The 144,179-nt window shown below is 40.0% G+C and overlaps 3 protein-coding genes across 5 annotated transcripts in view; all 3 read right to left on the minus strand.

Moving 5' to 3' along the window:
- Positions 1–3,110: 3,110 nt before the first annotated feature.
- Positions 3,111–116,979, minus strand: TMEFF1 (transmembrane protein with EGF like and two follistatin like domains 1). Of its 2 annotated transcripts, XR_004033458.1 has the most exons (11): positions 116,348–116,979; positions 91,050–91,159; positions 80,482–80,611; positions 76,277–76,303; positions 72,887–72,983; positions 47,691–47,839; positions 45,520–45,585; positions 34,196–34,319; positions 22,548–22,706; positions 18,269–18,708; positions 3,111–3,632 (listed from the first exon to the last, which is right to left on the minus strand). XR_004033458.1 is itself a non-coding variant. In XM_030828536.1 (10 exons), the coding sequence occupies exons 1-10, from the start codon at positions 116,541–116,543 to the stop codon at positions 18,624–18,626; spliced, it is 1,143 nt and encodes a 380-aa protein (XP_030684396.1). In that variant the 5' UTR covers positions 116,544–116,979; the 3' UTR covers positions 17,590–18,623. The 2 variants fall into 2 exon arrangements, 1 of the variants encoding a protein (XP_030684396.1); XM_030828536.1 differs by lacking the exon at positions 3,111–3,632 and having other exon boundaries at positions 17,590–18,708.
- CAVIN4 (caveolae associated protein 4) lies at positions 8,659–17,566 on the minus strand. The gene is made up of 2 exons (XM_003260292.4): positions 16,675–17,566; positions 8,659–9,481 (listed from the first exon to the last, which is right to left on the minus strand). The coding sequence occupies exons 1-2, from the start codon at positions 17,080–17,082 to the stop codon at positions 8,816–8,818; spliced, it is 1,074 nt and encodes a 357-aa protein (XP_003260340.2). The 5' UTR covers positions 17,083–17,566; the 3' UTR covers positions 8,659–8,815.
- A 21,353-nt stretch (positions 116,980–138,332) lies between the features above and the next one.
- Positions 138,333–144,179, minus strand: part of MSANTD3 (Myb/SANT DNA binding domain containing 3) — a 23,540-nt gene continuing 17,693 nt past the window's right edge. For both annotated transcript variants that reach the window (XM_030828683.1, XM_003260288.3), the window contains exon 3: positions 138,333–139,484. In XM_030828683.1, coding sequence (XP_030684543.1) covers positions 139,075–139,484 — 410 coding nt within the window. In that variant the 3' untranslated portion in view covers positions 138,333–139,074. The remainder of the gene's footprint in view (positions 139,485–144,179) is intronic.

Consider the following 144,179-nt stretch of genomic DNA (forward strand, 5'->3'; position numbering starts at 1 on the left):
AGAATGCACACACAATTTTAAAAGGCTTTACAAAGAGAGAGATATATGGGCCAGGTGTGGTGGTTCATGACTGTAATCCCAGCACTTTGGGAGGCCAACGAGGGAGGATTGCTTGAGCTCAGGAGTGTGAGACCAGCCTGGGCGACATAGTGGACCTCACCTCTATTAAAAATAAAGAAAAAAATAGCCAGGCATAGTGGGCATGTGCCTGTGGTCCCAGCGGTCCCAGTTACTTGGGAGGCTGAGGTGGGAGGATCACTTGAGCCCAGGAGATGGAAGCTGTAGTGAGCTATGACTGCACCATTGCAATCCAGCCTGGGCAACACAGCAAGCCCCGCCTCAAAAAAAAAAAAAAAAAAAAAAAAAAAGCTGGGCGAGGTAGCTCATGCCTGTAATCCCAGCACTTTGGAAGGCCAAGGAGGGTGGATCACAAGGGCAGGAGATCGAGACCATCCTGACTAACACGGTGAAACCCCGTCTCTACTTAAAAAAAAAAAAAAAAAAAAAAAAATTAGCCAGGCGTGGTGGCGGGCGCCTGTAGTCCCAGCTACTCGGGAGGCTGAGGCGGGAGAATGGCATGAACTCAGGAGGCGGAGCTTGCAGTGAGCCGACATCGCACCACTGCACTCCAGCCCGGGCGACAGTGAGACTCCGTCTCAGGAAAAAAGGGGAGAGAGGTGAATATAACAATATGGCCGTCTACTATGAAAAACTGAAACAACAGAAACATGATGCATGCAGCATTTCTCTCTAGGCACTTCATTTACTACTCTGCCTCCAAATACAAGATTGTTCATTCAATTCTTAGAACCTCCAGATGGAAATGTTTCTGGAGTAGAAGCCTTTGTGATTAACGCGACTCCCTTCTCCTGCATTTAAATCCATTTTCTTTTGCATTTTATATTGCTTTGTCCTCAGTGACAACAAAGGCCACAGGTTACCCTTCTCCAGATTCCTCCTCGTGCACCATTTACAGTGTTCGTGCCTTTGATCTTTAATTCACAGTTGAGAATTTTTTTTTTGCTAAAACTCATAATTCAGTTTCATGATTTCCATATACATTTTCCCCATTCCTATACCTCAAGCCCCTGGAAAAAATCTAATAATCGTCATCCTTTCTACACAAAATTTTGAGACAAAGTCAGGAAAAATAATCCACCATATGCACATGACTTGGTCTCATCAAGCCACAGGAGTAAATCACAGGCTTCCTTGGACCCGGCCCAATGCAGGCTTCTCCAGCTCCTCTACCTTGAGAGGGGCTGGCATTCTGGAGAACAAAGAGGGTGGAAGGATGCTTTAGCAGATTATCGCTGGAAAAGATGATTTTAAAAAAAATAGGCAACTAGCAAATCTTAAGAGATTTTACCCTCCAATAAAGGTTTGTCTGAAATGCTGATGATTTCCTTTTATGTAAGATGTATGACTTTCAAGTACAGAATATGTTGGTGCATTTTCCTAATAAATCTACAACTTATGATTTATTGAGATATTTTCTCTCCTGTTAAAGAAAACATAGTCCTATTTCTTGGCAGCTGACAGCATATGAATGTTTGCCTCTGAAATGTTCTCTATTGCTTTCAACTAGAAAGGAACACATCCCATGCATAATTGTTAATTTATTTCTTCTCCTTATGGAAACTGTCCAAACAAATGTGGCTACTTGAAAGGTGCTAATACAATTAAAGTGATACACTCATTTCAATGATTTTATTTTACCCTAAAACAACATATTTACATAACCAGAGTTTGTTGAGAATTTAAAACCTGTTCAGATAAAAAGCCTAGTTAGACCCTAGTAAGTTATGAATATTGGCCCATGACATTATTAGGAAACCTTGGATGCCTTATAATACTAAGCAAACTTCAGCCAGGAGTAACACCTCAATGGATTCACAGTAACAAACTGAGCCAAACTCTTCAGACAGGGGTGCTCACTGTAGTTCTAAATTTCAGCTTAGAACAATATGTAATGTTCCTCTTAAAGTGATTCTATCAGGGGCTGGAAACCAGAATGAGGATAGAGACTGTTTGCCCTTTCAAAGGTAATGACAGTCACAGACTGATCAGCAGAATATAATTTTTGAAATAAGAGTCCAAGAACAATTGTTCAGAAGAGTATTTTAGAAGTTTGACAAATAAAAGATCTTTATCCACTCCTTTCAAACTGCATGAAAACTCACAAATGCACTTACCTATACTTCAACAAATATGTTATCCAGCCTTCGTCTCTGGGCTGGGATCTGTAATATCCAACTTGCCTACCTTCCACTTGGTCCTCACTTGGTCCCCGCTGAAGATACACATACCTCAATTCAGTGTGTCCACAACAGGCCTCAGAAGCACTACAGGCTGAGTATCCTGTAACTGAATGCTTGGGAACAAGTATTTGGGAGAAGTGTTTCTGGTATTTGTTTTGGATTTTAAAATATTTGCATTATACAAGTTGAGCATTTCCTTAAAGTGTCTTGTCCACACTCAAGAAGTTTTGGATTTAGGAGCATTTCAGTTTTCGGATTTTTGGATTAGGGATGCTCAACATGGAGCAGCTAGGTTCGGTGGGCTCTGTTTAACTCTGCATAGTAGGCCTGAAAAGTGCAAACGAGGCCGTGGCTTCAAACTGGACTCTATGTTCTGACCCAGAGGCCCTGGCCTCTCAACCTCCCCTCTCCTTGCTACCTGCTCACTTGAGTTGGAGGTGACCACAGAGAGAAAGCACTCCATCCCTACTGCTCTCCCTGGCTGAGAATGTGAGCCAGCCTGCAGGCTTCACGCTAGCTGAGAAAATGGACTCTGCTCCTGCTCGGCAAACCTTGCTCACCTATCACCACATCAGAGCACGCAGGTCCCAGGGAGGGCCTAAGCCACATGTGCCAGCTGAATTTACTAAATGCTCTACTTTGGGGGGATTTATTGAACACATGCCCAGCCTGTAATAAAGGTGTTCTCCATTTTGCTGAAAATCCTTGTATGAATTCTCCATAAGCCAGAAACTTGGAGGGGAAGAAGAATGGGTTGCATCAAACCCACCTTGAACCCCTGATACATTTTTGATGCCATGACTCATATCTAATATGACAGACACAGAGGGATTAAATTTGAAAACAAGTACCCGCAATGAGATCAAGGCTCTTGCTGCCACCATGGCAGCTGACTGGAGAAGCTACATGAACCTGGGCAATTCGCCCTGACTTACGCAGCTGGTCACAGCAACTGTTATTGTGATGTCAGATGGAGTAATGCACAGCTTTGTCTGTAATCCTCAGGTGCTCAACAAAAAATGAGATTAGAAAATGATAATCCATTCTAATAATCAGAAGTCGCCTTTCTTTGGACCACACAAACAGAAACAAACAGAAATCCGGCCTTGAGCAAAGACACAGATGGGAAAGAAGCTTTCACAATGGCCTTAGATCTGCAAGGCAGTTCTGCTTCCCAAGGACTTTCGCATCTTGGTGGAGATGGCAAGGCACCTGCTACAGCCAGAAAAGGGTCCCTTCAAAGGAGCCTTCTTCACGCATATGTAGGAGCCACAACGGCTGGAATGGGCAGACCTCTAGTGGGGGAGCTTCTGGAGTATGGGCATAGTTCCTTTTTGTTCCTCAGCCACACTGAGGGATGAGTAGTGAAGGCTGTCAGAGGACAGATAGAAGCATCAGGAGAGGGCTGTCTTAGAACAGTCTTATATTTCCTGCCCCAGTGACTGGCACCACTTGCGACTTGCCCAACTCAAAAACGGCAGTCATTTGTTCCCATCACAACCTACAGTCAAGCTGACCCCTCCATAGCTCAGTTACCACTTTACGTCAGGTACTCCTCTTACCTGGAAAAATTCAAGGCCCCTACCAACTGGTCCGTCTGCCTCTGGTCTATTAACAGGACATCCTTTAAAATCTCTCAATGGCTCTCTATGGCCTTTGAAATAAATCTTAGAACACCCTCATACAATCTCTCTAGCTGCATCTTGCCTTGAATTCTATTCTTGACTCAAATGGCCTTCAAATGCCAAGTTAAGCAACACTTTCTCTAATTTTCCCTGACAGCATTTCCCCAGATTGTGAGATATTTTTCCTCTATGTTCCCCTATCATCCTTTCTGAAATCTGAGCATGATGTGTCCATCTCCTCCACCAAGGGAAAAGTTCCTTAAGCATAGCGACCGTATTTTTCATCTCTGGATTCATGATACAGACGGCTAGCACATGGGAGGCTCTCCAAGTGCTGGTGACCCAGAGATGAGTAAAATGCAGTCCCTGACCTTAAGAAGCACAGTCTAATCTAGAAGACAGTTACACAAATAAACTGCAATACAGTGCAAGTGCTAGGGCAGATGCATAATCAAAATGCTCTATAAACAGCTTCCATCTCCGCAGTTCCATCATCTGATACATAGCATTAGTCACACTGCTGAATTTTTGCTTGTCTCCCAGAACTGTGAGCCTGAGATATGGGATAGGAAAGGGTGGGGAAGAAGAAACTTTCATTCATCTTTGAATCCTCAGTGCCTCACAGAATCTGTGTGTGTGTGTGTGTGTGTATGTGAAATATATTTATATATTATATATACACACACACACACATATATATATTAAAAATATGGAATAGTCATGCCCTTCCTAGGGGATGAAGGGACCAGGGAAAGCTAAAATTAGGGAATTGACATTCTCAGTGAACTTGAAGGGCATCTCTCAGAATGAAAGGGAAAAATGGTGCTCCAAGACATACAGCATGGGCAAAGGCATCAAGTGGCAGAGCATTTGGGGAGGGCCTTTTGACAAAAGTGGTTGATTTTAGGAAGATGCCCAAAGTAAAGTTGAACTGTGAGGATATTCTGCCACTCCAGTCTACCCTCTTAGGGATCCTTGGATGTCCTAAGAGATGCACAGTGAAGTGGTTATCCTAGATCTCCTAGCCACTGCTTATGAAATACAATGATGGATTCTGACCTGGGAAGGACAACTATAAATCCTGAGACAACATAATTCAGAGGTGGCCACAAGAACAACACACAAAATTTAGCATGAAGCTTTTTCATTTTTTATTCACTACAAACCAGGGACTACCATGCCCCAAATTCAAACAGAATTGAGGATGAGACCCCTACTCTATCCTGTCTACTCTGCAGAAGAGCCTGAGTAGCTCCATGCCCCCTGATGTCTATAGATGCTACACTGTTCTGTCTCAGAACAAGGAATCTTGCCAGTGGTTTTATTTGAAAACGCTGTTTAAAATGTGGTATGTATAATTTCTAAAATACAGATGAATAAGTAAAATAATGTGTCCTTGTTATCTGAAACTTTTAAAATAGGAACACTGACTAGAAATATTCCTTATATCAAGGAATATTTGTATCTCGCCAATTTGGGAATCATGATCTATAATTTTCTTAGCAGGGTTCAATAAAAGAAGCTATAGTAAACATGTCTCAGAAGAAAAATGAGCCCAATGATTTCATGTAATGGAAATGCACAGTTAACAATGGTTCTGTGGAATATTTTACATAACATGACCCTTGCTTTTTGGCTGATAGAATCACAATGAACTGCAGGTCTTGGTCTAAACCAAACCCTTTAATGTGCATGGAAGGCAAAGAATGAAATCAAAATGTTTTGTATTTTTATCTCGATTTGTATTTTTAACCTATGGAGGCTTCAGGGAATTCACACACACACACATACACACATACACCACAAGTACACTTTCAGCAAGCTGAATGTACTTTTTTTTTTTTTTTTTTTTTTTTGAGAAGGAGTCTCGTTCTGTTGCCCAGGCTGGAGTGCAGTGGCATTACCTCGGCTCGCTGCAACCTCCACCTCTCGGGTTCAAGTGATTCTCCTGCCTCAGCCTCCCAAGTAGCTGGGATTGCAGGTGCACACCACCACGCCCAGCTAATTTTTGTATTTTTAGTAGAGACAGGGTTTCACCATGTTGGCCAGGCTGGTTTTGAACTTAAGTGATCCGCCCGACTTGGCCTCCCAAAGTGCTGGGATTACAGGCATGAACTACCACCCCCAGCCTTGAATTTTCATGTACTTTGTTGTTTGCCCTGCCTCTCTAACCTGTAAGCTAGAATCAGGCTATCACCCACTCAGAGGAAAGACCTGGATCATCGCGTGCCGGAGACAGACTTGCAACCCCCTACTCTATCCTGTCTACTCTGCAGAAGAGCCTGAGTAGCTCCATGCCCCCTGGTGTCTATAGATGCTACACTGTTCTGTCTCAGAGCAAGGAATCTTGCCAGTGGTTTTATTTGAAAACGCTGTTTAAAATCTGGTATGTATAATTTCTAAAATACAGATGAATAAGTAAAATAATGTGTCCTTGTTATCTGAAACTTTTAAAATAGGAACACTGACTAGAAATATTCCTTATATCAAATGGGACGTGTGATTTTGCGGCCCATTATTTTTATATCAAGAAAATTAAGTTGAAGGAATAATAAATTATGAATGTAGAATTTGGGAATGTCTCAAATATGGGAAGAAATGTAGAGAAACAGCAGCAACATGGAGGGAAAATCCTAGTACCAAGAAAGCAGTACAAGGTTACAATAAACCTCCTGGGACATGAAACTGTTTAGTGTTTTGGGGTTGCACAAAGTCTACCATGATGAAGAGCTGACCAGGTTATAACTCCTTCCTCATCAAAATTCAAATACAGCTATTATGTGAAACGTTCCATAAAATGTCAAGTCTGGTTATATATGAATCAGTAAGCAAACTGACTCTACAAAAATTCCACGACAGTAATGTTTGCAGAAAAATATTTCAGGCCAATTGATATTTATTCTGCATAGGGCTAGAAAAAAGAAAAAGCTTGTAACTTCTTTACATTCACTGTTTGCATTATTAATAAAAATATTTATAGGACACTAATATCAAATGTTGTAATAACGTTTTCTTAAATTCATATTTATTATGGCTCTTAAGAAAATATGTGATTAGGCATCCAGGATCTTTCCAAAATGTCATAAAAACATTTTAAAATTATTCATTTGAAAGTGTTATCCAATGTTGTATACACTTTAGTTTTCAATATAAAAAGGTAACAACATGAACGACATATGATTTTATGTATTCATGCAGGGTGAAGAGGAAATGATGCTGAATCAGATTCCCAAACCCAAACATCTCAGTAACTGAGTCAAATATTTTAAAGCCGATTTATGTATGCCTGTGTGTATATGTGTACACTTATTATTTTAACTACCATATGATTATCCAAAAACTGATCTGAAAGTGAGAAAAAAAGTGGGACAGCTGATCGTTGTCCCAACTCTTCAAATTCAACAATTTCATCATTTCTTCTCTATTACAATACCATGCTACATTAAACATCCTACAAGTACAGAATCAGTATTACCATTTCTTTCTTTTTTTTTTTTTTTTTTTTGAGGCGGAGTCTCGCTCTGTCGCCCAGGCTGGAGTGCAGTGGCGCGATCTCCGCTCACTGCAAGCTCCGCCTCCCAGGTTCAAGCAATTCTCCTGCCTCAGCCTCCCAAGTAGCTGGGACTACAGGAGCCCGCCAACGTGCCCGGCTAATTTTTTGTATTTTTAGTAGAGATGGGGTTTCACCGTGCTAGCCAGGATGGTCTCGATCTCCTGACCTCGTGATCCACCCGCCTCGGCCTCCCAAAGTGCTGGGATAACAGGTGTGAGCCACCGCACCCGGCCTATTTCTTTCTTTCTTCAGCAACAATAGACATTGTTCTACTTCTTGGATTCGAGGATCTAAAGCTAAAAGATAAGGGGAATCTGGCTTCCTCCCAAAGCAGCTATGATGAACTCCTATCAACACTGTTTTGGACAGCTGGACCCTGAAGGGTACACTCAGGAAAACAGGAATATTTGTGGTCATTTCCAAACCCAATGCATCAGGGCCGACTTTAGAAATATAGTCACAATTTTATGCCTCATACTGCTCAAACAAATGTAGTGCTATAGTCCACCAAAGATCTTAATCAAAAGGAGATTAGAAAGGGTCTGGTCAGGGATCATTTTGAGACCCAACTAAAACCCAAGATTTAGTTAGTCTGATGAAAAAGTGGTCACCCAAACATTTATTTATTTTTCACTCTTGATTCTGTGAAAAGGCTTCTGAAGACCAGCTTTAGTTTCTCTCCAACCTAGGACCTTACTGATAGGGCTTTTTCAGAAGGTGTAACTCTTTCAATTCTGTTTTGGAGGAACTGGTGAGGCTTGTTTTCTCTGGGTGTGCTTCTTGTTCCCCCAGAATGTGTACCATTTCCTTTGATAATCACAACAGTCCTCTGAGGCGGGCAGCAGAGGCCAACCCTCTCTATTTTTACTGATGAGAATAAGCAGATGACTTGCCCAGGCTTATAAGTAAAGCTATGATACTAGAGCCAAATGCTCAAGTCCAAAACTTCAATTTTTTAATGTGAAAGCATCAAAAAAGGGGTGTGACTGCTAATTTACTAACAAATCTGTTGATCTGAACATCTGGATGATATAACCCACACGAGTTATTCCCCTTTGAGGCTGGCCACAATATTAATGCTAACCAATATTTAGAGTTCTCTTGCAAATGATGGCCGCAAAGTTGCCCTTACCAAACACGTAACTGGCCCAACCTAGGAAACTATTTTTCTGGTGGACAAGAGAAAGGAACTAAAAAATCCACAGCTGCTGTGAGAAACAGTGACAATAATATTTATATTATCTTCAAGATTTTAAATATAAGAAAAAACATACATTTATGTTTTCCTACATGGCACAGAAATGTAGATGACTACACTATTCAAACTAAAACTGCTTGATTAGGAGATTCATATTTAGGATATACTTAATTCCTCTTTACGATGAGTGCTTTAAATCTAACAAAAGAGATTCATCATCCTCTACTTTCACCTGCGATTTAAAAGTAACTTTTAAAGGCTCAGGGGTGGGGATTTCCCTTCCTTCATGGGCAGGATACACTGGCCTGGCTGCCTCGTGTTCTGGTTCACTGAGCTCATCAGAGTAGAGCTCACTGATGGGGCCCAGAGACTCGCTCCTGGCAATGATGTCCACGCCCATCTCCCTAGCACATTCCTCACCTTCAGCCACTGTTCGGTCCTTACCTTTCCTGAGGCTGCGCATCTTAAAAGCTTCCTTTGAGGGAGCTGCATTAGAAATAGATTTCTTAAACCTCTCCCCTGACTGTCTCAGCCTCTCTCCTGACTGCCTTAGCCTCTCTCTCCTCTCCGGGGTCACTATTCTAGTTCTAATTCTATTCACTTTCTTGTCAAGATTCTGCCGTGTCTTCTGCATGTTTTCTTTGGAAAATGCCTTCTTGATATTATCAATGCGCTCCTTGCCTGACTTCCTAAGCCTGGCAGATCTGCTTTCTTCAACATAATATTCTTCATCCGAAGAGAGATCTATTGGGGGATCAAAGATATCATCATCATCCTCTTCTTGATTCTCAGTTAGGTTTCTGTCTTTAACAACAGACAGGGAGGTCGGACACCGAAACTTCTCCTGAAGGAGAGAAAAAACAAAGCATATTAGTGCTTCCTTTGCACTATAGATCAGCTCTTTTACCTTCTGGCCATGCCTTGTAAATCTTCTCCATGGGCTGTTTATCCTCTGCCCGCTCCTTAAATGTTACCATTTCTTAGGGTTTCTCTTACCTTGGCCCTTTCCTCTTCTTCATCTCCCAGGCTCACCCTGGGCAACCTTAACCACTTCATTTTTCAGATCCAATTGTAAGTAAACTCACATGTATTTTATCTTCACTTTCCTTCTCTCCTAAGATGAAGACACGTGTGAATGATGGGCAGACTGCTCCACAGTTTGAGGTTACACAGTCATCTTGAAATAAGCAAGTCTAAAAATCAAGGCCCATCCACCTCTCCATTTCTACTTCTTTCCCTGTACCTCTCAGCACTAACACCCATCCAGGTGCCAAATAAGACAGAAACTCCTGAATCATAATCCCAAATATTTCCTCTCCTTCTCATTCCATATCCAACCAGTCACCAAGCTTTGTTGATAATACTGCCTAACAACTTGTCTGTTCCCTCCTCCTTCTTCATTCTCTCTACCAATGTCTTGATTCTGGCCCGTTATCTCAGTCCTGAACTTGCGCAATGCCTCCTCACTGATCCTTCTACCTCCAGAACATCACCTAAGTATTTTCTGAGAATATTACTAAAGCATAGCTTTGATCACATCTTTTCTCTGCTTTAAACTTTGGAGAGCTCATCAATACTCAACGAAGAGTTCAAATTCTTCAGTATGATTAGAAGGCTCCTCAGCCTTAGCTAAACCTACTTTCCCACTCTTCCAGCCCAGAAACATACAATCACTCTCAATTCCTCAAGCACAAGATGTTTTCATCCCTCTACGCCTATGTATATGTGATTTCTGGTATCTTCTTTTTTTCATAAAGACGGGGTCTCACTACATTACTCAGGCTGGACTCGAACTCCGAGACTCAAGGAATCCTCCTGCTTCAGTCTCCCAAGTAGCTGGGACTACAGGCACATGTTACCATACCCAGAAGTTTCTGACATCTTAGGTCCCCTTTCACCTCTTTTTGGCTTTGTAAATGAAATCTTTCTTCAATAATCAATTCAAGTGTCCCCAACTTCCTCAAGTGGCTAACTCTATCCCAAATTTACACACACATACCTCTGTTTATAACATTTATCACAGTTTGAATTGAAGCTTCACTAAAGAATATGTGTCTCCCAGAGGTCTTCTCCAGATTCCTTGAAAGCAGAGATCATGTGTCTTATTGATGTTTTATGCCCAGCATCTATCAGAGTGTCTTGCACATAGTAGGCATACTCAATAAATGATTATTGGATCAAACAGGTGTACACCTTCCTTCAACAAAGTTATTAAGCACCACCACGAACCAGTAAATTTTCTGGTTATAGAAACTGTGAAGCTTCTTTGAAGACAAAAGAGTGAAAGAGCTTATATTCTCAGAGAGGGACAAACGAGTAAAATCTATATAGCATGTTAGACGGCAAGATAAACACTAAGGTGAGAACTAAAAGCAGGGAAGGGGAATATGTAGTGACAAGGAAGGTGCTGTTTGAACTACAGTGGTCAGAAAGGCCTCACTCATACAGTGACATCTGAGCCTAGACCTGAAGGCTGTGTATAGATCTGGGAAGAACAGAGAAACAGTGGGGAGGGCCGTGTGGTGACAGCAGAGTGATGAAAGGGCAAGAAGGGGAGGCAAGAGGGTAAGAGAGATAGCAGGTGGCCCAGGTCATGCAATGCTCTGTATCCAATGGCGAGGTCTGAGCATAAGAGGAAGTCTAAAAGCCTTGCAGGAAGCCGGGTGCAGTGGCTCATGCCTGTAATCTCAGCACTCTGGAAAGCTGAGGCAGGGGGATCACCTGAGGTCAGGAGTTCAAGACCAGCCTGGCCTCATGGCAAAATAGTCTCTACTAAAAATACAAAAATTAGCCGGGTGTGGTAGGACATGCCTGTAATCCCATCTACTCGGGAGGCTGAGGCAGGAGAATCACTTGAACCCTGGAGGCGGAGGTTGCAGTGAGCTGAGATTGTGCCACTGCCCTCCAGCCTGGGCGACAGAGCAAGTCTCTGTCTAAAAAAATAAATGAATGAATGAATGAATAAATAAATGGCTTGCAGGAGAGTAGTGCCAGGATTTGACCCACATTATAAAAGCATCACTCTGTTGAAAACAGGGTGTAGGGGCAAGAAAAGAAGCAGGGAGAACAGGTGGAGAACACTGAGGCAAGGGAGCACTGGATAAGGGTGCTGACAGGGTGGGGGTGAGAAGCAGTCTGATTTGGAGCTGCTTTGAAGGTAGGAGCCAAAAGATTTGCCACTGGATTTGGATGTGGAATGCCAGAGTGTCAAGAACGATCCTCAAGTACATGGCCTGAGCAGATGAAAGATAGATCTGCCATTAATTGAGATGGGGGAGACAGCAGGAGGAAGAGACTGGAGGGGAAGGATGGGATCTGAACACGCTGTCTTGGAGACACCCACTAGCCATGCAGGCAGAGGCACTGAGCAGGCAGCTGAGTAGATGAGTCTGGAACTCAGAAGAGAGGGCTGGGCTAGACACCCAAATTTAGGAGTCACTGATGTAAAGATGGAATTAAAGTCATGAGACCAGATGAAAGAGATCACCAAGAAACTGAGTGAATGGGTCTATGCTCTGTTTTACTCAAAACTCCTTGGCACCAAGGTGTGTTTCAGAATTCAGAATATTTCATACTTTGGAAATAATATGATTTATTACATAACATTCCCAGCAAGATCTTGGAAGAAACATTTCTGTGGCAAAAAAAAAATATGAATATTCACAGTAAGTTGGGATAAAAGCTAGAAACAGCCTCCTGCTACTTTAGGTCAGGTTTTTCCACTGAATAATTTCAGGTCAAGTTAGGTCTTGCTGTCAAACATGTTATTAAAAATATTTTAAAGAATTTTTTAATATGGGTGCTACAGAGCATGGATTTTGGACTGGTAGAAGGAAGAAATGAGAAAAGAAAAAAAAAGGACAAATATCAGCCAGTGAGGCAGGGGGAACTCCCAAAGAGAGTAGTAACCCCACAAGTCAAGAGGAAAGAAGTTTCAAGGAGAAAGGGAGGGGCTGGACGTGGTGGCTCATGCCTATAATCCCAACATTTTGGGAGGCTGAGGTGGGAGGGTCACTTGAGGCCAAGACGAGCCCAGGCAACAAAGTGAGACCTCATCTCTAAGAAAATTTTAAAGTGTAGCCAGGCAAGGTGATGTGCACCTGTAGTCCCTGCTACTTGGAAGGCTGAAGAAGGAAGATTGCTTTCCCCCAGCAGTTGGAGGCTGCAGTGAGCTATGATTGTACCATAGAACTCTAGCCTGGGCAACAGACCAAGACCCTGTCTCTATAAAAGAGAGAGAGAGAGAGGAGGTCCAATCATGTCAAATGTGTCAAAAGAATAAGGATGAGAATTGGATGTAGGACATGACACACACTGGAAACCTTGCGAGCCCGCCCAACCACAGCAGCTAGAGGAACCCAACTGAATAGGGAGCATTTCTCAAACTAAACAGACAAAAGTTGAAACATCATGAGATTTTTAACTGAACCATGAGTTAAAATTTCTAAAAGAAACTGTGCCCCCACGTGAGATCCAGATTAAATCTATCCAATCAAAAAATATATAAATATATACAAAACACATTTATGCATATTCCAAAACCTATCAGCCTGATACTCAAGAAGATATCCCTGGAACCTTATTTCTTCGGATACTTATTTAAAATTAAATTCTTTGGCTATAGGATTAGAGAGTCTAGGAGCTAAAAAAGGCAGGGGTGGGCGTCTCATAGCTCTCTGATGAATCAGTTTGAAGCAGCGAAATTATTCGTCTCCTTTCCTGACACCTGCTGCAGGGAGTAGCTTCAGCAACACAATGTGGGTTGGCACGGCCTGAGAAGGTATAATTAGAAAACGAAAGAGCCAAAAGTTAATTACTGTTAGGTAGGGGAAAAAACACAATCTTGCTGCGAAGAAATCAGATATAGCTTAGCCCAGGAATCACATACCCTCCTTTAAATACACAACAAATAATATAAAATCAGGCTTTAAAGTAAAACAAAACAGGGGTAGAGTCAGAAAAAAGTACTTGTTATGTAGATCTATTAGTTGCAACTCCAGTGAGACAGAGATATCATGAGCTAATGGTGAATAGACTGTTACAATAATTGAAGATTATAGATGTTGAATTATAGTTGACTTCCAAATATAATTGTATCTTTTAATATAAAACTCCAGGTAAAAAGACCATTTTTGTAACAGAATGAATACTGTGCATCAGAGTACCGTGGGCTGGATTGAACATCAAACTAACATAGCTGTGGGATGTGAGGACGATTGGCTACAACATATCTGTTAACCCACTGATTGCCAGAGTTGATTCAGCTGATCTGGCTGGGCTAAGTGGGTGTCCCCTTCCTCCCTCATCGCTCCATGTGCGTCCCTCTCGAAGCCGCATGCTTGGTCGAAGAGGACGACCATCCACGATAGAGGAGGACTGGTCTTTGGTCAAGGGTATACGAGTAGCTGCGCTCCGCTGCTAGAACCTCCAAACAAGCTCTCAAAGTAATATAGCTAGGGAAATTTTGAATATACAAAAGTCTGAGGCTTAGTAGTGAAGATATAGTACGTTTGAAGAGAAATAATAAATGTATAAGAAATAGCAGGTAATTTTTACTATAGCTGAATTGCTTGGTTTCAAGTTAATTTTAGTAGAAGGGGCAATCTCAATATAACCATGTATATACCTTAACTATGATGATTAATTATAACTAATTTTAACTGCTAAGAATAACCATGTGACCATGTATACAGTGTTCTAACATCTAATGCATCTTTGAATCAGAGTTCTATGTCCATTATTCTTTTCTCTACAAGCTGTCCCATTATAAATGATAGCAATTACTTTTTGACGAACTGCTGCTACTCTGAACAACTTAATTATACAGAATCTTCATGGCATTATTTCTTACAAGAGAAGAGACGTGCCCTAAACTAGCACCCCTCAGTTGCTTTAAATAACTACAAGGGATCAAAGAAAGGAACAATTAGCAGTAAGTTACAGGGACTAAACAGGTGAATACAGAAACATCTTAAAGTTTAAAGAAGAGTTATGTCAATGAACAGAGTCAATGGAAACTTTTCAGAAACTTCTTTGCTCTTGCTTTTGTAAATCTTAATTGGCACTTAGTCCACTGCTTTGCACAAAAGTTCTCAGCAGTCGTGAATGCCAAATATGTTTCCTGGCCATGCGCCCATGCCAGTGGAGGGTAAGATATACCCACAATTCTGAACATCTTCAGAAGGCAAATCAAAGAATGGATACTACATTTCCCACTACATATACTAACACTGGAACTGGCCTCTGAAAATCAGGTGACTGATTTTTTTTTTCAATTTTTCAATTTTTTTTCTTAAGACAAGGTCTCACTGTCAACCAGGCTGGAGTGCAGTGGCACAATCATGGCTCACTGTAGCCTCAACCTCCCCACAGGTGACCCTCCCACCTCAGCCTCCTGAGTAGCAGGGAACACAGGCACGCGACAACACACCTGGTTAACTTTTCTATTTTTGTAGAGACAGCGTTTTGCCACATTGCCCAGGCTTTTTTTTTTTTTCCAAATTTTTAAGCCTATAGAAGGACCTCCAGGGACATGAAAGGAAAGGGAAATGATAAGGAACTTCAAATAGCATAGTCTGCCCTATCTACCTTTGAAATAAGCAACTCTTCACTGTCCTCCCTATTACTTTTCCTAAATAACCTACAGGCTATTAAAAACAGACCTAAAATACCACTCTACCATCCCAGTGTAACCTTATCAGTCAACAGAGGGCTATGGAGAATTGCCTAATGTGTAAAGAATGCCACGAGGAGTTATGGGCCACATCCCTAGTGTTTTACAAATTATCTTCTACATAATCCAACTGTGTTCCTATTTCATTTAGTTTATATTTTTCCAGTTTTTTTCCTATATACATAAGTACTCATTTTTAAAATACAGGTGTCATTTTAAAAAATAACACTTTATATGCATCAGTGAACATTCCTACACACATTCCTGATTTTATGCATAGAACAAATTCTTTGACATAAAATTTTGGGACCAAAAAGTTTGTGAATTTTTAAATTTCTTAACACATACTACCAAATCTGCCTTTCAAAAATGTTTTATCAATTAATATTTCTACCAACAGAATATGAAAGTGTTTTTTCCCAATCCTTAAATTAACTTCTGGGTATAGGTTTTAATAACTGCCAACATTTAAATAGGTGAAAGTAGAATTTTATTCTTGTGTTTTGTAAACTGCCTGATAATGACAGTTTCCCACTTTTCTACTGTGAAGGAATGTTCAACTTTTTTCCTTTTAACTGTAAGAGTTTTAAAAATATACCATAGATATTATGCATTTGCCATGAATATGTTCCTATTTCCAAAAATATGAGTGCCAAGCACAGAATAATATCGGAACTTAGCTCAATACACAATGCCACACACAAAATATTATATCACTTAAGTAAAAAGACTTTGTAATCAAACATAGGAAATTACTTATGTGACTCATATATTTGTATTACTATAACAATAAGAAAAATAATTGCCTCATTGTTCATTGGAAAATTGCTGTCATTGTGATCTGTATGTAAAAATTCCAATACACAAATCACATCCTGAAAAGTTTGTATCTACTCTTTAGGCCTTTCCAGGCTCTCCATATAAGCGAAAAAAACCACATTGTGGAGCTACTGGTTGTCAGTTTCTTCTTTTAGAGAACAAAGAAGTGTTTTAAACTAGAGGCTTCTGAGTCTTCTTCTAGTTCTAACATTTTCAAAGTCTATGAGAGGGCACCATGCTAATGAGGCTAATATGCTCAAAGGGCCTTACCAATATTAAGTTTCAAAGGCAAGAAATAGCCTAAGCTATGAGCCACAGTTCATATTACATGAAATGGTTGAGAAGCTCAAAATACCGAAATGATAGATAGTACTTTGGTTAACACAGAAATGGTTTTATCCTGAGATCGCTGCTAATACAGAACTCCATTGTATTAATATATACAATAGTTAAGATGTGACACTGGAAACCTCTGATATGACTTGTTGGCAATTAAAAGATGCAAGAGACTAGAACAAGCAAGCTGAACACAAGTGCAAGATTACCTGGAATATTACCACGCGGAATTTGTTTTTCTTCATTATTTCCTCTTGCTTGACTTCAACTTTTTTAACATGAATTTGTTGCTTCTCCACCCGGGCTTTCACATCTTTAATGTGAGCACTAACTTTTCGGGTTTTCTCAAACAACTTGTTAATTATATGCCCTGTATTTCTATGTGACTGTGAAAGCTTCAACAGGTCAATCTGGACGGATTTTATGGCATTTTCCATTTCCCTGTGTCTCTCTTCTATTCTCTTCTGGCTTGCCTGCACACTGTCCACGATGGAGGCTACTTTGTCCAGCACAGTCACAATGGTAAGAGCAGCATCTTGGTCTTCATCTTCTGTAACACTCGACAGGCGATTCTGGTGGATTTTATCAGCATTTGAAGCAGACCCATTATGTTCCATTTTATTTATTTCTCAGCGTAAGATGTCCTGACCACAATCAATTCTGGCACTTGGAGTGAAAAGTCAGCTTGATAACAGGCAACAGGGTTGTTTAAAGAGTTGGAAACCCCACCCCTGGAGAATGGTCAAGTATTTATAACTACAAATACCCATATGTGACTGTTCTGCAATCTGAACCTTTGCAAAGCACTGGGGACTGTTCCAAACATGCTTGCTGACTGACTAAGGGACTCAAATAAGACTGTGTGGGTAGAAGAGGAAAGCTTTTTTAAAAAGTTCACTAAAGCCACCATGTAACTAATATTAAACCTAGAAGCTAAATGATCCAAAAAGCAAACTCCAAATGTTGGGTAAAGCTTTTGCCTTTAGATAATTTCAATCAGTATTTGTAACAGTAAAGGGGAATTCTGAACCAAAATCTGCTTTTTCTACTAATTTCACATATTAAATATACTGAAACACCAATATCAAAAAATTTAGTAAATAAACACACCAAAACAGAGGCCATATAGTGAAAACATTATATTATAACATGCTTTTCCAAACAAAATATTAAAATGAATAATTTTTAACATATTCTTTAAATTCTACATGCATACTTTTGAATATCTAAACTACATGTTAAACAGCTGAATACATTCTACTCACACTTCAGATCTTTAAACACCAACAATGTATGAATATTAATCTATTACTACAGGACAAATTTGGATAGAGGTCTTGGATAAATTTTAAGCTCACTTTAAGAGCACCAATCATTAACAATCATTTTTGTATTTTATTCACAAACACTGATACGATTTGTTTATTTATGTTAAAACATATTTTATTTAAAAATGAATGTGTATTAAAGTAGTTTAACTGGTAGAGTAGGCTTTATTCCAATCTGTTTGTTAAACAGCCTATTTTCACAATATCTAAATCTACTTTTCATTGATCTGTTCCATCATTACTAACACACTTGTTCAAATTTTTAGAATTACTTTTTCAAAGGGAGGAATAATCAAATTCCCCAGTCCATATATCTTATAAATATTTTACACCTAACACACACAGCTTTACAGTTCATGCGATAGGCAGTGTCTAAAAAATCAGTTACTAAATCTCAAAAACATTTAAATATCTATTTAAACACAGTGTCTTCTAGATTTTTTTTGTAAGAAAAGTAATCTGTAAACATCTTTACCTTTAGTTCATGCTTGGTCATTTGTTGTGGTCATTGTGGAAGAAGTGGATACGACTTTATAACCATTTGTGAAGTAGTCCATCTTTGCAAAAATATTACATTCCATGGGTAAAGAACAAGTCTTAGAATTACCATGTGGTACAAATTTGTGAAAGCAATTTCTGTATTTAAAAACATAAAACAAAGACTACTAAACAGTCCAAAACTGTCGTAGCTGAATATTCTAAATACGAGCCAACAGTACTACACTAAAAATGTCCAAAAATAAGGCCTCTGAAATAAATATTTCCATTCTTTAAAAAAAGACATAATAAATGTACATCACATGGTCAGTGTACATATAAAAGTCATCAGCTTAAACCATTCTGGATGACGTATCTGAAGTAAAATGACCTAGGTTTTGCTTCTGTCGACGTCCTCTATTGTTTTTGGGGCATTTTCTGTTGCATTAAAAAAAGAGAGAAAAATATTGTTTTGATGATTTTGTTCAGGATATTTCAAATGTTTCCAAAGTAATACACATTTTGCACATAAAGCCACATTGCAAGCAATTACATGAAAGAGAAATGAGATGGTATCTGTTGCAAGACAAGATGAAGATGAACACAATTCAGACTGCTACCTCCTCTACAAACCTGGGAGCTGAGAGGATTAGATATGTAACACAGGTACTGGCACCAGCAAAACTCATTCCCAGTGTCTATGCTACTATGTATGCATCCCTGACAGATATCCCACCCTTTCTCCAGCCTAGAAACTCCCTAGTCACAGTGACTGATAACATGAAACCCCTGACAGGAGAAAGGACTCTGGCCTATGTACTTTCCCTGAGCATTATGAGAAGACAGCTCTAAAATGACAAGAACAGCTTAGATGAAGGGAGAAATCAGGAAGAAGTGTGCTTATTAACCTCAGCTATGAATACATAAGAGTGTCTACTGATTTTAGACAATGACTCAAAAGAAGCTGTCCACACCCTCCTGGGGCAAACCACAGAAGCCCATAAGGAACTGCCACACTGAGGATGCAGGACATTCTTTAACTCTGCTCTCATTTTACCACATTTCTCAACAGCAGTACAAATCTCACTGTGTTGGAACTGCTCTTGTGCCTACACACTAGATTGCAAACACAAGGTGCTGTGCTATGCAATGTGGAATAAGGGGGCTTAGATGAATTCTGGGCTCTGCTAATAACTAACTGTGCAACCTCAATTCTCCTATATGTAAAAAATAAATTAGGAGTTGGACTAGCTTCCAAAATCTCTGCCAGCAAGAAATTTACAACCTATGGAAAGAAAGTCTTATAACAATGAGTACTCCTCATTTTGTTCAATTTCAAAGAGTACAGCTTTGCCTTGACTTAAAAGTGTTGACAATACTTCCATTTTGTATATGATTTTACCTCGCTAATCCTCATTCTAAAAGTATGAGGTAGACAGAGTTGGAATCATCTCCATTTCATAAATGAGAAAACTAGCTGACAGGTCACGCAACCCTCTTTTACTGTCACTAACTCACCATGACCTTGGAAAAGTTCCAATTTCCTAGTGCCAGGGTTTTTAAATCTATAAAATCAGGGCGTTTAGTTAAGGTGATGTTCAAGGTTCCTGACAATCTGTCACTCTATGAGTCTGAAAATATGAAAGGAGATTCCAAGAAGAAAAGAAGAAAAATTGACTCATGCAGTCTTGATAAACAGATCAGTGGGAACATCCTTTTAAAGAAGATTCCTCCCATGTGACAGCCACCATGGTATATGTCAACAGCTGTCTCATAATGGACTGTGTGGGAGAGATACTTTAAAATTCAATGGAAATAAATCCAAGTACATAAATATTCTAAATCCAAGATAGCAAGACATTCTAGGGGAGGAAATACCATAACAAAAAGACAGGCCTCCAGGAGAAATCTGTGATGAATTCAATGAGATGACTACTTCAATCGTAGAGACAGTGGGCAGTAAAGACACTGTGACATAGTTAGAAATACACTGTGATGTCTAAGTGGCTGTGAGGGCAACAAGGAGGGATCTGGAGTATAAACCAGAGGGTACCTACTTCAAAACTGCCTGCCAGGTAATTTTAATTGAGTAGTTGAGCATTATAGCACTGAAAGACAGAGTTGGGTAAAAGACTGTTGTAAGGGGGCTTTCCTAGCTCTAGGACCTTAGACCGAGGTACTTCTTATCTCAGGGCTTCAGTTTCCCAACTTCTCTAAATGAAGGGGTTGAACTCAGAGTTGTTTCTCATTGACTCTGACATCCTTTGATCCTCTTAAAAATGGCACTATCTGGCTGGGCACAATCCCAGCACTTTGCGAGACCGAGGCAGGTGGATCACTTGAGCCTAGGAGTTGAAGACCAGCCTCGGCAACATGGCCAAACCCAGCCTCTACAAAAAAAAAACACAAAAATTAGCCAGGCATGGTGGCTCATGCCTGTAGTCTCAAGCTACTCGGGAGGTTGAGGTAAGCCCAGGAGGTGGAGGTTGCAAGGATCCAAGATCGTGCCACTGCACTCCAGCCTGAATGACAGAGTGAGACCCTGTCTCAAATAAAGGCACTATCTCCAGGCCTCAAACATCTTCCCTTACTTTACCTTAATTTTCCTTCTGCCTTCCAAATCATTTATTACCTCACTCCTATTTAACTCTAATAATGACTTAAATGGTCTTCCCCCTACCTCACATGTTCACTACTCCAATGAATTTTTCAGATGACTCATTAATAGTCTGAAAAATATGGTTTATACCAAGTCCTTCTCCTGCTCAAAAACCCTAAACTGCTACAAAATCAAGTTTGAACCCTGCTCCCATGCAATGGTCATACTGGGCAAACATGTTTCCCAAGATGACTCAACATGGAACCTTTCAGTGTAAAGAAGAATTAATGGGAATCAAACTGAATCCAAATCCAGACAATTCCACTTACTAGTCGGATGACCACAGGCAAATTACTTAACCTCTGAGTCTATATTAAATGGCTACAGCCAGTCCTGCTGTTAAATGTTTTTTCTCTATCTTCTCTTTCTGTTATCATTATTTGTTACATGATTATGTCCCTACTTTGATCTACCGTCCAATTTTATATTCAGTAGTCTTGCCTAATGGCAGATCATCTGTTCTGTGAAATAAAGCACACTGACTTTAGTGCCTAGGTGTTATGAAAAATATCTGTTACTTGGAGAACTTTTTTTTTTTTATCATTTCTAGATTTATCATTTCAGCTCCAGATGGCTGAGACTACTGAAGGTCTGGCTTCTATCCAGACCTTGGATAGAAGGGCCACAAATCCATTATGGCCTGCCAATATCTGTATTTGATATGCTTCAACCCTCTGCCCAGAATAATGCAGGGAAGTGGGAAATGATGCTTATGAGACTTCTGAACTGAAGCTTAAAGAAAGAGGTAAGCAGGAAGAAAAGACATTAGACTGGGAAGCACAAAGACAACACGAACTTGCTGTATTTACTCTGACTTTTCTCAGGTCCAGTTCAGTCTGACTTATGTATTTCTACTCAGTTTAGAAAAGACCCATTTTATGCCACTGCGCTCCAAATAAGTCATTTAATTTATGACAAATGATTTTATTTATAATAGAGAATTTTAAAGCTTATTACTTATCACTGCAATCCAGAAAATGAAGTAATGCTAACACAATGATATCACAATAAAACTATCTTCAGCCTCTGATTTCTTCCTTTCTTACTATACTAACTGTGAGTAAAGTACATTCTTAGGGCATAAAACACCTTGCAGTTGTGCAGGGCTTAAAAATTTTCTGCATGGATCTTCCATGCCTGTGCAGATCATTCTAGAAAATCTGAGCCAGTCACGGTGGTTCACGCCTATAGTCTCAGCTACTCTGGAGGACCACTTGAGCCCAGGAATTCGAGGCTGCAGTGAGCTTTAATTGCTACTGCACTCCAGCCTGGGCAACAGAGTGAGGCCCTGTCTCTTAAAAAAAAAAAAAAAGATTGCTACTAACATTATTTTCCCAGAATGCAGTGCTCAAAGACTGTATACAATTCTCAGATCCCTAAAGTCCTTTATCTCATTGACTGTTCTCACTCCCTCTCTGCTTGTCGCCCAGATATACCTGTAAGACTGGGAATTAGTCCTTGCTCGTATTCTAAAGAAGAAGGATAGGGAGAGACCACTGAAAACCTCAGGGAACTGATCATAAGATTTTTCCTAATAGACTGGTGGCCTCAAAGCATCTATAAATAAACAGCTGCCTGCCTCTAATTTAAAGCTGATATTTCTTACATCATTACCTACCTTGTTATGCACATTACAATTGCTACTATGATGGCGATCTGTACAGCTCCAATAATTGCTGCAATAAGAACATGAGTGAGCTTTTGCCTACTTGGCACTACATAGAGAATACTAAAGTCTGTCTTTTCACAGTGCTGTCCAGTGTAGCCGGATTCACATCTGAAAAGGAAAAATATATATATTCCTATGAAAATTACAAATTTTGATATTCCCAAGCTTTTACATTAAAAAATACAAAATAGTAATAAAATTTAAACAGGAATAGGAAATCAAGCACTTTCCTACCATCTGGGGGAAAAATGTCATTTGTATATTTCCCTACTGTCTTTTTGATATGCCTACATGGTGCTTCTTTTACCTAAGTTATATCACATTAATTTTAAAGTTGCTGAATATTGTTAATATATATCTTTTTTGTTATTGTTGCTTTTGCTTTTGGTGTCATATCTAAGAAATTATTGCCTAATCTAAAGCCACAAAGATTTACTCCTTTTTTTCACTTTTTAAATTAAATTTGCTTAAAAATTGACAAATAAAATTACGTATATTTATCATGTACAACAGGGATCCTCCCCAACTCTCAGGCCATGGACAGATATTGGTCCATGGCCTGTTAGGAACCAGGCCACACAGCAGGAGGTGAGTGGTGGGCAAGTAAGCAAAGCTTCTCTGTATTTACAGCCACTCCCCATCACCCACATTACCACCCAAGCTCCGCCTCCTGTCAGATCAGCACTGGCATTAGATTCTCATAGGAGCGCAAACCCTATTGTGAACTGTGCACACAAGGGATCTAGGTTGAGTGCTCCTTATGAGAATCTAATGCCTGAGGATCTGTCACCGTCTCCCATCACCCCCAGATGGGACTGCCTAACTGCAGGAAAAACAAGCTCAGAGCTCCCACCAATTCTACATTATGGTGAGTTGTATAATTATTTCATTAAGTATTACCATGTAATAATAATAGAAATAAAGTGCACAATAAATGTAATGCACTTGAATCATCCCCAAACCATCACCCCCACCCCCAATCCCCAGTCCATGGAAAAACTGTCTTCTACGAAACTAGTTCCTGGCAACAAAAAGGTTGGGGACTGCTGATGTACAACATGGTATTTGGAAATGTATAGACCTTGTGGAATGGCTAAATCAAGCTAATTAACATATGCATTACCTCATATAGTTATCATGTCTGTGGTGAGAACACTTAAAATCTACTCTCAGCATTTTTTTCAAAATAGATACATATAATTTCAAAATAGAAATATAATACTCCATCCAGTGACTATAATATAGCTAGCATATCTATTCCCAGTTCTAAGACATGTCAGTTATTTTCAATTTTTCACAATTATAAATTAAATGTGGTAAACATCTTGGTGAATATGCACTTTTCTATATTTAGTGTTATTCCTTAGGGCTAAGTATCTGAAAATTAGACTATTTAAAAAATAGGTATAAACATTTACAGTTCTCTGAACATAGCACCAAACTATATTCAAGACACTTTTCAGTGTATAAAATATAACACGTAAGATGCAAGGGGAAGATGAAAATAAGTTATTAATGACAGAAACAATGTCAAGCAGTCAAGGAGGTAAGCTGTAGGTGCTAATCTTAGAAATTATCTGAATTCCAATTAAAAGTAGATAAAAAGACAACTGCATCAGCTGATGATAATTTGACAGGGAGAAATATTTAAGACACTTAACAGACAATTTACATTTTTAAGCTGACAGCAGTGAAATGTATAAATTAGCCAGCCTTCAGTTAGAACTCATTAATAAAACATTTGAAGTATAAAAATAGTATTTATTAAAGTCCCACAACTCATTAAGAATTTGAGGCAGCTTATCACAAAGCACACATTAAAACAACAAAAAAGTAATGTGGGAGGAGGGAAACAGGGAAATGCAGGGGTGCTGCAAGTCTACCAATCCAGTCCCTGAGGTTCCTAGACACTTCCCAGTACATTTCACGTTGGGCTCTACACTTCCCAGCAAACAAAAAAAAACAAGCAGTGGGCAGGTATATGGATCATGGAAGAGAATTGAGAGCCTAGAAATAAACCCATACATCTATGGTCAATTGGTTTTGACAAGGGTACTAAGATAACTCAATGGGAAAAGAATTGTCTCTTCAACAATGGTGCTAACTGGATATCCACATGCGAAAGGATAAAGCTAGACCTCTTCCTCGTGTCATACACAAAAATTGCCTCAAAATGGATCACAGATCTAAATGTAAGAGCTAAAACTATGAAACTCTGAAGAAAAAATCATAAGATACAGTTATCATGAAAAACTGTATGGAAGTTCCTCAAAAAATTAAAAATAAAACTACCATATGATCCAGCAATCTCATTACTGGGTATATAACTAAAGGAAATAAAATCAGTATATTGAAGAAATATCTGCATTCCTATGTTTATTGCAGCATTATTCACAATAGCTAAGATATGGATTCAATCTAAGTGTCCATTAACAAATAAATGGATAAAATAATGAGGTATATATACAAAATGGAATACTATTCAGCCATAAAAAAGAAGGAAATCCTATCATTTGCATGGATGAACCTCCAGAACATTACATTAAGTGAAATAAGCCAAGCATAAAAAGACAAATACTGAGTGATCCCACTCATATGTGGAACCTAAAAAAGTTGATCTCACAGAAGTAGAGAGTAGAATAGTGGTTACCAGGGACTGGTGTGGTAGGAGGTGGTTGAGGACATGTTGGTCAGGGGATATTAAATTTCAGTTAGATGGGAGGAATAAGTTCAAGAAATGTAGTGTACAACATGATGACCATAGTTAACAATGCAATGTATTCTTGGAAAATGCTGAGGATTTTAAGTGTTCTCACCACAAAAGTGGTAACAATGTGAGGTAATGCATATGTTAATCAGCTTGATTGGACATTTCACAATGTATATATATTTCCAAACATGTTGTACATAATATGTATACATAATTTTGTTAATTTTTAAATAAATTTAATTTTTAAAAGAGAATAAAACATAGGAGTAAATCTTTGTGACCTTAGATTAGGCAACAATTTCTTAGATATGACACCAAAAAGCAAAAGCAACAACAACAAAAAAGATAAATAGCACTAAATCAAAATTAAAATCTTTTGTACTTAAGGACATTATCAAGAAAGTGAAAAGACAACCCACAAAATGGAAAAAAAAAATGTAAGTTCCATATATCTGATAAGGGTCTTACATCTAGACTATATAAATAACTAATACAACTCAATAATAGCCAAAAAATAAAAGGGCAAACGATGTGTACTGACATTTCTCCAGAGAAGATATACAAATAGCCAATAAGCACATGAAAAGATGTTCAATATCATTAGCCATCATGGAAATAAAAATCAAAGCCACCATATATGCTACTTTTTACAGTTACTAAGATGGCCTAAATCAAAAAGTCAGATAATTACAAGTGTTGTCAAAGGTACTGTAGGGTATGTAAAATGGTGCAGCCACTTTGGAAAACAGTCTGGCAGTTCCTCAAAATGTTAAACACTGGGTTACCATTTGGCCCAGCAATTCTACCACTAAGCTTTACCCAAGTGAAATTAAAACATGTTCACACAAAAACTTGCACATGATCATTCAGAGCAGCATTTTTCATAATAACCATAAAGTGGAAAGAACCTAAATTTTCATCGACTGATGATGAGTAGATTAAAAACATGTGGTGTTATCCATACAATGGAATAGTATTCATCCACAAAAAGGAAGGAAGTACTGATATGTGTTATGACATGGATGAACCTGGAAAATATTACGCTAAGTGAAAAAAGCTAAACACAGGAGACCCCATATTATATGGTTCAATTTACATGAACTATCCAGAATAGGTAAGTCTATAGAGATAGAAAATAAATTAGCAGATGCCCAGAGCTAGGGAGCATGAGGAGATCTGGGAGTAAAAGCTAAAGGGTATGAGGTGTCCTCTTGAGGAGATGAAGATGTACTAAAATTGATTGTGATGATGGTTGCACAACTCTGTGCATATACTAAACACCAATGGAGAAGGAAGGAAGGAAGGGAGGAAGGAAGAAAAGAAGGAAGGAAGGAAGGAAGGAAGGAAGGAAGGAAGGAAGGAAGGAGGGAGGGAGGGAGGGAGGGAGGGAGGGAGGGGAGGGGAGGGGAGGGAGGGGAGGGGAGGGGAGGGAGGGGAGGGAGGGGAGGGAGGGAGGGAGGGGAGGGAGGGGAGGGGAGAGGGAGGGAAGGAGGGAGGGAGGACAGTTGACACAAAATACAATCTCCATAAAATAAAATCAAACAAGTCATTCAAAAGAAGCACAGTTATTACTGTTATGAAACTTAAGGGAACTTAATCTCATTGGTCCTCATTTAAAGAGGGCACCTTCTAACATAAAGAACAGTATCCTCAATAACACAGCTGCAGTAAATTCAATGATATAATGAAGTCTCATGGGATTTTTAAAATAATGTCCTTCATGGTAGGCTAATGGCCAATGGTCAAAGCTCAGTAAAATAAAAACAGTTCCATAAGGTGCTGTAACAATGTCCTAGATATGCAGCTCTCTAATGGTTTGGCTTAAGCCAAAGATTAAAATCAGAGTATCAAAAAGAACCAATAGGCCATATATCATCCCTGCAGTTCTCCCTGGATATTGTTTTCTCCAACTGACTTTTGGTTATACTATCTGATATGGTTTGGCTGTGCCCTATCCCAATCCCATCTTGAATAGTAACTCCCACAACTCCCATGTGTCGTGGAAGGAACCCAGTGGGAGGTGATTGAATTATGGGGGCAGGCCTTTCCTGCACTGTTCTTGTGACAGTAAATGAGTCTCACGAGATCTGATGGTTTTAAAAACTGGAGTTTCACCGCACAGGCCCTCTCTTTGCCTGCTGCCATCCAGGTTAAGATGTGACTTGCTCCTCCTTGCCTTCCCCCATGATTGTGAGGCCTCCCCAGCCACGTGGAACTGTAAGTCCAATTAAACCCTTTATTTTGTAAATTGCCCAGTCTTGGGTATGTCTTTATTAGCAGTGAAAACAGACTAATACACTCTCCTAATACCTAGAGTACTAACTTCTAGGTTATTACTTCTTCTTCTGTTACTGATTAAAGGCAGATCCAGGGATTCAGTCCTCCACTTTCTATTTTCATCCCAAACACCTTCCACAGGCAATCCCATTCACTCCCACTGTCTCACGTGTGAATTCATTCACACATCCATTTACCACAATTATTGAGCACCTGCTATGTGCCACCTACTGTGGTGAGCATTTGGGATGTATCCGTGAACAGAACAGATAAAGATCCCTGGCCTGCTTACCAGCTACCAGGAGAAGACTGTCAATAAACAAAGTAAGTGAATTAAATGGTTTTGTTAGAAGGTGATATGTACTACAGGGGATGTGGGGTGTGGGGTGTTAAGGGAAACTGCGAACACCAGGTATGAGCCAGGAAAGTTGCGGGAAGGCAGGGTTGCAATTTTAAATAAGGCAATCCGGGTAGGTTAAGAAAGTGACACGTGAGTAAAGACTTAAAGGAGGCCGGGCACGGTGGCTCACGCTTGTAATCCCAGCACTTTGGGAGGCCGAGACAGGCGGATCACGAGGTCAGGAGATCGAGACCACAGTGAAACCACGTCTCTACTAAAAATACAAAACAAAATTAGCCAGGCGTGGTGGCAGGCGCCTGTAGTCCCAGCTACTCGGAGAGGCTGAGGCAGGAGAATGGCATCAACCTGGGAGGCGGAGGTTGCAGTGAGCCGAGATTGCGCCACTGCACTCCAGCCTGGGCAACAGAGCGAGACTCCGTCTCAAGAAAAAAAAAAAAAAGATTTAAAGGAGGTGAGGAGTCTGCCATGCAAACAATTGGAGGACAGCATACCAGGCAAAGGAAGAGCCAGTGCAAGTGCCCTAAGATGGGAGCATCCACGCATGCATGGCATGCCCAAGAACAGCAAGTGTGGCTGGAGAGGAGGGGGTGAGGTAGAGGAGAGCCAGACAGAGAGGTGAAGAGACAAAACTGTGTAGGGCCTTCTGCACTTAGTGAGATGAAGGAACCACTGGAAGGATTTTAGCAGAGGAATGATATGAACTGACTTTTATTTTAAAAGGTTCACTCTGCACTTTGGGAGGTCAAGGCGGGTGGATCACCTGAGGTCAGGAGTTCGAGACCAGCCTGCGCAACATGACAAAACTGTCTCTATAAAAAAATGCAAAAATCAGCCTGGCCAAAGTGGTGAAACCCCATCTCTACTAAAAATACAAAAAATAGCCGGGTGTGGTGGCGCACGCCTGTAATCCCAGCTATTCAGGAGGCTGAGGCATGAGAATTGTTTGAACCCAGGAGGTGGAGGATGCAGTGACCTGAAATAACACCACTGCACTCCAACCTGGGCAACAGAGTGAGCCCCTGTCTCAAAAAAAAAAAAAAAAAAAAAAAAGAAAAGAAAAAAGGCGGGGGCACTCACTCTGTCTGCTGTTTTGATTATGGACTGTAGAATACAATCACGGAGGCTACTGCAAAAATCCCAGGGAAACATTGGCCTGCACTAGGAATAGCACTGGCAATGGTGAGAAGTAATCAAATTCTGGAGATATTCTGAAACAGAATTCCCAGCTGATTGGATAAGAAAGAGAAGTCAGAGATACATCAGACAGTGTTTTGTCTGAGCAACTGAAAAGATGGAGTTGGAATCAACTGAGATGAAGAAGGTGGCAGGTAAGGCAGGTTTAGGGAAGGAGAGCAGATCAGGAGATCGGCTTTAGTCTTGTTGAGATTGAGGTGTCAGACATCCATGTGGAAATGTAAAGGAGGCATATGGATCTACGAGTTTCAAATTCAGTAGAGAAGTCTGGGATTTATGTAAATTAAGAGTTATTAGCATATGTCATGGAAAGCCTTGAGACTGGACAGAATCTCTAAGGGAAGAGGACTGGGACTGAACCCGGGTACACTACTACATTGAGAGGTCAGGGAGCAAAGGGGGAAGCAGCCAAGAAAACTGGAACGTCCAGCGAAGTAGGAAAAAAACAAGAGACAGTATAATTCTTGACACCAAGTGAAGAATGCATATCACACAGGAGGGGGTGATTAACTGTGTCAAATGCACTGATCATTCAAAAGTAATTTGAGACTAAGTACTGACCACTGAATTTAGAAATGAGAACAGCCTCAGTAGAGTGTTAGGGACAAAAGTTTGTTGGGGTGAGTTCAAGAGAAATGGGAAGTGAGGAACTGGAGATAGACTTTAGACAACTCTTTCAAGTTCTATGAAGGAAAGGAAACAAACAAGACAGTAACTGGTGGGAATGAGAATGAGGAGTTTTTTTCCAAGATGGAATAAATAAAAGTTTATCAATATATATGAGATATACTGATATCAAGTTCTATGATACAGAGAAACAGGGAAAGGATTGCTGGTAGGTGATAGTGAAAGTGTGTGCAAGTTCTCATACCGCTTCCATTTTCTCAGTGAACTTGGAAAGAAGATCAATAGGTGAGAGTGAGGATGAGAGAGGAGGTACTGCTAATCTGAGGAGAGAGGAGAAGGTACAAAGAAATCCTACAGGAGAGGAGGAGAATGCATAAACTGCAGGTGTAGAATGACTGCCGGGGCAGCATAAAGGGCCCACCTTGAGACCGATAGGTATGTCAGTGAGACAAGTTAACCGGTGGTGTGCTTTTCACCGACAGCCATGATCAGCTGCATGTATAGGTACACAGTGGGTGGAGAGCTGGGAGGAACCAGGACTACAGTTTTGGCAAGTGAGTATGATGAAGCAATAGAGGAATGTGGGATTCAAATGCAAAGGGAACTACAATGACTGGCCATGGAATTTACACTAACGAGGGGAAGAGAATATCCAGGGAGGGACACTGAAAAGGTGATAGGATCAATAAATGGAAGGGCTAGTGGGACAGAAGAATTGCTAGGTAGAAAGTAAAATGGATATGCTAGAGAGGGAATGATTCTCAAATGTATGTCTTCAATCACATCTCTCCCATCAGTTCCAAAACTAAAATATATCCAGCAGCCCACTAGACATCTGTAAGCGGATATCCCACAGGCATCTTAGACCAAGCACGTCAAACTGAATATACCATTTCCCCTCAAACCTTCTCCCTCTTCCCAATGCATTTCCCGCTCAATCTTGTATTAGCCAGAAACCCAGGAGACTCTCTTGACTCTTCATCCCACTAACCTCCACCAACCCCCAGGTTCTCGTGCTCATATCCAACCTAACAGGTCGGTCACCGACATCTGTGAGTTCAACCACCTAATGATCTCTCTGCAATCCATTTATTTTCTCAGCCTCACAACTCCTTTATACTTAATTCAGGCCCTTACTTCTTACTAAGTCTCCTAAATTTTCTAATCTACTTTCCACAATGTCACCAGAGTGGCTTTCAGATTTGATCACATCATTGCTACTTAAATTCCTCTAATGGTGTCTCGCTGCCTTTAAAATAAAAGCCAAGCTCCTGGGATGGCCCAAATGTTCCTGTAAGACCTGACCCTTCCTCCAACAATGTCCCCCACCCATCTTCAGGCTGACGTGCCTTTTCTGAAGTCCCAAATCGCCTCATGTATATCTGTGTATGATAGTATTTTCCATATTATAATTACTTATTTGTCAGTCTCTTCCACCAGGTTGTATGCTTTTTAAAGGCAAGATCCCTGGATCTCCGTCATAGTTGAATTTGACACCCCAATATCAGAGAGAATTTGGCATTAATAAGTCAATCAACCAATCAATCAATCAAAAAACAAATCAGGCCAGGTGCAGTGGCTCACGCCTGTAATCCCAACACTTTGGGAGGCTGAGGCAGGTGGATCACCTGAGGTCAGGCGTTCGAGACTAGCCTGGCCAACATGGCAAAACCCTGTCTCTACTAAAAATAGAAAAATTAGCCAGGCATGGTGGCACACGCCTGTAATCCCAGCTACTTGGGAGGCTGGGGCAGGAGAATCGCTTGAACCTGGGAGGTGGAGGTTGCAGTGAGCCGAGATTGCGCCACTGCACTCCAGCCTAGGTGACAGATCAAGACTCCATCTCAAAACAAAAACAAAAACAAAAACAAAAACAAAACAAAAAATCAATGGTACCATAATGCTAGAAGATTTTAACCTAACAATAGGACCGTGGCTAAAAGCTATTTATCCTTGCCTGTTTACTGCTATGCAAACACACCTACCTACTAGCAGAAGTGCACATGATATCATGGCCTGATTCCTATAGACACTGCACAGACTCAGACAAAAGAAAAAGATCAACTGCTTTTAAGGAGTTATAATTGTGCAGAAAAGGGATTCTTTAGCATTTAAGATACTCCTCTTAAAAATTTATCATCATCACATGTCGTTCAAAAAATATTTACTGAGTACCTACTGGGCTAGGTCCTATACTAGGCACAGGGAAAATAGTGGTTAACAAAACAAAGAGCCCCTGACTAATAGGCTTAGAGTCTAATAATATCACCTGCTATTCACTAAGTACATACTACATACCAGGTATCAGGCTAAGCACTTTACATATATTATCTCACTTAATTTTAACAACATGAGATAGGTACTATTACTATTCTACTTTAAGAAAGATGAAAATGAGTCTTAGATACTTTACGTAACTTCCAAAGAACACACAGCCAATAATTGGCCAAGTCAGTGTATCCAATTTCAAAGCCTTTAACCTGTACACCATTCAATCCTCTTACTTTCAGTTAGCAAAATACTAGAAAATGACCTGGTATCACATCATTACCAGAACATGATCCTCTCTCTCATCCTTCATTTAAGTATCTTGAAAGACGCACCATCCTAAGAGGACAAGATCCAAACTTCTATCAAGCTATCCATGCCACTGTAGGACAAACATGAAGAGCCCACTATAAGATTTAGTTTTTAAACTGGCCTGGGCCAGGAGCAGTGGCTCACACCTGTAATCCTAGCACTCTGGGAGTCTGAGGCAGGCAGATTTAATGAGCTAAGGAGTTCAAGACCAGCCTGGGCAATACAGCAAAACCCTGTCTCTACTAAAAATGCAAAAAATTAGGCTGGGCACGGTGGCTCACACCTGTAATCCCAGCACTTTGGGAGGCCAAGGCAGGTGGATTATGAGGTCAAGAGATCCAGACCATCCTGGCCAACACAGTGAAACCCCGTCTCTACTAAAAATACAAAAATTAGCTGGGCATGGTGGCGTATGCCTGTAGTGCCAGCTACTCAGGAGGCTGAGGCAGAAGAATCACTTGAACCCAGGAGGCGGAGGTTGCAGTGAGCTGAGATTGCACCACTGCATTCCAGCCTGGTGACAGAGCGAGACTCCATCTCAAAAAAACAAAAAATTAGCCAAGCATGGTGGCACGTGCCTGCAGTCCCAGCTACTCAGGAGGCTGAGGCAGGAGAATCGCTTGAACCTGGGAAGCCAAGGTTGCAGTGAGCCAAGATCGCACCACTGCACTCCAGTCTGGGCGACAGAGCAAGACTGTCTCAAAAAAACAAACAAACAAACAAAAAACAAAACAAAAACCTGGCCTGTTACCATTCGTACAGCTGGATTTTTTAAATGTTCACAAAAAAAAAAGAAGAGAAGGCTAGCTCCTTCAAAGACAAGGAGAACTTTCAATCAGGAAAAAGCAAATGTCTTAACAAACAACTATTCAACCATTAACAGTTTACAGTGTTTTGTTTCTTGTTTTTTAAGCAGGAGAAAGGCAGGGGAAAAAAATCAGGAGCAGGGAGCTAAAGAAGTAGAAGGACCCAAGAGACTGGATTTCCAATTGCTTCCTCTTATTTTTTTGGAAAGAAAGATTCACTGGCTTCTAGGTGGACCGAACAAAAGAGTATAGTATTTCTCCACGTTTTGATGTTTTGACTAAGAAAGGAAAAAAAGGATCTGGTCAAACTCCAGGAGGCAAGGGTGGGCAAAATGACAGCAATGTCCCCTTGTCTACAGAAACATCACCTGGCTAACTAGACCAACGTCAAGCAGATGATGAGCTCCTAGCAGCAGCAGCAAAAAGGTGTATCCACAGACAGGCAAGAGCAGCAAAAAACACTAAGATCATCAGGTAGGGTATCAGAAAGTCTGAGACTTAGTTTTTTCCCAGCTCTATTTCTAACTTGCTGTTGACCTTGAACAAGTTACATAACCTCTCTGGAATCAGGGATTTGAGGATTTACGCCCTTTCCATTTTCATCTCTCAATTCACACCTGGTTCTTCGTCCCCATCCCCTTATTTTTAGAAATCTATTTTAGCACATATTTTATTTGAGTTACATGTTCTCTGTTCTTAATACAGTCTTTAGTCCCTCAACCACCTTGTGACAGATTGCCTAAAAACCAAAATAGTGTTGGAATGTGGTACATTTATTTTTTATATTAAAAATGTATAGTATTATATTTAAAATGTTAAGCCCATAATCTCAAAGCCCTGAAAAAAAAAATTGATTTTTGTTTTCTGCATATTACTTGCCAGTTTTTTTTTCCAAATGATGCTGCTGATTTGTTTTTTACTTGTCTACTGCAAATAAACACTACTTTTTGGTAATATTTAGTCTACATTTCATTCCCTTCTGTAGAGCAACAACCATTGATGAAAAAAAATGCTCACCACTGATCCGGAAGCACTGACTTACCTACAAGAAGCCTTCTGAGTAGAATAGATGAATTCACATTTTCCATGGATGCAGTAACCATTGAGGTTTTCAGGGCAAGGCATGTGGTTTCCAATATAAACATCTTCTCTTTGATCACTAGCATCTTAAAAGAACATAAACCAGATCGTTCAACAATGAAACACAAGCTGAAAAATAAGGACTTTTCAAATGTTCTGAAACAGCAAATGAATTCACCCGCTGTCAACCACCTACTGGCAATTTGAAAAGAAAATTTATCAGATAAGGGGTTAGATAAGATCCAGGGGTCTCTTCTAATTCCTATTATGCCATACACACAGCAGGTAAACTGTTTAGATTCAAAGCATTTAAAAATATTTGCAGAATGTGACCGCTAGGAGTTACTGTTGTTTAAAAACAATCTGGCAAAGAAAACTAAACACCTTTGCTAAAGAAATAAATGTTCTAGAAGAAAGTTCACCTCTGTGACAGACAGATGGTGTATACAGAATTGGCTTTTGGGGAATGAACTTAATCATTTATTTGAGGGCTATGAAATTGAGGCCAAAGGACACCGAATGACAGAGCAAATTAAGGGATTCTGAAATTTTAGGGTTAAAGGTTTATTTTTGGAATGAAAATTATCAAGCATATTGATTTTTTTCCCAAGTGAAAATAGCTTTGCTGCTCTTTTCATATAGTTTTTCTTAGTATATGGTCATTATTTTTAAAATTCAAGTAATATAAAGGTTAAAAAAGAAATTCAAAATAACCTGCGATCTCGCTCTTCAAAAATAAAACACTGTCAACATGTTGATGAACATCTGCTCAGACTTAAGTATACTGATTTGAACTGAACTGAAGTGAAGAAAATGAAGAGAGTCAGGAAGGAGAGATGGAACGGGTCAGGAAAGATGAAAACATAGGAACTTGGTCTTCAAAATCAGATTCATTCACTCATTCATTCTCTGTATATACATCACACACTCACATATGCACACACACATACACAAATAAATTTGGGAATGGATTTTTGTACTTTTTTTGGTATAATCACCAATACATTAATCCTAAGCTCGAAGGACCCAGAATTCCACAATATTTACAGGCCTGTCCATGTGCAGGAAAAATCCCCAGGCTTCCTGCCATTTCTGTCTTACACAGTTCTAGCTAACAGATTATGTGCACTACAGCCGTACCTGCAGCATACTACCCTCTTAAACCTGAGACTTCATAACTATAAATTCAGAATAATAGGACCTATACTTCATGCAGTTTTGAGAGGACTAAAGGAGATAACAAATGCATGTACAATACCACCAAAACAACCAGCTATTTATATAGCACATCATGTAACATCACAGGGCCTATCTCCCCAAAATACAAATAAAAGGTATTAATAAAATTTTTAATGTTAATGGAAACAAATTAAAAAGGAATGAAATAGTGAGTTATATGTATGTGTATGGGGAAGATCAAGAGGAAGATCAAGGGAGAAGTGAGAATAGAGGTGCCAAGTGTAAAAAAACCCTGAGAACCAAAACTGCAGATTTTCTGAGGATCAAAATTTACATATAGACAGAAAAAAACCTTAATGATTATTAAGGTCAGTGATAGTGGAACTAAAGCAGAGAGAAATCAGACCAAAGTGATACTATTTTTCCTCAAAGTGTATATATTTACATTGTGCTAATTTAATTTATGCCTAGAAAGAGAACAGATCTAAAAGTCAGGGAACCTAACATATAAATTCTCAATTTAAAAAATGTCTTTACTGCTTTGTGACCTCATTCAAATCACTTCTTCTCTCTGAGGGAACTGAATGAGACCAGCACTACCCAACATAGGTATAGTACAACACACATAGGTAATTTCATATTTTCTAGCAGCCCAGATTTTAAAAAGTAAATAGAAACAAGTAAATTAATTTTAATCATATATTTTAATCCAATATACCAATAAATATCATTTTCACATACTACCAATATAAAAATTGAGATTTTTTACTTTTTAAAATAAGTCTCCAAATTCTGATATTTTACACCCACAAAAGATCTAAATTCTGACTAGCCACATTTCAAGTGCTCAATAGCCACACAAGCCTAGTAGCTATCATAATGGAAAGTGCAAAACAGATTACTAATTTATCATCTACTGATCACCTTGTATATGCTGGGTACTCTGCTAGGTGCTGGGAATACAAAAATGAAAACATATCCTGTCGTCAAAGGGCTTATAAGGTCTCCTCCAGCTCCCAGACTATAATTCTGCCATGGCAAAAGAAATCAAGCCCTCTTTTGGGCTGCTATGATCCTGAGCACTTACTCCTCTATTATAACACTCACAATACTGCCTGTTTTATTGCTATTTGGGTTTTTAAAGTCAGCCTCTACCATAAGACTGTGAGCTCCTTAATAATCTAGCTGCTTGTGTTATTCGTTTCTGTATAACTCCTAACATTTAGAATGTAGTAAATATAATGGCTAAGAACACAGCTCTAGAGTCAGACTGCCTAGGTTTGAATCCTGGTTACAACGCTCTCTAGCTGTGTGACCCAAAGGCAGTTACTTAACTATTTCTGGCCCTCAGTTTCTAAATCTGAGAAATGAAGATGACAGTGATGTCTACTTCTTGTAGGGTTGTTTTGAGGCCTAAATGAGATAATATATTTAGTGTATTAAGTATGTAAGTGTGTACAGAACTTAGAAAAATTCCTGGCAAACAGTAAGTACTTAATAAATAAGTATTACCAAGTATTGTTCTGTGCTCAACAAATGTTTGTTAAATGAATAAATTCTAATTTTCTCCTGGTAAAGGGAGAAAGAAACAGTTATAAATTGTATCTTTGTTGTTTTCCATTGACAAAATTATTATCCAATAAAGGTTTCCATCTTGAATTCCTTAGTGAACTGGACTGTCTGCAGTAGTCCTATCCTGTGTTTCCTAACAGAGGTCAAAACTTAATTATCACATCTTTAATTTATTAATACTTGTGATCCAAGCAGAAGACTTTCCTAAAGTAATTTAGCTTTGGTGAGAAATAGTTTATCAGAAGCCAAATAACTGAAATCAAATATACTTTTCTTGCTACAGTTTCAAACTAAAAATGTCACTCTACATTCCTAATCAGGCCATAAGTGAACTGAGGAAAGTGGTCATCTCCCATAGCATTTCTCAGAACATGGTCATGAAAGGGTATAACAATGGGACTATAGAGAATAACGTTGTGCACCAACCTATGACAATAAAGTCCTATAAGGATAAAGTCCTAGTAATAGGACTGTGCAGGTCTGTAGAGGCTGTGGTAATGTACTAATCTACCATAAGGAAGTTCTTTAAACAGCAAGGAATTTCAAGAATAATGCAGAGCTGAAAGCTATCAGAGAACTCAGCTAGGTGAAAGCGGTCAGAGAAAGTTAACCAAATTAAAAACAAGGTTTTGGGAAATTAATAGAAAAAGTATGGCACCAATAAACATATACTGAATGAATTAATGAAAGAATGTGGTATCAAGCTGTAGGCAAAGTGAAGCTATATAAAACATGAACATGTCTAATAAGGCTTTGAAACCTGTGCCAACGTCCAAATTCACAGAGTCTAATATTCTGCGCAATGCCAACTTTATTCATCCCATTAAACGTGCATACTATTTCTGGGCATAGCTACATGCTCAGCTAAGCTACAGAGGATATTTTAGAAAAAAAAAATGCATGGTCCTTGCCCTCAAAAAGCTTATAGTCAATTTAGAAAATCAGCATATACACATGAAAAGCTGAATAACACCAGGGGAAGGGGTCCCATGTGGCAGTTTACAATTAAACGACAAAAGATGGTTTTATAACACTGGGTGCTATGGAAGTTCAAATTGAAAGGAGAACTCACTGTGGGCTAAAAGATTTATTGATAGGGTAGGACTCAAGTTAAGACTCAAAGCATAAATAGATTTAGACAGAGGAATGGTGGAAACCAAAGGGAAGGTATAATGCCCATGGCATTCTGAAGAATAAACAGTAGCAACCTAGGTAGAGTGATACATTCAGACTGGGGAACGGTATATGTCAAAGTTGGAAAAGGTGGCTGAAACTAGATTATGGAAAAATTTGAATTCTAGGTGAGACATGTTTTCTTCATCATATGGACAAGGGAGACACTAAAGGCCTTTTGAAGAGCAGCACAAGGAAAGCCGGGTTTTACATGAAAATTAGTTGAGAATAGTTGCCTAGAGCTGGCGGTTAAGCGAATGGGGAGTGACTGACTAATAATGGGTGTGGAGGTTCTTTTAGGGGTGCAGAAAATGTTCTAAAATTAGATTATGATAACACTTTTACAACTCTGTAAATATACTAAAAACCATTGAATTGCACACTTTAAACAGGTGAACTTAATGGCATGCAAATGGCATCTCAATAAAGATATTAAAATAATTAATTGGATACCAGCATACAAGATAATGGGGCAGGGGAACTAGGAAGACTATATATATATATCAGGTAACCAATTAAAAGGTTAGTACATAATCCATTAACTGGGAATGGTGGTGCACACCTGTAAGCCAAGCTACTCGGGAGGCTGAGGCACAAGAATCGCTTGAACCCAGGAGGTGGAAGGTTGCAGTGAGCTGAGATCGCACCACTGCACTCCAGCCTAGATGACAGAGCAAGACTGTGTCTCAAAAAAATAAAGAAGGTTAGTACATAATCCAAACTTGTGGCAACAAAAAGCTAAGCTAAATCTCAGCAGTAGGAGTAGATACTAGACACACAGAAAAAATAAAAATGGTTTGAAGATGTTTTGGAAAGTGAATGAGCTCAGAAACTCAGATCTGGAAGGGTCCTTGGAGGCCATCTGGTTTGATAAAGGAATCTCTTTAGTTTTATAACCCTCAGAGCCTATGTCTACTTGAACACTTCCAGAACTCATAATACAGTTTATTCTAATACCATCAGATTTTCTTTATCTTGAATGAAACCTCGCTTCAACTTGGTATAGACTTCCCCACATCTGTTTACCCTCTCCCCTCTATTAACCAATCTTTTATTTTTAAGCTCAGATTTCCCCAGTCCCACCCCTATTCAAACAATTTACAACTATCTTGAAGAGTGGTACCCAGCACTAACCCCGTACATTTAAGAGTTTAGTAGAACAAAACTGTCCTCTTTATTGAAGATGCTTGTAATCCAGAATTATATAAAAATGACTCCAAATGTGAGCCTAATGATGGGGGTTCCGTAGAGAGAATGTAGTAAGCTGAGGTCAAGTTTAGATCTCCAGTCATTCAAAGAGTATTTTTTAAGCATCTGTTATGTTCCAGGCACTATGGTAGTTCCAGAAGTTTGAAGCAATGGCAAAACAAACAAATAAGGACAAGGACCCACCAGGCAACTGAATATGTGAAACCAGTGCTTGAAAAAAGATCCAGGCTCGAGAACAAGTGTTAACGTTCACCAAAGTAATAGCTCAGAGGGGATTAAATATCTGAAGGTAATTAAGAAAGCAAGGAAGTAGAAAAGAATTCTAGAATCATGGTACAAAGGGAAGGAGCAGCACTTAGGGTCACAAAGTCTGAATTCCAGTCGCTGTTCTGCCATTCTATATGCGCAAAACTCCTGCAGTTTCAGCTTGTTCATCTGCAAAATGAGGATAAACTTGGTTGTTATGAGGACTAAATAACATAAATATGTGAAAGCACCTGGCACATAGTAGGGTGCTCAATTAATAACTATTAAATGAAAGAATATCCTACTGATGTCACTTACGAACCATAACATTAAAGAGCAAGACAGATAACTAACTCACCAATGGTGAGACTGTTGAGCACAGCCAGGTTACTGAACATGAAACTAGGAAACAAAAGTATTAAAAATAACCATAATAACACTGATAATGAACTCAGTAACACAGTGTTTAATATTCATAGTGAACTTAGGTAGTAGATATTACTGTCCCTAATTACAGATGTGATCTTTGAGGCTCAGAGAAATCAAGACACACAGCTATTAGGCATAGACCAAGTCTGACTCCAGAGGGCAGGCTCTTAGCCATTACAGTATTATTTCTCCAAGCTATCCTAGGAGATGTGTAGGAAACAGATAAAAAGCAGAATGGCCAAGCACCTGCTCTCCAGGTCAAGTAAATTAGCCAACTTCAAAAAGGAAAGATAAAAAGGCTCAAAAGATGTAACATGACATGGTTTCAGAAACAACAGCAGAGATGTCACCTGCACACAGTAAGAAGTGAGTACAGAATGATCCTGCCTAAACAAGCCCTTAGCCAAGTGGTGACAGGCTCCAAGAACAACAACTGCAACTGCTAGTCTCTGAACAATGTGTGTGTGTGTGTGTGTGTGTGTGTACAATACAAAAAGTATACTTGGTCACCAAATGGATCCTTTCACCCACAGAGGCATTCAGAAACAAATCCACCACCAGCTGCAGTGTTTTCAAATACAAAGGATAGTTGTGGTTCTAAGGGATGATGTTATGAAAAAGCCCAGTACCAGATGGCTTATCTGCAAAGGCTTGTTCCACTGGCTAGCTGTCCTGGTCCAACAGTGTACAACCAAAATAAAGCATGGGGAGTTGCTATTAGCAATGGAGATATGTACCTGGAAGGTAAAACCGCTGAGGCCACGACTATATCAACACTGCATCAGTAACCCTAGGGCTCATTATTTCTATAAATCTCTACAGTTAAAAAATTCAAAATATTCTGTCTTGCTTCCCCTATACTACCCTGCACCCCCCAGCCTTCATCACTAACATATCCCTCCACACATCCTTCCCTAACCACAGTCTGCTTGGACTCCATTAAGGAATTATCTTCCACTATACAAACTCCTACCCACACTCCAATGCCTCCCCCTCTCCCAATTCTAAACCCCATTGTTCTCCACACCAGCCCTGATTCCTCCTTTCCTAGCTTGCCCACTGTGCCCAGAGAAACACCTTTTCTAACATGAATAAGTTCATCTACCTCAACTACTCCCTTAGACAACACTCCTTTCATCTTCCTGATGTACCAAGACCACATTACTTCCTAGATTCCCTTCCTTCCCTTTTCCCCTGATGTGCTCGCCACTGTCACTTCCAGCCCAGCATTCCACTCTCAGCTCCCCAGCACCTTCCTCTCTTAGGAGCCTGCTAATCATCCTCTGCATGACTCTCCACCAAGCTCCATGACATTCTCTGATTTCCTTCATTGATCTTAGCACTTGGCTCACAGTCTTTCCTTTTGATGAGGCATATCTGTCAAAATAGTTTTTAAAAGGACATATCAAAAGAGCTGGACTGAAATATCTAAACAGTCACCAGTAATGGAAATGATATCAATATCTCGCTATCTGAGGTATCCCTGGCCAGCAGCAGGAGGAGAGACTAATGAGGCTCAAGGATGAGACCAAAGATGGGGTGGGGGTTGGGACAAGGTGGAGCTCAGGAACAAAGTGAGAATGTCTTCATAATAATAAAAAGGGTGGTATAGTTAGATTATAGGCTGTATGAGCATATCTTTGAATCAAAGTGGTCACATTAAAATGTCATATACCACAAAGAAACTTCCTGTGCAGGTGGAAAGGGTATCGATTATAAGATGTGGTATATGTGAAGTATATTCATTGGTCAAGATTTGTGCATTTCAGTGCTATAAATTACACCTTTAAAAACCATAAAATGAAAATAATGATAATCACATGGGTGGAAGTATACAGACAAAGAATGACAATGCTGACAACTGTTGAAGGTGGGCACTGGGTATATGAGGTTTATTATACTATTCTGTTTATATATCATAGATATATGTTTTCTAAATGTCACATACCCATCTCCTATACAACTCATGCTCAATCATATCCTTTATGACTTCAACATCTACAACAGAGCTTCTAACACTCCAATTTCAATATTTACCACAAGTTTTCCAACAGCCCAAGAAAAGCTCTAATTCAGCAGCTATTCTAGACATACAAATGCTCCATTTCACAAACACTCTTCTCTAAGAGCTGAGTTTTAAAAGACATTTCTTACTGAGCACTATCTTCCAATCTTTCCAGCTTCTTGCTGGTGCTGTGTTCCTGCTTTTCATTTTGTAGCCTCCATCCCCAGATCACTGCCTTACCTACCCAATCTTGGCTGTGTGTTGCAGACGTGGATATTTACTAAGGGCCTCCTATAAATGCTGTGAGAACAAAAAAATAAATAAATAAAAGCAAATGAGGTAAAAATAAATAAATAAACAATAAAAACAGAGTTACCTTTTAACCTCTATTTCCTATGAGAACACTTCTACAATTTGGGTTTCATCTTTCATCCTTCGTGGAAGAAACTTGGTCCAAGATTGTCAGTGATCCCCTTGTCTTCAAATTCAAGCATAGTTTAGTCCTTGTCTTCTCATACCTTTCTGTAGTTTTTTAAGCTACTGGGCATCCTTTCCCTCGTAGCTTCTGTGTACTCTTCTTGATTTTCTTCCTCTCAGTCCTTTCTGCTTCATCCAAAGTTGGGCCTTCTCTCCTTTCTAAATAATAGTGCATCCAACAGAACTTTCTTCAACTCTGAAAATGTTCTATATCTGTGCTGTCCCATATGGTAGTCACTGGTCATATCTGGCTATTGAACATCTGAAATAGGGCTAGTACGCTTTTAATTTTTTTTTTTTCAAAACAGCGTCTTGCTTTGTCGCCCAGGCTTAAGTGTAGTGGTGCGATCTCAGTTCACTGCAGCCTCAACCTCCTGGGCTCTAGCCATCCTCCCACGTCAGCCTCCCGAGCAGCTGGGACCACATTGCATACCACCATCACAGGTTAATCTTGCTTAGAGACAAGGTCTCACCATGTTGTCCAAGCTGATTTCATTTTAATTTAAATTTAAATAGCTACATGTGGCCAGTAGCTACTATAACAGACAATACTCTCTCTCACTCAGTCTTGTGGCTTCAGTTATCACCTCTATATCCAAAGACTGACTCACAAATTTATACTGAACAAAGTGACCTGGATGAGTTCCACAAGCACCTCAAACTCTAAAATACAATCAATCATCTCCACCATCAACTCCTCCCTTACTTTATTCCAAACACCTTTACCTACCTAATATCCTTAGTTCTGTGAACAGAATTCATCATCTAAGTCATCTGAGCTTGAAGTCTTAAGTCATTTTTAACTCTCTATCTCTCATATCTAAGAAGATGTCTATTCTTTTTGACTTTACCTAACTGATATCCCTGCCTCCATTCCAACATATACAATATGCACAATATTCCTGCCAGGTATCATTCTTTCAAATGGTTAACTTTGTAGCCTTGCTTTTTTCAAATATATTAATGATTCCCCACTGCCCACAAATAAAGTCTAAATTCCCTAGAGTAGCATAGCATTCAACACTCTACACAATCTGGCCCCAAGCTATCTTTCTAGCCTTGCCTTCTACTTCTACCTCTTAAGCTTCCTATTCTCCAGCCCAAAGGATTCCTTACCTTTCTACGACACATCCTGTCATAACGTTGTGTGCGTATCTATGCTCATGCTCTCCTATCCTCCTTAGATATCCTTCTGACTCCTGTTCATCCTTCATGGTTCACTCAAGTTCCACTTCTTCCATGACATTTCACACTCTCACTGTTCCCCACCAAAGATTAATCTCGACTTTTCTGAATTCCCATTGCACTTTTAAACTGTACTACACTTATAGCAATAATCAATTTCCACTTTGTTAGAAGTTGGTTATCTGCATTTACTATATCACAAGATCTTTAAAGATGCATATATTTTAGATATCTTTCTAACTACAAACAATAAAATGACCAGTATAAATTAGGTACATAATAAATTATATCTACTAACTATGATAATTTCATTTAAATTAGAGATCAATTCTTATGTGTAAAAGATTTTCAGTATCTCAAAAGTGGCCTAGGCTCTAAATTATCCATTATCAATGGCACACAAGTGCTTCGGAACACACAATTCCCCAAACTGCCCTAAGTATAAGCTTCCAAATACTGAAAAACGGCCTTCCTATTCTAGTCAAGTACTATCAATATAGTGAATAAAACTGAAGCTGACCTATTTTGTCTCCTACGAGAATACAGGAAATTTTCTGTTTTAAATACAGCATTTTGTTTCAACATAGGAGACATATTTCAGGAGCTCATGGGTTATAACTAACTCAGGTTTGATATGATTCAAGTAAGAGAAGTAACAAATTACTCAATGATAACAGCTATCATTTGTTGAACACTTACAAGTATATCTGACACTGTTCGAAGTACTTAATATGTATTATCTCATTTAGTTTTTATGAAACTCTATGAAGCAGGTACTATTATCTCTCCCATTTTACATATTGTTTAGAAGTTAGGTATAAAAGATAGATCACATATCTTTTAATGGTATAACCAAACAAATGGATAGATGATGCACTTGTGATTCAGCAATTATATAGAGGTTCTGGCGTAGAAGGCCAAAGATATAGACCTGTTTCAGTTAACCAGATACAACCTCATTGATCCTCAATCTTCCCATTGGTCCTTACCTATCAGAACAGTTATAAGAATCAAACAAAATAATGGATGTGAAAACAGCAAGAAGAGCAGTGGCCTTGAAGTCAAGGGACCTGGAATCCAGCCTCTGCTCTGATCTTTACTACATGAAACCTTGTGTAAATAAACCCTACTGCTTCTTTGAGCCACATCCACTCTTTAGACAAGCACAGAGTACCTATTTATGTGCCAGATGGTTAGGGATACAGAGTGAACATGACAGACAGGTTCTCCTCTCCTCACAGAACTCATAGCCTACAGGAGGTTACAGATGAATAAAAAGACAGTTATAATAGAGTGGGCTAAGTGTTCAGAGAGGGGAGTATACAGGAAAGGCATCTAATATAGACTTAAGAGTCAAGGGATATTTCCCAAAATAAAATGGTTTCCAAGCTAAGATTAAAAGGATAAGAAGGAATTAATCAGGAAAGGGAATAAAGAGTTTCAGGCAAAAGGAACAACGTTCAAAGACCTGGGAATCGGGCAAGTGTTAACAGGAGATTCTAGAGGAGTAAAGAGGATTTTTATAAAACATATTGAGAGATCTTTCTGTATAACTTCTTACAAGTGCATGTACATCTAAAATTATCTCAATACAAACTTTAATCAAAGAAAGCACATAGGAGATTACCTTATAAAATGACATGAACTTCAGCTGTTTCTGTTACTATTAATACTAATAATTAACTGCGTTACGTATATTACTATAGAGAGCAAAGTAAGAGGTATTGTTATAATGGAAACAGAACTAATAAGGACAGCTAGTGACTGTATTTCCATAGCTGGCCAAAATTTGGAGATGCATGATTCAGTACCTTTCACATCTGGTCGATATTGTAGTCCATCATCTTTCTTTCCCAACAAACTAGTGTCATCTGTATCTGTAAGAGAAAACAGTTTTCAAATTAAGATATAAACAATGGTTAAGTCATATCATGTTACTCCCAATAATTCCAAATTATTCCAAGTTCTTAACCTCTGCCCCCTTATCCTGCTCACGTTGTCTATCATTCTCTAAATGAATTATGTCATTTCTGTCTTAGGCCTCAAGGCATCCTAGGTATAAGTGCTCTTTGCATGATGAATAGCCAATTTCATCTATACTTTAGCTCCAATGTCACCTCCTTTAAAAACTCTTTCCTATGCAAACTAAAACAACACCTACTCTGAGAATAAAGGGTTAACCTTTTCTTTCTCTAAAAGACAACTGCCTCAAGATTTACCTTCTCCTACCACTGTTACCCTGGAAACATCAGATTAAGATAAATGGGGAATCTCAGCTGTGTTATGAAACGCTTACTATAAAAAATGACCCCTGATTTGAGAACTGCACCTGGACTGGGAAGACTATAAATGAGCCATAGCCACGTGTTTAGAAGCACAAGCTTCCCAATACTAGTGGGGGAGGCAAAGGAAAGACATAGTTAGGTTTGTGGGTGAAAAATTACAGAGGGGACTAAGACAAAACTTAAGGCCCAATCACTCCAAAGGATGCATTTCAATTAAACTCTCAAGCTTGACTGATATGGTTTGTTTCCGTGTCCCTGCCCAAATCTCATGTCTAATTGTAATCCCCAGTGTTGGAAAAGGGGCCTTGTGGAAGGTGACTGGATCATAGGGGTAGATTTCCCCCTCGCTGTTCTCATAATAGTGAGTGAGTTCTCACAAGATCTAGTTGTTTACAAAAGTGCATGGCACCTCCCTTTGCTCTCTCTTCCTCCTTTTCCGGCCATGTAAGATGTGCCTACTTCCTTTTTGCCATCCACCATGATTGTGTTTCCTGAGGCCCTCATGCCTTATGCTTACTGTAGCATTTTTTTTTTTTTTTTTTTTTTTGTTATCACTGAGTGCTCTCTTATTCAGTTCTTCATTGCTTTTCCTCAGAGAACATAGTCCTTCTCTAAGCTAGTCTTCCCACTCAAGCTCTAAATGCCACCCCATTGGGGTGGGGGGACCATACTTCTTCAAGATCAAGGCTAAGTGGGACATCTACCCAGAAGGGATCCCTGTCAGCAGATGGTGTCCTCTATCATGCCCACACTCAATTCCTACCTAAAAATTGTCTGATGAGCTTCTTGGGTATTCTTTGGTAGTTTAGACCAGAGGTACTGCAATCAATTGGGTAGTGTGTCACAAATAATTTGTTACCAATATAATGTACCAAATTTTGGCTTACAACCTTTACCCTTTAGCTCAGATAAAAACATAATATCCCTTTAATAAGTCTAAAGAGGGAGGAAGAAGGGAACCAGTAAGCAAGAAAGATGTACAATCCTAGTCCGTGAGAGCGTGCCTGGCCCACATATGTGACTGAGGAAATAATCCATCTTCCCAGCTCATCTGAATATTACTGAGGAAAGAAAATTGGGAACCTCTGGCTTCAGAGACTGAATATTTCTAGTAGGGGTGGAAAACAAAAACTCCTTCTTATATGGTATCATGGTTTCTAAGCTATAACAAAAAGCAAGAAGGGCAAAAGGAATTTTAAGATAAAGGCAATAATTTTTCCTTACATTCTCTAACTTCACACCAAAATCTGTAATCATACATAATATGTACAGGGAAAATGATACAGATAATGGGAAAACAAAGTAAGCTATTATGCTCTATAAAAAGAGGTTTAACAAATATATGGCAATAACATAGTTTTACTGAAATTAAAATAAGTTATCTAACTCTTAAACAGCTATAATCATTCCAAATTTGAGATGATATTAGAACTATAAATAATAATTATAATTCCATGTTAGGATCAGCTAGCAACCAAGAACTAAATAAAAAACCAAGAAGCATGGTTTATGTCTTGAGAAGATGAAAATAAATGAAAAAAACTAAATTAGTAATAAAAAATCTGAAATACAAAGTAATAAAATAAAGCTTTGAGGATTTCTCATTTTACAAATTTGAAACACTACCAAATGTACAAATAAGATTATATTTATACTATAGTAAAGATGGGCCTCTGAATAAATAAAATGGATTTTACCTGTGCAATGGCCAAGATGCCTTATATCAATTTGTTCTTGCTTTATACAAGATGCTTCTCGAACAAAACAGGGATTGTTATAGGAACTCCCATCAGAAGCACACACAGGATTAAAACTGTATCCACTGCAATCTATATTACATACACACCTGTTGGAAAAGACAAAAATTACCTATATCTTACAACAAAAATATTTCACAATGTTGCAACAGCAAAAAAGACCAATTCTTTCTTCTGCTTTCTGTAACAGAAGTCAACATATTGTTTTAAGTCACTGATGAAAGTTTAAGCAAAGTAAATACCTAAAAAAATTTTTAGGTGAGGATTTAGAGATAATTTCATCAAGATATTATGAATCCAGTGGTTTCTCTAGAATTTTCATATCTAGATAAAGTAATCACGAGATGTCAAATATCAATAACATTAATTAAAAAGCAAAATGGCACAGTGTAAAGGACACAGAATTATGAGTCAATAGTCACGAATCTAAATTCTACCCCTACTTATTACCAGATTTGTGTCCAAATTCTTCCTCTAAGTCTTAGTTTACTGATCAGTAAAATGGAGGTAATAATAATGGCCAGGCATGATGGCTCATGACTGTAATCCCAACAGTTCGGGAGGCCAAGGCAGGAGAATCACTTGAGCCCAGGAGTTTGAGACCACCCTAGGAAACAAAGCAAGACCCCATCTCTACAGAAAATAAAAAACTTAGCCAGGCACAGTGGTGTGTACCTGTGGTCTCCACTATTTGGGAGGCTGAGGCAGGAGGATCGCTTAAGCCCAGGAGATTGAGGCCTCAGTAAGCCATAATTGCACCACTGTGCTCCAGCCTGGGGGACAGAGTGAGACCCTGTCTTAAATAAATAAATAACCTACCTTACCAAATAACTGGGAAGGTTAAAAAATATAATAGATATGAAATATGTAAAATGGAAACCCTCAAAAGTGTTTTCTAGCTACATATCTACCTATGTAACTGAGTATCCACTGAACACTGAGTGTTGTACTACAGAGAAGGCAAAAGAAGTCCAAAGCAAGATTACTCCCCTCAAGAATGGTAAAATCTAGTTAGGAATAGAGAAACAAAAATAAAAGTACAGAGACTCTCCTGTTTACAGCAACACAGAGGACTAGGAACCTTTACTAACCTTTCTGATAAAAACAACAAAAAATACCAGACTAACATTTTAAAACATTCTCTTAAATACATTCACAAGCTGGTAAGAAAGTCAGGAATATTTAGGACATAAGTTACAGGTACACAGGCACAGAGAAAGGTCAATTGAGCTCTCTAAAGCTGATTTTCACTTTGAAGGCATTTGTCAAACTGTGTAAATTCAATTACCAATTTTTTGGCTTTGCAGGCCTGATGTGGTTTGGCTGTGTCCTTAACCCAAATTTCATCTTGAATAGTAACTCCCACAATTCCCATGTGTCATGGGAGGAACCTGGTGGGGGGTGATTGAATTATGGGGGCAGGTCTTTCCTGTGCTGTTCTCATGATAGTGAATGAGTGTCATGAGATCTGATGGTTTTTAAAATGGGAGTTTGTCTGCACAAGCACTCTTTTTGCCTGCTACCATCCACATAAGATGTGATTTGCTCCTCCTTGCCTTCTGCCATGATTGTGAGGCCTCCCCAGCCACGTGGAACTGTGAGTCCAGTTAAACCTCTTTCTTTTGCCCAGTCCCGGGTATATCTTTATCAGCAGTGTGAAAACAGATTAATACAATAAACTGGTACCAGTAGAGTGGGGTGCTGCTGAAAAGATACCCAAAAATGTGGAAGTGACTTTGGAACTGGGTAACAGGCAGGAGTTGAAACAGTTTGGAGGGCTCAGAAGACAGGAAAATGTGGGAAAGTTTGGAACCTCCTAGAGACTGGGTGAATGGCTTTGACCAAAATGCTGATAGTGGCACACACAATAAACTCCATGCTGAGGTGATCACAGATGGAAATGAGGAACTTGTTGGGAACTGGAGCCAAGTGACTCTTGTTATGTTTTAGCAAAGAGATTGGTGGCATTTTGCACCTGCCCTAGAGATCTGTAGAACTTTGAACTTAACAGAGATGATTTAGGATATCTGGCGGAAGAAATATCTAAGCACCAAGGCATTCAAGAGGTGACTTGGGTGCTATTAAATGCATTCAGTTTTATAAGGGAAGCAAAACATAAAAGTTCAGAAAATGTGTAGCCTGACAATGTGATAGAAAAGAAAATCCCATTTTTCGAGAAGAAATTCAAGCTAGCTGCAGAAATCTGCATAAGTTACAAGCAGCCAAATGTTAATCCCCAAAACAATGGGGAAAATGTCTCCAGGACATGTCAGAGGTCTTCACGGCAGCCCCTCCCATTGTAGGAGGAAAACATGGTTTCCTGGGTAGGGCCCAGGATCCCCGTGCTCTGTGCAGCAGACTTGGGGACTTGGTGCCCTGCATCTCAGCTGCTCCAGCTGTGGCTGAAAGGGACCAATGTAAAGCTTGGGCTGTGGCTTCAGATGGTGCAAGCCCCAAGCCTTGTCAGCTTCCACATGGTGTTAAGCCTGCAGGTACACAGAAGTCAAGAACTGGGGTTTGGGAACCTCCACCTAGATTTCAGAGGATGTATGGAAATGCCTGGATGCCCAGGCAGAAGTTTGCTGCAGGGGTGGGGCCCTCATGGAGAACCTCTGCTAGGGCAGCGTGGAAGGGAAATGTGGGGTCAGAGCCCCCACACAGAGTCTCTACTGAGGCATTGCCTAGTGGAGCTGTGAGGAGAGGGCCACTGTCATCCAGACCCCAGAATGACAGATCCACTGACAGCTTGCACTGTGCATCTGGAAAAGCCACAGACACTCAATGCCAGCCCATGAAAGCAGCCAAGACAGAGGCTGTACCCTGCAGAGCCACCTGTACCCTGCAGAGCCACAGAGGTGGAGCTGCCCAAGACCATGGGAATCCACCTTTTGCATCGGCATGACCCAGATACAAGATGTGGAGTCAAAGAAGATCATTTTAGAGCTTTAAGATTTGACTGCCCTGCATGGGGCCTATAGCCCCTTTGTTTTGGCCAATTTCTGCCATTTGGAATGGCTGTACTTACCCAATGCCTGTACCCCCTTTGTATCTAGGAAGTAACTAACTCGCTTTTGATTTTACAGGCTTATAGGGAGAAAGGACTTCCCTTGTCTCAGATGACATGTTGGACTGTGGACTTTTGAGTTAATGCTGAAATGAGTTAAGACTTTGGGTGACTGGTGGGAAGGCATGATTGGTTTTGAAATGTGAGGACATGAGTTTTGGAAGGGGCAAGCAGGGGAATGATATAGTTTGGCTGTGTCCCCACCCAAATCTCATCTTAAACTGTAACTCCCACAATTCCCACGTGTCATGGGAGGAACCCAGTAGGAGGTGACTAAATTACGGGGGTGGGTCTTTCCTGTGCTGTTCTCATGATAGTGAATGAGTCTCACAAGATCTGATGGTTTTAAAAATAGGAGTTCCTCTGCACAAGCTCTCTCTTTGCCTGCCACCATCCATGTAAGATGTGACTTGGTCCTCTTTGCCTTCTGCCATGATTGTGAGGCCTCCCCAGCCACATGGAACTGTGAATCCAATTAAACCCTTTCTTTTGCAAATTGCCCAGTGTCTAGTATGTCTTTATCAGCAGCATGAAAACAGACTAATACAAGGCCTCTGGGAATAGGAGACAAATAACACTGATCCACCTAAGGTGGCCTCTGGGAACAGGAGACAAAGAACACTGACCCACCTAAGGTAGGGAGTCTGGAGACCCTAAAAAAGTTAGATCTTTATACATAGACATAGACATATATACATATCAGCATGAAGGTAAACTGGAAATGAGCTGTCATATTCCAAAGGGACTATTTAAAAAATTAAAAAGGTTGCACTGACCCATAACTTTGAAAAACGAAAAGAAAACCAGCTCCCCTGAGAACTCAAAGCCACAAACCAGCCCTCATACAGATAATTACGACTTAAAATACTACTTGGTTGTTTTGAAAAATCTCAAACCCAGAATTAATTTTAAGGGGTCAAGGACAAGAAGAGGCTCTAGGCCAAGCTTGTCCAACCCACAGCCCAGGATGGCTTTGAATGCAGCCCAACACAAATTAATAAACTTTCTTAAAACATTATGAGATGTGTGTGTGTGTGTGTGTGTGTGTGTGTGTGTGTTTGTGTGTTTAGCTCATCAGCTATTGTTAGTGTTAATTTATTTTATGTGTAGCCCAAGACAATTATTATCTTCTTCCAACGTGGCCCAGGGAAGTCAAATGATTGGACACCCCTGCTGTAGGCAAATGACAGAAGCAGATGCAATCTTCTCTGGAGAAACTCAATTTCATCCTAGACCTAAATGATCTTCCACAGATAAAATTCTGAGAAAAATATGCAGCTCAGCCCACAGAGACACATTCAGTCACATATCCACAACAAAGAGATAAAACACCATGAGGAGAACAAATCGATTTTTAAAAGAACCAAACAGAACTTCCAGAAATAAACAATATATTACTAGATATAAGAAATGCAGTGGGCAGATTTAACAGCAGATTAGAGAAGCTAAAGGAAAATTAGTGAATTAGAAGACAGATCAGAGGAAATTAACCAGACCACAGCAAAGAGTCAAAGACATGGTGCATATTTAAAAAACAGACATGGGCTGGGCGCAGTGGCGCACCCTTATAATCCCAGAACTTTGGGAGGCCAAGGCGGGCGAACCACCTGAGGTCAGGAGTTCGTGACCAGCCTGACCAACATGGAGACACCCCGTCTCTACTAAAAATACAAAATTAGCCAGGCAGGGTGGCACATGCCTGCAATCCCAGCTACTCGGGAGGCTGAGGCAGGAGAATCACTTGAAGCCAGGAGGCGGAGGTTGCGCTGAGCCAAGATCACGCCACTGCTCTCCAGCCTGGGCAACAGGAGTGAAACGCCATCTCAAAAAAAAAAAAAAAGAGAGAGAGAGAGACATGGAAGAGTCAGAAGATCTAACAAAAATCTGATTAGCATTCCAGGAGTTAAGAAAATGAGGCAGGAAAATATTCTCAGCAACTTCTCTTCAAACTTTCTAAAACTAAAAAAGATACTCATCTAAATATCCAAGAAGCCCAGTGAATCCCAAACAGGATTACTAAAAATGAATCCACATACTGAAATATCATAGTGGAATTTTATAACGAGAAAAAGAGTATTTTAAAAGCAGCCAGAAAGAAGAGAAAGATTACCTTCAGCAAAGTAAGAATAAGAGGGAAAACTGACTTTTCAAAAGCAATACTGAAGCCAAATTGTTTATAGCTAAAAGTGAAATAGTACCTGCTAAGTGCTAAGGCAGAATAGAATTCTATTTAAGACAAATCTTTTGAGAATAAGGGTAAAATAAAAGTAACCTGGAAGGAGTAAAAATTTACAAAATTTGTCACCTGCTGACTGTCAGTAAAGGAAATTCTAAAGGCAATAGAAAAATGATCCTTTAAGGAAAGTCTGAGATGCAAATACGAATGAAGAACAAAGGTCTAAATACATGAGTAATATAAGAACAACAGTGCTCTGTGTGGTTAAATTTTTTTAAGCTGGAAATTAAAATACATGATGATAACAATAGCACACAAGTTTGGAGGAACTGAAATTCAAGTGTTTAAGGAGAACAGTGATATTAAGGAAATTTAGATTGTGATAAGCTGAATATGCATGTTAAAATTGCTGAGGTTACCATTACAAGAAGGAAAATCCGTAACTTCAAAACTACTAGAGAAAAAAACAATCCAAAAGAAGGCAAGAAAGGAAAAAGAAAAAGGAAAAGCAAGACAAAAGTATAAAATAAGAAAAAAGTTAAAATATATCAGTATTCACAATATATTTAAGTTGACTACCTTTTCCAATTAAATAACAAAGGTAGTTGGCTGGATAAAAACACAAAAGCCAGCTATATGTTGCTTGTAAGATACATGTTAAAATGATGATACCAAAAGTTGAAAATAATAGGAGAGTGAAAGAGATACATCACCCTGGGTATAGAAGAAACTTCATATGGTTATATTTAGTATCAGATATAAAAGATTTTAGGTCAAAAAATATTATAGGAATTAAAGAAAATCCCTTCATAATAATAAAAATATTTTATTCAGCAGGATAATATAATTCTAAACATTTTAAGATAGTCTCAAAATCTATAAAGTGAAAACTGATATAACCACAATAAGAAATTGCCAAATCCAGCCAGGTGTGGTGGCTCACACCTGTAATCCCAGCACTCTGGGAGACTGAGGCAGGCAGATCACGAGGTGAGGAGTTTGAGACCCACCGGGCCAACATAGTGAAACCCCATCTCTACTAAAAACACAAAAAATTAGTTGGGTGTGGTGGCAGGCACCTGTAATCCCAGCTACTTGGGAGGCTGAGGCAAGAGAATCACTCAAACTCATGAGGCGGAGTTGCGGTGAGCCAAGATAGCGCCACTGCACTCCAGCCTGGGCAACAGTGCAAGACTGCATCTCAAAAAAAAAAAAAAGAAAGCAAGAAAGAAAAAAAAAAAAAATTGCCAAATCCACCATGATAGGTTTTAACTCACCTCCCTCAGCAACTCATATACCAAGTAGAAAAAATATCAGCAAAACTGAAATCTTAACAGGTAAGGTGACTTGATGCTGGGATTTGCTTTAAATACTTCCCAAAAAAAGGTAAGGATGGAAGAAAAGATGTAACAGAATTAGACTTTTGAAGATGAATAAATGGGGAGGGGTCCGTCATTTTCCTCCTTTTCTGCTTGATAATTTCCTTAATTCATAATGAATTGAAGACCTAAATGTGAAAGTCAAAAACTATAAAGATTTAGGAGATCAAACATAAGACTGAGGAATTTGAAATAAACAATGACCCATAAAGAAAATATGAGACAAGTTACAAACAAAAAGATAATCATAGCCCACATAATCAACAATAAGTAGTATCCAGAATAGATAAATACAAATCAATTTTTTAAATAATATATGTGATCAATGGGAAAAGGGAGCAAAGAAATAAATAGAAATAAAAGAGGAAACATATAAGAACAACATATGTGAAAAGATATTCAACCTCATTAAGAATCAGAAAAATTAAAATTAAAATCACAATGAGATACCATCCACACTCACGAAATTGGCAAAAGTCAAAAACAAGGACAAAACCCAAGTACTGGCAAGGATGAGGAGCTAAGGGAATTCTCATCCTCTGCTGGTAGTGAGAGGTGACAACGTGCTAGCAGCCCTCACTCGCTCTCAGCACCTCCTCAGCCTCGGCGTCCACTCTGGCCCTGCTTGAGGAGCTCTTCAGCCTGCCGCTGCGCTGTGGGGGCCCCTCTCTGGGGCTGGCTGAGGCGGGAGCCGGCTCCCTCTGCTTGCAGGGAGGTGTGGGGGGGGAGGCGCAGGCAGGCACTCAGCATGGCCGGCCGGCACCTGCTGGGCTTGATCAGGGTACAAGCTCCCTCTGGGCTGCTGGAGTGCGCAGGCTAGGTGCCGCAAGGTCCCGCAGCGAGTGCCATTGAGAGGTGAAGCCGGCTGGGCTTCTGGGTTGGGTGGGGACTTGGAGAACTTTTCTGTCTAGCCAAAGGATTCTAAACGCACCAATCAGCACTGTGTGTCTAGCTAGAGGTTTGTAAATGCACCAATCAGCTAATCTATGCTTGACTTTTGTGTCTTAGTTCTAGAAGGTTGTAAATGCACCAATCAGCGCTCTGTGTCTAGCTAGGAGGGCTTTTTGTAAAATGACACCAATCAGCACTCTGTTCTAGAGGCTGTAAATACACCAATCAGCACTCTGCATCTAGCTAAAAGTTTGTAAACATACCAATCAGCGCTCTGTGTCTAGCTAATCTAGTGGGGACTTGGAGAACTTTTCTGTCTAGCTAAAGGATTGTAAACGCACCAATCAGCACTCTGTGTCTAGCTAAAGGATTGTAAACACACCAATCAGCACTCTGTGTCTAGCTAAAGGTTTGTAAACGTGCCCATCAGCACTCTGTGTGTAGCTAATTGGGTAGGGGACTTGGAGAACTTTTGTGTCTAGCTAAAGGATTGTAAATGCACCAATCAGCACTCTGTGTCTAGCTAAAGGATTGTAAATGCACCAATCAGCGCTGTCTACTGTTGCAAAACGCTGTCAAAACGGACCAATCAGCGCTCTGTAAAATGGACCAATCAGCAGGATGTGGGTGGAGTCAGATAAGGGAATAAAAGCAGGATGCCCGAGCCAGCAGCAGCAACCCGCTCGGGTCCCCTCCCATGCTGTGGAAGCTTTGTTCTTTCGCTCTTCGCAATAAATCTTGTTGCTGCTCACTCTTTGGGTCCATGCCGCCTTTATGAGCTGTAACACTCACCATGAAGGTCTGCAGCTTCACTCCTGAAGCCAGCAAGACCACGAACCCACCGGAAGGAACAAACAACTCCAGACGCACCGCCTTTAAGAGCTGTAACACTCACTGCAAAGGTCTGCAGCTTCACTCCTGAAGTCAGCAAGACTATGAACTCACCAGAAGGAATAAACTCCAGACACAGCTGAACATCTGAAGGAACAAACTCCGCACACACCATCTTTAAGAACTGTAACACTCATCGTGAGGGTCCGTGGCTTCATTCTTGAAGTCAGCGAGACCAAGAACCCACCAATTCCAGACATAGTAGGAAGGCTTACTGGGACAGCAACTTTGGAAAACAGGCATTCTGACGAAAAACTAGACTTGCACATGCCCAACAACTTCACAACAAGGCAAGGCCCTTGTAAATCTCCTACACACAGGCCAGGCTCAATGGTTCATGCCTGTAATCCCAGCACTTTGGGAGGATGAGGCAGGCGGATCACTTAAAGTCAGAAGTTCAAGACCAGCCTGGCCAACTGACGAAACCCTGTCTCTACTAAAAATACAAAAATTAGCCAGGCATGGTGGTAGGCGCCTGTAATCCCAGTTACTCAGGAGGCTGTGAGGCATGAAAATCATCTAAACCTGGAAGGTGGAGGTTGCGATGAGCCGAGATTGGGCCACTGCACTCCAGCCTGGGCGACAGAGCAAGACTCTGTCTAAAAAAAAAGAAAAGAATATCTCCTACTCGTGTATACCAGAAAATGTGTAAGAATATTCACAGCAGTATTATTCATGAAAACAAAAGACTGGAATAATCCAAACATCCAACAGTAAAATGGACTGTAAAAGAATGTGGTACAGGCAACAAACAAATTCAACAAGCAGTAAAACTGAATTAACTACAGCTATGTGCATCAACATAAATCAATCTCAAAAACATAATGCTGTGCATGAGAAAATCAAGAAGAATGCATATAGCATGATTCCATTTATACAAAATACAAAAGCAATCAAAAGTCAGATTATAGATTATTAAGGGACGTATCATATGTGATAAACTATAAAGAAAGGAAGGGAATAATTTCTGCAAAATGCAGTATACCATGTGGGTGACAGAAAGATGCAATTAGAGAGAGACATGGGAGGCCCTGAAGTACAGTCTGCCTTCCATATCCTCAGAGCCAACTGCAGGGCTTTGAGCATCCTGAGATTTTGGTATTTGAGGGGAGTATCAGAACCAATTCCCCCCAAATACCAACAGATGACTGTACTGCTAAAATTCTGTTTCTGGCCGGGCGCAGAGGCTCACGCCTGTAATCCCAACACTTTGGGAGGCTGAGGCGGGTGGATCACGAGGTCAAGAGATGGAGACCATCCTGGCCAACATGGTGAAACCCCATCTCTACTAAAAATACAAAAACAAAATTAGCCGGGCGTGGTGGCAGGCACCTGTAGTCCCAGCTACTCGGGAGGCTGAGGCAGGAGAATCACTTGAACCTGGGAGGCGGAGGTTGCAGTGAGCCGAGACTGCACCACTGCACTCCAGCCTGGCAACATGAGACTCTGTCTCAAAAAAAAAAAAATTCTGTTTCTTGCCTTGGGAGGTAGATTCACAAAAGCTCGTTTCATTTTTGCGCATTCAATCAAATGTGTACATTTTAGTTTTCATACACTTTTGAATATATTTTATAATTTAAAAATTAAGGCAACAGAAAAAAATTTTTAATTCATAAGAATATTCACTAAAGTCAAAAAATATATATTGTACCAAAAATTTAATTTCTGGAAAACAAGAGGTGAAAGAACCAAAGAAAATAAAGTTAGCCAATCACAGAAGGTGAGTTCAGGTAAAAGTTTTGGATAAGGGAGCGGCACAGACAAATGCAGAGAACAACAATCTACTATGCATGGGTGAAAATATGTGCACAAACATTTAGTCATAATATCTCTGTATCTAAACAAATATTGAAAGAATGCCATGCTGAAAAGGACTTTAGAAAGCCATCTATTCCAATCTTCCACTCAGTGCAGGGCTCCTCTCAGCAGTATTTGTGACCTTATTGTTATATTGCCCCTGCCAGAGCATTTGTAGCGATAGACAGCTTACTATCTCACCAAGGCAGTACATCTCATGGGTGAGTAGTTATTACCTGGGCTGAGCCCCAAACATGCATCCTAATTAATTTCCACCCATTGACTCTAATTCTGGCCTCTGAATCTACATGTAATAAGCCCAAAATATCATTTAAAGATCCAAAGATAATCATTATATTGAATATAAGTTTTCACCTGAAGTTAATTCAATGGTTCCTCATTTGTTATATCATCCTGATCACCCTCCAAATTCAGTATCTCATAATATGAGGCCAAGAACAAAACAAGGACTATAGTATAGAGAAGCTATTACCTTAACTGTTCTGGACACTATGCTTACATAACGCAGGCAGGATTGCATTAACTTTTCTGATAACCACATCAAACTTTAGACACATACTCAACTTCGTAAATATACTCACCTCTGTAGGTATGGCCTGCAAAACATGTCACCACTATTGTCTGAAACCCAGGGTTAGGACTTCACATTTATCTCTATCAAATTTTAGATTATCTCAGCATGCTGAAATCTTTTGGACTCTAATTCTACCATCTAACATCTCTTCTAGACTGACATATTCATAATGTTGACAAGTCATCAATAAACGCACTGACTAGAACAGGATAAACAGAGCCATGTGTCATATTCTAAGAAACCTACCTTCAATGTTTCTAGAAAAATTAATCCATTACTGAACACCTTTTAAGGAAAGTTGTTAATCAGCTAGAATTGCAACTATCATCTGACCTGACTTCCTATGTCATGTATACCAAGCCAGATTGATGATCGTCTTGCTTAGATTCATATACATTACAATTAAGGCTCAGCCCTGGTACCGCAATCTTATCACACTACCAAAAAAGAAAAAGAGGTTAGATTTAGCATGCTCTTACTAACAATCTCAGCATGAGCTCAGAAATAAAGTTAATAATCAACAGAAGACTTAAAAGAAATGTAATCCTAAAAGGTCAGAGGCTCAAAGATCATGGCTTGCCCATTACCAAAATTAGTGACAATGCTTTTTATATTAAACAAATGTACAAAAACTTTTCCCATTACTTAAACAAAACTTGAGGTATTAAATTAATTGTGAACCTCCCTGCTCAATTTTCCAAGGAAAGGCCACATTTCTCCTCATTTTTTTTTTGTTCCCAGTTCCTCTTCTTCAAGGCTTAGCATAAAGGGGAAAAAAATCATACAATAACCACTTTCATTTAAAAATTTTTTTGAGCCCTACAATATGAAGCAAGGTCTGCATAAAAACTTCCAAGATATTATCCCTAGAAATGGGCTTTCAAAGATTCAACCTATTTTTTTCTACTAAAGAACAGTATTTCAGATTCTCTCAATAGGGTCTTGATATACACATACCATTAGTTTTACTTTTGAAATAAATGACACACTTCTAGCACTAATAAACATAGCCTGATCTATATACACACTGCTACATTTGAGACAGCCCATGCTCATTTCCACAGAAGATATTGTTTTTTAATATATCAAAATAAAAGATTGTTAAAATACCCTCCAAATTCCAAATTACTATATTAAATATCAAATCTAAATATATATTTGTCTTTAAAGGAGTAATATAATAAAAACAGTATTTGAGAATGATTACTCTCATGGCTACAGGTAAGCTGCAGTGAAATAACGTGAAAAAGAGTAGCAGAATAGAGAGGGTCAAATCAGGCAAAGAAGAAGACAAAATTAACTTCAAAGAACAATCTGGTAAAGTTAACAGATTTTCTTTTTTGTTGTTGTTAGTTTAGTTTTGTTTTGTTTTTTGAGATACGGTCTCACTCTGTCATTCAGGCTGGAGTGCAGTGGCACGATCTCAGCTCGCTGCAACCTCCTCCTCCCAGGTCCAAGCCTGCCTCAGCCTCCCAAGTAGCTAAGATTACAGGTGCATGCCATCATGCCTGGCTAATTTTTGTATTTTTGGTAGAGGCAGGGTTTGGCCATGTTAGCCAGGCTGGTCTCCAACTCCTGACCTCAAGTGATTCCCCCACCTCGGCCTCCCAAAGTGCTGGGATTACAGGCGTGAGCCACCACACTCAGCCCCATTAGATTTTCTGGTAAATTCCTATTAGTAAAGGAAAATGAGAGAAAGGTAATAAAAGGGATGATCCAAAAAAGGGAAGTGTTTCTTTCCTTTCAATATGCCCCCAAGGAATGGGAAACATTTTTAAATGATATGAATTAAGTAATTAAGGAAGGGGATAAAGACAAAGCCTTCACTAAGCAAAACCGATTTCTTGATTCATGGAGAACACAGATGGCAAACGCAAAGGTGAAAAAAATGAAGAAGTAATGAAAAATAAAAGGAATTAAGAAACAAAAAGGGGGAAAAAAGTACAGCTCAACCTGGAATAAAGGCACTATTTGCTGTCATTTTACCATATATATATAAAAAAATACATATATATATATAGATGGATGGTTTAAAGTAGGGATCAATCCTGGCAATTACAGAAGTGGGTCAATCCAGGCAATGCCTGCTTTTGCACACCCAGAAGCTAAAAATGGTTTTCACATTTCTAAAAGGTTAGGTATGGTGAAGACCACATGTGGCCTGCTAAGCCTTATATATTTACCACCTAGCCCTTTACAGAAAAATTTTGCCCACCCTGACCTAAAGGATAAAAGTGGGCAAAACTGGGATGGCAATAAAATAGAAATGGTGGTTAATGGAAGAGAATGTCAGCAACATAGCAAAATACCATACCAGTCCAATAAGAAACAAGTGATCACTTGTTTAACAAGTGGTATTGTTTATAGTGGGTATTGCAGCCCGACCAGGAAATGCCTTGATCAAATGTGTGAAAAAGACAGTGCTCCTTAGTGGGATGGTACCACTTTCATCTAAGACTAACAACCGTGGAAACAATCGCTACTGTTTTCAATGCCATACAAAGAAAGAAGATTAAATTACCATTTCAAGTAAAGTCCAGCTCAGTGAAACAATGAGCGAAGGAGGAAAATATTAGACTCCAGAGGCCACAGATACTACTGATTATAGTGATTACAGCTGTTTGCAGACTGGCAAGCGTAGCAGAGGTCAGGATGCCCAAAGCACAGAAGCATGCACTCAAATGAATAGAAATCACTCTTTAGTAAACATGCTAAATTCGAAACATTTAACTACATTTACTCTGCACCTACTGTGTGGGTATAGTCACATTTGCCTCATCTAACCCTATCAATTGTAAATTATGAATACAGAAACTAAATATGAAGGAAATCTAAAAGCCCCAGATCAAAAAACTAGTGAGGGGCTGAGACCAGTGTTTTCTCTATTCATTCAGCTGCTATATCAAATAAATATCTGAGCATGGAAAGTACCACATGAAAAGGCATTTTTCACGTTTATCATAAAATTTTTCATGAAACTACCACATCCACTTCTAACACTTCCACTTTTCTTTCTAACACACCAGGGACAGTCCTGCCTCAGGCTTTCCCTCTTCCTGAAACACTTCCACAGACAGCCTCCTGGTTCCATCCCTCACCTCAAAGTTTTTTCTCAAATCTTAAAAGAATAGATAAAGGCCGGGAGTGGTGGCTCACGCCTGTAATCCCAGCACTTTAGGAGGTCGAGTTGGGTGGATCATGAGCTCAGGAGATTGAGACCATCCTGGCCAACATGGTGAAACCCCATCTCTACTAAAAATACAAACATTAGCTGGGCATGGTGGTGCACGCCTGTAATCCCAGCTACTCGGGAGGCTGAGGCAGGAGAATCACTTGAACCCAGGAGGCAGAGGTTGCAGTGAGCCAAGATCGCACCACTGCACTCCAGCCTGGCAACTGAGCGAGACTCTGTCTCAAAAAATAAATAAATAAAATAAAAAGATAAAAAGTAAAACTAAGCATCCATTTAAAAAGTTAGAAAATGAACAACAGAAAAAAAAGCCAATAAAAACAAAAGGAAGGATAATATATAACAACAGAAATTTAAAAGTTACAACAGAGGTTAGTAAAACCAAAAGTTGGTTCTTTGAAAAGACTTTCAAATTGATAACGCAAGCTTTTCTGCAGGCTTTTTCCTGAGAGAGAAAAAGAGAAAAAGCAATAAACAGACTAAAACTTCAACAGGGATTATGATTTAAAAGATAATAAAAGGTTATTGTAAACAACATTATGCCAGCAAGTTTGAAAATCTAGGTGAAATGAATAACTTTTTAAAAATTCTATCAAGTTCTAACAAAAAAGGAAATAGAACCTTAAGGGTACACTAATTATTAAAGAAACTAAATCAGTTGTTCTTAAAAAGTCCCTTAGAGATAGCATCAGATCCAGGCATTTTTTAAAAAGACAATTTATGAACACATCCATTCCAATCTTTCAAAGTAGGTAATTTTTTTTTTTTTTTTTTAAGACAGAGTCTCACTCTGTCGCCCAGGCTGGAGTGCAGTGGCGCGATTTTGGCTCACTGCAACCTCTGCCTCTCGGGTTTGAGCGATTCTTGTGTCTCAGCCTCCAGAGTAGCTGGAATTACAGTTATGTGCCACCACGCCTGGCAAATTTTTTTTTCCTTTTTTCTTTTTTTTTTTTTTTTTGTATTTTTAGTAGAGACAGGGTTTCACCGTGTTGCCCAGGCTGGTCTTGAACTCCTGATCTCAGGTGATCTGCCCACCTCGGTCTCCCAAAGCACTGAGGGGCATGTGCACCACACCTGGCCAAAAGTAGATAATTTCACTCTTACACAAAGTCATCCAGAGACTAGAAAAAAACACTCCCTAACTCGTTTTAAAAGGCCACATAACATTAAAAACTAAACAAAAGAACAATTATAACTCATCGACTACAAATGAATAAAAGAAAAATCCATGAGTCCTGACTGATTGATAGAAAAGCAAATCTCACTCTTTCACTAGATAGAATGGCAACTAATAACATATAGGTACCAAAAGAGACTGCAATCATAAAATAAAAGTAAAATGCTCTAAAAATGAGTACTCTGAAAACAAAAATGAGCTCCTGGAAATTAAAAATTGCAGCAGAAATGAAAAACTCATAAAGTTGAAGAAATTTCTCAAAAAGTACAGCAAAAAAAAATTTAAAACAGAAAACAGGGGAAAAAAAGATAAAATGAGACCAGTCCAGGATGTCAACATCCAAGTAACAGGAGTACCAAAAATAGAAAAAAGAGGAAAGGAAATCATCAAATAACGAAAGAAAATTTTTCAAAACGGAAGTCAGTATAAGTATCTAGGAAAAGGCATAACATTGTGAGATATCACTACACTGGAGACTAAAAGAAGACTCTACATGCTTCAAGAGACAAAAAAAATCATACACAAAGGATCAAGAATTAGAATGGCTTTAGACTTCAACAGCAACACTGGAAGCTAGAAGACAACAAAGCAACACTTCCTTAATTCTCAGGGAAATTTGTCTCACACCTCAAATTATGCACTTGCAAAGTTCTAAATAAAATATTAGGTGTGGAATACAAATACCTAGACACTTCAAACAAGGTCTCAAAAGTTTTTAAAATCTTACAGCTTTTCATAAGAAGCTGCTAAAAGAAGTAATAAAATGGGAGAGTAAAACCAACAAGTTAGAAGTAAAAATAGAAGAAACACAGTACCCTATATAGGAGCGAGAGACAAAGGAATTTCTAAGAGGATCCTAGTGGTATAATAAAAAATATTCTTGGTCTTTGTTCCCAGTTCCTGGTATGGAGTTCCCTTGACATATCTTGAGTGATAGGAGAGTTCTTATATTCTAGTGAGATGACTCATGGGGTGAGGGGTCAGGGAGTTAATGTCACCAGAAAAACCAACCACAGTGATTAGAGGGTTAGAACTTCTGCCTCCCAGCCCCACCCCAATTCTTCTACCTCTGGGAAGGGGAGAGGGGTTGGATGTTAAGTTCAATTACCAATGACCAATGAGTTAACCAGTCACGATTACATAATAAAACTTCAGTTTAAAAACTCAGAATAAGGGGGGTTCGGGAGCTTCCGGTGGGTGAGCACATCTCGGTGGTGCACTTGACTCCATGGGGACAGACGCTCCTGCACTCAGGACCCTTCTGGACCTTGCTTTATGTACTTCTTCATCTGGCTGATCATTTGTATCCTTTACAAATAAATAATAAGTATAGTGCTTTCCTGAGTTCTGTGAGTTGTTTTAGCAAATTAGCTAGGGCATGGGAACTCCAAAATTTATGGTCATCTGGGCAGAAGTGGGGGTAGCCTGGGGACCTCATTTGCAGCTGGTTATAAAGTGGGGGCAGTCTTATGAGACTGAGTCCTTAACCGTGGGTCTGCGCTAACTCCAAGTAGTTACTGTCAGAATTTAATTGAATTGTTGGACATCTAGGTAGTGTCAGAGAGTTGGAAAATCGATTGTTTTTGGAAAAGATACCATACTGAAGGGAGATCCTGGGATGACAGCTATATACGAGGTGTAGAGGGCAATCAGTCCACAATGAAATAGTTTAACTCTATAGACAGCTGTGTGGATGGCCATCATTACCAAGATGCCTAGTGCTACCGTACCCAACTTTCAGTCAGAAGACAGACTGCCCAGGTAAGCCTGGCCCAGATTCTTATCTGTAGTTGGCTTGTCTTGACCATAAGATAATGAAGTTCCTCATCACACACCGGGGCCTGCCATGGGTGGGGGTCTGGGGGAGGGATAGCATTAGGAGAAATACCTAATGTAAATGACGAGTTGATGGGTGCAGCAAACCATCATGGCACATGCACTATGTAACAAATCTGCACGTTGTGCACATGTGCTCCTAAACTTAGAGTATAATTAAAAAAAAATGAAGATAATGAAGTTCCTGCTCTCCCCTCCATGTCCTGCTGCAAGAACAACTCAGCCCACTCAGTTAATTGACATACTCCTTAACAGCTGAAGGTGAGCTATGGGGAGATTATAAGTAAACGACACAGAGCAGAGCAGTCCATTCTGATCACATTTCTACCAGTGATCCATACGTTAGAATCCTATCAGATGCCTCAACTATAGTGAGCCTACGTTCTCCATGACCCTGTGACTCCAATACTCATGGCTTTGTCCACTGACTTCCCTAAAAGGGAAACTTGTAAACTCTCTGAGGAGCTGAAAACCACACCCTACCACAGAGGCTGTTCAAAGTGTCTTCTGTAAGCCTTCCTCTCTAAGTGGGCACTATTGCCCTTTCCTTCCATGGCTAGGTTAACACAAGGTACTGGAAATAATAGCAGTATTCTATTTTGTACCCTAGGTGTTAGGTACATAGGTAGTTTTTAATAGGTATTCCTTAAATTGCACATGTATGTTTAAACACTTTTGTACACAGTATACATTTTACAATAAAGATTTTAAATAAGGTACAGAACTGTGGGTATAGTGTGATGCCATTAGTTTTAAAAAAAAAATAAAAGAATATATGTACATACTTGCTTGCACATACATAAAATACCCCAGGAGATTAAACAAGAAACAGATCACAGTGACTGTCTCTAGTGAAGACAACTGAGTGACTGGGAACAGGGGTGGAAATGAGACCTTTCGCTCTAGAGCCTTTTTAAGCTTTTGAATTGGCAGCACTAAATTTCAAAGGCATGAATGCATATATACATAAATAAAAGAATGCATAAATTAAACATCTTCTATGATTTAGCACTATAATTTTGGCAAATCACAACTCCAAGTCTTTAAAACAGGGATAATACCTCAAAACACTGCTGACAGGATCAAATAAGATTTTGTAAAAAGCCCTTTGAAATCTATCAAATACTGTGCACATCTGAATGGCATTATTATTACTGAAAAACATCCACCCTTTCGCTTCCTTTTTTCTTAACCCTATATAGAAAGTACCATTTCTTCTCAATATAGTAAGTTTATTTAGCAGTTAGGAAAACATTGGCTTAAACTAATTCATGTCAAGTTACTGAGATTTAACAAACACCTAATAAAGCCTGCAACAAATTCAATGCTAGTCTTTTTCACACATATTAAATCCTTACAACCACCCTGTAAGCAGCTCTAAGTGAATAATAAAGGCCTAGTGTTGATTGCCACTAATTAAACAAAGGCCTATAAAAGGACTTATCCTAAGATACCCAACCTTATAGGCAGTTTACCCAAGACAAAAACCAGCAAGACAAAGTCCCTGCCCTCAGGAAGCTCACAATCTACTTAGTGCTATGCAGAGGTTGCTTTTTCAAGACTAAGGAGGAACACAGAATATGGTCACATAACTCATAGGAAGTGTGCGAGAACGCAAGGTAGGCTTATAAGAAGAGGTGGTGAATCTGACCTAACTCACACGGCATCTAAGGCTAGAAGGAGGAATAGGAGTTAAAACAAGCTGATAAACAGGAATGGGACTCCAGGCAGAGGGAATAACAGGGGCAAAGTGGGTAAGAAAGTGTTCAATAATAACAGTGTATTCAGAAAACTGCAAGAGATTGTGGGGATACAGAGTTTTGCATTTTAAAGGCAAAACTCTCTTACTGGCAACTGTCAAAGGACTTTAGGAAGATATTTCTGGGCTGGGCGTGGTGGCCCATGCCTATAATCCCAGCACTTTGGGAGGCTGAGGTGGGCAAATCACGAGGTCAGGAGATCGAGACCATCCTGGTTAACACGGTGAAATCCCGTCTCTACTAAAAAAAAATACAAAAAATTAGCCGGGCATGGTGGCGGGCACCTGTGGTCCCAGCTATTCGGAAGGCTGAGGCAGGAGAATGGCGTGAACCCCGAAGGCGGAGCTTGCAGTGAGCCGAGATCATGCCACTGCACTCCAGCCTGGGCGACAGAGCAAGACTTGGTCTCAAAAAGATATTTCTGGAAGGCCGGGTGCAGTGGCTCAGGCCTGTAATCCCAGCACTTTGGGAGGCCGAGGCAGGTGGATCGCGAGATCAGGAGTTCAAGACCAGCCTGGCCAAGATAGTGAAACCCTGTCTCCACTAAAAATACAAAAATTAGCCGGGCGTGGTAGCGGGTACCTATAATCCCAGCTCCTTGGGAGGCTGAGGCAGAGAATTGCTTGAACCCGGGAGGCAGAACTTGCAGTGAGCCAAGATCGTGCCCACTCCACTCTGGCCTGGGCGACAGAGCAAGACTCTGTCTCAAAAAAAAAAAAAAAAAAAAAGAAAGAAATTTCTGGATAAAGGAGCCTGTCATTACTAACATCCAGATTATACTTTGGATGAAATAACGCTTAATAATGTTTATGTTTTAAAAAACAACACAAAATTATTTTTCCATTATAATATAAGGGGCTACAGTAAGGACTTATTAAACCTAAAAATAGTTTTAAAATATCCAGAATAAGGCAGTGCTAAATGACAAAAATTACTGCCATCTCTGATTAGGAGGAAATAAGAGCAGAAGAATAGAAAAGGTACTTCTTCAGTTCTTGTTTTAAAAAGTACATGAAGCTTCCAGAAAGGAGGCTATATTGCAGGACACAAATGTGTAGCATTACTCTGTTTACACAAGAAAAAAGATATCACTTCACCTTCTGAGGGAGAGACTCATCAGATTGTAGTACTGACCAGAAATCTGCATCAAAACAGAAAATGGTACCACAAATGACTACGATGTCCAGCAGGTGGATTAAACTGGTTATCCATGTTGTCGGCCACACTCTGCACCTGTATGATTCTGAGCAACTCTGAGACATTTATATCACTCAGGGGGATAAATGGAAACAGCATCTCCAAAAACGAGACTGACATAAAAGAGGCAGAAGAGCAGGGACTAGCTCCATAAAGTGCATTGCAGACAAAGTTCAAAAGGAATAACTGGAGGATTTTTATAACTCACCTGTATTGGCATTAGGCCTGATGATTCTACAGACTCCTCACACCATTCCTGGGCAGGGATTTAGGTCAGGTATATAAAAGGTACTGAAGTGAAGGAGTCCTATGATTATGTGTCCCCACTATCCAGAGAAGCAGCTGATGGCTATCTCACAGCAATAACTTCGGCCTTGGACAGATTAGAAATACTGTTTAGAAAGAGAGGGGGTGTGGTACTAAGAATATGTGGTTTAAGAAATATGAGTTCCTGTAAAGAAGTGCTGTTTTCAAGTTTTAAGACCAAGTAGGAAGTCTATGCACTGTTTCACAGTGGTCACAGTGAAATACTGAAACCCACTTATGTGGGGAGTCATATTTCTTGGAGGCTCAACCACCTACACCTCTAGGTATAAATTTGAAAGGTAAGCATTAACGAACATAACTGTCACAAACCCAAGCAAAGCCCACAATGCCATCAAAGAAATGCAGTGAGTTTCAGGAAGGAAGGGTGAGGGGGAAGCCTCTTAGAAGCAAAAATAATTTAAATTATAAATGAATTAAAATAGCCATTGAGCAGACAAGACAGATAAAATACATGCAATGAATAAAGTTCATGCACTTCACTCAGAAGAACCTATATACTCTTATTTTACATTTAGAACTTATTCCTACTTTAGATACAGTTTCTGCAAGTGTTTGTTTCCTATTCCAGGGAAGCAGAGAAGCAAATTAAAAATTGAGGGCATCTACAGTCAAACTCATTGCCGAGGCACACTGACAGCATCTAGAAGCAGCAGCTAACAGCCTTACAAGAGAGAAGAAAACATGTTTTTAAAAAACAGATATAGAACCCAAAACACAAAGCTAAATGAAGCCTTAAGCGCAGCAGTGAAACAACCACACATCATTGGCCCATACATGTGCGTGCACAACACAATAGACTGATTCCTTGTCATAAGACCTATGTTCTGGTTCTCCATTCAGCCTTTCTAAACTCACCTTCACCTATAAAAATCGGGATAATATTTCCTTGCCCTACTACCAAACAGAACTGCTCAGAATAGCTTAAAAATATATTATGTGTAAAAAATGCTCTGAAAACTGTAACATACATGATATGTAACTATAAGAATATGTTAAACATGTTCTGTATATTCTGTTTAAGAAGGCAAAGAAGTATGTAATGTATTTAAATAAATTTCTATTTAAATGGCTAAATAAAAAATAAGCACTTCTCTTAATAGCAAAAAATTAACTTACACGGTATCACTTATCCCCTCACCAAAATGCCAGATTTTTTTTAACAACTATTAGCAAGAGAAAGAATTTTTAAAAGCAAGAGACAGATTTTAGCTGCTCTTTGCAAATCAGATAGGTTGGATAACATTTCTTCTGACAGGAAAGACATTTCAAATGGAGAAAAGACAAAGTACGTTTGATTTTCTGGGTTGTTTGCTCGTTTGTTTTTGGAGACAGAGTCTTGTCTGTCACCCAGGCTGGAGCACAGTGGCGCAATCATGGCTCCCTGCAGCCTAGATCTCCCAGGCTCAAGCAATCCTCCTGACTTGGCCTTCTAAAGATTCTGAGATTACAGGTGTGAGCCACCATAGCTGGCCTACAATAAAATTTTAAATGAATACTTACACCTAAAAAAATACATGCAGTACACATCTATTATAGTTTCCTATAGAGCAATACTTTTCAAACTGTAGGTCATAATCACTAGTGGATTATCAAGTCAATTTAGTGGTTCACTGCCACTATTTTATAAGAAAGTAGGATAGAAAATATTAGAGTACCTTGCATTTAATAAAGGTAAGTACTATTCCACAGAATTTTGTTTGACTTAATATTTATTAGTACCATGTGTATATAAGCAGGAGTGCTGGAAAACAATGCAAATGTATTTTTTACATGAAGTGTAGTCAAAAAAGACTGAAAGTCACTGGTAAGAAATTCAATAAATAGGCATTTGATTTCTAGATGCCAGCTAAGAACTAACAGAATTTAAAAGCAGCTAGTACTCAGAGTGACCAAGACTTAATACAGAAGTAAAGAAATCACAGCTGGGACCAGGCTGATGAAGAGGGCAGTGTTTTTGTTTAAAAAAAAAAAAAAAAAAAAAAAAAAGTCACTGGGCAGCAGTCCTCAAAGTAGGAAAAAGAAGATAACATTCCTTCTGGGAATTTTTTCTTTAAAGGAAAATTAGAAAGAGACAGATGGTAAGAAAAGCACTGTACTGTTAATTAGAAGAATATACCACCATCAAACCCTCTGACTTTAGTCCTCAATAGTTTCATCTTTAAAATGAGAGGGTCAGACTAGAAGATAAATTATTTATTTATTTATTTATTTATTTATTTATTCGAGATGGAGTCTCACTCCATCGCCAGGCTGGAGTGCAGTGGCACAATCTTGGCTCACTGAAACTTCTGCCTACCAGGTTCAAGCAATTCTCCTGCCTCGGCCTCCAGAGTAGCTGGGACTACAGGTGCATGCCGCCATGCCCAGCTAATTTTTGTATTTTTATTAGAGACGGGTTTTCATCATGTTGGCCAGGATGGTCTTGATCTCTTGACCTCATGATCTGCCCGCCAAAGTGCTGAGATTGAGATTGCAGGCATGAGCCACTGCGCCCTGCCTGAAGATAAATATTAAGATCCTACCTTAACACTCTGATTCCAATGGAGTTCATAATAATTAAGTCATAACAGAACTACTTGAATTATAACTGAGCTTTTGTTCTTAATAACTAAAAGTTTATCTTTTAGTAAGAAAATTATGTAACATCTTAATAAATAATAGGTTTTTATATAAAAATCAAGACTTAATGGCCAATGTCATATTTCTGCAGCTTTCAATTTTCCAGACCTAAACGGCCCAGCTGGATGGGTAAAAATTACCTTTAGATACATTACTATTCACCTGATTAGCAACCATGAAAAACACATAGAAGGTGCCTTGAGGGAGTTACATAACCACCATACAACTTTCTTGGTACCATGGCCCATTTCAAAGTTAAAAAAAATTAAATAACCACTGAGATACATTTACACTGTTAAAACAACTGCAATCAGTAACAAGTGCTTTGCAGACTAAAAGATTAGATATTACCAACATTTCCTTTTATCTCTTTCCATAGAAGGATCAAACACTTTAGCTTAATCACTTTTTTCTAGATAAAGATACCAACTGCTTCCTTCGTATTTTCCTCTTGTTGCATCAATTTCCTTGCCTGATGTTGGCTGCTTGTCACTGTCTATGTGCTCCTTAGCCTGCTGGTAAGAGCCTGCATGCTCCTTACTATTGGTAAGCCCTTCCATGGTCTATGTCCCCTTCCTTATGCTTAGAGCTGGTATCTACAACAATAGTGGTGGCAAGCTCTCAGATAAATAGACACACAGAAAATTAATTTAGTAAACACGACAGAGTTGCTGTGACTGGGAATAGGCTACATATTACATTATGAGGAGGTGTTTACATAAAGATATGTATTTTATCATGTAGATGTCTAGAACTCCTGGCCTCAAGCAATCCTCCCACCTAAGCCTTCCAAAGCACTGGGATTACAGACATGAGCCATTGCACCCAGCCTATCATGCAGATGTAACATCTGGAGCCACTTCTGAGACTAGATGGAATATGTTTCAATTCTAAGCAAAAGACCTCCATTTTTTAAATTTAGGCATGAAAAATGATAATAGAAAAATGTATAAAATAGGGATGAATAGAGGCACCATGAAAGGAATAAAAACAGACCAATAGACCAAGCCAGTCAATCACTGACAGCTATTTTGACTCTGAACACTATTACAGAAGAGTACTAAGGAAAAATACAGACACATACACATATATTAAGGTGTTTCATCATGCCATATCATTAGTACAAAATAAAAGGAAGAAACAGCATAATATCTATTATCAGTTATCTCTGTGAGTCCATACTGCTCATCATTTCTCTATTGTTCTATAGGCCAGTATCTGCTTCGGAAAACATATTCTTCCAAATCAAACCACTCTGAATGAAATGAATGGACACGGGTCAATCTATGTGACCAATGTGCAGAAACAGTAAATTCAGGTTTTGTTGAGTTCACTTTTTATTGAACTTACTTGTCTTTTGAGAACTTACAGTTCTCAACCACTTTGAAATACGCACCAAATAAATTAACACAATTTTACCAAGTGCCATCCAAATAGCTGATTTTGTACACAATACAGATCATACTATTAATGCTAATTAATTTAGATCATAAATTAATGCTAATTAGATCATACTATTACTGTTCAATGAAAGACTCGAATATGCAGTTAAGGGCTGAATAAATATGGAACTGGAAAATACACACCAAAAATATGTACAAGTAAGGAAGAAAGCACAAATATCTTATAGAAATAAATGTTTTAAAATAGATACTAAGTGGAAACTGAGGAAGTGAAGAAGATCCATTTATGATCCCAAGTCCTAAAGTCAACATTAAAGCTTTTAGAATCAAATATGCAAAAAGCCAGCACCGCAGGAAAATGAAAGAAGAATGATATTGGAAATAAAGAGAATACTGATGAAAGGAAAAATCAAACATGACTGTTGATAAATGTCTGCAGCCTTCCTGTTCTACAAAAGAACACCATTTCTTACAGGGAATGAATGGGAAATTGGACAGACAGTGCTGTCAGCTACAAAACCTACCTTAATGAAGGCTGAACATGAGTGAGAAAAGCACTTGGTATAAAATATGTAAAACTATCCGGAGGAAAAAAAGCATAGATAAAACCAGAAAACTATAAATGGATTATCATTCTAAAGTATAACACTTACACTGATGTAAATAGCCATAGTATTATATCAACTTAAAAGTCAATAGACTAGCATTAAACAAAAAAAAAATTTTGAAAACACACAAAAGATACAGAACAAGGTAAATGATACCTTTCCACAATATAATCATACTGATGATTAATCTCTAAACAACTTTGTCCCTTACCCTCAACCAACTCACCCAACATTTTCTGCATCTTCATCACATTCAGCTTTATATTTGCAGGGTCCACACTTGGAGTGTTTTCTGTGAACTTCGGCCCCTGACCCTTCCTCTTCTGTTTAAAAAGAAAAATCAAATTTTCAACCAAAAGTTGGGATCCTTTCCAGATATGCTTCATGTTTTCAGTAGTCATTATCCTGTTTCTGAGGAAAATGTACCTGAGCTCTTGAAAACAGTCACTTCCAAAATCTACCAATGCTTGAAGTTCAAAAATGTTGCCAGTACTGAGTACAACATATTTTGTGAGGAAAAGAAGTTTTGGTGCTGAAAAATGATCCCTTAAACTATGTAAGCAGAACAACACAGTAGGTTTGATAATAAATTGCTTTTTTAAAAAAAATTACCATATAACACTAAATAAGGGAGAAAGAAAAGAGACAGGAGCAATACATTTAGTCCTGTGATTACCCTCCTGTTGCAATCAGCCTGTGCAAAGCTGGTCAGCAGATAAGCGCCTGACCACAGAAGAATGTAACTCTCACCTTTTCCTCACATCAGTTTCATACCTGTCTTTCTAACTACATAAAAACTAATTTCAGAGTTAAAAAAATACTTATCTCCAAATTTTAAAATGAAAAAGGGTCTCTTTATAAAGGACTTTTCTTCTTTTTCTACTTGGCCACTTAGCACAGCCAAAAATACGCAGACACAAAAGTATGCAGGTCTCCTATGACCCAACGCAAAAAAAAAAAAAAAAAAAACCAGTAAATACCGCCAGCCCCAAACTCAGCTCACATCCCACACTGAAAGGGCCTTATATTTTGTGGGTCTCAACTAGAGTGGATCATATCCTGATAATCTCAAACTGGCCAGGGAGATCAGTTCTGAAATCAATTTAAGGATTTCAGTTCATTCAAAGGATTTCCCTCGGATTTGGTTTGAAAAAGAGTACTATTCAGGGAGTGTCTTTTTTTTTTTTTTTTTTTTTTTGCAGACGGAGTCTCACTTTGGCATCCAGGCTGGAATGCAGTGGCGCAATCTCAGCTCACCACAACCTCCACCTGTGGGTTCAAGTGATTCTTCTGTCTCAGCCTCCTGCATAGCCAGGATTACAGGTGCACACCACCATGCCCAGCTAATTTTTGTATTTTTAGTAGAGACGGGGTTTCACTATGTTGGCCAGGCTGGTCTTGAACTCCTAACCTTGTGATCCGCCCACCTCAGCCTCCCAAAACGCTGGGATTACAGGCGTGAGCCACCACACCCGGCCTCAGGGGGTGTCTTATAATAAAGACGGTGTTAAAAAGGTACACAAATCTGCCATGCCTGTTTGGTAATGCTTCCGAACTTCTAATTTTTGGTGTCTTCCTGTCCTTAAGTAGAAATATTCCCCTAAACTCTCATGAATACTCCCAAACAGATACCACGGATTATCATCCTAAGTAATTCTGAGGCCCCAAAACATCATAATATTCAGAAATACTACAGTTACCATGAGCTCACTAAGGTCTGTATATTAACTGGAGCAAAGCACTTAGCCCTTCTAACTCATACTCCATAAAAAAGGTCAACCTACATCCTCAGGGCAAGATATCCAGCATTTTTTGTTTTGTTTTCTTTTGTTTTTTGTTTGAGACAGGGTGCAATGGCGTGATCACCACTCAATGGCCTCAACCTCCTGGGCTCAAGCAATCCTCCCACTTTAGCTTCCGAAGTAGCTGAGACTACATGCCACCACACCTGGCTTTTTTAAATTTTTTTTATTTTTTGAGAAGGAGTCTCGCTCTGTCGCCCAGGCTGGTGTGCAGTGGCACAATCTCAGCTCATTGCAACCTCTGTCTCCTGGGTTCAAGCAATTCTCCTACCTCAGCCTCCTGAGTAGCTGGGATTACAGGAGCCCACCACCACGCCCAGCTAATTTCTGCATTTTTAGTAGAGACGGGGTTTCACCACATTGGCCAGGCTGGTCTCAAACTCCTGACCTCAGGTGATCCGCCCGCCTCGGCCTCCCAAAGTGCTGGGATTACAGGCATGAGCCACTGCGCCCGGCCTTTTTTTTTTTTTGGTAGAGACAGGGTATCACTATGTTGCCCAGGCTGGTTTCAAACTCCTGGGCTCAAGTGATCCTCCCATCTCAGCTTCCCAAAGTTCTGGGATTTTAGGCATGAGCCACTGCGCCCATCCCAACATTGTATTATATAAGCAAATCTTGAGATCAACTCTCACTTCTTTAATATAGGAACAATGACAATGACAGTTTCCTAACTGAATACCTAACCACAGGGGCTAGACTACATGATCGCCTAAAATCTGTTCCAGCTCTAAGATCTGGAATTTATTATCTGATCCTTCACACGTGATTATAAATCTTCTGCTTGAACATGTCCATCTACTTCAAATTCTATTGTTTGACAGCTTTAATCATTTTTTTTTTTAGCTGAAACTGTCATCCTTGAATTTCTCCTCAGGACAGTTCTCCTGTTCTCCAGGAGACCTTCAAAGTCCCTTCCAACTCTGAAATTTTAAGATTCTATGAAATGTAGAAGTATGGAGTGAGGTTTCAGGCAGTTTTGAAAGGATCATAACTGCAGTTTCCATTTGCATTAAGTGTGAATTGTACTGAAGTGGGAGTTCTTTGGTGTACCCCATAATATCTCAAACATTATTTTGTATACAGTATATACTCATTAAGAATTATAGCCTCACTAGACTATGATATAGATTAGTCAATCTCAATTCTAATCATTTAAACTCCATTATATGCTATTACCAAATATTAATCTTTTAAACAACAGAAATAATTCATATATTTGTAAAATAAAATCAAAAAGATAGGAAATTGTTAAAGGTTTAAATTAAACTCTAAATTCCACGAGAGTTGTTGGGCAAGTCTTCCTTTTTCTGTGCACAACTCCCTCTGGAGTTTTTAACCCTGTGCCATGAAAATTCCTTATGAGCAAAAACTTGAAAGCAAGGTATGGGAAAGAGTTACAAATACTCCGGTCCAAGCTAAAATCACTTGTGGGGATAATCCCAAGAAGAAGTCACTTTGATGCAACCTCAATTTAACAGAAACTACAACATCTTCCCCTTAGTCTGACAACAAACTTCCAGAGAAAAATGCAAGAAACAAGAATGCTTAGAGCTGAGAGGGAGAGTTGGGTTAGGAGTGATGGCTAAGGAGTGCATGGTTTCTTTTTGAGGTAATTAAAATGTTTTAAGAGTGACTGTGGTGATGAATATGTAACTCTGAATATACTAATGAATATATAACTGAATTTACTAAAAGTCACTGAATTGTACACTTCAAGTGGCAAATTATATGGTATGTGAATTGTATCTCAAAGCTGCTTTTTTAAAAAAAAGAAAGAAAAAGCAAATATCCTTTAAGAGGTACTTGAAACTTACCTCCTTCTCCAGATCCAGATCCATTATCTGAGAAGAAAAACAAAGAATGAATATGAGCATTTTTCCTGGAAATTTCAGCTTATCAAATAATAAAATTTCCTATCAAAAATTAAACTGTGATATCCATTCTCAGTCCTTTTCTCATATTTTTGATCTTACGATTTATTCTTACATACTTATTTTATGCTGCTCTCAAAATATAAATTGCTTAGATACATAATCATCTATATTTCATACATCTTTGTATCCCATTAAGGACATACCCAGATGCTTTGCACAGAATAAAGACAATAAATACTGTAAAGTAAATGGCTAAAAATATAAATAATTAATTTTAATCCACTCATTTAAAAGGTAGGAGAAAATTTTAGTTTTGTTAAAACTTGAGAGAAATAATGAATAAGCTGCTTTTATTAGAAAGGCAGGAAAAGAGCTTTGGGTCTTACTCCAAAAAAAAAATCTTCTTAAGGAAATCTGCGGATAAAGACCAAAAGCCAAAAGGTAAGAAAAGCCCCAAGGTTTAGGAAGCAAGGAACCAAAGGCTTGAGGTTTTCATGTTACTAATAAAATTAACTTCCTCTAGGAAATCCAATCTGAAGGAAACTTAACTACTTGTCGCTAATGAAATTAAAAAGAGCCTTCATCAAAGTTACCAGAAAGAAGCCAGTCTCAAGTATAATTAATGTAAAATATTTATTCTATAATCCTAAAGGAACCAGCATATTAGCACAGAACATGTTGAAAACAGGGTAATGATGTAAAATCATCAGCACAGAGTCATTTAAAAAAGCAGAGAGAGCAAGTGAAGAATTTGACACTTTATCTAGCACTTGCCAGGGGAGAGGATACTCTGGATCCTAAAGAACCCATGCTAGCTCTCCAAATTGTCCTCTAAAGCAGAAGACAACACTCAGAACAATATTGTTCCCTTCCCTTCAACCTCCTTTGGACAATAATCAAATTCCCAGATACTGAAGAAACAGGAGGAATTAGAAAAATATATATTGTATGCAGTACCAATTGTAAAATCTTCATGGGATTTTATGGAAAGTCTTAAATTATGTTCAATTTTGATTAATCAACCACAAAATGACATTTTCTCTGAGTAAATAAGGAGGAAATGAAAGAGTGATGGAACAGAAAAAAAGAGAAGGAGGAAGGAAACTCAAAATTGTTTTTATGACCAAACTTTTCTTAGGAAAACACCCCTTTATTACTTCCATTCCACATACAATGATTGGTTACATATTATGTGCCAGGCACCATGGTAAATGTGAGGAATAAAATGATAAATAAGACATATTCCCAGTACACGAGATACTACTCCCAATCATTTTTTCAAACCATGTCTAATTTTAATAAATACAAAAATCTCATACCTTCCCTTGTCATTTAGAATCCTTAAATAAATTAAATACTGTGGCTACTCTGATAAGGTAGAATTCTCCCTGTAGGCTATATTTTGTAAATGGTACGCATTTCCCCAACCTACACGATACCATCCCACCCTGAGATTATGATACACATCCCTAGGTAAGACAGTACCTTCCCATTGAGAAAGCACTGATTTGGCTGGTGGTACTTATGTCAGATGAATGAAATACAATATGGTATATGTACAGAAATACACCCAAGGTGTAAACAAACTGTGCCAGGAGATGTCACAGAAGGAAGATTTCACAGAGGTGAAAAGGCTTAAGACCAACCTTAAGCATAAGAAAAAGAGTTTTCAAGTAAGGAAAAGAGAATAGTATTTCTAGTTCAAGGAATAGGATCCACAGAAGACCAAATAACAAAACACTGCCCCCTCAGAAAATAAAATTAACATAGCAGCTTATAACTTTGCTCATTCAATCCTTATTTAACAACCACAGGAGATAATATCCACTTAACAAGTTAAGGAATTGGGGCTCAGAGAGGCTTAGTGACTTGTCCAAGGTCACACAGTAAATAAGGGTTGGAGTTAGGTTAAGGCGAGGTCTTGTAACCCTAGTGCAGTGCTCTTTCCAATCTACCACTCTGCTGCCTAATGTTTAACATTAGGTGTTAACACTTGGTGTCTTAAATATATGCTCCTCATAAGTGAAGCATAATTTGAGACTGGAAATAACCTCCATATTCCTCTTTAATTTCTAGATCATTTTGTGAAACACAATGTACTTAAAGAAGTATATAAGAACCACACCAAATCATAGTCTACTAGCCTAAAAACATAATAATTTCTCCAAGCATGTTATTATTTTAGTGTGTATAGAAAGAATTTGGCCTTACTACAAGAGAGGTCTGGGCTTTTCCCTCCGCTTCTGGAAGGTAACCTACGTCATACCTCATAGGAGGATATTTGTTAAGGGAGGGTGCTGACCACACTGGAACTTAATGTTGGGAGTTGGGCCACATCTAAGTCTTAGGGTGGGGGCTGGTTACACTAGAAAGACCAATCATGAAGAGTAGAGTGGGGGCTATGGGTCACAGTATTAGTGGACCCAGAGTCTTCAATTAACCACACAACCAACTCATCAAATTATATTTACATAATGAGCCCCAATAAAAACTATGAATAGCAGGGTACAATGGCTCACACCTGTAATCCCAGCACTTTGGGAGGCCAAGGCAGGCAAATTGCTTGAGCTCACAAGTTCAAGACTAGCCTGGGCAACATGGCAAAACCCTGTCCCTACAAAAAATACAAAAAAAAAAATGAGCCTGGCATGTTGGCATGTGTCTGTAGTCCCAGCTACTCAGGAGACGGAGGTAGGAGGATCCCTTGAGCCTGGGAGGTCAAGGCTGCAGTGAGTCATGATTGTGCCACTGCACTCCAGCCTGAGGAACAGAGTGAGACGTGGTCTCATAAAGAAAAGACTATGAACACTGACACTCAGGCAAGCTTTCCTGGCTGGCAGTACTCCATGTGCACTGCCACATACTGTAACTGGGAGGAGTTAACACTGTCCATGCCTCCACTGGGAGAGAAAAATCAGCAACTCCATGTTTGGAACCTTCCCAGAATCTGTCCTGAGCATCTCTTTCTTTGGCTGATTTTAACATATATCCTCTCCCTTCATAACCATGCACATAATAGCTGTCAGTGAGTCTGTTAGCCCTTCTAGCAAGTTACTGAGCCTAGGGTTAGCTGCGGAGAACCTCTTGATCTCAGCTGGTGTCAGAAGTGAGAATAGCCTTGGAGACTGTCCCCTTTGACTTTGTAGTTGACCCTAAAATTGTCACATTTAGTAAAAGGGAGAATTTCTGAACACTGTAATATATAGGGAAAGAAAGGAAGTGGAAATCCCATAAGAATGGCCTTCACCTTTACCACTAACCTCGATATAATAATTCAAGTTACCTCACCTGCATCTCTATCCCCAAACATTGATACAAACACAAGAAAATAACATTAATAGTTCCCCAAATCGACCACTGCCAATTCTGGAAGGAAAAAAAGATGAAGTAAATACAAACAGCATGGGACGAAGAGGTGGCAAAGAAAAAACTTGGAAAGCAACAATCTGTGATACTGCTAATGACTTTCTACAGAAATTCCTCACTTTTTTTTTTTTTTTTTTTTGAGATGGAGTCTTGCTCTGTTGCCCAGGCTGGAGTGCAGTGGTGCGATCTTGGCTCACTGCAAGCTCCACTTCCCGGGTTCATGCCATTCTCCTGCCTCAGCCTCCCAAGTAGCTGGGACTACGGGCACATGCCACCACACGCGGCTAATTTTTTGTATTTTTTAGTAGAGATAGGGTTTCACTGTGTTAGCCAGGATGGTCTCGATCTCCTGACCTCATGGTCTGCCCGCCTCGGCCTCCCAAAGTGCTGGGATTACGGGCATGAGCCACCGCACCCGGCCTTCCTCACCTCTTTTTAAAAAGTCATCAACACAGATCCCCTATCATTCCCCACCTCAAAGCTCATTCTGTCTAATGTTCAAATCATAAGGCAAAGGACATGCAAAGAAAGTAAGTCCCTATAAAAAGGGTGTTAAACCTTAATAATGTAGTAAGGAGTAACATAAGTCTATACAAGACCACCCTGGGGTTAAAAAGCAACAACGTGAAATGAGGGCAAAAAAGATTTCCCCCACTCCCCGCAACAACCACCACCAATCCACACAGCACTTGTGGAAATATACCTCTGACTCAAAACCCCCTTTTAGAAATGATTCCACCATATTTTCCAAAATTTATTCAGAAGAATATCATACATACCAGAGTAGCATGGTCCTCTTGCTACTACTGTTATCTCTTTCTGGTGCTTACAAGCAGCCCTTCTGAGAAAGCATTCATTTTGATAAGTGTCCCCATTTGATCCACAGACAGGAATGTAATTTGTATGGCACTGCAAAAGCAACATAAATAAATTCTCAGAACTAGGCATGAATATTAATAGTTTATTTCACATTCATGAATGCAATACCATAGCATTATGACATACTTCGCTACTGAATAGTCTGGGGGTTTTTTTTGTTTGTTTAAAAAGAATTATGCTATTTCTTCATACCTTTTCTCACATTCATAAGGAAAATAACTACCAACTATCCATAAAAATGAGAATGAAAATATCTACTTCATTTGCTTGCTATGAAAAACCACTGAAGTAATAAGAGAAAATGATTGACAATGTAAAGAGTGCTACTTATGTAACAGCATTTTATTATTATCAAAATTCATTTATTCATTCAAACCTAATCATAAAAATAGAAAAAAATCATTATTCAAAACATCTAGTAGGCAAAGTCCCAAGGTAAATGGTATAGAGGACACAAAGAAATATAGGATGATCTCTGTTCTTGGAAATCTTACAATCTTGTAAGAGAGTCATACAAGTAGGAAAAAAAACCAATACTGCAAAGCTAGATCATGTACCAAATCAGTAAGCATGTAATGCCTAATAGCTATTATTGTAAGCTGAAGTATTCAAGAAAAGCATCCTCAGAGAAAGTGGAATATGAACTGAGCCCTGAAAGATGAGTAGAAATAAGACAGGTGAAGAAGAAAAGAGGTGATACAGGTTTGAGAAATGACACTGGACCTGCATGCAGGAAAACTTGAAAACATCTACATGTTAGAAATATCATAAATGACTGAAGTTTTAAAATCCAGGGAGAATGCTATAACAATATGATACAAGTTATTATTATTACTTAAAAAATAGATCATATAAATTAATAAAAATGGGACCAAAGACAGACATGAAGTGTTTACAGAAAAATTACAAATGGCCAGTTAATGCATAAAATATTATTGATCTTCACTAGCAATCAGAGTTGTCCACTAAGATGAGATGCTATTTCCAACTTATAAAATTGGCTATTAAAAAATTCAATTAGGTGGACATCCCACTACACCAGTTTTGGTCATCTAAATTGGTTCTACTTTGAGGTAACATAATTAAAGAATATGTTTCAAGAATACTAAAAAAAGGAATACAGTTTTTGATCAAGAATTACACATTTAGAAATCAATGTGACAGAAACTTGTAGACAAACATTTATTACAGCCATTTCCAACAGAAATTTATAATATCAATAACCTAAAAATCTTAATATCTAACAAGACAATGTTTAATTGAAGTATAAGTGTTCAAGAAATTAATATTGCAGTCATTAAGAATTACCTTTTGAACTTAAACAATCCAACAAGCAAAAGGCAAATAATTCCATTAAAAATAGGTCAAAGGACATGAACAGACACTTCTCAAAAGAAGACATACAGGCGACCAATAAACATGAAAAAATGCTCAACATCACTAATCACCAGAGAAATGCAAATCAAAACCATAAGAAAATACCATCTCACAAGAGTCAAAATGGCTATTATTAAAAAGTCAAAATAACAGATGCTGGTGGGACTGCAAAGAAGAGGGAATGCTACACAGGTGGGAATGTAAATTAGCTCAGCCACTGTGGAAAGCAGTTTGGAGATTTCTCAAAGAACTTAAAACAGAACTACCATTCAACCCAGCAATCTCATTACTGGGTATATACCCAAAGGAAAATCAATCATTCTACCAAAAAAACACATGCACCTATTGCAGCACTATTCACAATAGCAAAGACATGGAATCAATCTAGGTGCCCATCAATGGTAAATAAGATAAAGAACATGTGGTATACATATACACCAAGGAATACTACACAACCATAAAAAAGAATGAAATAATGCCCTCTGCAGCAACATGGATGCAGTTGGAGGCCAATATCGTAACTGAGGAACAGAAAACCAAATACCTCATGCTCTCATTAGTGTTAGGGAAACATTAGATACACATGGACATAAAGATGGGAACAATAGACACTGGGCACCACTAGAGTGGGGAGAGAGGAAGAAAGGCAAGCGCTGAAAAACTACCTATTAGGTACTATGCTCACTACCTGGGTGGCAGGATCAGCAATAAACCCATCTACCTACACATGTACCCCCTGAAACTAAAATAAAAGCTGAAGTTTAAAAATAGTAATTGTGGCCAGGTGCAGTGGCTCAAGCCTGTAATCCCAGCACTTTGGGAGGCCGAAGCGGGAGGATCACGAGGTCAGGAGATCGAGACCATCCTGGCTAACATGGTGAAACCCCGTCTCTACTAAAAATACAAAAAAATTAGCCGGGTGCGGTGGCAGGCGCCTGTAGCCCCAGCTATTCGGGAGGCTGAGGCAGGAGAATGGCGTGAACCCAGGAGGCGGAGCTTGCAGTGAGCCGAGATTGTGCCACTGCACTCCAGCCTGGGCAACAGAGCGAGACTCCATCTCAAAAAAAAAAAAAAAAAAAAATAGTAATTGTAAAAAAGAATTACCTTTAAAAAAATATATTGTGTGACAAGAAAAGCTAACAAAGTTAGGCAAAAAGCACATATATAATTTCTGGGAATTCTGTACTTTTTTTTTTTTTTTGAGACAGAGTCTCGCTCTGTCGCCTAGACAGAGCAGTGGCACGGTCTTGGCTCACTGCAAGCTCCACCTCCTGGGTTCACGCCATTCTCCTGCCTTAGCCTCTTGAGTAGCTGGGACTACAGGCGCCCGCTACCACGCCCAGCTAATTTTTTTGTATTTTTTAGTAGAGACGGGGTTTCACCGTGTTAGCCAGGATGGTCTCGATCTCCTGACCATGTGATCTGCCCGCCTCAGCCTCCCAAAGTGCCGGGATTACAGGCGTGAACCACTGCGCCTGGCCTGGATTCTGTACTATTTTTAAATGTATTATGTATTCCACAAAGCTAACTGTAAATGTTTTAAATAATTTGATAATATAAAATAAAACAAAGCAAGAAAATAAAGTATATTTATAGCCCATTTAGAAAAAAATGAATACACGTAAAATAAATCCTGGAATAAAATGTCAACAAATTTTTCACATTACCTGTCTTCATGGTTTCCTAGTTCCCTATTTAAGATTTTCCATATTTCTCTATTTTTCTTCAATGATCAAGACTTACTTTTATCATTTATCTACTTTTAAAAAATGATCAGATTTACTTTATGAAGCATACATATGGCATGCTACCACAGGTCAAGCACTGGTAAAAACAACTTCTAGTAAAATATTTTATAACCTAGTTGACTTTACTATACATTCAGTATCGGCAGAATGTTACACCAACTTTTATTAAAATTATATTTTTATTTTAGGAAGCCTCCCTATTACATATATTCCTCCAGTTTTTCATGGATGACATTCCTTTCTTCTCTTTCCCTAAAATTTACACAACACCTAGTATGATGTCTATATGAGTCAATATGTTACTTTGTAATTATACAATACTCAATTAGCCAAGGAAACTACTATGAGCTCTAAGATATCAGTGCTAAATCTATGAACTTTCCAATCCCACTTTCATTCCTCAACAAATGCTTACTTTCTAAAGTAGTGTTGTGTTCACAAAGGTGCCAATATCGCCCCCTAGGGGTGGCTGTCCCTGTGGAGGCATTTTTGGTTGTCACATTGACAGACGGACATTACTGTCATTTACCAGATAGATTCCAAGGACGCCTGAAGTACTGCAAAGGAAAGGACAGTTCCATACAACAAAAACAAGTATCACACAACTTCTGAATGTCTCTCTGGCTATTCATGTAGGAATTTTGACAAGACTTTCCAAAATACTACAAATCAGTCTGATCTGTTATACCTTATCCTAATATTGGTTTTTATTCTAGCATCTACTAGACATCTACATTTTTGTTTCATGTACTCCTGGTATGAAATTGCTTTTAATTTTTTTTTTTTTTTTTTTTTTGGAGACGGGGTCTAGCTCTGTCGCCAGGTTGGAGTGCAGTGGCGCAATCTAGGCTCACTGCTATCTCCGCCTCCTGGGTTCATGCAATTCTCCTGCCTCAGCCTCCCGAGTAGCTGGGATTACAAGCACACACCACCACGCCCAGCAAATTTTTGTATTTTTAGTAGAGACAGGGTTTCACCATGTTGGCCAGGATGGTCTCGATCTCCTGACCTCGTGATCCACCCACCTCGGCCTCCCAAAGTGCTGGGATTACAAGCATGAGCCACTGCGCCGGAACTGCTTTTAATTTTTTTAATCCAAACATTTATCATAAGCAGACATAAACATCTGATGACTGTATTTTCTTCTATGGTAATCATACCTAAACATTTGCATTCTGAAATATTTATTGTACTATAAATTACTTTTATTTCTCCTTTACATTGCAATCATGCATTAAATTCATTTCTTTAATCATGTGTTTATGTAGGTTAATTTATCCATGAATTTCTTCTAAGGATAGTAAGGAAACTGAATATTAAAAAGAAGCATTAATTCTGATAGGGCTGAGAATCTTAACATTTATTCAACAGTTTTTATCCAGTAAGCATTAGTCTACAACTTTAAGTGTCCTAACTTAAATATCATAACCATGTGAAGCACATGGCTTGATGCTTAGAGCTAAGGCTATGAAGCCAAAAATGTCTGAATTCAAATCCTGGGCCCACCAACCATGTGACTATGGGCCAGCACCATCACCATGTTCAATGGTGTACAATGGTGATTATAATACTACCTACCTAACAAAGTTGTTATGAAGATTAAATAAGATAATCTACCTTTGGCATTTCTATCTGACCATGGTACATTCTCAATAAACATTAGCTATTTTGCTATTGCTAGTACCATTTCTCAGGCATAAGTATCTGCCAACAGTCACTAATAAGTGGAAGAACCGCAATTCCTCCCAAATGATGTATTTTAACCACTACACACTCAAGTTAATTCAGTGGTATATTGCCATCTGCCACTTGGTGATACTGAGCAGAGGACTTAATGTCTCTGAAATTCATCCTCACGAGCATATACCTAGGAGTGAGTGTGAGAAGGGAGAAGTAGACCTGCTGTTGGTCATTCTCAGTTTCCATGGGTCTCTCCTGTAAGCCTCTAATTATGCTAATGGACAAATTATGGGATTTGGACAATTTTAACAACATGCGATTTCTGACTTATGTACTGATGTTGGATTCTAAGTCTAACCTAAAGTCTGCTTCCTCTATATTGCCACCCTTGTTGGGAGGAAGAACTCTCCCCTATACCTTTTCTTTAGCTAGAAGAATGTGATGATGTTGCCAGCTATTTTAAGTAGTTTAGAAAGATGGAGCAGTGTACGACTCTGGAACTGCATCCATCAAGCATTTATTGTGCACCTACTGTGTGTCAGGAACTATGCTGAATACAGCAAGTAGAAAATAATAACAAGGTTGTGATGGTTAATTTTATGTGTCAACTTGACTGGGCCCCATGGTGCCCAGACTAAACATCATCTCTGGATTTATCTGTGAAGGAATTTCTAGATGAGATTAATATTTGCATCAGTGGATCAAGTAAAGCAGACTGCCCTCCCAGTGTGAGTGGGCACTATTCAATCCACTGAGGAACTGAATAGAATTCTTCTCTCCTTCTGCTTGACCGCTTAAGCTGGGGCATCGATCTTCTCCTGGTGCCCAGGCCTTCAGTCTCAGATAGGGACTTACACCACTGGCTTTCCTGGGCTAGTATACAGATGACAGACTGTAGGACTTCTCAGCCTCCATAATCAAATGAGCTAATTCCTTATTGCTCGCTCGCTCTCACATTCATGTGTATGTGTATGTGTATGTGTGTGTTTGTGTTTGTGTGTGTGTTTCTGTTTCTCTGGAGAACTGTGACTAACAAAGGGTCTAATAAAACGGCATAGCACCTAGCAAGAGCAGACATTGATAAATACAGGACTAAAGACACATAGTTCAGAGAATGCCAGAACAAAGACGAAGAAAGAAAACAGGAAAAAAAGTCATAGACTGTACTCTATACAAAGTTTTCAGGGAAAGATGCAGTATTAATCATTTTTCTGTATACCACATTAACAAAAGTGGCTTTGTTTATATATGTGGCAAGATAATAGCTCTTATTAGCAGACTGAAAAAAAACAATTTGAATTTTTATTTAAAATCCTGTTATCTGTTAAAATGTATTTAAATAATGTCCCAGAAAGCTTCTATTTAGCACTAAAAGCATGCTGAATCATAAGCAAGTTTTTAAAATGAATTGGAAGATATTGCTAAAGCATCCAGCAGAGAAGGGTTTAATGGGCAAGTCGGGTCATTATTTTTAAGCTGGCAATAACCTAAGTCTACCTTATATAGATTTATAATCTTATAAAGGAAGGCAGATTGGTCAAAGGAAGGTTCACTCGGTAGCAAGATCAAACTATACTGTAAGCCCTGAGGCAGTTTGCTCCTACAAGGCAAGGAACCAGCCTTTAAACATCTTTACATCCTCAGCATCTAGTCTCATACCCAGCACAAGTAAGCACTGGATAAATGTCTAATGGTGTCAACTCCCAACATATTTTCCTTCCCTGCTTTGCCACAAGGTAAAAATGCAAGCAATTCAGACAGATCATGGAAGGATTTTCTAGCTGTTCAAGTACATTTTTTAAAACATCAAAAAGGCTATTTCTTTATAATCTTAGAGTTTCAGGGAAATACTTTTCTCAAAAAATGAAGAAAAGCAGGGCTGGGCATAGTAGCTCATACCCGTAATCCCAGCACTTTCGGACGCCGAGTTGGGAAGATTGCTTGAGCCCAGGAGTTCAAGACCAGTCTGGGCAACCTAGAGGTCTCAGCTCTACAAAAAAATTTTTTTAAATCAGCCAGGTGTGGTGATGCACACCTGTTGTCCCAGCTACTCAGGAGGCTGGCGTGGGAAGATCATTTGAGCCCAGGAGGTCAAGGCTACAGTGAGCTATGATTGTGTCACTGCACTCCAGCCTAGGCAACAGAGTGAGACCCCGTCTCAAACAAAAAAAAAAGACAGATAAATATAAGGTGAAAATCTGAAATTTCTTTGTGTCTAAAATATAAACAAAATGAAAATGAAACTAAGATACACAATTATTTTTGTCAATTGAGAATACATAGTGTTAAAAAGAAAAACAAAAAAATGAAATTAGGATAACTTCTTTAAAATATAGAGTTCTTTGGAATCTATTGCTCCGGGAAAGGAACAATCTCTAAGATAAATACTATTAAATGATTTAATATTTAAAAGGGGAATTAAACAAATTTATATACACACAAAATATTTCTAGAAGGAAATGCAAGAAGTAACAGATGTTGCCTCTGAGAAGAGTTGACAGTCTGGAGTGGAAGCTTTTTTTGCTACATATCTTCTTATATTGTTCAAGTTGTTTACTATGGGCATACATTACTTTTTTAAAAAATAAATCAAAGTAGCCAGGCATGGTGGCTCACACCTATAATCCCAGCACTTTGGGAGGCCAAGGCAGGTGGATCACGAGGTCAAAAGTTCGAGACCATCCTGGCCAACATGGTGAAACCCTGTCTCTACTAAAAACACAAAAATTAGCTGGGTGTGGTGGCGTGAACCTGTAGTCCCAGCTACTAGGGAGGCTGAGGCAGGAGAATCGTTTGAACCCGGGAGGCGAAGGTTGCAGTGTGCCATGATTGCACTACTGCACTCCAGCCTGGCAACACAGCAAGGCTCCATCTCAAAAAAATTATAATAAATAAATAAAAACAAATAAATAAAGCAGCAGGTTCTCTTGAGAGTTTATGAGTTAATGAATATCAAATGCTCAGCATAGTAAGCAATATATATATATTCCAATATTGTATTGTACAGAGTATATATATATATATATATGCATACACATATGTCTTTACAAATCAACATAAGGGAAAAAGAAAATACCCCAAAAACTAGGCACAGAATATGAAATATTAATTCACAAGAAAAATTATAACAAATACACGGCACATTTTCAATTTCTCTAGTAATCAAATGCAAATAAAAATTGTTTTTGTCTTTCAGATTTATAAATTTAAAAGGACCAACAAAATCCACTACCAAAAGGTTGAGGGGAAACAGGACATCTGATATGAGGCCACTGGTGATAATGTTAATCTGCACATGAGCATCCACTGGCCCAACAATTCCACCTCAAGGAATTTAACCTAAGGAAACACAGCAGCTGAAGAGGAGAACAGCCCCGGTCTTCCCCACACAGGGTGACTAAATCTTCAACAACAAAACCCACCATCTTTCTTTTAACGAACCAGATAACAGACTTGAGGACAACCACAGCCACTAAAATGTGAGAGGGAAATCTCAGAAAGGAGAGAGTTCCAGGGGAGTCCCAGGTTCCGTGTATGAACTCAGAGCACGTTTCTGGCCGACCCCTAAACCACACATGGGGCAGACTCCAAGTAGCCCCAGTGAGGCTAAAAGAAATGAATTGATACTTGTGTTGCTGCCCACCACAAGTAAGGCAGAATCTGCAGTTTGAGTTCAGCCAACTGTTTCAAAAATAATAATCTTCAAAGGAACATAACAAAACTCACGCACTCTAAAACATATCATTCACAATGTATAGGATAAATTCAAAGTGAATTTCTAATGTGAAGAAACAGGAAAATATGGTCCATTCTCACATGAGAAAACAATCAACAGAGGCAATACCTGAGGATGTCCTAGATATGGACATTAGCAGACATATTTTAAAGCGGCAATAACATCTATGCTCAAGGAAAATATGCTTACAGTGAATGAAAAGAGGAAATCCCAGCAGGTAAATAGAAACTGTAAATTCTAAACATAAAAAATCTACAATTAAAAACTCACTGGATGGGAAGAATGGAGGTGACAGAAGAAAGGATTAGTGAACCTGAAGACAGATCAATAAAAATTATCTAATGTAAAGAATAGGAAAAAAATTGGGAAAAAATGAACAGAGTATCAGGGACCTTGAGACAGTATCAAAAGGTCTAACACATCATGGAAGTCCCAGACTACAAGAAATAATAAGCAGAAAAAAAATTTTAAGAAATAGTGACAAAATATTTCTCAAACTGAGTAACAAATAGATTTCAGAAGCTCTGCCAACCCCAAGCATGATAAGTTCAAGGAAAACCATACCATAGTACTTAATAGTCAAACACAGTAAGGAGAAAATCTTGAAAGCAGTCAGAGAAAAATGACACATTAGGTTCAGGGGGAAAACAGTTCAAATTATCACCAACTTCTCATTTCATTCTGGCTAAAGTCACCTTCCATGCTATGCAGAGCTCTATGGAAAGGCGCTCTTGGCAAAGGAATGTCTCCAGCCAACAGGCAGCAGGGATCTGAAGCCAGCCAAAAGCTACCTAAGAAAGCTTGATAGAAGGTGGCTGATATGAAAATGCCCAAGAGAAACCCTCCTATTATTCTATGTAACCGAATGTAAAGCCCCTTTCGACCATGAAGAAACTGGCTGGACAACAGTATACCTACATACCCCTCCTCCTTTACCTAAACTCTCCACTTCTTTTAATTAAAATAAACCACCTGATGGTTTACAGTTTTCAAAGATGTTTCATATGCAAGCTTTCTTTCCAATTTTGATTCTCATTACAGTATCATAAGTAAGGGTAGGAAACGTGCCTTCACTTTTCAGATAGAATACTGATGCCAAGAAAATTACCTGAGATCATACGGAAATTTGCCTGAGGTCACAGGGTTACCAGAAATACTAACTCTCCTATGCTTTCGTCCCTGATTTCTGTACCCTTTCTTCCCCTCAAACCCAAATGGTGGGTACGTTTAGAATAAAATTGTGAGTGGAAAAAAAATTCTAATTCCTTTTTTGCCTCATATCAAATCAACCATCAGAGACCATCTTGTAAGAAACATTCTGAAGTCTGATTACCATTTAACCACAGAAAATAAAAAGAAAGAATTAAATGTAACATATTTCCCTTGTTTTACTTTTTTAGACAACAGAATCACAACTAAAAGAGCATCTGAAAAGCAAAAATATTTACACTCTTAGTTTGAGGTTCCACTTGCTATTCAAGCTCTAACCTTGACTTACCCCGAGTCTCCAAGTCAGTCAAGTTCTGTGGCCTGAAGAGATGAGACAGCAACAAATAAGAATGGAAGGGAAAGAGACAGACTAGAAGGAGAAGAAAAGGAAAAAGATGCCAACATTTAAAATAAGAGACTCTAGTTCAACCTGTACCTTCTTTCCTTTCAGTGACAATTATACCTTACATTTAAATAGAAATTTGACATTTTTTCAAAGAATTGTCACATCTATTATTGTCAATCTGTCCTCTCAATTCCATGCAAGCAGCATGGAAGATACAAATAACAGGGCATCATCTGACAAAAAAGAACTGAAGGGCTGTGACCCCAATTTCTTTATGGGGTTCAAGGTGTTTTAGGTTTTTTAATTTGAAGAATTTAGAAGTATAAAATACAAAGAATATAAAACTTTTCAAAATAGGTTGGGTTTCCTCACCTGAAATTGGCATGCACATTTCAAACCATCTCCATCTTCTTTACAGACTCCTCCATATTTACATGATGACTCATCACAAACTCTTACATCAGACTCCCTCACATTTAATTCTGCAAAAGAAAAAAATTGTTTGACATATATATTTGGCTTTCTATTACTAGTGTGTGTGTGTGTGTGTGTGTGTGTGTGTATGAAAAAGTCCTTAAACTGTATTGAGCCCCCCCATTCAGAAATGTAATAAGACATAAATATACAAAAAGAAATTCTATAAGACACAAAATGCTCAGTATTCCCCAAACAGAATCCTGCATAATAATGAGCCTAAAAGTAACTCAAAATAGAACTCAAAATTTCAGGACTTAACATAATTTCCAAAGGTAAATCTGTGGAATTTTTCTCTTTTGCCTTCTAAGGCCTTAAGATAACAATCTTACTATTTCTTATTTAACATTTTAGGTTATTTTTCTAGTAAGTTACCTTTAAGGCTAATGAGAATTAACAGTAATACTAATTAAATGAGATACAAATTATCTTAATTCTTTTGTTTGCATAATAAATTTTGGGTGATCATTATTCATTCTAGACAAACTATTTTAACTAAGAAAGAACAGTGAATCTGAATTTCATACAACAAACATATATGGAGCATTTGTGTACACAGATTAAAGAGATTCAAAATCTTACTAGACTTAAAACTTTTAACGGACTGAATTAAGTTCACTGTACCAAAGCAAGCAGAGCCAATCAACGATACCAGAATTTCATGGTCATATTGCTCCTGCTCCAACATTAAGCATCAAATTAAGCTTCGAGGTTAGTGCTTGAAGCTGCCAATCAGTGAAAGTGGCTGAAAATCACTACAATGCAATTTTCATATCCTTTGTATGGGGAATGAGAGCTTACAAAAACAAATGCACTTAGGCAAACAATAAACAAATGACTGTTTAAAAAAAAAAAAAAAAACCATCCCAGTGTAGTGGTGAATACATGAGTCTGGGAGCAGAGAGAGTCCTAGATTAACTCCTGATTCTGCTGCTCAAAAGCTGAGACTCTGGGAAAAGAGCAAGGACTCCTGTATCTCTAGATCATGATGAGGTCCCGGCAAAGAGATCTAAGGGAGCATTTCTCCAGTTATCCCCATTCCTGGTTGTTTTCTATTTCTAGATTTCAAAGCAGGACTCAGTAAACTAAGTCAAGGGAATTCTATGTCCAGTGACAACTGTCCTAGTGACATTTCATTACCTCTCTCTACCCCATTTGTTCCCACTGCTCTGCAGTGGTGTCTTGGGTCTCCTACTCCCAGCTGACCCTCCGAGGAGCTGGCAATCAAGTACCTGAATCCCTAAGGAGTTGACAGTCAACAGTACTTACTTGAGTAGTCACTGTCAACTAAGTACTGCACAAGGGCAAGATCACATCTAGGTGGGTTACAAAAAAATTATCTTTCTGAAATGATTTCTGGGTTACAAAAAAAAAATTTCCTTAAATGACCTCAGGTGCACAGAATTGGATTAAAGCTCAAGCATTCACAAAAAAAAAAGACATGAGTGGAAATTTAAAGCAAGAGAAAGCTAACACAAGCATTTTGTTATTCTTACTGTTTCACAAACTATTCCAGGTAGAGAAGGCCATCTTTTCATTCCTCATCACCCTGGCTGTGGAAGCTTTATGTCCTTGGTTCTCCTTACCTCCCCATTTTTGCTGTCTCTTCCCTTTCCTGCTTGACCATTTGCTTTAGCTCTTGAGGCTCAATCCTAGGTATAGGGATTTTCCCCCTATCTACCCACACTTCTGCTAGGAACTTGGACAAGGTCTGGTTCCAATTACTATCGAATACACAACTTCAGACAAAAGGAAGATAACAAAATATTAATAAAGAACTGCCCTGTAAAAGATGGTAAGAATGTACAATATCTGCTCAACTAAGAGCTTAATCAAGTTTAGAGGCTACAGAAGTAAGAACTGCACAATTTGACTAATGAAATACAGTGCATTTGTCTTTTCTCCTTTCTTTGTAGGCTTAAAGTTCACACTGGATTCTATTACAATCAGACATAAAAAACAAGAATAAGTAAAGTTTTTATTTTGTCTGTGAGGCAAGATAATGCTCTGAGTTATGATTTGCTACTTTGAGACTCTTGAATTGTAGTGTTTTACCTGTTGTACTTTACAGGTACAGCGGATTGCAAGCTAGAACCTAAACCATCCCTGCCACCAAGAGTTACGTTTGGTAACCCCAAGGAATGTTTGTATGAGGGACTACAGAAAACTTTAGGGGAATAATCATCCCTGCTATTGTGAGGCAGAAAAGCTTGGTCCCATTGGCTAGGCGTGGTGGCTCACGCCTGTAATCCCAGCACTCTGGGAGGCTGAGCCAGGTGGATCACCTGATGTCAGGAGTTCGAGACCAGCTTGGCCAACATAATGAAACCTCGTCTCTACTAAAAATACAAAAATTAGCCTGGGCATGGTGGCACATGCCTGTAGTCCCAGCTACTTGGGAGGCTGAGGTGGGAGGATCGCTTGAACCCAGGAGGAGGAGGCTGCAGTGAGGAGATTGTGCCACTGCACTCTAGCCTGAGTGAAAGAGCAAGACTCTGTCTCAAAAAAAAGAACTTGGCATAAACACAGCCTTGAACAAGAGAAGTGATCCCGAGCATAGTCCCTTCTAAAAACTTAGTTTGCTCCTCCAGCCCAGCCCCAAGAACTCATAACAGAGACAGAGGAGCAACAACAAAGAAACTAAAGAATGATTTTCACTAAAAACGAAGTGACAAGCTCTGCTTTGATGCTCACACAAGACATAATACATGGGGAGAAAGGAGCTGGGACACAACAACAGCCCCTGAATATCAGCAATGTATCTAGCAGGACAGCATAAGACCAAGGAGATGGTAGTGTCAGGCAAAGAGGTAGACCTCTGATATCTGACAGGAGGTACCAATGTGCAACTGCAGAGGCAGCAAACAGCACAGGAAGAAAAAGACAGGTGTCATGGAGCAGTGGAATGCATTAGTGAGCAAACATCAAACACAATTTGGTGACTCCCAGAATAAATCTTGGAGGGAGGCATTTATGAGGGTGCTAGAGGTCCTATATCATTAATAGGTAAGGGTAAAAGTCATGAAATTCTGATTACTCTGGTTATTAGTCATATTTTATTTTATGCATATCTTGCTATCAAATCCATGCTAGTTTCATGTGTGTTCATGCATAAATGTGATTAGTTTATCATCAGAAAGCAATTACTAAGCATCTACTAGGTACTTAATACTATGCTAAGAATTTTGGACACACAGGAAAAAAATGTAACAGGGAATGATCTTGCTAATATATGCAACAATTAGTGATGAATTCAATACAGTCTACAAGGGGCTAAATGTGTCATACAGTCTATGACTGCTGTAGGAGTTCAAGAGATAGGGGACAAAACTGGATTTGAAGCATAGGGTGCAGTGTCAGAAAAACAAGACTTGTATTGACCTTAAAAAATTAATAAGGCTTTTTTATCATAATAAAGCTAATATAGGATCATCATAAAGAATTTGGGGGCCAGGCGCGGTGGCTCACGCCTGTAATCCCAACACTTTGGGAGGCCAAGGCGGGCGGATCACAAGGTCAGGAGATCGAGACCATCCTGGCTAACACAGTGAAACCCTGTCTATACTAACACACACAAAAAAATTAGCCGGGCGTGGTGGCGGGTGCCTGTAGTCCCAGCTACGCGGGAGGCTGAGGCAGGAGAATGGCATGAACCCGGGAGGCGGAGCTTGCAGTGAGCCGAGATCATGCCACTGCACTCCAACCTGGGCGACAGAGCGAGACTCCGTCTCAAAAAAAAAAAAAAAGAATTTGGAAAAGATATTTTAAATATAGAATGTTCCAATTGCCCACAACATATGAGTAATATTAAAAGACAGAAAGGAGAATGTTTTTATCTAGGAAAACAATGTAAGTGAAAGTAGAGAAAAAGTAATTTCACAGTACACACAAACAATATTAATATCAGTGGTTCCAAAACCACGTTCCTCAGGAACACTGGTGTCCTGGAATAGGGTGTACCTTCATTAAAATCAAATATGAAGTTTTCTCATTTGCAAAGGAAAAAAAATCAACAAAAAAACTGTTCTTATTTTTAAGGGGTTTTTTTAGTTTATGTTTCTTAAACCTTCAATATCTGAGATTATTTCAGATTTGTTGCTGGCTATCAACTAACATCAGATGATTTCAGATAATTTGCTGGCTAGCAGCAAAAGTATGTTCAACAAATAGGTAAGGAATACTAATACAAATATTCCAACAATGTTTCATGAGAACACAGGTCAGGTCATGAATGTCACAAGCTCATGAATGGACATTTTAAATTGTTTCGTAGTTGTGGCAGTCACTGCTAATTGCCTACCTTGGATCTATTCTCCCCTTCTTACTTAGTAAGAGAACTCCAATTTTGTTCAGGGAAACAAGGTACCCAACTAAATAACCTACATTTCTCGGCCTCCCTCGCTCTGTGTTCATATGTAGGCACTGTCCTTTCCTCCTTCATTCTTCCTCTTTTTTTTTCCTTGACTGGAGAGCAAACCTGTTGCCTAAAGTTGCAGCAGCCAAAAGATGATAGAGCAGAAAGACCAGGAGCAAGACAGTAAGATGGAAGAATCATGAAATCACCATACCGCCTGTGGATTTCCTCTTTCCAGACTTACCATTATAGAAAATAATGTATATAAATGAACACATTTTTTAAAAAGCCCTTATCATGGCCGGACGCGGTGGCTCACGCTTGTAATCCCAGCACTTTGGCAGGCCGAGGCGGGTGGATCACGAGGTCAGGAGATCGAGACCACAGTGAAACCACGCCTCTACTAAAAATACAAAAAAATTAGCTGGGCGTGGTGGCGGGCGCCTGTAGTCCCAGCTACTTGGAGAGGCTGAGGCAGGAGAATGGCGTGAACCCGGGAGGCGGAGCTTGCAGTGAGCCGAGATTGCGCCACTGCACTCCAGCCTACAGAGCGAGACTCCGTCTCAAAAAAAAAAAAAAAATCCCTTATATAAGCCACCACTGGTCACACCACTGATACATGCAAACATAATTCCAATAGAATGATTCTGTGTAAATTTAATAAGATAAATATTTCTAAGCAATGGTCTTAAAAACATTTTGTGTTACATCAGAGACCACATGATAAAACTAATTTATCAAGAGAATCAGGACTTGCTGGTTCTCTGACTCCTTACGATTTTTTTTTTTTTTTTTTTTTGAGACAAGGTCTCACTGTTTCCCAGGCTGGACTGCAGTGGTGTGAACACGGCTCACTGCAACCTCTGCCTCCTGGGCTCAAGCGATTATCCCACCTCAGCCTCCCAAATAGCTGGGCCTCAGCCTTCTGAGTAGCTGGGGGACACAGGTGTAGACCACCATGTCGAGCTAATTTTTGTATTTGTTGTAGAGATGGGGTTCACCATGTTGCCCAGGCTGATCTTGAATTCTTGGGCTCAAGCCATCTGCCCACCTCAGCCTCCCAAAGTGCTAGGATTACAGGCATGAGCCACCACACCCAGCTGATTTCTAACATATTTGAGAACAGAATCACTGCCTTAGCTTAAACCCAATACAGAAGGAATCTATTTTGGGATCATCTTCTGAATGTTCTTTGTTTTCAAGTATTCTGTACAGTACCAGGCATCAAGAGGACATTCTACTACCTGTCAATGATTATGATGATTACGCACCTGCCTTCCTGAAACCAAAATGGAAATTCAGTAAAATGGATGAGCCATTACTAAGGCCCTCAAAAATCAATTCTCCAAATAGAAATATTTTACACAAAGAAGTACTCACAAGAGTTGCTCAGAACAAAATATTTTGCTCTTGTTGCAAATCTGCCCCACAATTCTCAAAATGTAAAACTTGTCTCGAGAATTTCATTAACATTTCAAAGCTCAGAAACAATACACACTAGTGGGAGAAACTGCTTTCTATGAACCTGAGCTGCCCAAATTCCCAACTTCTGGCAGCAACAACTAGGTTCAGGCTCTGATTCAAAATGAGATCCAGCAGCCTTCCAGAATGATACCACTTTTCTACCACCCTTCCATTAAAAAGAAGGTAGTTCTGGGGATCTTATGAGTTAGCTAACACTCACGGAGAGCCAAAAGGAAATAAACTTCCTTAGACGTTACAACAGAATTCAGGGTTTCTTAATCTGGGCACTATTGACATTTGGAACCAGATAATTCTTTGTTGTAGGGAATATCCTGTACACTGGAGGTTGTTTAGCAACAGTCCTGGCCTCTGCCCACTAGATGCCAGTAGGACTACACCAGCTCTGACAAACAAAATTGTCTCCAGATATAAGCAACCACATCCTGGGGTGGGGGGAGGGGGCAAAACTGTCCCCAGTTGAAAACTACAGTAAAGAGAAAGCAAAGACTTTACATCTAATTCTCTGACACAATCACTACAAGGAAAATTAGTCAAATAATCAGCAATCTCAAAAGATCTCAACATACTGCCACAGCTATTCTCCATTTCAAGAGGGACCTAAATATATTGATTCCAAGTTTATGTTAAATCCCCCTCCTTTAATAGTACCTTAACCTCCAGCAGGCCTCACTTCCTCCTTCTTCCTATAGCAACTCTTCTTCTTCAAGGTCAAAGCAACCTCAGATCCAGTGGCTTTTTTCTTAAGTCCTCCAATCCTTTTCTTGACCCTTCTAGAGCAGTTGACACTTCTGGCCTCCCCTTGTAACCAAATAGTCTTCATTATCCCCCCAATTTTCTGAGCTCTTTTCATTTACCCACTCCTTTTTCCTTCTTTTATTGCCCAGTCCATGTCAATAACACTCTTAGAACTTATCTCCAACTTAACTCTCCAGATTAACCAAAGTGTGGCATTCTCTATAAAACCTACAGAACAATGCCTATGGCACAATGAATTCTCAAGGCTACTAGGCCCTCTCCAGAACATCGATGAGCACTTTAGCTCCAACCAAGGTAGCTGTTCTTGTGCTTCATCAGTCAGTTACCCAGCCTATGTAGTTGTTACTACAATTATGTGATTTCAACATTTCATATGAGTGAAAATAAATTACTTCTATGAAAACTAAATTCAAAGACTTGAATAAGGTGAGCTACTTTTTAAAAAAACCTACAGTTGCATTTAGAATTCTGCATCCACAAGTCTTTAGCTTCCTTTTTAAAGGGATTAAAACTGGAATTTGTAATCAATGCATTATACAAGTGGTTTGTTCAAGAAAGAGGAGGCCAGGCGCTGTGGCTCATGCCTGTAATCCCAGCACTTTGGGAGGCCAAGGCGGGTAGATCACGAGGTCAAGAGTTCAAGACCAGCCTGGCCAACGTGATGAAACCCTGTCTCTACTAAAAATACAAAAATTAGCTGGGCGTGGTGGCACGAGCCTGTAATCCCAGCTACTCGGGAGGCTAAGGCAGGAGAATTGCTTGAATTGCGACCCAGGAGGCGGAGGTAGCAGTGAGTAAGATCGTGCCACTGCACTCCAGCCTGGGCTACAGAGTGAGACTCAGTCTCAAAAAAAAAAAGAAAGAAAGAAAGAAACTATTTTCAAAGAAAAATTATAGGCCCTCTTTCAAAATATTTAATAAATATGTATATGTTAAAATAAAATGTTACATGCGCTTATGAATCATTTTTGTGACTCCCTACTTTAAATAACTTTCTCAATTAACCAAATAACTACCAGATTCTTATGGGACCAAGACAAAAGGATCCCTACTGTATAGTAAATGTTCTGCCTTCAACCATCCCATGTGTCATCTCATTTTGTTCATTCTCTGGCAGTATTCACATTCACACCCACCACTTAGAGTCTTCAAACCTGGTTTTCCCAACCATATTAAAGCCATGTCATCTGTTTTTGCTAGTGCTATTTCCAGAGCATTGCTGGGGAAAGTCCTATAAATTAATGTTCCCTAAGGCCTTATTAACATGTGGAAAACTTTAGTTCATCTCTACTGGATTCTGTATTGACTCCCACAGAATATGTTCAAACTTTTCACCTTGTCTTTGAAAAAATTTTTTCATGAGTTTATACTGACTGTCTAGATGTTAGTAGTATTTGGAGAAATCTGCCCTTTTTCAGAAAAGCAAACCAATCCAATCTGACAGGACCCTGCTGGATGGTTTCACTCCCAGAACAAGCCCAGTTTGTTCTTGAACCTGTACCCAACTGCCTACAAAACAATTCCGTGATCTCTATACTGAAAATAGCAGAAACATTTAAAATATTTAAACATTTGAAATATTGCACACTAGGAAATGGTGTGGTACAACTATGGAATATTATAAAGCTATTTAAAGATGTACATTATATAATATGGAAATAAGCTTATGAATGTTAAAGTGAAAATGCAGACCACAAAACTATATACACAGACTATGATTTTATATGAAAAACCTGCCAGGCACTGTGATGCAGGCCTGTAGTCCCAGCTACTTTGGAGGCTGAAGCAGAAAGACCAGGAGTTGAAGATCAGCTGGGACAATATAGTGAAACTCATTTCAAACACACACACACACACACACATACACACATACACACACACACACACACACACACACACACTATACATATAAGATAATCCAGCCAGAAATAAACAAAACCGGTAACAGTAACCTGTTACAGCAGTTGAACAATGAGTGATTTCTCCCCTTTTCAAGTTTCTATATTGGTTATTATTTAATGGGGGAAAAAAAAAAACCTCAATGTGATTTCAAAGACAACCCCAGAGACAGTTTGCTACACCACAGACAAAGCATAAGTTTAGACATCAGGAAGGGCCAAGTTCACGTGGTAGTTCTCCTTTTAGAATAATACTTTCCCTTGATATTGTAATGATTAGATAATATATTCAAAAGCAATCGTGCCTAGAACAAGTAGTTATACAACAAATATTCACTTTTTTTCTTCTCCCAGATATGACTTCAACTCCCAACCAATTTGAGGGGCACCTCTAATGACACAAATCACTGAAAATGCATTTCAGGGTATAAAATCAAGCAACAGATTTAGCAAATGTTGACTTCAAGTCCCAGGAAATCAGAAGAATTAGAAATTAAATCCTCTTCAATTCATTTACTAATCATATTAGTTATCTTCTAGTATAAAGATATGAGGAAGAAAAAGAAACTTTACCTAATGTTACATGATACAAAACCAAAAGCAGTTTACATTAATATTAAAAAGCATCAACTGCAGAGATGGCTAAAACTTCTCTAAGCTATACTTAACGAAAGAAATTTCACATATGCCACACAATCATTTGACTCCAATATTTTTCATTCCATTTTGCATACTACTGCCAACTACCCTTTGTTAAACCACATTGCTCCTGTCAATCCTCCACCCCCACTCCTGCAATCTTCCCCCGCTGCCTACTTTAATTCTAAATGCCTGTATCAGGACTCTCCAGGCAAGGTGACAGGGAGAACAACTACTGCAAGATCAGATGGAAGAAAAGGCCTGGGTACAGAGTTGAGTGCTTAAGGCTCCCAGGGTCTTGCCAGGCCTCACCAATCCTAGCCAAAGATCTCAGAGCTGTGACACTGTCTTCCTCACGGATGTTTCTGATCTCTGGGGTTCTGACACTAGCTTGGCAAGCCATAAACTAATCTGTTATGGTGCAGTTATTAAAATTAATGATGAAAAATCTCTACATTTCCTGACATGACACATTTAAAGGCAGGCTTTTTAAAATGTATGTAACACAAACTTTTTTTAATGCCTATTTTAAAAATCTGGAAGGTACACTCACCAAAATAGGAACCACAGTTATCTCTCGGTAGAATTTAGGCCTTCTTCATTATTCTGTATTTTTCTGAATTGAGTTTTACAACAAACTTGTATTACTTTTAAAATCAGATAAAGCAATTACATGCTACAGTATATAACAACCTTGAAAATTATGCAGGCAGGGTGCAGTGCCTCACGCCTGTAATCCCAACACTTTGGGAGGCCAAGGCAGGAGGATTGCTTGAGCCCAGGAGTTTGAGATCAGTCTGGGCAACATGGTGAAACCCCCATGCAAAAATTTGCCAGGCGTGGTGGCACATGCCTGTAGTCTCAGCTACTGGGGGGCTGAGATAGGAGAATCATGAGCCGGAGGTCAAGGCTGCCGTGAGCCGTGATTGCACCACCACGCTCCAGCCTGGGAACAGAGATCTTGTCTCCAAAAAAAAAGAAAAAGGAAAAGAAAATATTATGTTAAAAGAATTAAGTCAGGCACAAAAGGCTACACATTATATTATTCCATTTATATGAAACATCCAAAATAAATAAATCCACAGAGAAAGTCTCTATGTGGTTACCAGGGGATGGGGGTGAGGAGTAGTGGGACTGACTGTTAACAGGTAGAAACTTTCTGGGGTGATAGAAATGTTCCATAATTAGATGGTAGATAGTGATGATCACTGCACAATATAGTAAATGTACGAAAACCACTGAAATGTATACTTTCACATACTGAATTTTACATTATGAAAATTATCTCAATAAAAAATAGAAATAATTTTTAAATCATTTAAATCATGCTACTTAAATTTTGGAAAAATTGAAATAAAAAAATTTAAAACAGGCATTATAATATGCTTTTTAAGAGGCACACCCTGGTATCAGACCACCTTGTCCAGCATCCCGGCTCTACCACTTATCACAGCTGTGTGAGCTTAGTAATTTACCACCTGTGCCTCCATTTCTTCATCTACAAAATGAGGACAACAACAGTACCTATCTCAAAATTCTGATGGAGGATTAAAGATATAGAAAGCACTTAGAGTAAAATAATAATACACATAATAAGTACTCTATTAAGTGTAAGCTACTATTGTTTTTTATTAGCACCAGTTCTGGAGAAGGTATAGAAAAATGAGCACTCAAACCAACTGTGGAAGTACATAGTGGCACAACCTCTCATGTGTCCATATGCATTGCCATTTTAATTGTCTTTATCCTTTTACCCAACATTTCCAGGAAACTATAACAGACATAAAAGAAAAACATACAAAAACCTATGTCCAAGATTGTTAACATCAGCATTTTCTGTAAAACCAAAGTAGAAAACAATCTAAGTGTCTATCTTTTGGGAATTAAATTATTGACATAACACTACACAGACTTTGGCAGAAACATATGTAGTGATATGAAAAGACAACTAAGACCTATTGTGAAAAAAAAACCACATTGTAAAACTATACATACAGTTATAATCCCATTATTTTGAAACATATACCTGTTTACATATGTAAGATTTTACAGGTATATTCAATACATTTCCTTCGTTAAACTATTTTTTAAATCAATAATTAATCTAAACACAAGAACAATGTCCTCTGGTTCTATTTCTAACCACTATCCCTCAGTGTCTGCAACACTAAGTAGAATAGGAGGTAGCCAGAACCCGGGGAAATCACCCACGAAGATGAAAATCTACACAGCAACTTGCATACTGGTACTGAAAAACCTGGTATTAATGATTTTAAAAGATAATTTTTTAAAGACTTCACAAAATTCTGGTGCATTAGAAAGAGTTCCAGACTTGGGGTTCCAATTATTTGATTAAGTAAAAGTAACTATATGATCTTGGCCAAGTGCTAAATCTGAGAACCCCAGTTTCCTAGAATTAAAAAAAAAAAAAATGAGTATAATAATCCCTTAGAGGATTCCAACGGTTATGAGAGATCCTTATAAAAGAACACTGCAAACTATGAAGAAAACTAACTGTTACTCTGGCTGAAACCACCAAAAACAAACTTAAAAAGACACTACCATAACCAGAAACCCTGACAGATTTTGTTGTAAAACGCTGAATAATTTTTTTAAACTAGGTCTAAATAAATGGGAATTAGGATGTTCTTATGGTATAACCTTGAAGTAAACAATGGTAAACACAAGTGTACCACCTAGAAAACACCTCAAACCACTTTAGAGACAGAAAAAGGCTGGGCACAGTGGCTTAAGCCTGCAATCCCAGCACTTTGGGAAACCAAGGCAGGCGGATCACCTGAGGCCAGGGATTCGAGACCAGCCTAGCAAACATGGTGAAACCCCGTCTCTACTAAAAATACAAAAGAAAATTAGCCAGGTGTGGTGGTGGGCACCTGTAATTCCAGCTACTCAGGTGGCTGAGGCACAAGAATTGCTTGAACCCAGGAGGCAGAGGTTACAGTGAGCCAAGATAGTGACACTACTCCAACCTGGGTGACAAAAAATACTAATATATAAAAATTAAAAATTTTTTAAAAAATAAAATAAAGAGAAAGAAGAAAAAAGCTATAGAAAATGAACACAGGACACGAAAAGATTGAGCTGACTTGTGAACAATAAAGAATCCAAATATATCAACTGGGCTATAAACAACAGAATTCATACAGCAACATCAGCAGTTTAGTTTCATGTGCAAAACAATGTTAAATGAAAGCTGACAAGGCAAAAATAAACTGAACTTAAAAATCCCTAGCCAGGCACAGTGGTTCATGCCTGTACTTTGAGAGGCTGAGGCGGGAGTATCACTTGAGCCCAGGAGTTTGAGACCAGCCTGGGCAACATAGGGAGACTCCATAACTACAAAAGATAATTTTTAAAAATTAGCTGGATATGGTGGCACATGCCTGTGGTCTCTCAGCTACTCAGGAGGCTGAGGTAGGAGGATCAATTGAGCCTGGAAGGTCAAGGCTGCAGTGAGCCATCATGCCACTGCACGCGCCAGCTTTGACAACATAGAGAGACACTGTCTCAAAAAAATAAAAATAAAACATCCCAAAAGGAGATCTGACCTCTGAACAACAGTGGTTCCAGCATAAACAGAAAATGCAAAGCAAAACAACGTGAATATTTTTTTAAAAGTTCAGGCTGGATGCTGTGGCTCACACCTGTAATCCCAGCACTTTGGGAGCCCGAGGCGGGCCAATTACCTGAGGTCAGGGGTTCAAGACCAGCCTGGCCAACATGGTAAAACCCCATCTCTACTAAAAATACAAAATTAGCTGGGCATGGTGGCGCGCGCCGGTAATCCCAGCTACTCAGGAGGCTGAGGCAGTAGAATCACTTGAACCTGGGATGCAGAGTTTGCAGTAAGCCGTGATCACGTCATTGCACTCCAGTCTGGGCAAAAAGAGCAAAACTCAAGTTCGAAAATTTTCTGATGAAAAATGAAATAATTTAGCATAAACATTGAGATTAAAGAAGAGAATGGCAATTATCCCAGATTTCCTCTTCATATTTTTCCATATTCCTCAAATTTTCTACACAGATTATATACTGCTTTTATAACAAAGAAAAAAAGGTGTGGGTTTTTTCCCTTTTTTAATCCAAGGAAAAGACAGACTCAGAATATTTGCAAAAAAAAAGAGAGAAATTGAGCTGTGGTTGAAAATATAATAACCTGCCAAAGTTTTGAAAGGTACAAGAATATGTTAAGAACTTTAGAACCTTAAATGACTTCTGAAAAACTGACAAGGCTGCTGAGCCATGGAAAATACATGATACTTTTTAAAAAATAAATGAATTTGAATAGTAGCAAAGGAATTACAATAAATTAAGTTACCTAATAAACTAAAAGCATATACGGAGAGAATTTTCAGATTTAAGTATAGAATTTCCAAGTACATGAGAAGTATGCCAAGCCCCTAAATGCTCAAGAAGCTAATAATAGAATAATATGAATAAAGAAAATAGTTAAGTTAAAACAATGTTTCTAACAATGTAAAAAATGAAAGGGGATAAATGGATTGAAGTTACCTCCCAATCCAGCTTAAAAGAAATTGAGAATTTAAATTCCATTAAAGAAACCACGTATATAGGGAAAATGAAGGATAACAAATAGGATCTTAAATGAAGATGGTTGGTTATAACAAAGAAGACAATAATAAAGGTTGGTGAGGATGTGGAAAATGGAATGTTCACACATAGCTGATGAAAATGTAAAATGCTGCAACCACTTACAGCAGTTTGGCAAATCTTCAAATGTTAAACACAGAGTTTTACATGGACAGCAGTTTGGCAAATCTTCAAAATGTTAAACATGGAGTTACCACATGACCCAGGAATTCCACTCCTAGGTGGAATACATACACCCAAGAGATATGAAACCATGTATTTACACAAAAACTTGTACATGAATATCCATGGTGGCATTATTCGTAATAGTCAAAAAGTGAAAACAAAAAAAGTCTATCAACAGATGAATAGATACTGAATGGATAAACAAAATGTGGTATTATCGAGACAATGAAATATTATTCAGTCAAAAAAAAGGAATGAAATTCTGATACATCCTACAACATGGATTAACCTTAAAAACATCATGCTAAGTGAAGGACGCCAATTATAAAAGGTCATATTATATGATTCCATTTATATGAAATGTCCAGAATAGACAAATCTACAGCAAAAGATAGTAAATCATGGCCAGGGTTGGTGGCTCACGCCTGTAATCCCAACATTTTAGGAGGCTGAGGCAGGCAGATCACTTGAGGTCAGGAGTTTGAGACCAGCCTGGCCAACACAGTGAAACTCCATCTCTACTAAAAATACAAAATTATCCAGGCGCAGTGACAGGCACCTGCATCTCATGCTGAGGTATAAGAATCTCTTGAACCGGGGAGGCCGAGGTTGCAGTGAGCCAAGATCACACCATTGCACTCCAGCTTGGGCAACAGAGAGACTCCATCTCAAAAAAAAAAGAAAAAAAAAAGTAAAGTTCCTTTTGGAGGAGATGAAAATGTTCCACAACCTTGTGACTATAGTCAAAAACAATGGATTGTGCAATTTAGAAAAAAGATGATGATGGAGGGTAGCACAGATATCAATTACTTAATTTAATGTAAATGAGTTGAATGCCACTGAAAGCAGAATGATCTATTACTCTATTGGGAGACAAAATCCCAACACCTAAAAACTAAAATATAAACACAAATCCAGAAAAGGTCGGGTCCTATGATAACTTCAAGAGATACTTGAAATCTACTCTATACAAAGGTAAAAAGTACAACAAATTATGATACAAAATAATGTTCATGTATGTGTCCTACATAGAATAACAAAAATATAAGAAAAACTGAAAAACTGTGAAAAACAAACCTATCATTATAAGCGGAAGTTTTACTATTTAATTAAGAGGAGATGACAAAACAAAAAATTTAAAGTATGGAACTAATATAAAACACAAATTAACCCTCTCCCCTTGGTAGGGGCCAACTTAACAGAGCCAAGTTCAGGGAAAAAAAAAAAAAGACAGATAGATAGACAGACAGACAATAGAGAGAGAAAGAGGAGATATAGAAAGAGAGACTTAAAGCAAATGTGGTAAAATCGGGGAATCTGGGTACACTATTACATTTTTCTAAGTTTGAAATTATATGAAAATAAAGTAAACAAGTAAAACTAATAGTTAATGTAACATGGTGACTGAGAAGTCAAGGAAATAACTCTTCTGGACAGAAGAATCTTTCACAAAATTTGTTTTCATACTAGAATACAAAGATACACCTTGTTTGTTTGTTTGTTTGTTTGTTTTTTGAGACGCTGTTTCTCTCTTGTTGCCCAGGCTGGAGTGCAACAGTGTGATCTTGGCTCACTGCAACCTCCACCTCCAAGGTTCAAGCGATTCTCCTGCCTCAGCCTCCTGAGCAGCTGGGATTACAGCCATGCACCACCATGCCCAGCTAATTTTTGTATTTTTAGTAGAGACGGGTTTTCGTCATGTTGGCCAGGCTGGTCTCCAACTCCTAACCTCAGGTGATCCACCCGCCTCGGGCTCCCAAAGTGCTGGGATAACAGGCATGAGCCACCACACCTGGACACACCTAGTTTTAATATGAAAACCCAGAGATTCCATATGACACATTCTTAGACCATAATGCAAAATCATGAAAAAACCCCATCTGTAACATATATAAACTCATGTGTTTCACAACAATGAGAGAAATTTTATGATAAATGACAATGGAGTTAAAGAAACATAATGATCTATATCCACCTAAAGAATTTAGAAAGAGACAAAACGGAAAGTTTAAGGGATATAATTAAGAAAAAAAAATAGACATAAAAACATCAGAGAGTGATTCAAGGACAATGGTATAATCAGAGACAGCAGGGTAGGTTTCAAATACAAAGAAGGAGGAAGTGGATTCAAGGAAAGAGTTAAAAAGAAGAACAATACAGTGGAAGTTACAAAGAGTACAGGCAGGAGAGGAGTTCCGACCAAAACACCTAGGCACTGGAGAAATAAGGTCTCCCATCCAAACATGTAATTGTGAATAACAGGAATGAGGGAATGTATACCAATTTGACTCTCCTCCAAACAGGCTCTCCATCTCAAATTAAGAGCATCACAATTCACCCCACCATCTATAGCAGGAGATCCAGAAGTTTAGGCAGAAAAAGATCAATAAAAGAGGCTGGCTGGTTGAGGACTGGGCAAAGTAAAGAGCTCATGCCTCACTAGACAAAACTGACTGATTTTTGCAATGTGGAAATAAAAGCCCAATGTTGACAGTACCTCCAAGTTTAGAAGAGAATGCAGGCCAGAAGTGGTGGCTCACGCCTGTAATCCCAGCACTTTGGGAGGCCAAGGTGGGCAGATCACTTGAGGTCAGGAGTTCGAGACCAGACTGGCCAACATGGCAAAAATCCGTCTCTACTAAAAATTCAACAATGAGCCAGGCGTGGTGGTGTGCACCTGTAATCCCAGCTACTCTGGAGGTTGAGGCAGGAGAATTGCTTGAACCTGGGAGGTGGAGGATGCAGTGAGCCAAGATCGAGCCACTGCACTCCAGCCTGGGCAACAGAGCAAGATTCTGTCTCAGAAAAAAAAAAAAAAGAAGAAGAACAGTAGGCAGAAAAATAGATTGCCAAGTGAAACCTCCAGATTTTTAATGGCTAACAGCCAATGTAACTTTTTAAAAAAACTGCAGGCTAGGCTGGGCGCGGTGGCTCACGCCTGTAATTCCAGCACTTTGGGAGGCTGAGGCAGGCAGATCACAAGGTCAAGAGATCGAGACCATCCTGACCAACATGGTAAAACCCCGTCTCTACTAAAAACACAAAAATTAGCTAGGCATGGTGGCATGTACCTGTAGTACCAGCAACTCGGGAGGCTAGGCAGGAGAATTGCTTGAACCTGGGAGGCGGAGGTTGCAGTGAGCTGAGATCGTGCCACTGCACTCCAGCCTGGCGACAAAGCTAGACTCTGTCTCAAAAAACAACAACAACGATTAAAAAATAAAAACAAACAAACAAAAAAAACCTTTGCAGGCTAAACAAGTCCTCTCAACTCTTCCAATTTCTACTGTTATCTTTCATCGTACCACCAGACTCTTCCCTTCTCCATTCCATCTTCACCAATTTCAGACTTTGCTTTCTAAAATCACAATGTCACTCGAACCCTTTAAAAGCTTCTTGATGTCTTGGAGCCAAATGCCAAACCTTCAGATGGGCCTTGAAGACCTTAATGTGGTGGCATAATCTCCTCCCTTAATCCCCGCAACTTAGTATTTCAAAAAGACTCCCTTCCCTTTTCCACCTTTGTGCCTTTCCTAAAGCTATTCCTTCAGCCTAGAATACCCTTCCTAAGAGGTATTTTATGTTCATTCATCTATGTTCAGCTTCTATGTTCATTCAGCCATTAATCTATTCCACAAATAAATATGTAATGGGCACCTAACTTTGTGCCAGACACCAGTCTGGGCACTGTCAATACAGCGGTAAATAAAACAGATAAAAATCTCTGCCTTCACAGATACATACAGAGACAGAAAACAAGTAAAACATACAGTATGTCAGAAAAGAAAAGGTGTTCTAGAGCAAGAAAAAGCACGAAGGAAGGTTGGGATGTGAGAGATATTGTGGATGGAAGTTGAAGGTTGTAATTTAAGGCACCACTGAAGGTGACACTAGAGCAAACACTTGTAGGAACTGGGACAAGATGATTTCAAGCCAAAGGAACATCAACAGCAAAGGCCACAGGCAAAAGTGTGTCTGTTGTTTCCAGGTGATGTTCTACTCTCCCCATACAGCCCAGCTCGAGTGCCACTTACTGCAGGAAACCAGTTTTGATTACTACAAATCAGAATTATACATTCCCATGACACCATTATCTGTATCTTCCTCAGGGCACCTTGTACAGTGGAAATCCTCTTTTCAAACATATACAACAGTGATCACTGATCTATTTTTTTTTCTTTTTTTTTTTTTGAGACGAAGTCTCGCTCTGTTGCCCAGGCTGGAGCGCAGTGACGCAATCTTGGATCACTGCAAGCTCCGCCTCCTGGGTTCACGCCATTCTCCTGCCTCAGCCTCCTGAGTAGCTGGGACTACAGGCGCCCGCCACCACGCCCAGCTAATGTTTTTTGTATTTTTAGTAGAGACGGGGTTTCACCGTGTTAGCCAGGATGGTCTCTATCTCCTGATCTCGTGATCCGCCCGCCTCGACCTCCCAAAGTGCTGGGATTACAGGCGTGAACCACCACCCCTGGCTGATCATTGGTCTATTAATCTAAAAGTCAGTTAAGGCAGAAACCACTTAAAATGATATCTACTTTAGCCATTTTAGTCTTAAATACATAATTATACATTCATTTCCCAGTGTAGCACCAAGATCTTTTTTTTGAGTATAAGTTTGCCAAATGCAGTTCCCCACTTCCTTGGATAAATCACACCCATAATCCACTAGATCTAGAATGTCCATTTTCCTTTCCTTTAAGTAGAACAGGGGCTTAAAAATACTTGCAATGTTTTCTGGGAAATCCTTCCAAAAGTTTACAGGGTTTCTCCACTCTGTTTCAGTTGTCTTGACCATAATTTAATTCATTCAGAGGCAATTCTTTCAGCTTCTTGTCTTTATCAAGTCTTTTCAAAGCATTTTGTAAAAACAACTATTTGTATTCATATTTTATTGATTTGAGTAATATTTATTAAATTATACTTATAATTACCACCGGTATAAATAAGTTTGAAAACAAATGCAACTTACTCTTGCTTAGTAAGCAGAAAAATCAAATGACACACAAACAACGAGAGCTAACTTAGCATTTGCACATCTCTGTGCTTGCTGTGGGAATTGATTAGTATGATTTACTAAGGGAATGATTACTCCAAGATGTCAAAATCAAGCCCAGCAAAGGATGTGAATAGACATTTCTCCAAAGAAGATATACGGATAGCCAATACAATTCATTAAAAGATGCTTAATATCACTAGTCATTAGGAAAATACAAATAAAAAAGACATTGAAACATAACTTCACACCCACTAGGATGGCCAAAATCAAACAGATAGACAATAACAAGTGTTGGAGAAGATGTTGGAGAAATTAGGATCTTCAAACATTGCTGGTTGAAATGTAAAATGGTGCAGCCACTTTGGAAGACTGTTTGGTAATTTCTCAAAATGTGAAACACAGAGTTACCATATGACCAAGCAGTTCCACTTCTAGATACATACACAACAGAACTGAAAACATGTCCACACAAAAACTTGTCCATGAATGTTACAGCAGCATTATCCATAACAGCCAAAAAGTAAAAACAACTCAAATATCCATCAGTAGAGAAATGGATATGCAAAATGTGGTTTATCCAGACAATGGAATATTATTTGGCCATAAAAAGGAATGAAGTTCTGATATACGCTACAACATGGATGAACATTGAAAACGTTATGCTAAAGGAAAGAAGCCAGACACAAAAGAACACATCTCATATGATCCCATTTGCATGCATATCTAGAATAGGCAAATCCATAGAGACAGAGAGTAGATTAGTAGTAACCAGGGACTGGGGAGGCAAGGAATGTGGAATGACTGTTAATAGGTATGGGGTTTCTTTTTGGGATAATGAAAATTTTCTGGAATTAGAGAGTGGTGACAGTTGTACAATTTTGTGAATATACACAAATCCACTTAACTGTACCCCTTTTAAAAAATCCTATCTTGTTCGTGCTCAATAAATGCTTATTGATGGGGAATGCTGTGGGGAAGCAAGCCCAGATGTCTTAAACAGAAACTTCCACTGTATATATCTGTAAGAGGCTAACCACCTTTGTAAGATTATAAGGCCCTTGAAAGCAGGGAAGCCTTCTCATATATTTCCCTTAACATCCAGTATATTAGATTACACTACGCAGTATTCAATGAAGATTTGCTAAATTAATTATTATCTATCCACATTTTACACATCAGGGATCTAGAAGAAAAAAAGCCCTGCCCGAGATTCCCCATTAATTAGGAAAATTCACTTGTTATTCCCGAGAATCCTGAATTGCCACAAATAAGGCACTTCTCATAATCTGACATTTATATCGTCCATTAATACCATTCCTACCACCACATAACAATCCAGAGGACCCATTAACGAGAAGTTAAAACACATTTCAAATTCTCTACCTTATATCTATCGCTAAATGCTACTTACTGGTCTCTCAGTATGTTCTTCTACCTCTTTAACCGTATTCCCTAAGCTAGAAATGCCCCACGTGGTTAGCCTCATTTGTTCTTCTCAAATATCCTAGAGCCAAAAAGGACCATCATCATCTTCATTTTACAAATGAAAAACAAAAAAAGTCAGTCTAAGGTTACCTGGTCTCCTAAATTCAAGTTTACCTTTCTTCACATATGTCATGTATTTCCAAGCTCTTTTTCTCTTTGGATAACTGGGAACTTTCTGGTAAGTTAGCTTTTAAAAAATATAAGCATAAATAAAAAAGATATAAAATCGAAGCTTTTCTTTTAATCACAATATCTAAAGTCCAGAATGAGTGGAGAACTGGGGCAAGAGGACAACAAAAAAAAAGTCTTGTTCCAGCCTGGGCATCATGGCGAAGCCCTGTCTCTACTAAAAAGACAAAAAATTAGCCAAGTGTGGTGGCACGCACCTGTAGTCCCAATTGCTCAGGAGGCTGAGAATCACCTGAGCCCAAGAAGTTGAGGATGCAGTAAGCTGAGATTGCGTCACTACACACCAGCCTGGGTGACAGGAATGAGACCCTCTCTCAAACAAACAAACAAAAAAGTCTTGTTGAGAACAAGAAGAGATAAACCAAAGGCCCACTACTTAGGGAAGATGCAATATCAAGAGACAACAGGGCCAATTCCCTATGCTTCATCTTCATCGAGAAGCATGATCTTCAAGCTAGGGAGGTCAGAAATCTGATAAAAGGAAACCAACTTCTAAGGTAAGTGACATGGATGGGGGACAGTAACAGAATACAGAGCTAGTTCAAAAGAATATGCTTTCTGATCCAAACAACTCACACTCCATGATGCTGAAAAAACTTTTTACATCTGCCTTAAAAACTACCACAAATTATCTAAGCTACCTTGACAAGATGCCAGAAGACCAGAAATAAAATAAATAAAAATAAACACATGCTCAAATTTCAAAAAAGGGGAAATGCAGGCCGGGCGCAGTGGCTCATGCCTGTAATCCTAGCACTTTGGAAGGCCAAGGTAGGGGGATTGCCTGAGCTCAGGAGTTCGAGACCAGAATGGGCAACACAGTGAAACCCCGTCTCTACTAAAATACAAACAATTAGCCAGGCATGGTGGTGTGTGCCTGTAGTCCCAGCTACTCGGGAGGCTTGAGGCAGGAGAATTGCTTGAACCTGGGAGGCAGAGGTTACAGTGAGCCGAGACCATGCCACTGCACTCCAGCCTGGGCGACAGAGCAAGACTCCATCTCAAAAAAAAAAAAGGCGGAATGCAGATCCAGAAAAACATCTATGGGTAAATCTGACATGTAACTGCTGAAAAATTTTAAAATGGATAAATAAGTTTTTGAATACAGTAAAATGAGAACGCCACCATCAGCTCTTTATTAAGGCAGGCTATACAACATGTGCTTTTTATTTAACAGGATTACTAAAATGGAAAAAGAGAGGATGACAGGATGATATATATACATAACAATCTAACAAGACAATCTGAAGGAATCTTTTAAATAATAGGCTGGTGAACAAAATGGGAAAATGTTGAACAGCAGAAGCTCGAAACTCTGTTAAATTCAACTAACAGGATGCATAGCTAGTTGAACATCTGGTTGACTAACGCAACAACATCAACCAAGTTGGTAGAAAGTCTCCAGTAATATGTCGCAGGGTTCCATCCTTTTTCACAATCTAGACAACTTCTATTAATTTAATGAAGCCATAGAACTGCTCTTCACATTTGCAAGTGAAAAAAACCTGAGTGACCCAACACACACAGCCTGACCGAATCAGCTCCAGAAAGGTCACAGTAGGCTGAAATGATGGTCCAAAACCAAAAATCAATATCTACAGGGAATCCAGGGCTGTATTTAGTTTTAAAACTGAAATAGGCCAGGCACATTGGCTCACACCTGTAATTCCAACACTTTGGCAGGCCAAGGCGGGCAGATCACTTGAGGTCAGGAGTTCAAGATCAGCCTGGCCAACATGGTAAAACCCCATCCCTACTAAAAATACAAAAAAATTAGCCGGGTGTGGTGGTGGGCATCTGTAGTCCCAGCTACTCGGGAGGCTGAGGCAGGAGAATCACTTGAACCCAGGAGCCAGAGGTTGCAGTCCGCCAGGACTGCACCACTGCACTCTAGCCTGGGTGACAGAGTGAGACTCCATCTCAAAAAAAAAAAAAAAATGACATAGTAAACTTCAGTTTGTGTGGGGATACCTAGATAATAAAAGCTACTAAACAAACTGTGCACAATTTCGAGCTGCATTAATAGATGTGTGTGTCCAGACTGTATTACTATGGTTCTCAAACTTACTAACTAAAAAAATTTTTTTTTCATATGAATTGTTCCCAAATCTTCATCCTAAAAAGTTACAAGAATCTACAAGTATCACTTAGTTAAAACTCTAGCTTTAGACCCAGTTATTCAAGTATATCTCACTGCTAGAAAACATTTTATTTGATCAGCTTAATTTATTGACGTTTATATCAGTGATAAATACGCTTGAAAGAAGACTCAGATATTACTAAATCCAAGTCTCTTTTTTAAAAGGAAACTAAGAGAAATTAAGTAACTTGCCCCAAATTACACAGCTGCTTAACAAGGGCCATGGCCCCTAGATCAGTCCCCTTTTTCCCACACCACGTATCACCCACCTCGCCTTTTCAATGCATAGTACCCCAGAGTGACTAAGCCCCAGGCTTCACACACACACAACACACAAAAACACAGGTTCACTTCTCGGGCCCTGGGACTTCCCTGCCCATACCCGAGGTCACTCCAAGCCCCTACATTCCATCTTAGAACCCAAGACACACACACACACAAACACACACACACACGCACACACACAGTCGCTCTGCATCACCAACCCGCATCCTCAAGGGTATCCATCCCTCTATTTCTTTTATTTCCTTTCTTAAAACTTGAACTATGCAAGTTAGAAAGTACACACAGAAACATCCCATCAACACACACTGTATTTTGCTAAGAACAAATTAGCTTAGCAAGAACAAATACCCGGGACACATTAGCTGGAAAAATATTGACATGGTGTGATCACTTACAAGTTTGATAATATGTGTTACATAAAAAGGCACTCTAATATACAACTGGTTTTTATTCTTAAAGTATGATTATGTAATTAAAGCATTACCCCATATCCCGTTCAACATCAGAAAAATAAAGGAAAAGTTTTCTCACGGATGGAAATGCTTTTAATGGGCATGCTATTGTTTACTATGCTCAAAACTGCCATTCCCCTCATAAAACATTACCATATGAAAATTATTAAAAGATTTAAGGCCTTCAAACCTAAATAGCAGGCCAAAGGCTTGCTTCATCTAGGGTAGCATAAGCATCTGCGCTGAAACTCTCTTGCTCCTTTCTCACTCTTCCAGAAATAATGCCCCTTCAAGAGCCCAAAGGTATAAAGGTTGTCCGGCAGATTCCCAGTGGCCTTATGTTCCTCCTTCCTCCCCTACTCCACCTTGGTTTAAAGAAGACAAGAGAAGGGTCCAGAATTGATAAAAGGGCAAGTTAGCAAGGACGTGCCTTATGATCACTAGCATCTACTAGGCCAGCTCCAAGAGAACCCTCCACTCAAAAAATGAGACCTGAATGCCTCTCTTTGCCCCGGGGCCATAATCCTTCTGCGCCTCTGGGACCCCTTTAGAAATGAAGAGGAACTTTACCGCTGGGACCCTCCTCCCCAGTGTTACCCATTAAAGCCCCAGCAAGCTCTTTGTTTCCAACAGCTGTGGGGGGACAAGCGGCCTTGGAGAGAGGGGAGAGGTCACTCCCTTGCTCCCACTGCTGCCAGTATCCAGGCCCTCTCGCAAAACACACACACACACAGGCACGACATCTTCCCTGGGACCCAATTCTCTCTTTCCACACCACTTTAATAACCCAGGGTTACACCTTGCTACACAAGGGCATTCCCTGAGACCTAATTTCCTCTTTCTACACCCAAACCCTACGCAGGATGATGACTCCCAAGCCCCCTCCCCTTTGAAAAGACACAAATGGGGTTCGCTACAAGGCACCCATCCCTCCTCTTCAATGCATACCCCAGGGTGACTAACTGAGCCCCAGGCTTCACACACACACAACACACGAAAACAGAGGGTCACTTCCTGGGCCCTGAGACTTTCCCTGCTCATATCCACAGACCGGAGGTCACTCTAAGGCCCCAGATCCCATCTCAGAACCCAAAGAACACACACACGCGCGCGCGCACAAGCACACACACACACACACACACACACAGTCACTCTGCATCGCCAAACAGCGTCCTCAAGGCAACCCGTGCCCTTTATCCACACGACCCCCACCCCCGAAACCCCACTGCCTTAAGGAAGAACCTCCCCAGCACATCAGCACATGGTCACTCCCCTGCCCTCACCCCGCCCAGCCCCTCGCCGTCTCCCACCCATCGCACTCCGCACACACACACAGATCCCTGCCTGGGGCCGCCCTCCCTCCCCTGAGCCTTCACAACACAAACACGCGCTCCCGCGAGCACACCCACGACCACACCGGGAGCCCCTGCCGGCCGCTCAGCCTCGCCGACCCCGGCCCCACCGCCTCCCCGCACGCCGGGCCGCCCTCGCCCAGCCACTCGACACACTCGGACGCACCCACGGCCACTCCCATCCCCAGCGCCGGTCCCCAAGCCACACCGCACGCTCGCGCCCTGCCCTCCGCCCTCGCTCACCCTCGGGCCCAGCTCCCTGGGACCCCCACGACGGGGTCTTTCCCAGCCCGGCCGACCGCAGGGACCAGCAGGGAGGCGGCAACGGAGGGGTGGGGAGACCTAGGGCCGGCTCCGACCGGTCCTACCTGAGCAGTTGATGCTCTTGCCTTTGCCGCCGGGACAGTCCCCGCCGCCGCCGCCGCCGCCACCCGGGGGCTGGTTGGACGCACGGCTCCCGGGCAGAGAGAAGGCGAAGAGCAGAAGCACCGACGTGTAGCAGCAGAAGGCGAGCGGAGGCGCGGCAGGCAGCCGGAGCGGCGCCTCAGCTGCCGCGGCGCCCATGGCTGGTGCCCCTGGACGGCGGGAAGCGCAGGGAGCCGCAGGCCGGGGGCATCCAGCCGCGCGCCCAGAGCCCCGCCGCTGCCTCGGTGCCTCCTAGCAGCCGCGCCGCTGAGCCGGGGAGCAGCCCGTCAGCATCCCCGCCCCACCCGCAGCGCCCGCCAGGCCCGGGCCCGCGGCGCTCCGGACGGAGTCGGTGGGTCTGGGCGCGTGCGAGGGTCGCGGGCGCGCAAGGGTGCGCGCGAGGGTGCGAGCCGGCGTGGGGGAGACCGCGACGAGGGGAGCGAGCGGGCGCGCGCGCGGCGGGCGGGGGTCGCGGTCCGGAGGCAGGCCCAGCCTCTTGCTCGACTCCTCGCCTTCCCTTTGTGTCCGTGGCCGTTGCCACCGCGTCACAAAGACCCCGGCCCGCCCGGTGAGGGGCGCGTGACGGAGCCGCCGGCGGGAGGGGTGGCTGCGACCCCGCCCCGCGCACACCCCCAGCTCCCGCGCCGACAGCTCCGCCCCCGGCTGCGGCCGGCGCCGCCTCCAGGGGAGCTATTGTTCCTGCGGCAGGGCAGGGGCAGGGGCGCGGGGGCCGGGGTTGGGGCCACCCCTTGGCGGTAGGCAGCACCAGAACAGACTTGTTTGCCGCCCTTTGTGAGCGGTTTTTGAAGCGTTTCCTTCGCCCAGCAGCAGGGCTGGGAATGAGGGCAGGTGGTCTGTCATATATCTATAATAGTTTTTAGGTGGAAGAAACTGAGTCACGGAAAAGGTAAATGTGACTTGCCCAAGGTTGCATACCAAGAAATGGGCAGGACCAGGATGGGAGCCCAAGTTCTGACTCTAGCCATGCAGTTCTCAGAGATGTTGGGTGAATGGTTACATTTCTAGGTTCCTCATCCCCATCTCATTCCCATAGACTCACATACAACTGAGTGAAAATAGTTTTACAAAAGTCTGTATTGCCCTCTCCCCCTAACAAAAGCTGAGATTTAGAAAGGATTTTCTAATATACAAGGCCTGGTGAAAGCTCTTTATGTGCATTATCTTAAATTATTTTTTTACAGGCCTCGGAGGGAGTTTTCATTCTTATCTCCATTCTACAGATGAGGAAGTAGGGACCCATGGTGATCTGACTCCCAGTCCAGTGCTCTTCCTACCACATCCTGCTAGGTGATACCTAGACATAGGTACTAAGATCATGGACTGAATTGTGTGAAAGTCCTCTGCCTTTTTCATTCTATTGCATCCCACCCCAGAAGGAATTTTAAATCTCATTGAAAAACTGATCAATTTGATTCATAAAATTAAGAAATGTGTGAAAAGCCACCACAAGCAAAGCCACATTAGGAAAAATGTCTTCAGTGCAAATATGAAACTATACTTAATATAAAGGTATATGTCAAGAAGAAAAAGTTGACATAATAGAAAAATAGGAAGCTTGACTCTTATTCACAAAAAGTACAGACAATAAATACATGAAAACAGATTTGAACCCACTAGTAATAAAAGATTAAAACCACAGAACTCTGGCCAGGGGCAGTGGCTCACACCTGTAATCCCAGCACTTTTAGAGACCGAGGTGGGCGGATCACCTGAGGTCAGGAATTCGAGACCAGCCTGGCTAACACAGTGAAACCCGTTTCTACTAAAAACAGAAAAAATTAGCCAGGCGTGGTGGCACGCACCTGTAAAGCCTGTAATTCCAGCTACTCAGGAGGCTGAGGCAGGAGAATCGCTTGAACCCGGGAGGTGGAGGTTGCAGTGAGCAGAGATCGCACTATTTCACCCCAGCTTGGGCAACAAGAGCAAAACTCCATCTCACACACATACACACACACACACACACACACATACACACACACACACAGAATTATTTTCCCTTTGGATGATTAACAAGAGTTAAAAGAATTGGCAGACTGAGCACTACTAATTTATACATTTTAGGAGGGCAATTTGACTATGTATCGAAAAACCTTTAAAATATGTTTACTCTTTAATCTAGCAATTCCATTTATTGGAATTTATCTAAAGGATAACTGGATAAGCACACAAAAATGTATACATTAGGATGTTCATCACAGCCTTTATAACTTAAATGTCCATCAGTGGGGACTAAAAGTACGGTACCTCTTAGTACAACGGAATATTATGCAGCTTTAACAATGATGATAATTAGGTTAGCGTTTACTGACTTGGAAAAAGCAGGATACTAATGAGTAACAGGAAAACCCTATTTTTCTAGAATATATATAATGTGTACACATCCATAGGAAAAAAAGTGAAGAATACTATACAGCAATATATTAACAGTGGTTATGTCTGAAAGACCAGCTTATGAGTAATAATTACCTATAATTACCTGTTCTTTATATTTTTCTGTGTGATCTGAATTTTTTTCAATGAAAAATTTTTATCTTTTTTTTTTTTTAACAGGGTCTCACTTTGTCACCCAGGCTGGGATGCAATGGCATGATCACAAGACTCTGTCTCAAAAAAAAAAAAAAACTACTTTCTTTTAAATTGTACTTTCATCATACTTTTTATACAAATAAATTCACATTTTTTAACATTTTATTAAGACTCACCTCACACCTCTAAACTGTTAGTGGCATGCCAAATGTTACAACTAAAATTGAACTTCTGGCTTTCCTGAATCCTGTGGGATCTCAGGTTCCTAACTGCTAAGCCACAGCTAAGGCTTCTTCTCAGACCTTCAGCAGCTTCTCTGCTAAGCTTGACCTCTTCCATGCTTCGTTCCTGACCCGTGTCTTGGCTCTCCAAGCCCAGTATTCTGCCTTGAATTTTCATTTCACTGCTCGCCATAGTCCAGGCAGAAATACTAAGAGAAGTCAACCATTAAATAAAAAGCAAAAAATCGGCGGGGGTGGGCGGCTCACATTTGTAATCTCAGCACTTTCTGAGGCCGAGGCAGGAGGATTGCTTGAAGCCAGGAGTTCGAGACCAGCCTGAACAACATAGTGAGACCTTGTCTCTACAAAAAAAAAAAAAAAAAAAAAAATTAATTAGCCAGCGTGGTGGCGTGCACCTTTAGTCTTAGCTATTCAGGAGGCTGAGATGAGAGGATCACTTGAGCCCAAGAGTTCAAGGTTACAAGTGAGCTATGATCATGCCACTGTACTTCCACCTGGGCACTGGGCAACAGAGCAAGCAAAAAAAAAAAAAAATCCTGGGGCCATAAGTCACAAATTAATTTACATCTGCATCTTTCCCCAAATCAGCTAACACAAATTCAACCCAGATTTCTTGAACTCTGCTTCAGAAACAGAATTTGTCTGACTTTGATCATATAATCTCAGAGAGGGAAAACATTGTTACAGGTGAATTAATATAACACCCATGACATGCTTTAATACTGGTGACCCCAAAATATCAGATAGCAAAAGGCTGTGGGACTCACTACATAAAAACCACCCAGAGAATTTTAAAAGAATGTAGATTGAACAGAACTCCAAACAGTCTAGGTGATGCCCAAGTATCCCTTATTTATTTTAAAGTTGTCTAGGTAATTCAGATGCACTGTCAAGTTTGGAAAACCCTGACCTAACCTTGATCAGTCAGCTATTGCTCCCTAACAAACCACCATAAAATCTCAGCAGCATGCCACAAGGAGCATTCATTTCTCATAGGTCTAGAGGTTGGCTGGGGGTTGGCTGGTTGATCTAGACTAGGCGTGGGTGGATGGCTTTGCTTCAAGATACAGGTTCAGCTGGGTTTGGCTCCTATGTGCTGGTTGAGCTCTGGTTCACTATTCTAGTATTCATTCTGGGGATGGGACCCAGGAGGAACTCTTGTCACGGAGATGGCAGTGGTACAAGGGGGCATACCCAACTGTGCTAGCACTTTTTACACACTGCTTGTATATGTCTGCTAAAATCTCACTGGCTAAGATCAGTCCTATAGCTGAGCTCAAAGACAAGGGATAGGGAAGTTTATTCTCCTTATGGAGGTAAGTGAGAGGGAGTAAATAGGAAGTGAATATTTTTAAACAAAAATCTATCAGCGATCTTATATTGAACATCATTAGTTATGCTCTACCAGAATGTTTTCAGTTCCAAGTAACAGAAAACCCCAATCCAAGTTACGGTAAACAAAAAGGGATTTATTGGCTCAGGTTTAAAAAAAAATGCCAGAGGTAGTGCCCTCTCTTATGAGTTGATTTCTGTTCTCAATTAAGCTTCACTCATGGAAAACATTGCATTCCTTCAAGAAACCCTTATGAGCATTCGCAGCACACCAGAGTAGCCTCTGTGGGCAAGAGATCCTGCCCTCACTGTGTGGGAGAGAAGGAGACACCTGAAAATTAACAACTACAACTCAGTGTGATAAATACTAAATATAAATGGAGTGAGGGTGGGGTAGATGTAAATGGCAAATCCCATCCCATACTCCCAGCCCTACCAATATCCTGGCTTTCCTAGACCTCCTGCTGGAGGGTCCAGCTGCATAACGAAGTCCTGATAAACAGTAATGAGACACTTTGGGACTGACAAATTGGCCCCAGTAGGAGAGAGTCACAGTGCTTGACCCAGAAACAGGAAAGCAATGATTTATGGTGCAGCACTGGCAAAGCCTGGGGTTGATCTCTGATCCAATTTGTGAAACTGGACCCCAATTTCTAGTTGGGGGGGTCTTTGTAAAATTGATATGTTATTTATTCATTCAACATATTTGTACTGAAGGTCTACTGCTAGTGCCTGGGAATATACAATGGTAAGTACAACAGACCTGGTCCCTGTCCTTAGGAAGTTTACAGTCAAATATTAGTCAAACAGTTATACAAATAAAATTAAAATTGCAATATTGTTAACAAATGCTATGAAAGAGAAGGTCAGAGAGGTTTCCCTAAAGGAGTGATGCTTGTGCTAAGATCAGAAGGAGAAGTAGAAGTTAACCAGGTGAAGAGGGAGTGCTCCAGGCAGAGGGAACACTTCCCTGCGAGTAAGAGCATCTGAATGCCAGCCAGTTTAGTAAGAACCTAAAAAAGCAAGGTCGGCCGGGCACGGTGGCTCACGCCTGTAATCCCAGCACTTTGGGAGGCCGAGGTGGGCGCATCACTTGAGGTCAGGAGTTCGAGACCAGCCTGGCCAACGTGGTGAAACCCCGTCTCTACTAAAATTACAAAAAATTAGACAGGCATGGTGGCAGGCGCCTGTAATCCCAGCTACTCGGGAGGCTGAGGCAGAAGAATCGCTTGTACCCGAGAGGCGGAGGTTGCAGTGAGCCAAGACTGCGCCACTGCACTCCAGCCTGGGCAACAAGAGCGAAACTCCATCTCAAAAAACAAAAACAAAAACAAAAACAAAAAACAAGGTCAACTTATTTTGGACTTCATTTATTGATTCAACAAATATTTACTGAGCACCCAGTATGATCTAGGCACTGTGCTAGATACAGAGAAACAGCAGTGAACAAAACAAAGTCTCTGATTCTCACAGAGCTTATGGTCTAATAGGGGAGATCTGATAATAATAATAATGTCAGTGGGAGAGAATAATTGTTGGATTGAGCCATGATAATAATACACCGAGGACCTGCTATGGCCCAGGTATGCCTATGTCCCAGGCACTTCGCATTTGTTGTCATTAATCTTCCCACCCACCTTTTTGGTAACTATTATTTCCATTTTATAGATGAAAAAACAAAGCATAAGGCCAAGTACCCAAGGCCACAAGGTGAAGAAGTTGGAGTCACCAGGTTCATTCTGACAGTAAAGCCTCACCACATCACTAGCAGGAGAAGATGGAGAAGCATCATCATCCGACACATGATGAAGCAAAAAATTGGCATTATCAAGACTGCAGGCACCAAAGAGTCTTCACAAGCCATCCTGATCATCTTGCAAGAGTGTCAGGAGATTTCATTGGGTTTCTTGTGATTATATTCAGAGATTCTTGTGATGACATTGGTAGGGACTTCAGTTGGAATCACTTATTCTTATCCACTTCCCCTGAATGGTCCTCAATTACATAGAAGGTAGAAGCCAAGAAGGCAAGGGTTACAGAACAAAAGTGCTATGGGAATGCAGAATGATATCCTAACTCTGCCTGAAGGAGAACAGGCTTCATTACTATAATTGTCACTTCTCACCCAAACAGTCCCTGTGAGTGGATAGAGAAACTGAGGAGGCATCTCTGGGTTTTTCCTGCAGGTCTTCTTGTCATTCAGTTGTTCAGCATTGCTCTGAATACAGAAGTAAGATTCTTCTTGATCTTTCAGCAAATGGAAATTTTCAGCCACAATCCAAAAATTTCTCCAAGGGTTTTAGGTCATAAAGGAGTGTACCAAAGAAATAGCTTCTCTGAGAAAGACAATCACATGTAAATGGAAGTAGGAGGTATAGCACAGTAATTACGAGTGTAGGCTCTGGAACCAAACTATCTGGGTTTGCATCTTAGCTCTGCCATTTGCTAGCAATATGACCTTGGCCAAATTATTTAACTTCTTGGTGCCTCAGTTTGATAATCTGCAACATGGAGATAAAATTTTTATCTGCTTCATAATGCTGTTGTAAGAATAAAATGGGTTCATAGATGTGAAATGCTTAGAACCATGCTTACTACATCATAAGTACTCAGTAAATCATTAGCTGGAAGTAGGAGTCGCATAGTAACCATGTGATAAATGTTAGTTATTGTTAGTGGCAGTTGTCATTAACTGTACTTGTATACCAGACTAAGAGCTCCACATGTATTATCTAATATAATACAACCAAAAACCTAGTCTTTTTGTGTTTTTTTGGTTTTTGGTTTTTGGTTTTTTTTTTTTTTTAGAGACAGGGTCACACTCTGTCATTCGGGCTGGAGTGCAGTGATGTGATCAGAGCTCACTGTAACCTTGAACCCTGGGCTCAAACAATCCTCCAGCCTTAGCCTCTTGAATAGCTATGACTATAGGTATGCACCATCATGCCTGGCTAATTTTTTTATTTTTTTAAGAGATGAGGGTCTCACTATGTTGCCCAGGCTGGTTTTGAACACTTGGCCTCAAGTGATCCTCCCATCTCAGCCTCCCAGAGTGCTAGGATTATAGGTGTAAGCCACTATGCCTGGCCTGAGAAGGTACTACTATTATCTTAACTGTATAGATGAGAAAGCTGAGGTTTGGTAAGGTTAGGTAATTTGCCCAAGGTTACATAGTTAATGGGCAACAAGGCTGGGGCCAGGTCTGTCTAGCTCCAAAGCCTATACTTTGAATCCAAAGCCTATACTTTGAATCAAAACCCAAAAGGTTAAAGTCAACAGTGAAAAAAGCTCATCTGGGCTGGCTGGGTACTAGAGAGGCCTGTAGGATGGCAGCCTGGTAACTGGCAGAGGTAGCCAAGCTGCTGGGAGGAAAAGTTCTGATAAAAAGCCAGGTGGGTCAAAAGGAAGAACAAGATGTTTCAGCCAAGAGCCTGGGAACTTGAGAATGGCATCTACTGAGCCAAGAATCACGAAAGAGAGATAAAGCAAAGAGCTAGGTACCTGGAGGAATTACAGTGAGTCAAATGGAACTAAATAATTACATTTTACCACTGTGTGTGTTTAAGTATGTCAGCTTGCCTCTGTATGTATACATATGTATTGACCATATGTCATTTGCCTGTGTGTACATATGTAATGAGTGTATCAGCTTGCCTCTGCACATATGCATAAGTGCCAAGCATATGTCATTTTACTCTGTGTACATATGTAAGGAGTGAGTATATATCAGGTTGCCTCTGTGAGAGTGCGTATGCATGCATATTGGAGTATGACAGCTGGGCCCTGTGTTTGTACATGCACATTTACATGTGTGTATCCATGCATCCATTACTGTATTTATCAACTCATCTGTATATGAACATGTGAACTTGAATCAACAGACTTTTAGTTATTCTCCCTTCCTCCCAGTTAAAAATTATTCCCTAAAGTCTAATGGCCTGGGGGTTCAGCATAAGGGTCAATACTGTTGGATTCAGTCCTTAGTCTAGTTTCCTAATTGAGGGAGATGTAAACGTAAAACAGCAAGACTGCTTTCTGAAGCTATTTCTCTCAGCACAGAACAATAGTAATAATACATAAGGCAGCTTTGGTAGTGGTGACTTCAACAATGATGAGAACAGGGGTCAGGGCAGGGCATGGATCTTGGTAACAATACCCCCATTCACCCAGCATTCATCCAACAATATTTAGAGATTGCCCATTATCTCCTAAGCAACCATGTTAGGCAGTGAGGATGCAAAGGTGAACAAGATAAACACCATCCCTGTCCTATAGTCTAACAGAGAAGTCAAACTTTAAATATAAAGCCTTTTGCAAATGATTGTGAATGTGTCAGACTCCTACCATAGCAGGCACTGGGGGTATCAAGGAAAGCTTCCCAGAAGTAGTGATATTTAAGCTGAGGCGGGAAGACCGATGAGTTAGAAAGGGGTAGAGAGGGAACAGTATTCTATGAAAAAAAATCAACATGTAAAAATGGAATAAAGGGTATGGCAAGTTCAAGAAATAAAGAAAAGGCAACCGTGGATGAAGTCTGGAGAGTGAATGACAGAGAATGAAGTTGGGGACTTTAGGAAGCAAGCGGCAGATCATGTGGACTTTTTAAGCTAGAATAAGGGGTCAGGCGCCGTGGCTCATGCCTGTAATCCCAGCACTTCGGGAGGCCGAGGCAGGCGGATCACAGGAGATCAAGACCATCCTGACTAACACAGTGAAACCCTGTCTCTACTAAAAATACAAAAAAATTAGCCGGGCGTGGTGGCACGCACCTGTAATCCCAGCTACGCAGGAGGCTGAGGCAGGAGAATCACCTGAACCTGGGAGGTAGCCAAGATCGCATCACTGCACTCCAGCCTGGGCAACACAGCAAGACTCTGTCTCAAAAAAATTAATTAATTAATTTAATAAAATAAGCTAGAATAAGGATTCAGACTTGATTTCAAAATTATAAGCAGGGAATAACCTGCTCAGATTTGTGTTTGTAAAAGGTCACTTGGTTAAATGGGTGAACTGTAAGTTATGTTAATTACATCTTATCAAAGCTGTTACAAATCATTTGGGCTGCAGTGTGCAGAATGGATTGGAAAGGCAAAATATATGCAGGGAAACCATGAGGGGGCTATCACCATGGTCCAGGTGAGTGAGGATGGTGGCTCGGACTAGGGAAGATGGAGACAAGTAAATTAATTGAATTTAGGAGGTAAAATCAGCAGAACTTGGTAACTGAAAAGATGTGGGAGGAAGAAAAAATGTCAAGCAAGAGTTAATTCCAGATTCAGTGGCATTTACTAAGATAGAAACTCTGGACAAAAAGCAGGTTTGGAGAGAAAATGATGAGTTTAGTTAGTTCTAAGCACACTGAATTTGAAGGGCCAATGAGGCATCTGGATGGAGGTGTCCAGTAGCAGTTGAATTTATAAGCGTGGTGCTCAGAAGAGAGATTTATACTTTGCATATAAAGGTGGAAGGCATCAGAGGGTAAATTAATTGAAGTCATGAAAGTGAGTGTGATGATTTAATGAGATTTTATAAAATGAAAGAAGAGGACTAGGCTGAAGATGAGGAACACTGATAGAGGTAACTAACTGTGACAGAACTGTCAGGAAATTCAGAAGGAACCCAGGAAAGAGCACAGTCATAGTGACCAAGGAACAAAAGTGTTTCAAAAAGCAGGACATGGTCAACTGGTCAAATGCTGCTGATAGGTAGAGCAAAATGAGTCCAATGGATACAGTCACTTATAAGTCATCAGTGATCTTAGTAAAGCCATTTGGTAAAGTGGTAGGAGGAGAATCCAGAAAAGAGTTTATTGAAACTTAATAAGTAGGAAGTAGAGGCTGGGCGCAGTGGCTCACTGTAATCCCAGCACTTTGGGAAGCCAAGGCAGATAAATCACTTGAGGTCAGGAGTTCAAGACCAGCCTGGCCAACATGGTGAAACCTCATCTCTACTAAAAATACAAAAATTAGCTGGGCGTGGTGGCGGGCACCTGTAATCCCAGCTATTTGGGAGGCTGAGGCAGGAGAATTGCTTGAACCCAGGAGGTAGAGGTTGCAGTGAGCCAGGATCATACCACTGCACTCCAGGCTGGGCAACAAGAGGGAAACTCCGTCTCAAAAGAAAAAAAAAAAAAAGAAGTAGGAAGTAGAGACAGAATGTTTAGACAGCTCAGCTGTTAAGGGAAGAAGAGAAACAAAGCTAAAGGTGACTGTGGGTAAAGAAAGTACTTTTTAAGATAAGACTATAAAATATTTAAATGATGATGATAAAAATCCATTAAGGGGGCAAGAGGAGACTTGAACATAACAACACAGGAAAAAGGATAATCAGTTGCATAAGACTTTTTCTTTGAGACAGAGTCTCACCCTGTCACCCAGGCTGGAGTGCAATGGCACGATCTTGGCTCACTGCAATCTCTGCCTCCCAGGTTCAAATGATTATTCTGCCTCGGTCTCCAGAGTAGCTGGGATTACACGCGCCCGCCACCACACCCAGCTAATTTTTGTATTTTTAGTAGAGATGGGGTTTCACCATGTTGGCCAGGCTGATTTCGAATTCCTGACCTCATGATCCACCCGCCTCAGCCTCCCAAAGTGCTGGGATTACAGGCGTGAGCCACCACACCTGCCCTGCATGAGATTCTTGAGAAAATAGGAAGGAGTGGCATTCAGAGCACAGACAGAAGAAATGGCTATTAAAAGAAGACATTTTCTTCTTTGTAACAAGAAGGAAGGTAGAAAGAATGGGGGCTCTTGCAGGTGGTTTGTAGTCAGGATTTTGAGTTATTGAGGAAATTCCTGGATCACAGCTTCTACGTTCTCCCAGCAGAGCTTAGGAGAGATGGACAGCACCAGAGGCAGACACCAGAGAGGCAACCTAAAGCCGTGATGCTTAGGAGGAGGAAGGAAGTTTTCTCTCTGGTAGGTGTTCCTTGGCACGGGGAAAAACTATCCCCTCTCCTCCCCACCCCAGCAAAGGAGTTCTAAGGGAGATGATCTCTTAAGAAACATGTGGCAAAGTGGAGCCTTTGCTTTCTGAGTAGCCAGCATGACTTGAGGTAACCTAAATTCAGATTTTCTCAAACCCAGCATACCTTCTTTCCATATGAATGCTGACAAATGGTCAAGACTGATTTAATCACTACTTTGCAATCTTCAACAAGATAATGGAATCAGATAAGGATCATCAATGTATGCCAAAACCGTTGGGTGAAAGGTTACAAGGAGACAATATTCATGGTCTCAAAGCATCACCCCACAGATAACTTATTAGCTATGAGTGAAAGTAACTTTTGCCGGGAGCAGTGGCTCATGCCTGTAATCCCAGCACTTTGGGAGGCCGAGGCAGGCAGATTACTTGAGGTCAGGAGTTTGAGATCAGCCTGGCTGACATGGTGAAACCCTTTCTCTACTAAAAATACAAAAATTAGCCAGGCCTGGTGGCGCGGCCTGTAATCCCAGCTACTCGGGAGGCTGAGGCAGGAGAATCGCTTGAACCCAGGAGGCGGAGGTTGCAGTGAGCCGAGATCGCGCCACTGCACTCCAGCCTGGGTGACAAAGTGAGACTCCGTCTCAAAACAACAACAACAACAAAGAAGAACAGGGGTGTTTCAAATCCATAACCTTGTATTTGAAATGAATGAAATATAATTAAAACAGCTTATAAAAAAAAAGAAAGTAACTTTATCATGGAGAGATCTGACTGCTACCGCCTCCACCAGGTGATCAAATTTAGGGACAACTTGCCATTATGTGCCTCCTAAAATGATGCAATCAGAGGTTCATGACATTTATCTCCATGATACCCTTGTTGACAAAGTTAAACCTGAATCTAATCACGAGGAAGTACCCAAATAAATTCAGAATGTGAGGGTACTTTACAAGGCCTGGACTTGAAAATAAATTTAAAGTCACGAAAAACAAAAGGAGAGAGGTTTGTACTAGATTATTTACACTAAAGAGGCAAAACAATCAAATGCAATAAACCTTAATTGGATCCAAAAAAATAAACAGCAATAAAAGATATTAAGATAACTGCAGAAATTTGAGTGTAGACTATTAGATGATACTGAATTAATGTTAATTGTCTTAGGTGTGATGATGGGATTATAGTAATCTAAGAGAATTTTCTTATTTTTGGTAGATACATGCTGAAATATTTAGAAGTGTCATGATCTCTGTAACTTCCTTTCAAATGGTTAAAAGAGAGGAAAACAATTAACAATTGATAAATGTAGGTAAAGGGTTAAAAAAAGATTAAAAAAAAAACCTCAGTGCAAACTATTTCTCAATTACTTCACCAAACTTTTTTTGCCATGACCTTGGATAACTTTATGCTTATAAGCATAAACTGCGCTGCTTAATGTGCTAAATTAGATTGAAATCTTTAAAAGCATCATAGCAAGAAAATTGCTCTGCAAAGCTTTTTAGACATAAAAGAACTTCTAATTTGTGTAGGAGTATAAGTAAAAATATGGTAAAGTGGTAGAGCAGGCCACAAAATAATAAGAATGCTTTCCTGGGAGTCAGAAACCCTTTGAGTCTAGCACTTAAGACTAGAGATGTCATTCTCCTCATTTGCAGAGCAGAGCTAATGGTATCAGCTTCATCAGCCTGCTGTACAGGTACAGGAAAAACAGGATGTGAAAAGGATTTATAAACTGGAAATGGGTATGCAAGTGAAGGGGTTTATAATTATGATGACATGTTGATGTCCTATTAGCAGTGGTTCTCAAACATCATATACGTAACAAGCAAATGGGCGGCTTGTTACAAGTGTACATTCCAATCCCACCTCAGAGATCCCGATTCAGTAGGTCCAGGACGGGGCCCGGAATTTGCTCTGTGAAAGCACCCCAGATTCTCTGGTGCAAGTGATCTGAAAGCCACATTTAGACAACTGCCTTGGAGGAGGTTAGAGTGATCTAAATCCTTGCTATGCATCAGTTAGTCCATGGCCAGCAATATCACCATCACCTGGGCTTGTTAGGAATGCAAAATTCACCCCATCACAGACTTACTAAATCAAAATCTGCATTTTAATGAGATATCCAGGTGATTCGTATGCATACTAACATTTCAGAAACACTAATCTAAATGGCAAACCTGATTGATGATCTCTTTTTTGCCTTGGTCACTGGTTCTCAGCTTGCTATCAGACAGAATTGGGGTTGCCATCTTAGCTGATTGCTGACACTTAAAACCTCACTTAGCTCTTCTCTCTGCTTTTTTTGCTTCAGGCTCCTCAGTCTCCTGGCAGATCTTTGATGAACATAGCCACCCAATCAGCATGCTGAATTTCTCCCATGTCATAAACAGACCAATCAAAGCCTACTGACTTGGAATCTAAATCTAGTTAAGCTATTTACTAGCTATGTGATTTCCTTTTCTTTCTTGTGGTGAAACATAACACAAAATTTACCATTTTAACCACTTTTAAGTGTACAATTCAGTGGCATTAAGTACATTCACATTATTGTGCAACCATCACCACTATCCATTTCCAGAACTTTTGGTATATAATTTTGAAAAAGTCACTTTAACCTCTCCAGGCTTCACTTCCTCCTCTATAAAATATGAATATTATTACTTACATCTGCAGACTATTTTAAGAATTAAATGAAATAATACATAAATATGCCTAAGGCCCACCAGAAGGTGTTCAATAAATGCTGACTTCCTTCCATTTGAAGTAGTTTTTCACATAGCCCTTGTTTTACAATAGAAATCATCTGCCATAATCAATTGATTAGAATTTTTAAAGGATACACAAAAATCTACATATTCTGGGCACACGATTGCCTTAGAATGGGGAAATTTATAAAATAGAAGTGGTCTATAATCTATAGAAATGGGCGGTTTGAAATAAACAGCAGTCAATTACATTTTGTTGGGAAAATTACATTTGGAGCAGCAACAACCTTTTTGTTCCCATTGTATAGAAATTCTTATATTACCTATATTTAGATTGCATTTATAAACAGCTTAAGTATAATACAATAATCAATAACATTCATGAATAGTGCTTTCAACCTTGGGGGCTGATCCACTTGCATGTAGTATTTGAATTCCATTTATGTACACATTATCTTTTAAGGAGAAGGTAAAATTGGTAAGTTGGGTTACATGCAGTAAATTGAAAAAGTTAGTTTAATTTCAGAATTAGACTAATTAGAACATGAATTTAGAGATCCTCTTCTCCAACACCCTTATCTCACAAAGAAATTAGTAGCCAGAGAGACCTAGTAACTTGCCCACAACACTGGAACCAGAGCCCAGATTCTAGGATTATGTCCTCTTGTTCACTTGACCTTGAAGAACGGGTAACATTTCAGCAGCATAGGTGATGGGAAGGGATTGCAGAGAAGCTAAGAGAACTCCAGGTAGAGGGATCAACAGAAGAAATTTCACAGAGCCTGGCTCTGAAACTGAGAGACTAATGATTGTGTTCAAGGAGTGTCAGAGTAAGGAGGCTGGAAGGCAACTGAAGATGAGGTTTTGTGATGGGAGAAGAGATAGTCTTAGACTCTTGTAACACAAAAGATCAGAATAGAGGGTTAGAGGTTTTGGGGGGTTTGTTTTTGTGGAATTTTGTGGGGTTTGATTTTACAATTTTCAAGGCTCTTCCATATTAGTATTCTCATGAGATCATAGCAATCATGAGAAAGTAGGTATTTTGCTGGTGATGGTCTTTACTCAGGAGGTCACATCTTTGCAAAGCTAAGATTTGAAGTCAGATGCTGAATACAAAGGCTGTGTATTATAATTCTTTTTTATTAATATTTAAAAAAATTTTTTTGAAGACAGAATCTCACTATGTTACCCAAACTGGCCTCGAACTATTGGGCTCAAGTGATCCTCCCACCTTCACCTCCCAAACTGCTGGGATTACAGGGATAAGCCACCACACCCAGCTGTATTGTCATTCTTTTTTTTTTTTTTTGAGATGGAGTGTTGCTCTGTCGCGCAGGCTGGAGTGCAGTGGCACGATCTAGGCTCACTGAAATCTCCGACTCCCAGGTTCAAGACATTCTCCTACCTCAGCCTCCTGAGGTAGGAGTACACCACCACGCCTGGCTGATTTTTGTATTTTTAGTAGAGACAGGGTTTTGCCACGTTGGCCAGGCTCGTCTCAAGCTCCTGACCTCAGGTGATCAACCTGCCTTGGCCTCCCAAAGTGCTGGGATTACAGGCATGAGCCACCACCCCCGGTCTGTATTGTCATTCTTAAAAGCATGAACTCTGGAGCCAGACCACTTAGGTTCAAATCTCTCCAACCCCATGTAGAAGCCATGACCTTGAAAAAAATAATAATGGCTAAAATATATAATGTTTATTATATACCAGGCAGTATTCTAAATACATATGTCACTCATTTAATCCAACAACCCTATGAAGGGTATTCTATTATTATCACCACTTTAAAGCCTCCCCCACTAAATGAAAAACAAATTTAGAGGAGGGAAAGAAGTAATGAAGAAGTGTCTCAGTAGAAAATGAGGAATGAGGACGCATTTGTTCCCTGGGTTCCCTGTTCCTTGATTTATAATATAATCTCAACTCCTTGGTATACCCCTAGTTCTCTTCCCACTTGTGATTCTGTGGTAGATTAGATTATTGTTCCTCCTCTCCTCACCTTCTTAGGAGGAGTCTACTTCCCTTCTCCTGACTTAGAGCTTCATGCTTTGGCCAAGGAGATGTTAGCAGATATAACACCGAGTCATAAAATGTTCTTCTACAGTTGGGCTTGCCCTTTTGTGCTTCTGCCCTGAGAACAGCTTCCTCTGGATAGCTCCTGCCCCTTCAGCCTGGAAATAAAGGTGACTACATGAGACATTTGCCCCAGCCATACCCCAGATTTCTCAATGCCTGAGTGACTGGAGCAACTGCCTCCAGTCCCACAGAATGTTGAAGACCAATCAGCCCATCCCAAGAAACTCTTTGGAGACTCATAGATAAGAATCTAAATCTAGATGTACAGCACCAGCCTCTGAATTTCCTTTTTGGTTATGCTGGAAGCTGAACCAGATGATGGGACAGAAAAAGAACTAGAGCCTTACCTTCCACTGCCACTTAGAGTATTTCCTCCATAGCAGGTAGTCTTTAGACTTAAAAAAAAACAATTTTTTTTTTTTTTTTGAGACAGTGTCTCGCTCTTGTTACCCAGGCTGGAGTGCAATGGTGCGATCTCTGCTCACTGCGACCTCCGCCTCCCGGGTTCAAGCGATTCTCCTTCCTCAGGCTCCTGAGTAGCTGGGATTATAGGCATGTGCCACCATACTTGGCTAATTTTTGTATTTTTAGTAGAGACAGGGTTTCACTATGCTGGCCAGGCTGGTCTCAAACTCCTGACCTCGTGATCCACCCGCCTCAGCCTCCCAAAGTGCTGGGATTACATGCACCCACCTCAGTCTCCCAAAGTGCTGGGATTACACGCGTGAGCCACTGCACCAAGCCAGAAAAAAACCAATCTCTTAAATAACAGGATTTTGAATTTTCCCCCAAAAAAACCCATAGAAAAGAAAATAGACCAGAGCCAACTTAAATCTCTTAGCAGTCACCAGGAGTTAAGAAAGAGAACCCATATGCCATTTCCCTATCTCATGGACTGACTCTAGCCCTTTAGTGAGCATGCATGGTTAGTCTTTTCCCCCAAAACTGGCTGTGCTGTAAGGGCATTTTAGAAGTGGAACTGCAGATCCTCTCATTAGGAAGTAACAAGATCACATTCTGTCCATTCCAATCAGTACCTACAGTGAGAGAACTTTCATATACAATCTGGACATCTGGATAATGCAGAAACCAAGTTTTCCACCTAATGATGATAAGCTTCACTGTTAGATTAATAATCAGCTTGCAAACCCAACAGTTACATTGGGTAATAGAGGTTCAATAGATGTGTTCTTTTAAATCTTGCATAAATCACTTCTATAAATTGAATCTCATTCTAAATGCACCAAAAGCCTATTTAAAGAAATGCCATGTTGAAATTTTTCATAAAGAAAATAATCTGAAAGTAGAGCCTGAGAAGAAGTTAAAAAAGAAAGAAAGGAAACAATCACCCTCTTGTATTTGTTATGGAAGTTTTGTACACTGGGTGTTCCTAAACCATGGTACACCTGGGATACTTCCCCTACAGGGCAGCCTCTCTACAGGAGGGCACCCACATCCCAAAGACAACAATTCAATGCTTTATATCATTCTTTATTTTAAAAGTGCTTTACCAACATATACTAATCTTCACAACATTCAAGGGAGGTAGATAAGTATTACACCACTTTCACAGATGGAGAAACTGAGGCAGAGATTAGTAAGTTGTATTGAGGGGCATAATATACGGCACAATTAGGAAAAGAATTTGTTGCAGTCATGGATCACTGAAGACCTTTCCCATGATTTCCATCAACACAAAAAGCAGCAGATGCAGCATGGAAGCAGGTCGTCACTAGTTTGGCTAGTCTAAGGCTAAACGTTACCTTGTTGATACCAGATGTTGAATATGCTGTCCTTTGGCAAGCATCCCCCTCACACGCATTCTTACATGCTTCCATCTCTAAACAGGGGAGAGGGGAAGCTATTGTGAGTGCAGAAGGAGGGGGTGGAGAAACAGGGCTGGGAAGGAAGGTGACAGAAGAGAAAACATGAACTAATATAAAAGCAAGGGCAAGGACAAACAAGAGGACCCTCTGGGAACCAGTCCAACAGAAAGGAAAGCCACAGCAGAAAAGAAGTGTCATTTGAAAAGCTCAGACATCCAGAAATGCTACTCAAAGGGTAATTCTTAGCAATGACATTCAAAGCCACTCCTCATGGCTTTGCCAAATATAATCATCAGGTCCTTCTGACATTCCCAGGAGGCAGAACCATTCCTTTCCCCTGGTCCAGTCCAAGTGCTGATGTAATTGACCTGACACTGCAGAGACTGTTGACAACTCAAATGTACCCTCCCACCATGCCACCTCTCTTCCTCTGCACATCTAGTCTCTTCAAAAAAAAAAACAAAACAATGCATTTAATATTCTCCCTGCAAAAATCCTAAGACATTTCTGGAGATTTTGATGCATAATAATGTAGGATTCCATGCATGAATTTTTATAAAAGGGGCATGATGTGTATTAACAGCCCCTCTCAGCCAATGCTTGTTTATACAACATGTAACATTTTTTAAAATTGTGGATACCAACTGTCTAGAGAAAAATTGGAGCGCAAGGGAAAGAAATAACTTCTCCTGATCTTTCTAGTGGGAAGCAAATGTAAGAGATGGTGATTGACATCCCACCAGCTGCAATGGAGGTACTGATGGCAGAGGAAGCACCAAATGAGTAGGTGAACAAGCACCCAGCAGGGAGGGTCTAAGTCAGATGAACAGGTGGAAGCAGCAGCCCAGAGAGCTGAAGAGGCAGAAGTCAGGGAAAAGACATAGTAGCCAAAGAGGAAATGCATGGAGGTGTTGGTGTTTGAGGTCTAGGCCTTCCTAGGACAGGTTGGAGCCAGAAATGCATCCTTTCTTCATTTCAATCAGCAGCATCATTCTTTCAGACATGTAGCTTTAAAATCTTATCCCTTCTCTCCAACAAACAAGGTCAACTTCCAAGCCTTACTGATTCCACTTTGGCAATGCCCTTCACACTGGTCTCCCTTGTGGGTTTTTTTGTTTGTTTGTTTGTTTTGAGATGGAGTTTCACTCTTGTTACCCAGGCTGGAGTGCAATGGTGCGATCTTGGCTCACTGCAACCTCCACCTCCTGGGTTCCAGCGATTCTCTTGCCTCAGCCTCCCAAGTAGCTAGGATTACAGGCACCTGCCACCACGTCCGGCTATCTTTTTGTATTTTTAGTAGAGACGGGGTTTCACCACGTTGGCCAGGCTGGTCGCGAACTCCTGACCTCAGGTGATCCACCTGCCTCGGCCTCCCAATGTGCTGGGATTACAGGCGTGAGCCACCGCACCCGGCTCTCTCATTTTTACTGCAACCTCTTCTGGGTCCTGCTATCATCTCATCCTAACCAGGGACAAACCTCCTACATGGTATCCCCTACTCCAGTCTTCTCTCCACTCAGTTCCTTCTTCTACTCTTCTTCCTGGAGTACAGTTCTGATCACATTACTGCCCAAATGTGAAATTCCCCATGCTGTCAATCCCTCTCAATTATGTGTCTCATTATCTTGAATCTTCAACAGGACCTTGCATCTAGTGAAGTTCCTCTGGTTTCCCAATCTCCACCTGCCAAAATGCCAACTCTGAAGACTTAGCTCCAGTGCCATCTCCTCCATGAAGACTTCCTTCATGCTTCTTAGCTCTCTGCTGAGGTACAAGCGCACTTTGAAGACATGCACTGATCAAGTGCATGATAGCTGTGTACAACCCTTATACTCCCTACTGGGCTGTGTCCGTAATTTGCCAAGGTGGGGGATGATGAACTGTGTCTTAATATTTACCTGTCTATCCCCTACACCACCTACCAAGAAATGGTTATTGCATTTCTACCTAGGGTAAGAAACTGCTCAAAAGTGAAATGAATTGTGATATACTTGCTCACAAATGGAGACACTGAAACAAGTACCCTGTAATGTGATCTAACGCTCAGGATAAAACCAATCCATGATAGAGCTCAAGGAATGGGACAAGGGCAGGCAGTTTGGACGATATATTTTGGAGTCAAGAAATCTGGGATTGAGGTTCTGCTTTGCCATTCGCTAGCTAGCTGCTTGACACCAGGTGGTTCTTCTTTGAGCATCATTTCCTTCCTTCTGCATGGCGTCATGGGATTAAGAATAAAATGAGTCACATTTGTGAATGCTACATCAGTGATTCTCAATCCCAATTATGCATCATAATCCCCTGTAAAGCTTCTGAAAAATACAGAGGACAAGGCCCCAGCCCAGGTAAATTGAATCAGAATCCTCTGGAAGTGAGACGCAGTGGGACTAATTATTTATAAAATGCTGTTTCTAATGCATAGCCAAGGTTGGAAGCTACCGTTATAAACTCGTAAGTACCATTAACAGTAGAGCAAGGTGCTTTAGGCTGTTGGTTTAATTATCCTTTATATGTAAAGTTAGGAATCAGTTCAATGCTTTTATAGTTCCATTAAAATACACTACATGTGCAAGCATTTTTTGTGTTCTTCTGCATTGTTGTGTGGTTAAGTTGTAAGTTCTGAGAGAAAGAATAATATCTAGCACCACTGTATGTAAAGATGTACCTAAGCCAAATTTTTGAGAAATAAAAACTTCCTAGAGTCCTCTGAAACCTTGCTATTCAGAAGTGTGGTGACCAAACAGAACTGGCATAAACCGGGAACTTGTAAGAAATGTAGAATCTCAGACTCCACTCCATACTCTCTATATTAACGAGGTTCTTAGATGTGTCAATAGGTGAAGCAAAGGCAATCTTTGCTCAGTTCACATGTATGTTTAGGGTCTGCCGTTCCCTGTCCTAATCCTAAAAGGGTAGGAGGGCATGAATCATCAGATTCTATCTTCCACAAACCACTGAAGATTGGGACTTTATCCTGATGCTTCTTTCTCTAAAAGGGTCCATTTGGTAAAAACTAAATTAAGAACATAAATCCTTACAAAAGGATCTTTTCTTTCAAAGAAGACTAGTCTTCACAGGCATTCTTCAAATAACCAGTTCCTCTAAGACATTGAACATATAATTCAGTGTTTAAAATAAATTCATATCCATTTTAAGTTGTGTGCTGTGCATAAATAGCAAGTATATGTGTACCTTACCAAACTTATGGTCCCCAGCCCCCAAATTCCAAAATTATGCAGGAGGGAAGGTTAGCTATTGCAGTAAGCAATTTCTCCCTATTGACCCATGCTCTCCAGCTGATTATGATGTGGGCAGTACCCATCCAAGACTATACAGAACAGCCGGGCACGGTGGCTCACGCCTGTAATCCAGCACTTTGGGAGGCCGAGGCGGGCGGATCACGAGGTCAGGAGACTGCGACCATCCTGGCTAACATGGTGAAACCCTGTCTCTCCTAAAAAATAGAAAAAATTAGCCGGGCGTGGTGGCAGGCACCTGTAGTCCCAGCTACTTGGGAGGCTGAGGCAGGAGAATGGCGTGAACCTGGGAGGCAGAGCTTGCAGTGAGCCAAGATGGTGCCACTGCACTCCAGCCTGGGCGACAGAGTGAGACTCCATCTCAAAAAAAAAAAAAAAAAAAGATTATACAGACCACACCATAGCCAAGAAGTTCTAACAGACTTGGAACATTATCTAGCCCAACTCCCTTGTTCTGTGGACAGGAAACAGCACACCAAGGGTTAAAAGGAGTTACCCACATTCATACAGCAACTTGAGGGAGAGTCGAGCTTAGAATTCAGGCCCTGACTCCAAGGCCTATACCACTTATGTGGACTCTGCCACATATACTCCTCCTTCCCCACCACATGGCCTTGAACGCTCACTGTCAGAAACTGCTGATCTGCCTTGGCACTTAAGTGTCACTTTGCTACTTCCAGCTACTGCTGTCCCCAACTCCCAGGACTGTTTTTAACAAGAGGCTACAAGAGAAGCTATACTGCAGATCAGTCAAAATATCCATTTATCAATCCATATTTCCGAATATGTTGGTAATGGATTCTCAAAAGGCCCAATGCTAACTATGTAATGCCAGCTACAAAGCATTACTACTGGCTAGCACCATGAGCATGGCGAGGGAAGGGCCTTTCCTTTAGTAGCTAAAGACTAAAAGCAAGGGCAACCATCAACTTAGTAGTACAAAGCTGGGAGGAAACTAGAGAGAGAACAGAAAAACTGGAGCACAGCTGGGAAGGCAGCACCTTTAAAAAACATACACAGTGTGACTATAAAATTGCAAGTCTTTTTTTTTTTTTAATAAAACCAACATAACAGAATGTAGAAATCTAAACGAACATTTCTCCCTCCAAGTAGTTACATCCTTAGTTCCAACAAAACTACCATTGTTGGAGACTTATTTAGAATTCCTCTTTGGGGAAAGGCCTTAAAAGGTGGTTTATGAGCCACATTAGAAAAGGCTGTTTAAAAACAGAAAATCCATACTCAGAGGATGACACTGAGAAAATTAAAAAGGTGCTGCAGGTCTCACGGAGGTTCCCTAAAGACCTCTAGCAAGTTCTGAGCAACAGCATCACCACTGGAGAAACGTGTAGCCTCCCAGGACAGCCACTTTCCATGGGAGGGCATTCATTTGGATAGAAAAGTTCTGCTGTCTGTTTAAAAAGAAAAAAGAAAAAAAAAATCAGCCACACTCCTTTATAGTCACACTTGCATTTGATTTAAAAAAAAATACAACAACAACACTCACACGTGGTTCTTGTATGAATTCTAATTAAGAGACATTACATTCAGAATTATAGCACTCAGTGATAATTTTCAGAAGACTATAACAGCTTCTTTGCCACTTAAGGGGTACAGAGGGTGCAGCTGTTTACCTGAATGAATTCTTAAATAAGTGACTACTACCACTCTAATTTTCCTAGTTGTAGCTCTGTTACAGGTTACTGACCGCAAGTCCATGTTCCAGACATTCTTTGCCAACACAGATTAATTACAAGAGAGCCACCCCCAAAGTCTTAGGGCGAATTGGGAAAGGGCCGGTTAAATGAGGAAACAGGCCATTCCTTGGTAAAAGTTTGTAGTTTTCTTTCCCAATACATCTTCTTTTTATTGAGAACTTCCATTTTTATCCTGTGTTCCTCCTCTGCCATCTCACACTCTCGCTCTATCTGCTGGATTTTGGCCACATGCACCTCATTCATTTGTATCAGTTGCAGTTGTAAGATGGACATTTGTTGATGGTGTTCTTCCTCATGCATCTTTTTTAAAGCACCTTCCTGAGAGGTTTTGCTCCTGTAGTTTTTATTGGCTGTTATTCTGACAGCTGAACACGAGGGTTCAGGTTGAGAGGTCCCCTCACATACTGGAAAATGTATGAACTCTTTCTCATCATCGCACAGTTCTCTATTTGAAACAGCAAATGATTCTGAAAAACAGTAGCAGAAAACATATGTTCAAAGATTTTACAGGCAGAGAAAAAAAAAACAATCCTATTTCAAATGACAGGGTCCTTCATTACAGGATGTATCTAAAATCATGTCTGCTTTGGTCTTCGTGTCTACAGGGACCCTAGCCACACTTGACTTTTTAAAAACCCACAAATCAAAAGCAATTTTTTCTTAAGAAATAATGACAAGGGATTTTGTTAGGTTATTTCTAGAACTTCAAAGTATGGGATCAGTGGTCAGAAACCAAGCATATCAAGAATCAGAGACCTTGTTATGTTGATATTCTAAACTGAAATGTGCCCAACTCTGATGAGCAGAGGACCACAATGCAAGACCAGTGTGGATCTTCAAATTAAGTTCTCTATCAGTCTGATCACCCTTTGCCAACTTCTCATTCAGCTATGAACACGTATGTGTAATCTTTGCAAGAGTGATAGTGCTGTTTCCTGGTCACAGGTGTTAGCCCTTACCCTGGAGAGCCATCTTGTAAATGCTGTTCCTTGAAAGATGAGTCTGCATTCCCTGGCTTAACTCCCTCACATACATTTTCTCTTTACTCTCCAGCACTGCCATTTGGGGAATTTTCAATGTCCCTCTTATTTAACCTGTCCCTGGTACTTGACTATCCTTGAAATTTCTTCCCTTCATTAGCTTCTGAACCATGACTCTCCTAATTTCTAAGCTACCTTCCCCTGACTGCTCCTTCTCAAGTCTTCTTGATGTACAGAGACTCTTGCTCTACTCACCTGTTACCTTTTCATATTCTCCTGGGGGTTCCCATCTGTGGCTCTGTTCTTAATCTGCCCTACGTAAACTCATAACCTGATTCCAACCTTCCTTTCTTTCTTGTTTGACTCTTCCAAATGCCCTGTGCACCCTTCAGTCCTACCACAAGCTACTCACATCCTTTATAAGGTCATGATTTTTTTCATAATTCTGTTTCACTGTTCCCTCTGCTTCAAGTTAGGCTATCTGTCCCTCCACTTACTGTCGTCTCGCTTTTTTAACCTCCCCCCAACTCCTACTCATCGAAAACCAATGCCGCTTGCTCTGTGAAACCTCAGGTCTCTCCTTTGTATGTACTCTTCTGTTACAGAACTTAACACACACTAGTATTGTTTTGGCACCATGACGTTCTCTTTTTTTAATGCTTGGGTACTAATTACTTTGTTTGGTACACAATGGATGCCTAGTAAATGTTTATTGGCTGAACCCTTGAATATAAAGGGAAGAGTATATGGATGCAAAAGGATACCACGTTTGGTAGGTGCTATGTTTGCCCTGATTTTTTAATAGAGCAGTAACATCAGTGTCAATTAAGGGAGTTGCAATAAGGAAACCAATAACTCCACTAACCCATGGAGTCTTCTAGCTGTGACTCTAAGGCTTTCTTGAGAAGCTTTACATTTCCAATAATTAGCATCTTCTCCTTGGAGAAAAACAATGCCAATTTATTAACATAGTTGATTACATTATTACGTCCACTCCATTATTCTGGAAGATGAGATGCTGGGAATGTTCATGGCTACTGGGGGAAACCTAACTCACAATAGCCTGTTAATAAAAGGAAAATGGCTACTGTTTAATTATTCCACTCCAAGAGGTAAAGTAACAACCACAACTGGTCCCTAATTATGATTAAAGAAAAGGTAAGGTAAAAATCTCACTTCTGGAAGAGAAGGTTAAAAAAAAAAAAGTACTTCTGTGCCATCCAGAAATAATGAAAATGTCTCTTGGAAATCTTTCCTGGAGACAGCTCTGGCCTCAAAGATAGCTCTTCCTTCATGCTCCCACTGCCTCCTGGGCCTACCTCTGGCAGAACACTTGTTAAAACTGGCAGTTTACCTCCCTTTCAAGTCTCTGAGTACTTTGAAGAGAGAGATTGCTTCTGCTCATCTTCATGGAGAACCCAGCACAGGGCCTGGTATAGTGCTGGGCATGTAAGAAATGTGTATGGGGTGAATAACCTGGGGGTCACATCCCTCCCAATATGCCCAACGGAGAAGGAACAGTGCTCTGTGTGGGTAACCAAGGCACAGGACAAAGGAATGGGAGAGGGTTAACACTGAGAATAGGGCCCTCAGGTGTGAGTTTCAACAGCAAAGAGCATTACCTCACCTGTTTCCTTTCTAGTTTTGGATCTGAAAATGTCTTCTTTGAAGACTGGACACATTAGACATTTTGTGGTACTTCTAGTCTCTTTTCTCTTTGATTTCATTCCAGGGGATAGTTCTGGATACTCCTCTGAGTCCTTAAAGTTCATCCCCTCATAATGCTGCTGTCTCGCCCAATTTCTTTAATTTCTTCTTCTTCTTTTTTTTTTTTTTTTTTTTTTTTGAGATGGGGTCTCATTCTGTCACCCAGGCTGGAGAGCAGTGGCACAATCTCAGCTCACTGCAATCTCCGGCTTCCAGGCTCAAGTGACCGTCCCACTTCAGCCTCCAACTAGCTGGGACTACAGGCATGCACCACCAAGCCTGGTTAATTTTTTGTATTTTTGGTAGAGACAGGGTTTCACCATATTGCCCAGGCTGGTCTCAAACTCCTGAGTTCAAGCGATCTGCCCGCCTCGGCCTCCGAGAATGCTGGGATTACAGGCATGAGCCACTGCGCCAGCCTCTTCCAATTTCTAAATGCTCACTTTCATCTCAACAATTCCAGGCTTTAGAGACCTGATGATGATATGGTGATGACGATGATGTTGATAGCACCTACTGTTTTTTGAGCAGCTAACCAGGTCCTAGGCTAGTGCTTTATAGCATTACTTCATCTAATCCTTACCCTATGAGGGAGGTACTATTATAGAAAACCAAATACGATATCCAAGGTCACATGACTAGTTGAAAGAACCAGGATTCTAACCTAAGTCTGTATGACTCCAAAATCCAAACTCAACCACTACAATAATCAGCCTCCCACTCTTCCACTTGCTCAGCTGATCACCTGCATATCTTAAAATGCAGCCTCCAAATTGTATCCACTACAAAACCATCTCTTATTAAGAATATGGGTGTGTATTCTGCATTTTGATCTCTAAATTTCTAGAACTGTGAATGTAAAAAGACAGTATGTTTGTGTCCGGGAGCAGAAAAATGACTCTTCTTTAAAACTATTATTTTTAGTTTAAATGTGTGCTAACATCCAAATTTTAAAGGAAAAAAAAGCCAGGACTCTTAAGAAGACTCTGGCAGAAAATGGGGCTTTAAACTAAAGAGGCTCAATGGTATAGTTAATTAACTTTCACACACATATTAGCTCCAATGAATACAAACTACTGTTCAGATGGGAAGAATCTCCTCTTAATTGGAAAAAGACTAGCCTAGGAATGCCACTGTGCTGCAAATACACACCATGTAATCTCTCTCAGAGGTAAAACAAAGCCACCTGAAGGAGAAAACAACTCAATCTTATGCAAAAAGGGTAGGAAATCCCAACAGATTTCCTGGGACCAGGAAAGCCAAGGGGTTGTTCCTTCGCTTGGACAACTGGAGTAAGTTTAATATCAGCAGGAAAAGCCTACTATGACAGCAAAAGGATGGGAAGGAAACTGTAAACAGGCCAAACCCCAGATATAGGAAATAGAGCTGACTGGGAACGGGGATAAATAAGATGTGTGGATGCATGCTATGGAGTATATATAACACATTAAGAGAAAGAAACTAGACTTACACACTGCAATGAGAATTTATCTTTTTTTTTTTTTTTTTTAGATGAAGTCTGGCTCTGTCACCCAGTCTGGAGTGCAGTGGTGCAATATTGGCTCACTGCAATCTCCACCTCCGGGGTTCAAGCAATTCTCCTGTCTCAGCCTCCCAAGTAGCTGGGATTACAGGTGTGTGCCACCAGGCCCGGCTAATTTTTGTAGTTTTAGTAAAGATGGGAGTTTTGCCATGTTGGCCAGGATGGTCTTGAACTCCTGACCTCAGATGATCTGTCCGCCTTGGCCTCCCACAGTGCTGGGATTACAGGCGCGAACCACTGTGCCCGGCCCAGGAATTGATCTTAAAAATAGTATTCTAAGTGAAAAAAGAGAGAAAATGGTATCCCTAGCACAAATTCAAATCTACATAAATTTGGAATAGATGCACACAAATCACATGTAAAAGGATATGCAAGGGCGTTAGGATGATGATTCAGGTGCAGGAGAAGAGAATGCAAGAATGGAATAAAAATGGAACAAACACATAACCAACAAAAGAAAGGCTTTTCCCAGACCAGTGAGGCTGGTGTGCCATGACTGGAAATGTAACTCAGCCCTCTGGTACCAGAGATCTCACCCCCAAAGATTAGGATTGAACAATAATAATAATGGCATTTATTAAGAAATGTTCACAGTTATCAAGTATCACTTTATAGCATAGAATGTGAAATTAAATATAAATTATCTTAAGACATCTGGGTGCTACTCCAAAGCTTAGTTTTCTTAAATGTATTTGACCTTTGGTCATCCTAGCCTCGCAGCCACTCCTAGTGAATTTTATTGGCTCCCTTAGTTGGTTCTGTACACAGTTTCCCTCAAAATAATGGAAGATAAGTGTCAAAGCCAAATTATCACACATCATAAAATCTGCAGGGTGTAAACTGTTTTAATATATTTAAGGAGGAAATACTGGGGTTTTTTTGCAAATATTAATATATTCCTAAGTGTTATACTTAAATTTTAAGACTGGTAT

The sequence above is a fragment of the Nomascus leucogenys genome, chromosome 1a, assembly GCF_006542625.1.
Source record: "Nomascus leucogenys isolate Asia chromosome 1a, Asia_NLE_v1, whole genome shotgun sequence".
In the NCBI taxonomy this organism is placed as follows: Eukaryota; Metazoa; Chordata; class Mammalia; order Primates; family Hylobatidae; genus Nomascus; species Nomascus leucogenys.

Bases quoted from the DNA above. Each gene is read 5' to 3' on its own strand.
- CAVIN4 (XM_003260292.4), bottom strand. From the start codon at position 17,082: ATGGAACATAATGGGTCTGCTTCAAATGCTGATAAAATCCACCAGAAT. The intron at 9,482-16,674 runs GTAATCTTGCAC...TCTCTCCTTCAG, and splicing joins TCCGCGTGGTAATATTCCAG to GAGAAGTTTCGGTGTCCGAC.
- TMEFF1 (XM_030828536.1), bottom strand. From the start codon at position 116,543: ATGGGCGCCGCGGCAGCTGAGGCGCCGCTCCGGCTGCCTGCCGCGCCT. The intron at 80,612-91,049 runs GTGAGGAAACCC...TTGCTTTTGCAG, and splicing joins AATGTGCATGCCAATTTCAG to TGCCATACAAATTACATTCC. The intron at 18,709-22,547 runs GTAGGTAATGAT...TTAATGCAACAG, and splicing joins ATTGTAATGTGCATAACAAG to AAAATGCCCCAAAAACAATA.